Consider the following 144,179-nt stretch of genomic DNA (forward strand, 5'->3'; position numbering starts at 1 on the left):
TTTTCTTCATGATATGCAGGACTATGAGAGGTGACAGGACTGCTGCAAAGCTATTAGCCAGCAATGGCTATTTCTTACAGCCATTCAACTGGAGGATGCATCACAGAGAAAAATGAAACTCGTTTAATGGGAGGCATGGTGTGAAGCAGTGATAAGGATGCAACAAAACAGTATATATAGTGTTCAAAATATACTTAAATTCATTCTTGCACCTTCTATCTTTCAAGTGGCATCTCTTTTCTGTTTTATATTTTCATTATAATTAAAGCACATAACTAGTTTGTGCTTTCTAAGCATTCAGCTTTTTATCATCTAATTTTCCAATGTTTCTCATTTCATCCCAGAGCTTTAATTTTTCCCCAGTGTTCTGGTTTCTGTGAAGTATTTCCTTGGATAGGCTTGCTTCAGATTGCTGGCAATAGATACACATATTTTAATAAAAATTTCTTCTGTGATTGAGACTCACAGAGGTGCTCAGTATAAAAAACTCATTAACACTTACGTAATTCAAATAAATTACAAAATGTATAACCAGTATCTCTAGTCTTTGAAATGCTGAAATACAGCATTAAATTTTAATTTAATTGAGTTAAAATCATGAAAATTCAAAATGTATATCTAGCCACTAATAACATACAAACAACATGTCAAAGTTGCTGGTGAACGCAGCAGGCCAGGCAGCATCTCTAGGAAGAGGTACAGTCGACGTTTCAGGCCAAGACCCTTCGTCAGGACTAACTGAAAGAAGAGCTAGTAAGAGATTTCAAAGTGGGAGGGGGAGGGGGAGATCCAAAATGATAGGAGAAGACAGGAGGGGGAGGGATAGAGCCAAGAGCTGGATAGGTGATTGGCAAAAGGGATATGAGAGGATCATGGGACAGGAGGCCCAGGGAGAAGGAAATGGGGGAGGGGGGGAAACCCAGAAGATAGGCAAGGGGTATAGTCAGAGGGACAGAGGGAGAAAAAGGAGAGTGAGAGGAAGAATGTGTGTATAAAAATAAATAACGGATGGGGTACAAGGGGGTGGTGGGGCATTAGTGGAAGTTAGTGAAAGCAATGATCATGCCAGCAGGTTGGAGGCTACCCAGACGGAATATAAGGTGTTGTTCCTCCAACCTGAGTGTGGCTTCATCTTTACAGTAGAGGAGGCCGTGGATAGACATGTCAGAATGGGAATGGGATGTGGAATTAAAATGTGTGGCCACCAGGAGATCCTGCTTTCTCTGGCGGACAGAGCGTAGATGTTCAGCAAAACGATCTCCCAGTCTGCGTCGGGTATCGCCAATATATAGAAGGCTGCATCGGGAGCACCGGACGCAGTATATCACCCCTGCCGACTCACAGCTGAAGATGACAAACAATAATAGATCCAGCACTGATCCCTGGACACACCTGTAGTGCCCAGCCTTCAGTCAGAGAAGAATCCATTTACTACCACTCTGGCTTCTCCTGTGAAACCAATGTCCAACCCAATCTACTGCTTCCTCTTGAATGCTGAGCAAATCAGCCTTCTTGAATAAGCTCCCATGCAGGACTTTCAAATGGCTTTGCTAAAGTCAGTGTAGACAACATCCACTGCCTTGTCTTCATCAGTTTAATTCAATTCAAGTTTAATTGTCATTCAACCATACAGCCAAACGAGGCAGTGTTACCATGGGGTCAAGGTACTAAATCACATTACCAACAGCACTACACAAGAACACATTCAAAGAATAAAAGTGTTTCGATGCACCACCACCACCCCCTGCCCGTGCGACACCATGGCTGGGTGCCCAGTCCTCACAGATACAAATCAACAAACCCATATAGAATATTACTAAAAGTACAATGACTCATTATGTACGTATATGGTCCAGACCTCCAAGCCTACTGAGATCATCTCTCAAATGACCGCAACAACTGCTCGGTGATACCATGGCTTAGACGCCCAGTTCTCGCATATGCAGGTACATAGAGAATGTTGGTAAAGACACAACCAGACAAATATGTATGCATGTAGTCCAAACACCTCAGTCCAATTGAAATTTTCAGTCAGCCACAACTGCACTGCACTGTCCGGGAAGAGCAGGACGACTCGGATACCTCTCCCTAGTGGCTGAAAAGCAAGTAACCACACACTTCGAGGCCTGAGTCTATAGAGTGCCACCAAAAAAAATATGCAGTCAACCACAGCAGAGTTTGCCTAATGCCAAGCAAAACCCTGAAAGGGCAGCACCAACTCAGTTCTGGATGCCGCGCTGCACCACACCTGCTGAAGTGCAATGACTTCGTTTTCTCACCCAACGACTGCAAGCAGGTGACACCAAGACTTCAAGCCTAGTTCTTACTATGACCAAGGCCAGGGAGACCCTCCTCCATTCACCCTGCTCTCATCCAATAAATCAGCGAATCAAACTTGCAGCGCACCAGATTAACGATGTCCAAAGGGGTCCAGCGATCACAAGAAAAGCAACCATGACAGCCACTCACCATTTGACTATAAGCCTCCATCGGCTCAGGCAGCAACATGTTGTGCAGCTCCTTCATTATTTCCACCAGCAAGCAACTCGCTGATGGTGTAGATCCACAGTACTTGAAGTTCTTAATGTATACTGGGATCTTGCAATCATTAGCAGTACATTTTTGTAGAATGGCAGCACCTTTTGTTGATGCTATAGAAACCACTGTGACCAATTGTGCCACCATCTTGCCAGAAGCCTTTCCCAGTAACTTCCTCAAAAAAATCTATAAGAGTGGTTAGACACAACCTACCAAGCAAAAATGCCCAGGTTCTTGCCTAACCAAATACTTATGTATCCAGTCCCTTACAATACTTTCCAATAACTTAGCCACTACTGATGTCAGGCTCACCAGCCTATAATTTCCTGGCTTATTCTTAATAGAACAACATTAGCTATCCTCCAGTCCACTGACACTTCACTCACGGCCAAGGTTGTTTTAAATATCTTTGCTAGGGCCACTGCAATTTCTGCAGGAGCATTCCACAGGGTCCAAGGGGACATCTCATCAGGCGCTGGGGATTTATCCACCCAAATTTGCCTCAAGATAGCAAACACTTCCTTTTTAATCTGTATACGGTTACTGCTACTGCTTTGCCTCATTCCTACAGACTGTGTCCTTCTCCTGGGTAAATACAGATGGAAAATATCTATTTAAGATCTTCCCCATCTCTTTCAGCTTCATGCATAGATGACCACTCTCATCTTCCAATTTTGTCCTTTGCTATCCTTTTGCTCTTAATATATCTGTAGAAGTCTTTGTAATTCACCTTCACCCTAACCTCATACACTTTAGTCCTCCTGATTTCCTTCTTAAGAGTTATCTACACGAGTACCTCATTTGTGAGAGTCCAAGACTAGAAGAAGCTGCAGAATATCGTGAACACGGCACAGCACATCACACAAACCAATCTTCCATCCTTGGACTCACTTTACACCACACGCTGTCAGAGCAGTGCTGCCAGGATAATCAAGGACACGACCCACCCAGCCAACACACTTTTCGTCCCTCTTCCCTCCGGGAGAAGGCTCAGGAGCTTGAAGACTCACATGGCCAGATTTGGGAACAGCTCCTTTCCAACTGTGATAAAACTGCTGAACGGATCCTGACCCGGATCTGAGCTGTACCCGCCAAATATCCAGACCTGCCTCTTGGTTGTTTTGCACTACCTTACTTTCCATTTTTCTATTTTCCATTTATGATTTATAATTTAAATTTTTAATATTTACTATCGATTTGTGCTCCAGGGAGCAGGAAGCGCAGAATCAAATATCACTATGCTGATTGTACGTTCTAGTATCAATTGTTTGGCAACAATAAAGTATAAAGAATTTGCTCTTTTCTCTTGCCTATATCTACTATATACCTCCTTTTTATTCAACTTGAAAACCAAGGATCCAAAACCTGTTATCCTTGACCTTTATTCTGACAGGAACATACAAACTCTTATCTAAATATCACTTATGAAGGCCTCCAACTTACCAACTACACCTTAGTCAGAAAACAACCTGCCTAATTGGCCTTGCTCCAATTTAGAATCTCAACTTGAGGATCAGATCTATCCACTGTTATTATCCTGAAATTATTGGTGTTATTTTGGGAGAACACATTCCATGGAAATCTTTATTTTACATTTACTCCTCCTGAACTTGCCTGCCTTCGTTTGGTACTGGTTGCTGTTGTATATTCCACAACAGTGGAACACTAGGAAGCATATTGTCATAATGGGGTGCTGGGGATGGACCCAAATGCAAGACACAGACACTGAAGTACAAGGAACAGGACTTGACTTGACTGAAGTAGGGACGTAACAGGATTCAGACCAGGAGCAGGAACAAGAAAGCAGACCTGGGCTAGGGAAAGTAGGACCAGAACTAGAAACCATGGACTAGGAGGCAAGGCTTCAACTCTGAGCCCAAGACTGGACAAGGACCCAGAACCTGGGTCTTGCCTCAGGCTCAGACCCCAGAACCAGGCAAGGACATGACTTGGCTTAGGCTGGGGTCCTGGGGCGTCTTGGAGCTTGGCTGCGGGGTCCTCGAGGCCTGAGTCCTCAGAGTTCAGACAGACTGGGAACCAAACATCAACACAGAGCCAGGACTTATCCTAAGACAAGCCAGGACTCAACTTCATCTCCACACCAAGGTGGCACAGGTCCTTCCGTCAGGTAACAGCAGAACGGCCAGACTTACCCAACAGAGGCAAAGACAAGTCAGATATCCCCCACAGGGCAAAGGCAAAACAGCCTGACTTACCCCACAGAGGCAAGGACAAGAAGAGACAACACCAAAGAACAACAGACAGTTCCATCTCTGCTCCGGGGTAGCTCCAAGTCTCAGTTCAGCCAGCAACCTCAGCTGGCTACAGAAACAACCGGATCCCTACCTAGCTCAGAGTAGCTGGCAGCTTCTCAGCTAGCCCAGGAAACAGCCAAATCAATACTGCAAAGACAGCTCCGACTATCAACAGCAAGGCTCCATGAAGGTATGATTCCCCAACACAGCATAAAGATGGCAATTGGTTTCTCTAGCCTTACACCAGCAGGTTGCTCCCAGGGGATCTTGACAGGACAAACTAGCACCCCATATGCAACCCCAAGGCTACTTATATTCAAAGCCCAAGATGGGAATCAGGTGCCTATGCTTGACTCAATCAAACGAGGGACAGCTGGAATACCCGGAGTCCTGAGTCCTGAGTTCATGGACCGGACCGTGAACCGGAATGCGGACTTCACGGACCGGACCATGACACATATTCTGCATCTCCACAGTGTATATTACAAGAGTTCCCCTAAACTAAAGAAGATAATGGAATCTCATCTTTTGAAGCACATTAATGTTCTTCGTGATGACACTGATACCTGTGTGAGTCTGCTGTCAGATTCTCTCAGTTCAGGTTCCTCAGAAAGAAGGAGCCATCCACAAGATGATACTTATTATCACGAAGTTTTCCACAATCAGCTCAATTATCATGATCAGCTTCTCTTTTTGATCATTTAAAAAATCTGGGTTATTAATGAAAGCTGCTTTAATCAGTTGCAGCTTCCTGTAACAATCCAGTTTTCAGCAAATTGAGAGCTACTGCCATCTTGACCTTTAGTGGTCTGGAAGCAGAAGAGTACCTAAAAGTTGTCCTGTGATATTTCATGTATCTCATAATGACAGCCTTGGAAAAACTGAGTCTCTGGATATGTTGCTCATCAGTCCAAATATGACATATCTCTGAAGATTCTTTGCTGTTGGACCTTTGTAGATGAGCATGTCAGTATTTTAGGATCCAATAACTACTAGTAACTTACTAGGTGCACAGAATACACTGTTTTGCACTCTTTGGAGTCCACCCGTCTTGAGGTACATTAGCACTTTCAAATCCTCTCATCCTTCCCCATAAAGCATCATGTCAATAGACCTTAGGTCGTGACAGTTAACAGTGCAGAAACAAATTGTAGACCTTCAAATCATAGTCAGTAGCATGTAGAATCAGGAGACGTGTCTCCGGTGATTCAGCCCTAGGCAGATTCATTTAGAATTTAACAATATATGTCCATTAATGACTATGGAGTTATGTCAGAATCAGCTTATTTGTTCCCCTTTGATGAACTCATTTCTATTAAATCATTCTTTCCACTTCAGTGAATGGAAGTGTCCCAGTTTTTACTGATTTAGTTTTGTTCAAAATTTCCAATATCTGTTATATTAATTTTAATCAGTAACAAGACTCTTGAGGCTTAGTCAGTTGCTTTGAAAATGAATGTTGGCATAAATATAATGTTTCATTATTCATTTACCTTACGGTTGCCATGTTTCAAAACTGTCATTAATGCAAAAAGAAACGGCAACAGTCCAGGCTGAATCTTTTACATTTTATTGTTTTGGCACTTTTATTTAAATATTAAAGACCTGCACATTAAGAAATATTTTAAGTGACCCTAAAAGCAAGTAAGGTGCACCCTATTGTGCAAAGCATGAACCCATTTGTAAGTGAACAATATTATTATCTTTCTAAATCAAGCTTTCATAAGCATCTGCAGTTATAAGATTTGGGGAAGTTTTCCTTACAGAAATTTAAAATTAAATCTACGGATAGTTTTATTCTTTTCAAATGCAATGGTATGTGTAGAAATGCCATAGCAAATAGTCTTTGTGTGTAGCTTTCATAGTGAGTTCATAAAATTTTATATATAATCATTATCGATACTCTTCTATCTTGAACTTGGTTAATTCTCACAGCAGTTTACCATATAATCCCTAAAAACATTTGAATAATCCTTGCATCATTAATAAAATTCATTATTCATCCAATGTAGATTTATCGGGTTCTCAGACATAAATCCCAAACTCACTTTCAGGATGTGTATTTGATACTCTGCTTAAACCATTCAGTCTGACTATGTCATTAGCACATAGGAGTAGGTCACTCTGTTCCATCATTCAATAAGATCATGGCCAACTTGTATTTGTTCTCCATCCTTCTGCCACAAATTCATATTCCTTAATACCCTTATCTAGATGATTTCAAATTTAAAACTATTAATGAAATAACATTTGTTTTCTGGGAGAGATTGCCACATCTTTATCATCCTTTACGTGCAAAGGTGCTTCCAGTCTTTTCTTTGAATTTGATCCTTGCACTAGACTCAACATTAATTTAAAGATTTTCTTTCAACTAAGTCATTAGTTCCTTTCGAAACCCTAGAAACCAGCAATATTTCTAAGAATACAAACTGTTTAAGTTATCAGATCTCAGGATCCATTCCTTGGAACCCTGATAATACTCTGCTTCATCTGCACTCCACTTCCATGTTTTCCAAGAAATTCTGCCAAGAATCGTACATGATATTCCAGATGTGGTTTGATCAGAGTTTTGTAAGGAATCCATAAGGAAAAGATCCCACTTCTACGTTGTAACTTCTTTGTATTCCTGCTTTTTCCTGGTCCATCTCCAACTTGCCCTATCATTTAATTATTCATTTTATTATTAATATTATTTATGTCCCAATGATCCTGTGCTGCCCAATTCCACCCTCGTGGCCAGTTAACCTATTAACCTATATATTTTCCGAATGTGTGCGGAAACCGGAGTACCTGGAGGAAATACAGACAGTCACAGGTAGAATGTACAAACTTCTTATAGATAGCACTGTGAGTTGATCCCAGGTCGCTGGCGCTGTAAAAGCATACGCTAACCATTATGCTACCATGCCGCTCCCATATAACTGCTACTTGGTCACTGGGATGGAGGAATGTACATTCACTCCGTCAGCAGCACGTCTGCTGGCTCGATTGGGCCAATCAACCTTTCCCAGTTGGTCAGTGATTGAAAATATACTTCTGATGGCAATGCCATGATTTCAACTTCATCTCCTCTGACAGCTTTTTCCTATTTCATGCTGATACCTCTGGTGTGCTTAAAGCGTCTATCATTTTCTTTGTCCGCAACTTTCAAAAACATCATTTGGAGGCATAGGTTCATTTAACCCATGTATAAACATAGAACAGCGATCATCAGAGTACAGCACAGGAAGAGCCCACTTGACCCACCATACATTCACCAAGCATGATGCCTGTCTAACTAATCCCATCTGCCAGTACGTAGTGAGATCCCTCTATACTCTGCCTGTCCATTGTTTGTCCAAAATTTTGTTAAAGGTTATTGTACCTGCTTCACCCATCTCTCTGAAGGCACGTTTTCCATTCTCTGTGTAAAATCTGGTCTCACAAATCTCCTTTACGTCGTCCCCTATAGATTGACATGGGCTGTTTCTATGTTGTACAACTCTGCAAACGCGAAACAAAAATACACGTTCATCTTTCTGCTTGCATATATTAATTAATCTTTGTTCACTGTTTGTCTGGTAGCAAAACCTGGATGAGTCTGAATTTGATTAAGTTTAATATCCATGATATAAAACATTTGTTCCGAGATTGTGTTTGAACTACTTCATTGTTCATAAGGCCATTATCTCAAGAGCACCAGGAGATTCTTGGAATTTAAAGTAAAACACATTTTGTGTGACATCAAAGGAAGGGACATAGAGAATGGCAATAGGTTACTCTGGGCTATGCAGGTATTCTAGAAACCAGCACAGAACAATTAAACCTTGATAAAATTGGAGAAAATAGAATATGAGAGCATTCTAATGAGTTTTAAAGACAGATTCTAAGAGCTTTTGCAACTACATACAAAAGGTTGAGAATAGACGAAGTAAACCCTGGTCCTTTAGAAGTTGAGAATAGGGCATTAATAATGTGATCAAGGAGATGGCAGAGACAAGAAACAGGACATTAAGCTTTAACAAACAAAGTGAGATATAGTCTACCAAAAATATTAGGACTTACTAAAGTACAAGAAAGGAATCAATATAATTCAAGAAAAATACCATGTAAAGAGTAAAGGTTGACAAATCCTCTCGGCCTGATGGCCTGCATCCTGAGGCGTTAATAGTGATTGCAGAATGAAAGCTATTTATTTATTTATTTTATATTTACTTACAGATACAGCCCAGACTTTCAAGTCTGCACCACCCAATTACACCCACGTGAGGAATAAGCCTACCAAGCCATAGTCTTTGGAACGTGGGAGGAAACCAGAGCACCTGGAGGATTGGAGTGATCTTTTATCATTTCTATAATTGCAGAAAGAACCTAGTCTATAATTGGACGATGAAGCATATCTACAATCCTGGCCTGTGCTCTACACTCAAAGGCTAGTGACAAGGAGAGTGTGCAAGCAGGAGGCACGAGGAGGCATGGGGACAGCAATTGGTGCACCCGGATTTTGAGTCTGGAGTTTGGGCTCCCGTCATTGGCATCAGTATCAAAGACTGGAGCCCAAAGGTTGATCAGAAGTCTGGAAGTCAAAGCCTGATGGCTGAAGCTTGGAGATTGGAGGCTGGAAGACTTCCCTGGAGTTGGGGGGAACTGTGTGTGTGTGTGTGGGTGGGTGGGTGGAAGGAAAGGGACTTATTTTGGTGGTGTTGTTTTGTTATTAGTTGTGTTCTGTGTTGTTCTGTCCAGCAATGTGGTCATGTTATGTTGGTGCCGGAATATATGACAAGACTTGAGGGCTGCCCCCAGCACATCCCTGGGTTGTGTTGATTTTAACACAAATTACACACTTCACTGTATGGTTTGATGTACATGTGATAAATAAATATCAATCTCATTATTGGAGTTTACTACTTGGAAATAATAACACAATACTTACAATATCATTATATAATTGGCCAGGGAAGCTCTGTTGTCTGTTGCATTGGATGTAACGAATATGGTGTTGTCTTCTTGGAATTGAAACATTTGACAAGGTGCCACATTAAAGGCCATTATTCAAGGTAAGAACCCAGGATACTCAAAGTAATATATTAGCATCGATAGTGGTTTGATCACTGTAGCTGACTGAGAAAAGAGAGTTGTGTAAGTAGGTCAATTACAAGTTGGCCAGCTGTAACTAATGAGGTATCACAAAGATCAATAGTCGCCCTTAAACATTTACAATATCTATTAGGGCCTTAGAGTGCATTGTTACTATTTACCGATATAAAGGCAGTTGTTGGAAATAAAAATTGAATTGAATTGACTTTATTTCTTACACCCTTCACATACATGGAGTAAAAATCTTTATGTTACATCTCCATCTAAATGTGCCATGTGCAATCATAGTAATTTATAATAACTTATAATAAATAGAACAGTCAATGTAATATAGAGTACACTCAAATCAGTGTGAATTCATCATTCTGATGGCCTGGTGGAAGAAGCTGTCCCGGAGCCTGTAGGTCCTGGCTTTTATGCTGCAGTACCACTTCCCAGATGGGAGCAGCTGGAATAGATTGTGGTTGGGATGGCTTGGGTCCCCAATGATCCTACAGGCCTTTTTACACACCTGTCCTCGTAAGTATCCTGAATCATGGGAAGTTCACAACTACAGGTGTGCTGGGCTATGAACAGCTGGCAAGAAGTGCTGAAATAGAAATGGACAAATTATGTGAGTGAACAAAAAGATGGGAAATGAAGTATAATACTTAGAAATGAGGCTGTACTCTTAGTGAGAAGTATAGAAAAATAGAATATTAATTAGATGTTGCGAAACCCATGGATGCTGGTCTTTAGAAATGAGGCTGTGCTTTCAGTGAGAAGAATAGCAAAATAGAATATTAAGTAGATGATGCGAAACCGATGGATGCTGGTCTTTAAAGAGATTGTGTCCCTAGAGATTTAAAACACAGAAAATTAGCATGCAGGTAAAGTAAACAGGAAACCAAATGATATGTTTAATTTGCCTCAGGAGATTGAAGTGTAGCACGGTAGAAATACGACAGCTCAGTTTTGTTCTCCTTATTAAAGGAAGACTATATGGACTACACTGATACAGAAGTTGCAAGGAATCAGACCGCAAGACCCTACAAAGAACAGTATAATCCGCCGAGAGGATCATCAGGGCATCCCTCTCTCCTCTTTGTGACATTTACCAGCACCATTGCAGACAAGGGCCCAAAGTATTGCTGAAAATCACTACCACCCGTTGCACAATGTCTTTGACCCACTACCGTCAGAAAGGAGGTACAGAGGCATCGGGACTAGAACTGCCAGAGTAACAGCTTCTTTCCTCAGGCTGTGAGACAAATGAATATCCCACCACCACCGATGTCTTGTTACTAGGGCAGCAAGCTGTTACTGTACTGTTTACTGCTTACTGTTTACATGTGCTGCTCTTTACACATGCACTTTGAATTATATTTTACTAACTTAATATTTTGGTTTATGTGCTATGTGTGGTATATGTCATGTGGGTGCACCATGGTCTGGAGGAACGTTATTTCATTTGGTTTTATACATATGTACAGTCAGATAACAGATGAACTTGAACTATACTTGCAAAGCAGATTGTGCAGAGAAGGTTTACTGAGTTAATTCCTGAGGTAAAAGGATTATTTGATGAGGAATGATGAAGCAGGTTGGACCTACAACTCTCTAGGGTTTGGAAGTTGAGAAAAATGACTATATGGAATCATACTGGTTTCTCGATTGCCAGTTTCATGATGAAGGATCGCCTTTTCTGGGTAAAAGGGGAATTTTTTCTCTCAGAGTACCGTGAATCCTTAAAATTCTTAATTTCTGTGATCTGCGGGTGCTGAGTAGTTCAAGAGTGAGAAAAAAGATGTATGAAGAACTGAGAGTTATGAGGGTCAGGCTAGAATACAGAGCTGATATCAACAATCAGATCAGTGATGATCTTATTGAATGGTGGAACAGACTGGACTGCCACTATAGCCTACTCAGAGTCCTGTAAGTTTTTTTTCTGTAACCTGTTTCCATGGCAAAACTGAGAAAAATTAGTAATGATTGGAAAATATTGATCACTTCAGATACATTGTTCCGAAGCAGAACTTCCAAACCTTGTGATTAAGGGCCATTCTATTCAATTTCCTCGCTGTGACACTCCACAGATTTTGGGAGTGACAGTAGTTTTCAGGTAATCAAGCAGTCCAGTGATACGCTGTGAATGTTTGTTACCAAACGTAGTTCTTAGATACAGAATTGGCTGATGCACGTAGTTTTCCTATCTTCGTGGCATTGAATAATATGTCTGAACTGACTTTCTGCGGGTGGATAGGTTGCTTCCATGTGGGTAGTCTGTTTTATCGTTCAGGTTAGCTGCCAGCAAAAGTCTTGGCTTAGGCCTCCTTCCAGTCTGCACAATAAACTGAACTTGGCTAAACTAATGCAAATGAATGCGGAAAACACAAGGGATTTCTGCAGATGCTGGATATCTTGAGCAAAACACACAAAATGCTAAAGAACTCAGCAAGTCAGGCAGCATCTATGGAGGAAATAAACATTTGATGTCTCAGCCCAAAAACGTCGACTGTTTATTCCCCTCCATAGACAATAGACAGTAGGTGCAGAAGTAGACCATTCAGCCCTTCGAGCCTGCACCGTCATTCTGAGATCATGGCTGATCATCTACTATCGATACCCAGTTCCTACCTTGTCCCCATAACCCTTGATCCCCCTAGCCATAAGATACCTATCTAGCTCCTTCTTGAAAGCATCCAGAGAATTGGCCTCCGCTGCCTTCTGAGGCAGCGCGTTCCACACTTCTACAACTCTCTGGGAGAAGAAGTTCCTCCTCAACTCTGTTCTAAATGACCTACCCCTTATTCTTAAACCATGCCCTCTGGTACTGGACTCTCCCAGCATCTGGAACATATTTCCTGCCTCTATCTTGCCCAATCCCTTAATAATCTTATATGTCTCAATCAGATAACCCCTCAATCTCCTTAATTCCAGCGTGTACAAACCCAGTCTCTCTAACCTCTCTGCATAAGACAGTCCAGACATCCCAGGAATTAACCTAGTGAACCTACGCTGCACCTCCTCCACAGCCAAGATGTCCTTCCTTAACCCTGGAGACCAAAACTGCACACAATACTCCAGGTGTGGTCTCACCAGGGCCCTGTACAAATGCAAAAGGATTTCCTTGCTTTTGTACTCAATTCCCTTTGTAATAAAGGCCAACATTCCATTAGCCTTCTTCACTGCCTGCTGCACTTGCTCATTCACCTTCAGAGACTGATGAACAAGTACTCCTAGATCCCTTTGTATTTCTCCCTTACCTAACTCCACACCATTCAGATAATAATCTGCCTTCCTGTTCTTGCTCCCAAAGTGAATAACCTCACACTTATTCATATTAAACGCCATCTGCCAAGTTTCTGCCCACTCACCCAGCCTATCCAAGTCACCTTGAATTCTCCTAACATCCTCATCACATGTCACACTGCCACCCAGCTTAGTATCATCAGCAAACTTGCTGATGTTATTCACAATGCCTTCCTCTAAATCATTGACGTAAATCGTAAACAGCTGTGGTCCCAATACCGAGCCCTGTGGCACCCCACTAGTCACCACCTGCCATTCTGAGAAACACCCATTCACCGCTACCCTTTGCTTTCTATCTGCCAACCAGTTTTCTATCCATGTCAATATCCTCCTCCCAATGCCATGAGCTCTGATTTTACCCACCAATCTCCTATGTGGTACCTTATCAAATGCCTTCTGAAAGTCAAGGTACACCACATCCACTGGATCTCCCGCGTCTATCTTCCTGGTTACATCCTCAAAAAACTCCAATAGATTAGTCAAGCATGATTTGCCCTTGGTAAATCCATGCTGGCTCGGCCCAATCCTATCACTGTTATCAAGATATGCCGCTATTTCATCTTTAATAATGGACTCTAGCATCTGCCCCACTACTGATGTTAGGCTAACAGGGTGATAGTTCCCTGTTTTCTCCCTCCCTCCTTTCTTAAAAAGTGGGATAACATTAACCATTCACCAATCCTCAGGAACTGATCCTGAATCTAAGGAACATTGGAAAATGATCACCAATGCATCTGTAATTTCCAGAGCCACCTCCTTTAGTACCCTAGGATGCAGACCATCTGGACCTGGGGATTTGTTAGCCTTCAGTCCCATCAGTCTATTCATCACCATTTCCTTCCTAATGTCAATCTGTTTCAGTTCCTAGGTTCATAGGTGCTGCCTAACTTGCTGAGTTCCTCCTGCATTTTGCATGTGTTACTGTGGAAAACTAAGTATAAGCTACGTTGAGCAATAAGTCAGATAACTGTGACCTTAAATTGTTTTCAACTAAAATTTTCTAATTGCTGATGAAAAAGGAGTGTTATTTTTGCCAACGTGCAACTACTCAAGAAGGATTTTCAGACTGAACCCATGTCCTTAGGTACGCAGGCGCGAGTAGGCATATTTGTGAAGTTATCAAATGTAACAAAAACAATTTACAATGAAATTAATTACTGTATATTAAAGAAAATATGAATAGTGTAAATTGGTCTAGATTTTTTCAAAGTTCCTTTTAAATTAGGCCAATTACAGGAGGCAAAGTTGGCATATTAAAATGTTTATCTTTGTGTTAAAGTTATTGTTACTACTCATATACATGTTTGTTTGTTTGTTTGTTTATTTATTTAAAGATACAGCTCGGAACAAGCCCTTCCAGCCCTTTGAGCCGCACCATCCAGCAATCCACCAATTTAACCCTACCTAGTCATGGGACAATTTATAATGATCAATTAACCTACTAACCTGTACGTCTTTGGACTATGGGAGGAAACCGGAGTACCTGGAGGAAACCCACGTATGTGCACACGGGAAGGAACATACAAGCTTGCTTGCAGAGGAAGCCGGAATTAAACTCTGAACTCCAATGCCCCGAGGTGTAATAGACCCGCACTTACTGCTACACTAACATGGCATATACATGGGATATCAATTTTTAATACAACTTTAACTTTTAATGCACTAAGAGGAAAAAAATATTCTTGTAAATTGTTTTACCATTGAAATGATTTGGGTCATTCATGGAAGGTGTTAATCTTGAAGAAGGATTGCATTGTGCTGGACAATTGGCTTTCTCTGGAATAGACTGCAATTGACACCATTTACAGATTGTTTTCCACCAAAAAGGAAATGCGGCTATCATCAGATTCCTGCCATCAGTCACCCTGCAACCTTGACCTGACTTTCACATGAGAGACATATGGGATGACGTAGTAATTCCCTTCGCAATGTTCCTTTGCACCTGGACCATATCGCTGTATCAGCCGCTGTTTGGTATTTCCACGATAACAGGGACCATCAGTGTTGTGTCAATTTGAAAATAAATTACGTACCCACTGCATGAAACTTCTCCTCCCCTCCCCCTACTTCAACTCCTGCCACTCCCACTGCACTGAAATGAGCCTACACCCCACTATTCAATGACTCAAAATCCGAGATCTCCTAATCCCAACAATAAGTCTCTTCTCGTGTTTAGTAAGATATGAATTCCCCCTTCCCTCTCAACTCCTAATTACCCTTTTAAACATATCCAGACTTCTCAACATAGAACTTCCTAGTCTCCTGCTCCCAACCATGATGCCAGCCTCCCACGTACCTCCACATACAGTACTCCTGGATTCCCCTCCCTGAGTCCACTCCTTCTCATTTCCCAACAAACACAATGTGGTTTTGCCACATTGACCCCTCCTCCCAACAACAATCTTCATCCTCCCAGTTTCACTTGTCAGAAACATGAGTGATGATAGCATCATTGAATAGGTGTAGCATTAAATCTCCAGCATCTTTGGAGGTGTGGTTTCAAGTCCCACCACTACCACTGGGTGCATACATATCCTTTTTCACTTGGGGTGGTACGAGAATGGAACGAGCTGTCAGCAAAATTGGTGGATGTAGATTAAATTCTAATATTTAAGGAAAGTTTGAGTAGGTACTGTACATGTGTACATGGATGAGGGGAGTTTAGAGGGCTATGGTCTGGGTGTAGGTAGATGGAAGAAGCAGAAAAACAAGTTAGCATAGACTAGATGGGCTGAAGGGTGTGTTTCTGTGCTGTAGTGCTCTATGACTCTATGACAATCCCCATACACCCCAGTTCTTTCTCTCCCAGGCACAATTCATTTCCTTGCCTCTCTTTCCCCAGGGCTTTTGTGCCTTGGCCCCAACCCTCAACCATATGATCTCAAAATATGATCTCAAATCTAGGCTTGGGATAGATGGACTGAATGGTACATTTTCAGCTTTCGGCCTTGAGGAGCACTGATATTTATTGCAGGAGTTGGTGTGGTAATGACCAAAAGAGTTATTGCCACTCTGTTGGAAAATCTAATGGGCACATTTGAACCATTTTTCATTCGTATCTATGATTATGCAAATTCTATAGTACAGAAACTTGAAATGTAAAATTGCTCTTGAAAATTAGCATAATTTCAAGTATCATTTGCAGACAATTTACTGATTGCACCCATTGCAGAAATCATCCTTCAAATTGTCTTAAGATTGTGTTACAATAACGTGCTTGTTACGGAGATGTAATATTTGCCATTAACTCTTTAAGAATGTCTGAGTTGTCAGTGCCTCACTGGAAAGAAGGATTTAGAAGGAATCAATGGCTTCAAGGATTGCAATGAAAAGACTTATTCTAACCCATGGGTACATGTAAATAGGACTGCACTATAATCTCATGCCTATGAAAATAATTTATACCACAACCAATGCTAGAGAAGTGCAGCTAGAAGAGGAGTGCCAGTATCAGGAATGGGTTGTATGAGGAACATGGAGTATGGAAGAGCACAGCACAAAGCAGGCCATTCGGCCCACAATGTTATACTCAACCAGCTAAAAAGCAAATCAAAAACACCCAAATTAATCCCTCCTACCTACACAATGTCCATATCCCTTCATTTTCCTCACACTCATGTGGCTATCTAAATGGCTCTCAAAAGTCTCTGATGTACTTGCCTCTACCACCATACCAGGCAGCACATTCCGGGCATCCACCACACTCTGAGTGAAAAACTTACCCCTCATATCCCCTCTGAGCCTATGCCCTGTCACCTTCAATGCACACCCTCTGATGTTAGGCATTTCTACCCTGAGAAACAGATACTCCATGTCTACTCAATCTATGCCTCTCGCAACCGTGTAAGCCTCTATCAGATCTCCACTCAGCATCTACTGCTCCAGAGAAAACAACCCAAGTTTATCCAGCCTCCCATGATGGCAGATGCCCTCTAAACCTGGCAGCATCCTGGTAAACCTTTTCTGCACCCTCTCCAAAGCCTCAACATCCTTCCAATGGTGGAGCGACGAGAACAGTTTCCAATACAATATCCACTGCGTGCGCAGCCCTCCGGTGAAAATGATATCGTATCCGTTAAATAGAGGCCATGGACAATTCTGATTTGATGGAGACAGATGTGAAAGCACAGAGGAACATCTGGAGAAATTTCTGAAACGCAAGTTCGCTGCTGTTGTTACTACGCGATCAAAAATCTTCCGAAGGAAAGGCTTCAAAATCCCTGGCTTTGCCTACTGTTGGCAACCGAGATTGAGGTCGAATCATTCGGATAGAGATGGTGCTCAGTACTCGGTGTCGGAGAGCTGATCGGAGGCTCAAAGTTTTCGGATGACTCAGAATCGGACTGTGGTCGGGCATGGCAGGGAGAGTTTTTCTTCCTTCTCCCGTCTGCGTGAGATGTGGGACATTTGAGAGACTTTGAACTTTTTACTGTGCTCATGGACTGTTCTTCATCAAGTCATGGTATTGTTGCACTGTTGTAACTATATGTAATAATTATGTGGTTTTGTTAGTTTTTTTCAGTCTTGGTCAGTCCTGTCGACCGGAGGAAATATTGTATCATTTCTTAATGCATGCATTACTAAATGACAATAAAGGAGGACTGCGTGTCTTCATAATCATAATCTAAATACTCCACATGTGGCCTAACCAGTTTTATAAGGTTGCAAGGCGGAAAAAGGGAAGCAAGACTCAAGCAGACAAAGAACAGATGCACTTTCATACAGCTCCCAATTATAATTTACCTCCCTGAAAGAAGCTGATGTGATGAGAAAGTTCTAGTCACCTTTGCCTTTAAACACATGAGTAAACCCATACTGAGTTTTAGTAAAAGGATTAATGACTTCCTCTTTCTTTTAGTTGACAGGGATCACACAGAATGAAGCAAAAGCAACATAATGATTTGTGAAAACAAGAGGAATTCTAAGTTCTTGAAAGCAAAATGAATAACTGAAGGAAGTGAACTCTGATGGGGATTTGGACCAGCTGTAACTGCTTCAGTGGTGTGTTACAGAACCTTTTAAAATGAAGAGTAACTGCTAATTCAGAACAGATGGTAGAGTTCAAAGCTCTAGCTCACAGAGGTGCAGTGCTACAACCTACTGTGTAACATTTTTAACAGTCTTATAAGAACTTAAACCTCCTGCACAATATGTTGGTGTATGTATCTGAATTGTTATATTATATTTATTCACCTCAAGTACTTATTGAGTATCTGTTAATCTCAGCTGACAGTGCATGAGTCAGGTCACCCAGTTCACTTCACCATTACTCTGTTAGTTCAGGAGATCTTGTATTGCAGTGATGTGATGCAAAGTGAAATTGCAAATCCGGGAATAGCTCTTACTTTTTAAAAATTAATGGAATGGAATTTAAATTACCATATGACTTATTCTACCAGAAGGAAAATTTGAGTGGATCAAGAGTTGTTGAAACTTACAATCTGGTCCATTCTTCATGACTAATTGCTAACAAAAGCTTCTTCATCTAGATTAGGCAAATGGAGTAATAATTTTTTTTTACACACAACTTTCATTATGTTTAATAAAAGAGAATATATAGTGGGTGTGAAATCAGAAGCGGAAACTATAAGCCCACATTTCTCAATGTGAACTGGAGCGTAAAAAACCATATGGATAACCGTGAAAACTGCACCACAACATGCATCTAATTCACTCAGTCAGCATCCCTTCCTCATCCTTAAACATTCACCCCCTTTATCTTTGAGCTGTCATGGCTGCAGTGTGCATCATCCACAGGAGGAGAAGCAGAATCGTGTTTAATATCAGTGGCAAGTCATGAAGTTTGTTATTTGTGGCAGCATTACAGTGCAATACATAACAAAAAAAACTATAAATGTGTGCCCAAGACCTTTGCACGGTACTGTGTATATATACTGTTTATAATTAAATTAAATATGTAGTGCAAAAAATACTGAGGTACATGGGTTCATTGTCCATTCAGAGATCTGATGGCAGATGGGACGAAACTGTTCCAAAGATGTTGAGTGTGTGTCTTTAGGCTCCTGTACCTTTTCTTTGATGGTAGCAGTGAGAAGAGGGCACATCCTGGATGATGGAAATCCTGAATGATAGATGCCATCTTTTTGAGGCATGCATTTTGAAGATGTTCTCGATACTGAGGATAGTTTCAATGATCTGAGTTTGCAAACTTCTGCAGCTTTTTCCATTCCCATGCAGTGGTCCTCTATACTATACAGTAATGCTCTCCAATGTGCATCTGTAGAAATTTGCTAGTCTTTGGTGACATACCAACCTGTTCAAACTCCTAATGAAATATAGCTGCTGTTGTGCCTTCTTTGTAATCACGTCAATATGTTGAGCCCAACATAAATCTTCAGAGATGTTGACACCCAGGAACTTGAATCTGCTCACCCTTTCCACTGCTGATCTTTCAATCAGAACTAGTGTGTGTTCCCTCAACATTCCCTTCCTGAAGTATTCTTTAACTTTATTGACATTCAGTGCAAGATTTTTGTCGTGACATCACTCTACTAACTGATCTATCTCACTCCTGTTCACCTCCTCATCACCATCTGAAATTCTGCCAACAATAGTTGTGTCAACAGCAAATTTATAGATGGCATTTGAACTGTGCCTGGTCACACAGTCATGGGTGTTGAGGGAGTAGAGCAGTGGACAAAGCACACATTCTTGATACACTAGTGTTGATTGTCAACGAGGAGAAGATGTGATTTCCAATTCACTCTGACTGGAAGTTAAGGATCCAGTTTTACAGGGAAGTACAGAGGCCCAGGTTTTGGAGCTTATTGATTAGTACTGAAGGTATGATGGAGTTGAACACTGATCTGCAATCAATAAAGAGCAGCCTGATGTAGGTATTGCAGTTGTCTAGGTGGTCTAATGCACTGTAATGACAACTTATCAAAAATACTTCCAAGGCTTTTCCCAGACCATAACTCTACCACATGGGCAAAGGAAGCAAAAACATGGAACTGCTACCATATCCACATCCTCGTTAAGGTACCCTGAACTGGGAGGATCTTTCACCTTTATTTATTCTTGTTGATTCAAACTCCTGAAACTGCCCACAAAAAAAACACTTCTTGTCATAAGATATGATTAAGGAAAGACAATCAAGGATGGCATTGTCAGTATGGCTGCATCCTCATGTTCTTGTTTCAGTCCACATCCGATGAATGAAGAAACAAGAAATGAAACCGCCTAGCCACACGACTCTATAGTGTCTAAGCTAACACAAGCCTTGACATCAAAATAATAATTTAAAGTGAAAGATCTGCTCCATGCTTTGCAGTTGGTCTTATGAATTCAATGACTGGATGAAAGCTGTTATGGATACTTACGAATTAGTCACTGGAAACAAAGTAATTACAGTGTGAGATAGCATAGGCTTAAACTTTTGCTTCTGAAGACGATGTACTCAGATACATGCTTAACACAGTTTAATAGAGAATGGGCAAGGAGTTCTGTTATGGTTAAAATCTGCAATATTCGAAAGCACAGAAATGGAGTGTAACTGCTTGCAAGGTGTAACCTTTCCCACTCACCTGCCTTCACTTAACACCTTCCAGCTAGCCTGCTTCCCCTCCCCCACCTGCTTATTTGGTGTCTTCCCTCCCTCCTCCCTCTTCCTTCTCCCTTCTCAGTCCTGAAGAAGGGTTTTGGCCCGAAATACCAACTATTTATTCATTTCCATAGATACTGCATGATATGCTGAGTTCCACCAGCATTTTGTGTGTGTGACTTTGGATTTCCAGCATCTGCAGACTTTCTTATGTTTATTGTAACAGAATCCTCATTTATAAACAACAGGTTTATGACTTTATTGCAGATTTCCTGCTGAGCAATTCAAATCCAGAATATAAGAAGTAAATATTCACATTCTTCATTAATAACTAACAAAATAAATTTATTCAAACACTAAACAAATTTTTAAATGTATTTGTGTAAAGTGGAATCCAATACTGTTCTCAGATGTTCTACAATAAGCACAGCTTGTTTGTAAATTTTTGAAAGTTTGATGTGGGTTTAGATTTTTAGGAAATTTATATTTGATACCACAGCAGACTCACAATAAATTGAAAAGCCATAATTACAGATTCTCAAGCTGTTAGCTCACAGCAAGGAAGGATGCTGTAGAATCCCCAGATGTGGGATTCTATAGAAGTTAAGCATTGATCACAAGCTAGAAAGTCCCTTGATTATTTTTGGCAAAAAATGGAAGCCCAAATGTTCTGTACATAGAACACAAAATAACAATGCAATTTGCCTTGCTTTTCAGATTTTTTCACATATTGTTTCAAAGAGACTGAAAATTAGTTAGCTATCATCTATGTTTGCACAGATTGTAAACTAATGAACACTTGATGCAAGGAATATTTTCTGGATATTGAAAGACTAAAATATAGAAACGATTCTGTTAGTTATGCACCAACATGTGTACATTATTTGCATCAAATGTTATGGTTTTTTGGTTTTCTTTTTATGTCTTTCTATCACAAGACTCATCGAAACCAGTAGTATTCAACTATTTTGCTCAAGTGTCTACTTTTTCAATGCAAAGGTAGGCAGAATGTCATCAGTGATCCTATGACAAAGAGAGCGAAGGGGTCCAGGATGGAAAACTCTAAATATATGAGTTTTATTTTTAATTGTTTCAGAAGTTGTATCATTGGACCTCAAGAAGAGAGGCTCTTTGGGTAACCACCTATCTGTGTTTAGTTGGCATAATATGGTCTTGATAGCCTTCAGAGATCCAGTCTGTGACCTGATCATTTATGCCAGAATTTGAGATCAATGCTGAGTAACTGTACTCATCACTGACCTTAGAAACAAGTTCAAGGTGGTGCTGTCTACTTAGTACCAATATAAGGGACATCATAATACATATGAGGAATATGGGAAATGTTGGGAGTAACCCCATTTGTCATGAACATAGACTAGTACAGCACAGAAACTGGCCCTTCAGCCCACAATGTTGCACCATACCAATTAAATTAGTAATCAAAAATAGCCAACCTAATTAATCCCCTCTGCCTACACACTGTCCATAATCTATTTTCCTCATGTTCATGTACCAAACGAAACATATCACCCAACAACTTCCCCCTCATATCTCCTTAAAAATTACGCCATCTCACCTTAAATGTATGCCCTCTGGTATTAGATATTTCAACTCTGCAAACAACATACTATTTGTCTACTTGATCCCTGGCTTTCATAATCTAATAAACCTCAATCAGATCTCCCCTGAGCCTCTGCCACTCCAAAGAAAACAGCCCAAGTTTGTTCAACTTCTTGTTATAGCACATGTTCTCTAATCCAGGCAGCATCCTGGTAAACTTTTTCTGTGTCCTCCCAAAGCCTCAACATCCTCCCTGTAGTGGGGTGACCAGCTGTGGCATAACTAAAGTTTTATAAAGCAGCAACTTAATTCCCTAACTTTTGAACTTAGTGCCTTGACTAATAAAGACAAGCATGTTGTGTGCCTTCTTAACCATCACCCCATCAAACTGTGTAGCCACTTTCAAGGAGCTATGAACATTGACCCCATGATCCCTCTGCTCATCAATACTTTAAGGACCCTTGCCCTTAAAATAATATTGTCTCTTCACATTTGCCCTACCACGGTGCAACACTTCACATTTGGCTGGCTCCATCTGCCACTTCTCTTCCCATATCTGTCACTGAACTATATCCTGTTGCATTCTTTGCCAATCTTTTGTGCTATTCACATCACCATCAATCTTTGTATCATCTGCAAACCTGCTAAACCACCCACCTACATTAGCATTCAGGTCATTTATAAATATCACAAGTAGCAGAGGTACTAGCACAGATCCCTGTGGTTAATGTCTCAGAGACTTACAGCATGAAAGCACCATCTTCAGCCCACCAACTCTGCACTGACCATTCGTATTAATCCTACATTAATCCTATTTTCTTGTTCTCCCACATCCCCATCAGCTCCCATTGATTCCATCATTAAACTACACAGTAGCTGAAATTTACCATCGGCAATTAACCCGCCAAACAATGGCTATTTAAAATGTGGGAAGAAAGCAGAACAGACTAATAGAAATCCACACAGTCACAGGGAGAAACTGCAAACTCTGCAGGGGCAGCAGCCAAGGTCATGGTATAATCTGAGTTGTTGGAACTGTGAGGCAACAGTTCTACTCGTTGTGTTGACGTGCTGGCCTAATGTTAGAAGAAATGCTGGAAGAAAAGAAATTGAGTGGGGAATCCTGGATGATGAAGGCTATCGAGGCTCTGATCAGGAAAATGAAAGCATGGGTCAGGTACAAGCAGCTGGGAACTTATGAATCCCTCAATGTGTATAGGGGAAGCAGGAATATCAGAAAGGGTCTACTTTGAATAATTTGGAAGAGAAATTCAAGTAGAATCCAAACATCTTTTATCAGTATATCCGGGGAAAAAATAAAAGGGGAGAGAATAGGGTCCCTCAGAATTCAAAGGGGATATCTATGTGTGGAGCTACAGAAAGTGGGCAAGGTTCTCAATAAGTATTTTTTGCTCGTCTTCTTTATACCATGGTGAAAGACATGAAAACTTCAAAACTTGAAATAGTTTTGGGAATAATCAGCATTACAACAGAGGTGCTGAATATCTGAAAACTACTGTATGAAAGTGGAGAACATTTCAAGGCATCATCACATATATCCAAAAACACTGTGGGAGGCTAGAGAAGAAATGGTAGAGGCTCTGGTTGAGATATATGCATCATCATCAGCCACAGGTGAGGAGCCGGAGAGTAGTTAATGTTTTTCCTTTATTGAAGAGAGGCTATAAAGAAAAACCTGGGAACTAACAACAAGTAAGCAAAACCTCAGTGGTAGGTAAGTTACTGGAGAGGACTCTGAAGACTAAGATATACCTGCATTTTGAAAGACAGGTGTTGTCAGCATGCAATATGCTTTGAAGATCATGTCTCACAAGTTTGCTTTTTTTTGATGATGTAACCAAGAAAGTTGATGTGGGAACAGCAGTAGATGTACTCCATATGGACTTCAGAAGGCCTTTGATAAGGACCTACCTGGTAGAGTGCTATGAAAGTTAGATCCAGGTAGAGCTAGCTAATTAGATACACAATTGACTTGATTGCAGAAGGCAGTGAGTATTGGTGGAACACGCACAAAATGCTGGAGGAACTCAGCATGCCAGGTAGCATCTATGGATAAAAGTGCAGTCAATGTTTCGGGCCAAAACCTTTTTTCCATAAGTGCTGCCTGGCCTGCTGAGTTCCTCCAGCATCTTGTATGTGTTCCTTGGCTTTCCAGCATCTGCAGATTTTTTCTTGTTAGCGTTGGTGGAAGGTTGTCTTTTGAACTGGAGGCCCATAGCTAGGATTGTGTCTGAGGTGTTACTGCTCGGAACATTGCTATTTAACATCTCCGTCAGGGATGTGAATGAGAATAAACAAAGCATGTGCCCGTACCTGCCTAATTCCACATCATAAATATAGGCTGGATGAATAATTTAAGGAAATGTATTTCTGATGGGCTTAAAATTAACAATGTAGCTTCAAAAAAATCTGAGGAATATAAAAAGGAATAGTTTCAATGGAATGTATCTGTGCTGTGACTATATTTTAATGTGCACCCCTAAATAGAGTGAATTTAGTATTTCTTTAATTCTGGGAGATGTAAAGCTGATTTACATTATATAGGTTCATCTAAGAGACAATAGGAAAATTGCAGAGATGAGGTACATTTGTATTTAATACTCCATCATAAATCGCAAAAAAGCAGCAAGTCCTAAAGGAGATAAGTGTATGAGCTGCACACATCAAAAGAACCTTTGATAAATAAGTCAGATCCCAATAGTACTGTATACTGAAAACTATAAAAAACTTCTGCTTATGATATTTTGATATTTTGTGGGTGTAATTTCCTACAGACCAGCATGTATGTGTATAAATAACCTTTAATCTTGCCTTCCCTTTAATGTTTCCTAACCTCCTTCATAGGCTGGGGATTAGTTTCAATATCCTAAGTTAAGTATTCCACAAAATAAAGCTGTCAGAATGGTAATCGAAGGACTGTTCTGATCACCATGGTCTCAAGTATTTATTTTTGAGTTATTGAGATACAGCATGGAATAGGCAGTCTCAGTCCATCAAGCCGTGCTGCCCAGAAATCCCCCAATTGAATCCTAGCCTAACACAGGACAATTTGCAATGACCAATTAACTTACCAACCGGTATGTCTTTGGACTGTGGGAGGACACCGGTGCACCCAGAGGAAACCCATGCAGTCACGGGGAGAAAATACAAGCTTCTTACAGGCAGCTGTGGGAATTGAACCCCCGTGGCTGGAACTGCAAAGCATTTGCTAACCACTATGCTACTATGCCACCCTGAATATTTGTACTCACATTATGAGTGGCACCACTGTTAAGCCAATAAAAATGTACTTGCACTCAAACCTCTGGAAAGACATTTATGGAAGACTTGCTGAATTGGCCAAAAGAAGCATTCATTAAAATTAAACCTATGTAAAACAGATGTAGATTAGATTAGATTCAATTTTATTGTCATTGTGCCAAGTACAGATACAAAGCCAATGAAATGCAATTAGCATCTGACTAGAAGTGCAAAAGAATAGTATTATTTACAAAATAACTGCAAATAAAAAGTAAGTGCTACAGCACACAGATATAAAAGTACTGAGACAGTCCAATATGGGTGCAATACTGCTTAACGCTGTGATGTAAGGTTCAGCAGGGTCACAGCCTCAGGGAAAAAGCTCTTCCTGTGCCTGCTGGTGCGGGAGCGGAGGCTCCAGTAGCGCCTACCGGATGGGAGAAGAGTAAAAATTCCATGGCTAGGGTGACATGCATCCCTGATAATGCTTTTCACCCTGCCCAGGCAGCGTTTATGGTAGATGTTTATGTAGTTATCTTATGCAGATGAAAGCAGCTATTAAATAGATAATCCTGCTTTTTTAGCTTCAAAAAGTGGCTAGCTGATAGGGAACAAAGTTTTCTTGGCTTATTTGTGTGTCTCATAAACTATTTCATCGCAGAAGAAGACACATAACTCAACTGATTTAGACCTCAATGACTTTCAGTGAAGAGACTGAACACACAATACAAAGATTGTTGGTTGTGGAAGATCACCAAGTACAAGGCATCAGACACCAGCTGTCTCATCATCAAGACTAGAGGGCAAAATGGAGAAAGAAATTCATGACCTTACCAAGAAAGCACGTTGGATTCTCTCAGCCTTTCCTTGGCCACCTTGGAAAGCCAGCACAATCTTATTTTACGCTCAGTTAAGTAACCCTTCAAAACAATACTCACTAAGTTGTCTTCAGGATAGACATTCATGTCTCTTATGAAAATTTCTCAAACTTTAAGTCAGTTCTTCCACATTATTATGCGAATACCACATGTGTCTTACATCAGTTCTCACTTGCTAATTGGAATATTCTTTGACTGCAAGGAAACATGACCATATGTGGAAAGTTTAATAGCATCTTATCTAATACATTGCATTACTCAACCCAATACTATATGAATCAGATTAATTTCACATAGGACTCATACATCCAGCAGAAAGTAAAAGATCTGACCACCAGAAAACAAAGGACAATTGTCACCAACAAATCCTCTTGAAATTTGATTGTGAATGATAAAACTACTTTATAGAGTCAATTAACATTTCCCCATTTAAAAATAAATCTTTGAAAATTATATGCAAAACTCAAATATTTACTTCATAAGAAATGACTGAATTTAAAAAAGTTCATTCAGAATAATATTCCTGCAAAGGGATAGAGTGCAGTTAAATTCCAGGAATGGTGAGCGGAGAATTGGCATGGAATGAATAGTTACTTTAAAATAGTTGAGTATTTTGGGCATTTTTCCAGGTCAGTAAGAGTTTACTGTAACTGGGCATTCAGATTGGATGGTAGAAACTGAAATTACTAACTCAGAAAAAATGACACTGTAAGTAAAATATTGGCAGATACTTCAACTAATATTGGACATTGAAAAGTAATACCAATCTGTGAAATCATGAGTTTTAATAAACAGGTTTGTAACTTTGGATATAGTAGACCAATATTGCACTATAACAGTTCCTCAACATCAACCAAAAAGAAAATGTTTGATTTTTAAAATGGCTGGTTCTTCAATAATCTTCGGCAAATTTAAGGGAGGATCTTGGTGAGGCACATTAAACCATAAAGTGTAAAAAGTAAAACAACACAATTAATAGGTTAGTCACAAGTCTGACATTCTTTCCTCTGTCTATGTTTATCTTCTGCTTTGGAAATTTTACTTCACTAAAATTGTTGAATCTCCTTGCACACACACACACATCACACAGCTTCCTGCCTTTGATGGCACCCTTCCATACTATATTGCTTTAGGTTCATTTTGAAACTGTTGGCTTCCGATATAGCTCTGCAATTCTCCTTTGATGAGCACAGATCAGAATAAGGTAGTTAGATAATTATCCATGTTAGAACAATCATCTGTCCAAATTTTGTAGTGCAGTGAGAGAACGTTTCACTGAACTCTCATTGAAGAAAAGATTTAAACTTCCTCAGGGTAGGCATCCCTCAAAGACGCTCGCTGTGGCACAGCTTTTGAAACAGTTGCTTAAGAAATAGGAAATGAATATCATATAGCAACTTACAATCACTTTAACTCCAATGCAACAAAGAAACCATTTTGCAGATTGTAATTTTACTTATGTTTCTTTTTAAGTTGTAGACCTTATTTTGATGTGATTGTTGCATATTTTTACATTAAAAAGCCCAAAAGTCCAACTGGCTCATCGGTTATCATTGGGACAGGTATCCAGTCAGGTTATTATAACACAGAAGTTAGTTCTGTTAGGATTCACTCTTGTCTTCACCTTTATAAAAGCACAAGTAAGATAAGAAGAGAGCAATTTTTATAATCTGTACAAAGTTTGGCTAGCCATAATTGAGTCAGGTTCGGCTAATTATAAGCAAGGTACTGGAAGACTGACGAATAGCTATTATTGTACCTTTATTTGGAAGAACAGCAGGGATAAGCCAGAGAACTTCAGTCAGTAAGCCTAGCATTAGTGGCAGGAAATCTATTGAAAGGGATTTTGAGAGACAAGATTTATTTAATTTGGAAAGGCAAGGACTGATTAGGGATAGTCAACACAGCTTCTTATGTGGGAAATTATATTTCACAATTCATACAAAATGCTGGAGGAAATCAGCAGGTCAGGCAATGTCTATGGAGAGGAATAAACATCAATGTTTCCTTTGATACCTTTTATCTGGACTGAGCTCCTCCAACAGTTTGTGTGTATTCCTTTAGATTTCCAACATCTGCAGAATTTCTTGTGTTTATATTTCACAAATATGACTGTGTTTTTTGATGATATGACTGATAATATTGACAAGCTCAGAGCAGTAGATATTTACTTCAGCTAAGCCTTTGACAGAGTCCCATATGGTAGGCTAGTCCAAAGGACCCAAATTGAGCTAGGTAACTGGATACAGAACTGGCTTGGTGGTAGGAGGTGTAGCGTAGCGAAAGGCGGACAAGGATATTGCCTAGTTTGAAGGGCTTGGGCAATAAAGAAAGATTGAATGGACTGGCTCTAGTGTCCCAGGAATAGAAGAATCAGAATCAGGTTTAGTATTACTGGCATATGTTGTGAGATTTGTTGTTTATGCAGTGGCAGTACAATATATAATAGTAAAAACTGTTAATTACAGTTAAGTATATACGTGTGTGTATATATATTAAATAGTTAAATAAGTAGTGAGGTAGTGTTCATGGGTTCAGTGTTGATTCAGAAACCTGATGGCAGAGGGGAAGAAGCTATTCCTCTATCATTGAGTGTGTACTTCTTTCCTGATATTATCAATGAGAAGAAGGAATGTCCTGGGTAATGGGGGTCCTTAATGAAGAACGTCGACTTTTTGAGGCATCGTTCCTTGAAGATGTCCTGTATGCTATGGAGGCTAGTGTCCATAATGGTGCTGACAGAGTTCACAACTTTGTGGAGCTTTTTTCAATCCTGTTCAGTAACCCACCATACCAGATGGTGATGCAGCCATTTAGAATGCGTTCCTTGGTACACCTGTAGATACGTATAGTGTTTAGCGACATACCAATATTTTGGGCCCAGGATAGATCCTCAGCGATTTTAACACCCAGAAACTTGAAATTGCTCACTCTTTCTCCTCTGATCCCTCTAGATGACTGGTGTCTGCTTCCGCATCTTATGCTTTCCGAAGTTCACAATCAATTGAGTGCAAGATTATTGTGGCAACACCACTCAACCAGCTGATCTAACTCACTCCTGTACAGCTCCTCATCACCATCTGAAACTCTGCCAACAATAGTTTTGTCATCAGCAAATTTATAGATAGCATTTGAACTGTGCCCAGCCTCATGCGCATGGGTGTGGAGAAAGTAGAGCAGTGGGATAAGCATGCATCCTTAATATGTGCCAGTGTTGATTGTGTTACGTACCCCGTAACTGGGTTGCCAAACCAGCAGAAATGGACCACTCAGCTGGAGTCTGGATTACTGGGACTAAGAAAGTTTTATTAAAGAAATAAGCAACACAGTACTCTAATAGTAAGGATATAAATGCAACAGGTTAGCAATGAATAAACACACATGTACACAAAACTAGGATAATAGGGTCAATCAGCTGTATTGCAGTCTAGGGGTAAAATGTTCAATCACAAGTGACAGAGTTCAGTTTAGTTCAGTTCGCAGTAATCGCCGTCGTGCCATTGGAGAGAGAGAGAGAACGAATGAATATGCAAATCGGATTCCAAACAGACCTTCGATATTCCTCGCAGTTAGCTTTCGGGCGAGCCCTTTGTAATGTCTTCTGAGGTCACCGACTGTGGCCCCTCCGTTTCAGATACGATCGTTCCTCTGCAGTGAACCCAGCACCCAGGCAAGGGTGGACACACACCAGGTTCCCGCCGACCGTATCTTTCCATCCTGTGCGTCTATGGCTGGTCCCGCGTTCAGTCCTCCAAAAACTCCCACCGACTTGTGGGGGCACACCGCTTCCAGGGTCTCGTTACCTTGTGGTGTCGTGTGTGGTGTCTTAGCGAACCTGCCTCTTTTTATCCCCCTGCTGGGGTATCGCCTGTCCATCACACTTCAAACAGTTCAGGGTTCAAAAGGAGCCGGTCTTGACAATACTCAGACCGGTGTCTCCTTCCGTTAAACTCTCTCTTCTCTTCATTAACATTTCCAAATGCTGCTCCATTGTCTTACTTATCTCTCTCTCCTGAAGACAGGTGGCAGATCAACTGTTGATCCCACTGGTGCTAGCACAGGACAGTTAACATCTTAGTCTATGTGTACTTTTGTAACCCTCTTTTGTCACAATTGTTAGTGGGGTAGAGATATTATTTCCAATCCTCACAGTCACCGGTCTTCTGGTGAGGAAGTCGAGGATCCAGTTGCAGAGGGAGGTACAGAGGCTTAGGTTTTGGAACTTTTTGATCAGAACTGTAGGAATGATTGTGTTAAATGCTGAGCTGTAGTCAATAAGCAGCATCCTGACACAAGTATTAGTATTGTTCAGGTGATCCAAGGCCGTGTGAAGAGCCAATGAGGCTGCATGCACTGTAGACCTGTTGTAGTGATAGGCAGTTTATAGTGGGTCCAGTTTCTTGCTGAGGCAGGAGTTAATTCTAACCATAAGCAACCTCTCAAAGCATTCATCACCATAGATGTGGGTGCTACTGGATGAGAGTCGTTAAGGCAGCTCACTCTGCTCTTCTTGGTGTGATTGTTGGCCTTTTGAAGCAGGTAGGAACTTCCGACAACAGCAATGAAAGATTGAAAAGGTCTTTGAACACACCCAACAGTTGTTTGGCACAGGTTCTCAGAGCCCTACCAGGTACTCCGTCAGGAGATGAGATGTGACATGTTTGAGATACCTAAAGTTACGAGAGGCATAAAAAGCGTAGATAGCCATGTTTCAGGGGTCTATGGCTACAGGGGTAGGTTTAAACTGAGAGGGATGAGGTTTAAAGGAGATCTAAGGATAATTTTTTTGCAGAGTTGCTGATATTTAGATTAAGCTGCAAGGGGAGGTAGTGGAGGAAGAAACATCAACAATATTTAAGAGGTGATTGGGCTGCAACTGAACAAGGCATAAAGGGACATGGAATTAATGCAGGCAAGTATGTTTAGTATAGATAGGCATGATGATCAGCATAGACATGGTGAGCCAAAAAGCCTGTTTTTTTGTTGTAAAACTCTAATTCTGAAATTCCACTATAACAAATAACTGGAATTCTGTGGATGACCAAGAAAGGTCACAGCATTCTTCTACAAATAAATTAACTGGGAAGGAATCATTGCTTCACCATTATGATGTTATTATAAATTACTGCAGTTTTCAGACCAGGATGTTGCTTTGGCTGATGTGAGTGTCTAGGAGGGTCCATGATAAAACCCATTAAGGATGAACTACCATCAGCTGCAAATGCAGATAGTTGTTTGGTGATGGGAAGAAGGCCTATTGATGCTCAATACAACTTTCAGTTTCGAGTGAAAATAGTTGGAGTTAATTGAGTTTCTGATTTAACCAGGTGGCAAATGCATAATCAATCTGGGAATTCCTCCCCTTCAGTCTGTCACCAACATGGTAAAAAACAAGTTTGCATTTTTTTTCCGTAAGTGAAGAGTGGTAACAAGACATGAAGTACTACAATTGTCTGGAACGGAGCAGATTACAAATGGGCCTGAATGCAAAACTCACACTCAGTCCAAGTCATTGAGTATACTTAAAGCAGAGGTTGATAGGTTCTTGATTAGTCAGGGCATCAAAGGTTATGGGGAGAAGACAGGAGAATAGGGTTGAGAGGGATAATATATCAGCCATGATCAAATAGCAGAGCAGATCAGATAAACCGAATGGCTTATTTCTGTTTTTATGTCTTATGGTCTTAATATCATGCTTACTTTAAGTGGCTACAATTCCTGAGATTGTGACAGAATATTTGACCATGCTCATCATATTTAAACAGGTCTGTGATACATCTGGTGAGAGAATGAGGAATGCAGAGTGAGAAACCTATGGGGTCACACTTGGTTTAATCAAAACTTTGCTGCAGAGTGTAAAATACTTTCTAAATATTCTAATGTAGGTAAATTACACAACAATGGATTTGGTTTGTAAATTGGATGATATCCTAAGTAGCTATCTTCTATTTAGATTCATGTTGTGTGGCTGTGGATTGCAGAATATGTGATTTTATTGTTTAACTGAAATATCATTGATGTAAAATAGTGATACTTGTAGCAGCCCAGACTTCCTTAAAGCGTACAGTATTTATTTAGCCAGAGGTTGTGGATCTGTGGAATTCACTGCCACAGGCAGCTGTTGAGGCAAAACCATTGAGTATATTTAAAGCGGATATTGATAGGTTCTTGAATAGTAAGGTTGTCAAAGGTTAGGGGAGAAGACTGGAGAATGGGGTTGAGAGGGATAATAAGTCGGCCATGATGGAATGGCTGAGCAGACTCAATGGGCCTATTTCTTACGGTCTAATGGTATTGGTACTGCGTTAGATCTCAAATGATAAATTCAATGACTTTATGACACAAGTAAGAATACTGTTGCTACAAAGTTTTCCATACATCCAAAACAGAAAAATTATCGTTAATTGACTTTAAAGAAATCAGGCAACCCAATAAATATATCAATATCGTAAGACTGTAGATTCCCAAATAACAAAGATTCAAAATTGTAAAAAAAAAATTGCTTTTATGATAGCTGCAAATTGCCTCAAGGAAAAAAGCATTTTAAGAACATTTTACAGAATAAATTTTAAAGATAAATACATATTTAAAAATGTTTTCCAACATATTTGAAAATATATATAGTTACCCTTACCAAAGCATTGGTGAAACAGCATTAAACTGAACTGTAGCTTGTGACATGCATAGATCTTAATACTGATCTGAAACAAACACAATCAGCACATGTATCAGAGAAAATACAAACCTAAAAATTAAAAGGAAACAATATGATGTTATACTGCAGAAAATCTTTTGACAGATTAACGTTGGCTTATTTTCAAACAATATTTTGAAACTAAGTCATTTGCAGAAACATTCTGCTGAATGGCACCTATCTAGTGAAATTAAGGTATTTGCTAACACTTAAACACAAATTGGAACATACATATATAAAGGCATGCACTTTGATGCAAAATGCAGATATGAACAATGTGCATGCACATACAAAGCAATTATACACATATGCACTAATGCATAAACTTACAAGAGCATGGAGATATCACACTTTTTGGTATTTAATTGAATTCCTTGTTAAATTGACTGTAGCTTCAAACAAGACTCCATGCCATTAATAAAGCAAAATGCAATCACATGTAAAAAAAAAGTAACAATGTAACAAAAATGTACAAACAAGCAAGCAATATGTAATCATGAGGCAATTAAGTACTACTGTCATATAGGTATTCAGGAGAGAAAAATTGTGCCTCAGAATTCAACGTTTCTGGATGAAGTTTGGATGATTTATGGTCTGCTTTTCAGTTCATATTATTTGCCTTTCTTCAGAAGAGCACCACTTAAAACTGAAATTTAATAACAAATACATTTTAACTTGCAATACGCTCAACAATGCATAATGGATACATACAATGAGACTTGAGGTCATTAAACCATAAGTACTCTGGAATGCTTGACCTACCTTTCTGAATCCTAGGGTTAGCAACCTGCAACACAAAATGGAGATACTGATTTTCTTAAGGAATGTCCTTAAAAGAAAACAATCAGTTTCAAAAGATAATGGACTTGTGACTTGATCACCTTCAAAGACCAACTCTTTTCAACCCCTTATATTAACATTTTCTCCACCTTTTGCATGCCTCTACATTATATATTAACTGTTGGGTTAATGAGCTTATTGAAGATATTCAGCAGGATGTGGTCTAAACACCCATCAGAAGCAACCCTTCAAGGATGAGATTGCTGCCTTTTATGTGGATTTATGCTGTGACCTGACAATCTGAGGTCACTGCTTGGTTAAGAGTGCACTCTACCCAAGAGCAAAGAAATGTTTCTTACTAAAAACCCTCTACTTTTACTTCCTGAGGCTTTGCATTGAAATAATTGGTACAATTAAACTAGCCTTGAGATTTGATAATATTTCCGCAAGGCATTGATAAAGTCCTATTTTACATAGTTTTGTTAGTGAACAATTTTAACTGAATCATACCCTGGCAGGCCGGACTCCAAAACGCAAGATATCTTCACTGCTGATCTCCATGCCATTTTGATTTTCTAGTGATTGTCTTGCATCTTGTAAATGAAACATAATATTCAATTAAGAGCCAATGTCTTTGTATAACAGTGTATTCCCAGATAAACCACTGGCCAAAAATAAATTATCATATACCAACTCTTCTGTAATTCCAAATTAATTCCAGGTATTTAACAGTTAAGAGAAGTTGGGATAAATTCATAGATAGAAGTATAGAGGGCCATGATCAGGTGCATGTAAATGGGACTAGGCAGAATAATAGTTTGGCATAGACAAGATGGACTGAAGGGCTTATTTTTGTGCTGTGGTGATCTATGATTCTGATTCTGTAACTCAATTTGTATCCATTAGCTTTTTGGTTATACTGTGCTTTATATACTTCTTAGATAAAGCACCAAGAAACTCTCCTTGGTGTCTGTTATCTTTGAGTCTTAGAGTCATACAACATCGAAACAGGATCTTTGGATCAGCAGGTTCATGTTGGCCAAGATTCCCATCTCTAAGCTAGTGTCAATTGGCTGCATTTGGCCCACATCCCTTGAAATCCTTCCAATCTATGTGCCTTTTAAATATTGTTAATCTACCTGCTTAAATCACTTCGTCTGGCTGCTTATTTCACACACAAACCATCCTCTAGGTTTCCATTAAATGTCTCCTCTTTCACAGTAAGCCTATGTCCCCTAATTCTTGATTTCCCAACTCAGGGAAAAAGTATGAGTGCATTCACCCTATCTATACCCTATCTATTTTATACATCACTCCTCATTCTCTTCTACTCCAATGAATAAAGTCACAACCTGCACAAACTCTCTCCATAACTCATTTGCTCAAGTCCCATCAACATCCTTGTAAATCTCCTCTGCATTCTTTCAGCTTAATGGCATCTTTCCTATAGAAGGGTGACCAAAACCAAACACAATGTTCCAAAGCAGCCTCATCAAGATCTTCTACAACTGCAACATAAATCCCAAATTCTATACCAATGTCTGACTGATGAAAGTCAACATCCTAAAAGCCTTCACCACCCTTTCTCGGCATACACATGACTGAGGAGCTCACGTGGTCTGCACATACTGGCTGTGTGATGAAAAAAATCACAACAGCATCTCTTTCACCTAAGGCAGTTGAAGAAGTTTGGCTGCTATCCCCAAATCCTAAGGACTTTCTACAGGGGCACAATTGAGAACATCCTACCTGGCTTCATCACTGCCTGGTATGAGAACTGTACTTCCCTCAGTCTCAGGACTCCACAGAGAGTGGTGCAGACAGCCCAGTACATCTGTAGTTGTGAACTCACATCTACAGAGACAAGTGCATAAAAAGGGCCTGAGGATCACTGGGGGCCTGAATCACTCCAACCACAAACTGTTCCAGCTGCTACCATCTGGGAAACGGTACCACAGCATTAAAGCCAGGACCAACAGGTTCCAGGACAGCTTCTTCCACCAGACTGATTAATTCACATTGATACAATTGTATTCTATGCTATATTGACTCTCCTGTTGTGCATACTATTTATTACAAATTACTATAAGTTGCACATTGCACATTCAGACAGTGATGTAATGTAAAGATTTTTACTCCTCATGTGTGTGAAGCATGTAAGAAATGAAGTCAATACAATCCCTCTGTTCTATAACACACCCAGGCCCCTACCACACATTATGTAAGTCATAGTGTGATTTGTCTTCCCAAAATGTAACAGCTCGCACTTATCTGAATTAAATTCCATTTGCCATTCCTCAGGCCACTTATCTGGCTGATCAAGATTAATGGATTTTGACCTTCATTAATTGTAATGTTGCATCATGTTTACAACAGGAAGCTATTAGCTGGAAAGTGTCTTACGATCAATGACCCATGATATTTTCACATTTTATTGTTCCACAAATGCTACATGGCCTGGGGAGGATTCCTAGTATTTTCTTTTTCATTTAAGATACCCAGTATCCATGGTGCTTTTACCTTTACTTTAGCTGAAGTTTGCCCTGTACTCTAATTCATTGACACACTAGTTACATGACATAATTTGCTGTTCTTTGTAAGTATAATGTTGCTTACCAGAAGGTTGTAAGACCCTGCCAATAGCATGGATGACACCATTGGTTGCCATTATATCAGCATCTTCAACTGGAACTTTATTTACATTAATGATGAGATTTTTCTGAAAGAGAAGACATATTAATCCAACTTAATCAGTGTGTTAACTAAAGCAAAATAGTGGAAGAATTCAATGGTATAACCAAATACTCACTGCTCCTATTTCCAAGTTAGCACCTTGTAGGGATTTCAACATCATAATCTTGCTGGCAACACCTCCACTAACCAGGATTTGTTCACCAATATGATACTTCCACAAAGTGGGATCACCTGAAGAGGTAAAGAAACCAAAACTTCAGCAACATTAAATATTTTGAAGGCTTTAATAACTATATTTTCCTCAGGATAACATATTTATCCAAATGATATGAAAACAGAAAATGCTGGAGATAGCTAGCGGCTCACTCAGAGTTTCCCTCCTTCACCTACAGTTTGTTTCCTGACTTTCTATCTCAAACTTTTTCCCCTTTTTTACCTCGCATTTTCCGTATCGACTGTTTATTTTTCTTTTATCTTTATTTGAATACTTCTAGATTAGCTGTTATAATTTCAAATTCAAAAGTGACTGCTCATCTGTTTCTACATATTTAAAACATGAAAGTTGGCTTGAATTAAGACTGCCATTGATATTCGAGTGTAAATCCATTTGTTCTGAAATCTGACCATCTGTTGAGCTTAGATTCTACAGAGTTTCAAAGTTCAGAAGTTCAAAGTAAATGTATTAACTGAGTACACAAAATTTACAAAAAAACTATGCATAAATAGACAAAGACTTGAAATTAAAGGCAGCCTTGTGTATTTCGTTGTGTTGAAATACTTAATGGTGTCTTGTGTTATGCATTGGAGTAAATTCAGATTACATGATTAACATTTGATAAAAGATGTTGCTTTGATAATCTGCTGGTGGTCGGAAATTCCAGACTGGCTGACGTATGTAGGCTTGGAGAGGCTATCCATCTTAAACCCAGGTTCTTCTGGTAATGCTGAACCATGCACTAAGCAGCCGGAATGTACTGTATATCAATGCAATGTGTCTGGTGTAGTGTCTGGGTCAGGGCAGAACCTGGATTGGTGCAATTTATCTTACACAGTGAATCTGGCTCAAAGATTAGATCAGAACAGTGTGTCCAATATAGAATCTGATTCAATGCAGTAAATCAATCTGCTTCGGTGAGATCACTGCAGAACCGTAGATGGTAAGGTGTTCCAATGAATCCAATATGATCAGCATCCCAGGACCTTGGTGAAGCAACTTTACCTTGCACTACACAGTCGTACTATGGAGGAGGCACATTAACTATAAGAAGCCAGCACTTGAAAGTAAAGTCTCATTAACCAGCCTGAGACTGACCATAAACCATAGGATATAGGAGCAGAATTAGGCCATTGGGCCCTTTGAGTCTGTTCCACCATTTCATCATGCTGATCTAATTTTACTCAGCCCCAGTCTCCTACCTTCTCCCCATATCCCTTCATGCCCTGACCAATCAAGAATCTATCAACCTCTGCCTTAAATATACATAAAGACTTGGCTTCCACAGCTGTCCGTGGCAAGGAATTTCACAGATCACCTCTCTCCATTCTAAAAGGATGCCCCTTTATTCTGAGGCTGTGTCCTCTGCTCTTAGACCTTCCCACCATAGGAAACATCTTCTCCAGGTCCATTCGATCAAGGCCTTTCACTATTCCATAGGCTTCAGTTACGTCACCCCTCACTCATGTGTTGAGGCTGCTGTTTGAACTGCCTCAGATGTCACATCACAGAAAGGGCCATGGACTTGTGAGAAGTTATACCTGAGCAGACCTTGGATGCAGAGGGTGTTTTCGCAACTGAGTGAAGTGCTGATCAAATGGATTTTTATTGTCTTGAATGAAAAGGGAGTTCCTTAAATATTGCTGCAAGCAAATGGAAAAATTTCCTCATTCGTGTCTCACTGACAGGAGGAAGACGTGAAGGGATCTATTGTCGACTGTTTTATAACAGTATTCTGTGGCTGGTTCCATTGAATCTGCGGTCAATGGTGATCTCAGCCTGTGGGCAGCGAGGAGGCATTTATCTCTTGTAATATCATTGACAATCAGGGGTGGTTATTTTGATGTCTGGGAGAACTGGTATCATTACGGTGGCTAACACTACAATAAATAACCACACATATAAGACAGCAAGGCACTGGTATAACTCACATAATTAAGCCAACCATCAAGTCAAGCAGGAATAATATTCCACATCTAAATTAGGATCATTAGGCAAAAACTGAGTTAAAGCCACAGCCAATCCCATCACTTTGTGATAGCTTCATTGGTTGGTGAAAAGATTGTGATTGTGCCAGGACTGCTGAGAGTTTCAGTGAGTCCTGCTCTCTGGAAATGTTAATCAACATAAAATGCTGGTTCACAGAATTAATCCAGAAGGGTTTAGATGGAAGGAACAGGGGATAAAATAAATTAATATTCGACAGGGGGTTTATATCACAGAAGCTACTGGTGATAAATGTTAGGCATTGGGACTACAGACTAAGAGACTCCTGGATGGCTACATGGAGCTTAGAAAAATAGGGGGCTATGGGTGAAGCCTAGGTATTTCTAAGTTAGGGGCATATTCGGCTTTGTGGGCCAAAGGGCCTGTATTGTGCTGTAGCTTTTCTATGTTTACACCAGCCAAACAATTGAACCCAGTCATAAATGCCAGACAGAGGAGCTATGAGCCACACACACGCTATTGAACCTGGTGGAAAAAGACGAGGTAGATAGACCACACATACACACGCTACTGAATCCTGTGAGACAATTGTGAAACTGAAGTCTTAAAGCAGTTTCTTCAGAAAATTTTTATCTGTGTTACCTTCCCCTATCGCTAGCACACTGTAGATTTCCATTAGTCTCAGTAAGTCATCATCTATGCTGTGGCATCTGAGAAACAGGGTTAGTCTCCTACAATAACTGAAAGTGACATGATGACTGCGGTCTAGTTTTTACCCATCATTCGGTTCTGTTCACTGCTGGATAGAGACAGGATAGCATCATTGGTTGGGGCAAAGACTGTGAATGTGCCAGGCCTGTTGAGAGTTTCAGTGAGTCCCGCTCTCTGGATGGCTCCCACCAGCATGCTGCAACAATAAAAAAAATGACACTTGAGATTTTAAAATGTTAAGTCTTTCTTTTTCCTTTGATCCTCTGAGTATTTTTCAATTCCATATGTTACTTCTGCTGAGAATTTGTGCAAGTAAATGATCGGTAGATGACTGTCAGAGGCATTCTATCATCAACCAAGTTGGTTAGTAGCATTTTTGGTATTTATTTCAAACTTTTGGCATTAACACTATTTCTTCTTGCTTCACCGCAAAATACCCTAATCTTCCATCATATTCTTATTCATAATTTTACACGTTAGAGTTAGTTCAGGTTGCTGACTGACCATTCCATTTTATGTAACTCCATACCTGAAGCGATCATCAGCTTTCAGAATGTCCATGATCGTGCCTTCTGGAGGAGTCAGTATTTTGTCCATTATCATCATGGCACCATACCTTCCTCTTTTGTCATGTGCAGCAATGCATATATTTTCAACACATAAAGCCTTGAACAGAACAAAGACTCTCTCAGGTAAGAAGGCATTTTCTTATATCCATTTTCAAAGACGTGACAAACCTTAATATTTTTGCTAACTTTGTACCAATATAAATATCTAGGGTTGAAACTCTGATCACCAATACTAATCAGGTGACTTCAATGGTGCAGTACAGACAATTTAAGCTCTAGCATCTACTTTGAACCTAAAATTATAAAAAAATTATTCACATTTGGAGAAAAAACAATTAGTATTCTAAATATTAAGCTAAACAATTTTATTTATTTATTTATTCAGCAATAGAGCATAGAGTAGGCCTTCCAGCCCTCTGAGCTCTGCCACCCCAGCAAACCCCGATTTTCCCTAACCTTATCATGGGACAATTTACAAAGGTCAATTAACCTACATGGTAGGTCTTTGGACTGTGGGAGGGAACCAGAGGACCCAGAGAAAACCCACGCATTCCACAGGGAGGACATACAGAGACTCCTTATAGAACAGCGGTGGAATTGAAAGTTGAAATCTGGAGAGCCCCGAGCTGTAATAACGTGCTATGTCACCATGGCAACCCCCACCCCCCAGACCTTTGAACGGTTATGTTAATGTACATTGGTAGTGGAATTTACAGATGGCAATTTGCACTAGAATAAATATTTTTAATGTAATGCAGGCATCACTGGCAAGAGAAGAATTTTTTGTCCATCATCAACTGTCTTTCGGAAGTTAGTGCTGAACTGTCATCTTGATCCTCAACAGACCCGCTTCAGTGTTCCCAGGGTGCTGTTTGTGGGGAACTTCAGGATTTACACCTAGTGAGTGAAGGATTGATAATATACAAGTCAGGATTTGGAGGGGATCCTGCAGGAATTAGTGTTTCCACATACCTGCTTAATGGAGTGGGTTGCAGACAGGTGAAGGCCATTTTACTATTGGCAGTCACTGTAGGCAACATGGCACTGGTGGTGGGGAAGTAAAAATTTGCTGAGTTTATCAGGTGGGCTAATACTTGAATATGCCCTGCTTCTTGAGCTTTGCTGGAGCTGCTTCCATCATCACAAGTGGACAATGTTTCATTATACTCCGGCCTTGGGAGCCATAGAAAAGTGTTTCAGCGTAAAAAGCCACATAAATTACTTCTTGCAAGAAACCTAGTGTCTTACTTGCCCACGTAGTCAACGTTTATAAGGCTTTTTAAAATTTCTAACCAATGATGATGGTAGGATGTTAATTAGTGATGGAATCATTGATGGCGATGTCACTGAACATCACTGGTGGGTAATTAGATGTCCTTCTGGTGGACGGAGCATCAAATAGCACTTGCCTGGTATAATGGCTGCATATTGACTGATATGCCTTTCAGCTAATAACTTGCAGTTAATTAATGGTTCAACGGTTCCATTTAATATCAGACAATGTATACAATATACAACCTGAAATTCTTACTCTTTGCAGACATCCACAAAACAGAAACCCCAAACGTCTCCAACCCAAAGGAAAATTCTCCTTGGCAGAGACCATATCTTTGATAAAGGAAGATCATTGTAGTTGTTCAAGACCAGCCATCACACCACTGTGACAACCAGAATGGAGTTCCTTGGAGTATGGTCAAAGATGGTTTTGAAATATTCAGGTTTTTCCATTGCTTTTCACAGAATGAAGTGACCATACCCACATGCAGTGAGTTTTAGACAACATTCACTCATGGCTGAATCAGAGGGAAGTTGCTGGAATGACAAAAATGCAATCCTCTAGCAGGATTTGAAATGTAATTAATGCTTTGATTTATGTGTAACTGCTTCCAAATTCCAGGTGTTGGCATGAAATTCTCATCTAGTTCAGAAATATGTGGGTTAATAATTTATATACTCCTTCCAAATTCCAGGTGTTGGCCTGAAACTCTCATCTAGTTCAGAAATATGTGGCTTAATAATTTATATACTCCTGAGTATATCTAAATGTCAATCATGATAAAAAGATGGCACTTGTGTCATGCCACAATAGAAATTGTGTTTCATTGGATCAAAATTCCAATAAAATGTGTTATATTTTATTTCCAGTTGCAAATTATTTCTGTCATTTACAGGATTTTTTTGGCTCATTATAAGCACACTATGTATCAGACATCTGTCCATAATATAACCACCACCAACTTTATGATCTTTAGTTGTAATTAGCACTATTACTGAGTCAGAACATTTTGTAAATAAGGGTTAAATGGAGGCTCTGTCTGCTCTGACGTTTGGATGAGAAGGGCACACTTTGGAAAAAGAGCAGAGAAATTCCTTCTAACTAAAACCACAAACACAAATCTTCTGATCACTTATCCAATGCTATATTTTGGAAGTATGTTACTAGTCATAAAGCTCTTTAGGGAATTGAAAGATCATGAAAAGTCCTCTGTAATACAAATCTTCATTTTCCCACAGAAAAGTATCTAGAAATTAGGAAAAAACACATACGTTACGATAAACAAAGACTCTCAGTTTCTTGCCACTCAACGTTTCAAGTATCTGCCCGTGGTATAGATATTTAGAAGAGAGCTGCTCTTTCACAATGTGGTCCAGCAGAAGTTCCTTCATCTCTTCATTAACAACCAGAGATTTTTCTATTATAAAACACAGGAGACAACTTTTGATGAAAATTTTCCCTGACAATTATGATTTGTGCAAAATCTAATTGAAAACCCGCTTTTGTCCCTATTTTGGTCACATCTGTAGGAAGAGCATAACCAACTGCGCCTCTATTAAAAAGGCAGCTCCACCATACAATTTCTGGAGATATCAATAACGATAAAAATAGCATGAATCATACTACAATGGTGCCTAACAAAACAGGTTAAACTAATAAAATGGGTTATGTTTTATTTCCACTTTTCAGTTTGTGATCAGCTCTGTTATAACTTTATTATGAATTTACTGTCAGCTCACCACATGACAGAAACCAGCCTCCCCTCCTGTCTGTGCTTCTTACTGCCCCAGTGAAGTAACCAACATAATCAAGGACCCCACCCATCCTGACATTCTCTTTTCTGCCTTCTCCCATTAGGCAGAAGATACAAAAGCCTGAAAGCATTACCATAAGGCTAAAGATAGCTTTTATCTTGCTGTTATCAGACTATTGAATGATTCCCTAGGACAAGAAGTTGGACTCTTGGCCTCATAATCTATCTTATTATGATCTTTCACCTTACTGTATCTACCTGCACGGCACTTTGTAGCTGTTGCATTATATTCTGCATTCTGTTATTGTTTTACCTTGTCCGAGCTCAATGCACTGTGTAATTAACTAATCTGTATGAACAGTAAGCAGGATAAGCCTTTCAATGCAGCTTGCTACATGTGAGAATAATAAATAAATTCAAATTCCAATTCCAGATTTTCCTCCAGGCCATCCAAGAGAAGGTCACAATGGGTTAATTGGGATGATTTCCTGGGCCATCTAAGACCACGAAAAGAAAAAATCACAAACAAGAACCAAGATCTTGCTTGTCTGATAGTAAGAGGGGCTCTTTCTGTCAGCCTTCTTGCACATTTGGAATCCCTAGACTTGAGTCAGCTACAAGGAGATGAGACAGTTGTCTACCTCTGTTTGAACTGCAGACCTGCAAAAAAGGTTCTTTACAAAGAAGACACTTTTGCCTGCCCAAAACTCATTGGTCTCCCAGTACAGCAAGATGCCTTGAGTGAATGGAGCTACCTTGAACAAGTCAGGCTGCAGGAGAAGATGCTATGTGGCACACTGATGATTGGTGCAACCCACACAACAGGTTGTGGGGAAGAACTTCAATCTAAGGCCCCTCAAACACTTGAAGGGTGGGTTGTTCAAAAACAGCCACATACGCTATACTGGTGATTTCTACATCAAGTGCATTAACTTGATGATGCTACATGTGTACAGACATGAAACTCTTTGAATGTATAGACTGGCTGACACTATGAATGTAAATAAAGCCATGTACTGTTTTGTATTTCTTGCATACATTTCTGAATTTTTGAAATAAAGAGTACAAGCTTTGAGCGAGAAAGAGACAATAGGGGTAATATATATATGATGAAATTAGGCATCTTTTTCCTTTTGTGATCCCTTATAGTTTTGACAATCTGCAAAGTTTTGTAGTTCATAAGACAGGAACAACCTCAGCTCCAAAAGCTCTGGGTTAATCTCCAAAGTCTTAGAAAATTATATTGCTCAGGTTCCTAACGTGATGAAATCTATTGAACAGCTCATTAAAAAATGCTGATAAACCTAGAGGTATTTCCATCTAGTGCCATTTGTGTAACTGTGTATATCCCCAGTGTGCATTGCAGGCAGTTCACCAGGAACTGGAAGTGACTTTGGTGAACAGGGCAGTCACACACGCTCTTAGCTGGCTGGGATGTCTGGAGTAAAATGTGGTCGAGCTGAGGCCATTCTGTAAATCTGTAAATAAAATAGTTCTAGCATTTTTAACCCATGCAAGTCTGTCTTTATTAAAGGACAAACACAGCACAGCATATGAGTAGTTCATCCGGAACTGAAAATGACATTGGTGAACAGGTCACACACATGCTCTTGGTGGCGGAAGGACCCGGGTAAAATGTGGTCAAGCTGAAGCCATTCTGTAAATCTGTATATAAAATAGTTCTAGCGTTTGACTTTGTTAAAGAAAAAACACAACACTATTGAGTGAAAGGACAGAGTAATTGATGGCATTTTCACAATGACATACAGAGAAAATGCATTCAGTGCGAGATTAACTAGTCTATTGCCAGAAGATGCCGTAGGTTGATCGACAAGAGAGTTGGCAGTTGGAAAGAGTGATCTGATCAGTTATTAGAAATCATACCTTATCAAATTGACACCTCAAATGGTAATAAATATGAGACTCATTCCATAACTCTGGGGAGAGAGAGAGTGAGGGTATCAACATGACTCAAGTTCAACTTACTGCATTGTCACAACCTCACAGTAAATCACCACAGAATCACAAGCTCCTTTTTTTTGTTATTTATCAAATTTCTGAGTCAGACTCTTGTACATTAAGGGGTTAGTTCAATCCTGGGAGGTTGTAAATGGAGTAGGAATGGGGGAAACAGTTTGTAACCATCAACAACTGTTGCATTACCTTGCAACATTAAACACCCTTTCCAAATGGGATGGGACCATTAGCGATTTCAGAGCTGCAAAGAATGGACTTAACGTAAAACTTTGAACAGTACAGTTCCGTACAGAGCAAGGCATTCGGCCCATGATGTTACGCCAACCTTTTAACCTGCTCCAAAATTAACCTCACACTTCCCTCCCGCATAACGCACGATTTGTATTTCAACCATATGCCTATCTCTTAAAGGTCCTTAATATAGCTACCTCTACTACTATCCCTTGCAGTATTTTCCATGCACTTACCATGCTCTGTGTTAAAAAAAACCTCTGATATTCTCCAATCACTTTAAAATTATGCCTTTTCATGTTAGCCATTTCTGTCCTGGGAAAAAGCATTGTCTATCCACAGTGTCTATGCCTTTTATCTTGTACCTCTATCATCACCTCTTATCCTTCTTCACTGCAAAGAGTATGTCCTCATAAACATGCTCTCTAATCCAGGCAGCATCTACATTAATCTCCTCTGTGCCCTCTTTAAATCTTCCACATCTTTCCTACAATGAAGTGACCAGAACTGAATACAATATTTTTATCAAGTATGATCTTAACCATAGTTTTATAGGCTGTAACATTATCTTGCAGCTCTCACTTACTTAAAGATACAGACCAATATACCTGCACTGCCCAATTACAACCCTATGACCAACTAGCCTATGCATTTGGAATGTGTGAGAAAACTAGCGCGCCCAGAGGAAACCCACATAGTCACAGGGAGAATGTACAAACTCCTGAAATTCTTAAAATTCCTCAAATTGGTGGAATTGAACCCGGGTCACTAGCACTGCAGTGGCATTAAACCCACTGCTATGCTATCACGTTGCCTTACCGTTAGTCTTGAACTCAATCCCTCAACATGTTGAAGGCTAACACACCATACGCCTTCTTAACCACCCTATCAACTTGTACTGCAACTTTGAGGGATCTATGGCCAAGGATGCCCAAGATAATCCATCCCTCTGTGCTGCTAACAATCCTGCCAATAAACCTTGTGCTCCGCTTTCTAGTTGGACCTTCCAAGTTATATCAATTCACACTTCTCCAGGTTCAACTCGATCTACCACTTCTCAGCCGAGTTCTGCATTCTATCCATGCCCCACTGTAATGTATGACTAGGGCAGCATGGTTCAAAGGGCAGGAATGGCCTACTCTGCGATGTTATCAATAAATAAATAAATAAAATTCACAAAGAACATTGGTCCCACATCAGATTCCTGCAGATCTACAGTATTCTGCTTGAAACCTCCAGGCGGAATACACTCCACCTACTACCACCCTCTCCCTTCAATGGGCAAGCTAATTCTGAATTCACACAGCCAGGTTTCCCTAGATCCCACACCTCCTGATTTTGTGAACGAGCCTACCACGGGAACCTTGTCAAACACCTTACTAAAATCCATATATACCACATCCACTGCTCTACTTTCTCATTTCCTTGAATTCATTCAGGCTAATAGGGTACAACCTGTCACTCACATGGCTGCACTGACTATCCCTAATCTGACTCTTTCTCCAAATGCTCATAAATCCTGTCTCTAAGAATTCTCTCCAATAGTTTGCCCACCGTTGATGTAAGACTCTTGGTGTATAATTCCCAGGATTATGCCTACTACCTTTCTTGGGCAAAGGAATAACATTTATCACCCTCCAATCTTCTGGTACTACTGTGGCTAGTGAGGATGCAAAGATCATCACCAATGCTGCAGCAATCTCTTCCTACACTTCCCTTGGTAACTTAGGACCTAGGGCATATCCAGTCCAGCCCTGGGGGCTTATGTATCTTAACACTTTTCTAAAGTTCCTGTACAGCTTTCTTAACTATGACATGTTCCAGCATATTAGCCTGTTCTATGCTGATGTCACATTTGTCAATGTCCCTCTTACTCGTGAATACTGATGCAAAGTATTCATTAAGGACCTCCCCTACCTCCTCGGACTCCAGGCACATTTCTGTTAATGGTCAAATATCTGCTGTGTGGTAAAACCAGCAGTTACTAAAACAAAGATACACAGTAAAGATCCCAAAAATTCTTGCTCAACTAATGCCTATTATATACAAATCAAATTGTATTTAGTAATTCTTTTACCTTGTTAAATTGTAGAAAGTGTCTCATCCAGTAATTGAACCTCAGTGTTAAAATAATATTTTCATCATTAGATTACCTTAGTTACAGAGGAGGGTTTTGATCTTTATGTCTTCTGACAAAGCTACTAATAAATTGTGGTGTCTATTTGAAGCAAAAACAAGATGCCAGAGGAACTTAATGGGTCAGGGAGCACCTATGGAGGGAAATAATAGCCAACATTTTGGGGCAAGATCTGTAATCTAAGCAAAAACTATAGTGGGGAGATAGCCAAGTATGAAGAGGTGAGGTGGGGGGGGAAAGAGATGGGGCAAGGGCTGGCGATCAATGGATGGATCCCAGAGAGAAAGGGTTAATTGGCAGATGGAATCATTTGGGGAGGGAAGGTGAAAATAGCAACCAAAGTGGGAAGTGATACATGGAAACAACAAAGAGCTGTAGAATGTGGAATCTCATTAGAAAGGAAGGTGAAGAGTGAAACCAGATAAGGAAGGGAAGATAGACGAGTTGGAACGGTGGCGGAAGGGGTTAGGACACCCAGTGGGTGATGATCAGATGGAGAAGGAGATGGTGTGAGGGGAGAAAACTGGGCGATAAGGACCTATAGATTCTTTTTCTTGGAAAGAAAGATGTATGTGACAGAATACTGTAAATCAGAACAAGAAAGAAAGGAATGGAAGGGGTGTAGATTGCCTGAAATTGGAGAATTCAATATTCATGTCATTGAATTGTAGTTTATCTGGGTGGAAAATAAATTGCTCTTCTTCTACACCACACCACAACTGTGTTCCAATTAGAATGCATTTACAGCTGGCTCAGTTTTAGTTATGAATGCCTTGTGTAAATACAATAATAACTGAGATTATGTCAGGTCAGTTACTGGCAGCTAAATGTCCCTTCTTTGCCAAGAGTTACTTTTGACCCCACTGTAAACTGAGCCTGAAAAGGAATCAGAGCTGAAACCTAAAACAAATTGTCATGTAAACCCTTCATTGGCATCTTCCACATCAATTCAGAATCATTAGAAATTTTGTTAAATAATTTATAATAAAAGATTTTCAAACTTGGAACTGCTAACCATTGTAAGGCAACGTTATTTATGCTGCAATTTGAAAAATATAAAATATGTCTCATTGTGAACTTTATGACATCATGATCAAATAGTCAAATTAATATGAACAATTTTTAAACAATCCATCAGGATGACTCATTTTAATCCATAGGACATGATATTTTGACAAAGAAGTATTTACTAAGTAGAAAAGATTACAATTAATATCCAAAACTTTCAACGTCCTGAAACTGTCAACAAAATGATGATTTGCAAAACAAATTTAACACCCCTAAGGAGTTCAAAATATTTATCAAACAAAACTGAATAACAAAAGAGTACAGGGAGAGAGCAGGAGAGGGCAATTTGGATCCTCAGTCTCTCCCATTGATAGCAATCATGGCTGCTCTTTTACCTCAGTGCCACCCTATTGAGCAAATCCAGTATCTCTTAACATTCAAAAGTTATCAACTTCTGACATTTTTATATTCAGAAACTGTGCCTTCTCAGCCTCGCCGGGCGGGGAATTGCGAAGTTTCATTACCTTCTACATGAAGTGATTTCATCTCTATTCCAATTGGTAGACTTCTTTAACTGAGACTAAAATCGCTGATTACTATATACCCCAGCATGGAAAAAAAAAAAAATTTTGACATCAGCCTTCTCAATTCAACCTTTCCCCTCTCCCCAAAAAATTCTACATTTAGGAAGATCAAAAACTTTGTCAAATTGAGCTTATCAGAAGAGGAAAGTGAGAGTTCAAGACAGGAGGATTGAGGGAGGGCAGTCCAAAAACAGAGCCATGGCTTCTGAAGGCACACTGCCAATTTCCAGTGTCGGAACAAGTTGCCTGAGTCGTCAGAATGGGGACCAATAAATCCCTAGTGGGCTGAACGTCCTGCGAAGAACATGGAGATGGGGAGAGAAGCAGCTCTGCGATGTCATTCATTCTGAGTGATATTCAAGAAATTAAAATCACCAAATTATTTCAACTAAAGATCTCTGAATGATTTAAGATTAATTATGATTCACCATGCCATTAAGGAGAAAATCATGAGTTAATCATAATTTTAATCACACTCTTAAATATCCAGTTTTCCCACTATAAAGACAATAATTAATTTGCACATAACAAATGTAGAAGTATAACTCCAGTTTTCATTTTTGAGGAGCTGTTTTAAATAAATGCTATTTTTCCACAAAGTTCCATTAATTTTCAATTGTTTTTAATGTACATCAATTAACTCAAAAATACTGTGATTTTGGCAGGTCTGATGACAAACTCAGCTGGGATGTGGCTTAGCTGCAAGTCAAATTTTCCTTGTGTAGTTTTGTGCATTGAGTAGCTCAGCACCCATACACCCCACTCACTGATACAACTGTTAAAAATTGCACAAAGCTTTCAACAAAGTCCCACTTGATATACTTTCCAAAAAAAAGAACTCTTGGGACACAAGAGAAATTGGGAAATTGGACGTAAAATTTTCTCAGTGGAATGAAGAGCTGGATCCACATTAATAGATGTGACAAAATGTGAGATTTATAAAATTCTGAGGGGATTAGACTAAATAAACAGCTCATTTCTTTTAGCTGGATAAGGGTGGTGGGAAGAGGGTAGCTGGCTAGCTGCTCGTTGCATGCCATTTTAAACTTTCTTCCCACCCCCACACTAACATGTCAGACCTCAGTCTTCTCTATTGCAATGGAAAGCTCAAACACAAACTGGAAGAACACCATTTTGTATCCTGCTTGGATACCCTACAATTAAAATGGTATGAATACTGGCTCATCAGGTATCAGGAAACCCATTTCTCTGGAGCTTTTCTTCTATGTGGAACATTTTGTGCATAGACAGCTTACACATAAGGAGGGCATTAGAAATAATTTGAGGTATGTTAAAAACCAGATACGTAGTATTCAATTCTATTTGGAGAATTGGTCTTGATTGAATTCCGATGCATAGTGCACAAAAATATTAGGCTATAGACATAGATTACCAGCAATGGTGATCACTCTGATTGGTTAATGTTTTCTTTGAAAGCTATACTTGCCTGTAGTTTTAAATATTAAAGGAAGAATTCAACTTGCTTGTTTGAAAATGCAAACAGAGTTCACTTACCCTTGAATGCAGAATCCAGAGGAGCAAGAAGTGTCAAAGGTTCTTGTCTTTCCAAATAGGAGATCATACCAGCTCGTCTGAAGAGGTCACCTATCTCGGTGACACCAGGCTTTTCTGTCAATTCCAAGATGGTTTTTGCTGTAAGACAGTTAAATTAAATAATTCAAAATAAGAAATGCAGGAAGTAGCTTGCTTATATAATTACATAATGACACCACTCACAAATGTGTTCAGCAGCATGATTTGCAATAGCAGATGCATCATCAATTCTAAAATCATGCTATTAAACTGTTAAGCCACTTTGAATAATATTTAATTAGATAGAAATGCTCATATGCAATATCATAAATGCTTGAATCAAAAATTATTTTTGATGCCAATGGTTTCCCAATGAACCTGGTCATGTAACAGATCTCTCAAACAGTGAAAATTCGAAGTGAAAAGGTCGAAGTGCTCGGCAGAGATGGTGCTCAGTGCTCGGTGTCTGAGGGCTGGTCGGAGGCTCGAAGTTTTCGGATGGACTCAGAGTCGGACTGTGGTCGGGTGCTTCCAGGATGCTGCATCGGCAAGTTTGCGGCGCTGGAAGCTCATGGCAGGGAGAGTTTCTCCCTTCTACTGTCTGCGTGAGATGCTGGGGCTATCAGGACTTTGAGACTTTTTTTTACCATGCCCATGGTCTGCTCTTATCAAATTACGATATTGCTTTGCACTGTTGTAACTATACGTTATAATCGTGTGGGTTTTGTCAGTTTTAGTCTTGGTCTGTCTTGTGTTTCTGTGATATCATACTGGAGGAACATTGTATCATTTTTTTAATGCATGCATTTCTAAATGACAATAAACGAGGATTGAGTGTCCTCATAATCTAATCTAAGAGATAGTGACTACAATTCTCTGACCTTTACCATAGCCTTGGACAGGGAATTTAATTAGGGGAGGAGAAATTATGATGCTATTAGGCAGGAACTTGGGGGAATAAATTGTGAACAGATGCACTCAGAAATACACAACAGAAATGTGAAGGCTGCTTAGGGAGCAGTTGTATGGGGCTCTGGATAGGTTTGTCTCTTTGAGGCAAGGAAAGGATGCTAGGGTGAAGGAACTATGGCTGAACAGTGATGTGGAAGATCTAGTCTAAAGGAAGAAAGATATCTATTAAGGGATTAGAAAGCAAGGATCAGGCATGGCTCTAGAGAGTTTCAAGACAGCCAGGAAGGAGCTTTAGAATGAAGTTAGGAGAGCTAGAGGGGATATTTGTAGGCCTTGGAGAGTAGAATTAAGAAAAAAACCCAAAGCATTCTAAACATAATTGACAAACAGGAAGGCGACTACAGTGAGTATAGGACTGATTAGGGATAAAAAAAAGAAGCATGGGCCTGGAGTCAGAGGAGGTAGGGATAGGATATACCCAGGTTACTATAGGAAGCAAGAGCAGATTGCTGCATCTTTGGTGATGATTTATGCATCCACAATGGCTATAGGTAGTACTAGAAGATTGGAGGGTGGCAAATGTTATTGCTTTGTTCGAGGAAGGTAATAAGGAAAATTCTAGGAATTATAGACCAGTGAATCTTATGTCAGTTGTGGGCAAACCATTGGAGAGGATTCTTAGTGAGAACTTACAAGCATTTGGAGAAGTGTAGTCTGATTAAAAATAGTTACATGGCTTTGCAAGGTACAGGTCATACCTCACAAGCCTGATTAAATTCTGAGGAAGTGACAAAATATACTGAAGGCAGAGCAGAGGATATAGTGTAAATGGCTTTTAGTGAGGCATTTGACATGGTTCTATATGCTAATCTATTTCAGAAAGTCAGGATGAATGAGATCCAAGGAACCTTGGCCATGTGGATTCAGAATTGGCTTTACAACAGAAAGCAGAGAATGTTAGTAAATGGAGCCCTTTCTGCCTGGAGGTTGGTAGCCAGTAGTGTTCTGCAGGGATCTTTTCTGGGTCCCCTGCATGCAGTGATTTTTACTTATCACTTTGAAGAGGGAGCAAAAGAGTGCATTAGTATGTGTGCAAATGACATCAACAATATTAGTGTTGTGAGTAGTGCAGAAGATAGTCTTGGGATACAACAGGATAAAGAGTTGGGGTGGAAAGTGTTAAATGGAGTTCAATTTGGAAAGATGTGAAGTTATTGGCTTGAAGGCAGAATACAGAGTTAATGGCAGAATTATTGAAGGTATAGAGGAATGGAAGGATATTGAGGTCCTTATCCATAGATCCTTCAAAGCTGCAGCACAAGTTGATAGGGAGGTAAAAAAGAAATGTGATGTGTTGGCCTTCATTGGTGGGGGGATTGAGTTCACGAACTGTGAGGTAATGTTGTAGCTCTCTAAACTCTGGTTCAACCACATTTGAAGTATGGTATTCAGTTCTGGCCATGTCATTATAGGAAGGTTGTGGAAGCTTTAGAGAAGATGCAGAAGAGATTTACCAGGATGCTGCCTGGATTAGAGGGCATGTCTTATGAAGATAGATGGTCTGAGTTAGGGGTCTTTTCTTTGTGAGTGAAGATGTGCAAGATGAAAAGAGGCATAGATTGGTTGGACAGCCATAGACATTTTCAGGGTGGAAATAGCTAATACAAGAGGCATTATTTAAGGTGTTTGAAGGAATGTAGAGTGGAGATGTCAAGGGTATTTTTTTTTTTTTTTTTTTTAAAACATAGAGTGGTAGGTGCATAGAATATGCTGCCAGGAGAGGTGGTTGAGGCAGTTAAATTAGGGACATTTAAGAGACTTAACTAGGCATATGGATGAAATAAAAATAGGGGATAATGTGGGTGAAAAAGGTTAGATTGATCTGAGAATAGGTCAAATGGTTGGTACAACATCATGGGGCAAAGGGCCCGTTTGAACCATGCTGTTCGATGTTCCACTTGAAATAAATATCTTGTAAGTTACCAGAGAAACCAGCAATTGTCAGATGATTACATTAACTCTACTTAGGACTGCAAGGATTTTTTGTTAACCATGGAAACTTAAAAAGTCAAAGATTAAATAGCGTCATGTGCAGATGAGGAACTTAAAGCTACCCATGGTTCAGTAAGCTGAAAGTACATTAAGTTAAAATGAACTTGCAATACTCCTGCAAAAATTAGTGCCATGAACTCCATTTAAGATGCGGAAAACTAAAGATGATTGCCGTAATCGGGTTGGATTTTCTCCTCATTAGTTAGGAAGAATGAAATATCAATGCTTGATTAAACTCTGATCTTCCATTGTGAAAAGCAGTAGAAAGCTGATGCTTGGTACTTCAGTGCTTCATGAAGAGAATCTCGCGTAGTTGAAAATGGTCGATCATCTTGAAATGACTTAATTCCAAAGAACTTCACTTCAGAATCTTAAAGTCAAATATTGAAGCAAACTGCCAAATGATCCTTATAGAACATTTATTTTTAGAATGTCATAACCCTATGAATTAATTTTGGTTGTACTGTAAGATTTTCAGAGAAACTTGATACTTGTTAATGTGATCTGTTTAAATTAAACATACATAGATGTTCAGGTTTGATTTATGAAGGAACACATAGCAGAGCTTTTGTTCAGCAGTCTTTACACAGGGGGAATCTTTACAGGTCTTCACTATACAGTGCTATCTGATTTTTTTTTTTAATTTACTTGGACAGGATTTCAAAATTGCATTTCTTGGCAGGTTTTTCTGAGCCAGTTAGATGCTAGCGTTCCATGATTGTGGGTTTTGATATTTAATCAGTTAATCTATACGTAAAAAGTGGCCAGAGCATTTATATATGTTTGCTTTTACAATCGCATCATAGAAGTTGTTAACTGTCCTTCATACTGCAGGTCTTTTGCATTATATCTAGGATTATGCATGGATTTCTATTCCTGAACATATCTCACCAGAACAAGAGGTATAAAAGAATTTAAAAAGGCTGAAAGTTTTGACAAGTTTTGCTAACATTTTTGAATTTCTTTTTAAGAATTTACTCTGTTGGGACATTTAAAGTAATGCATTTGAAAACAAATTTGCACAAAATATTGGTAAGATTTTAATAGCCAGAATATTATTTCTAATGACTAGTTGTGTATTTAATATTTCAGTAATATTTGAGTAATATTGTAAAAATATTGTATGGTTAAGCATTTCTTGTTCATTTAAGTAATTTGTTACAGGTCATAAGTATGTGAATGACATACAATTATCATGCCACAACAACATATATCCATGCCTCGCTTAAAGTAAAAATGAAGTACACATGCATCTCCTGGCTCTATGCTTCTCTTTCAATTAGCTTTATGTTTTGAAGTTACAAAACATAAGTGGCAACAATAAATTTTAAACAAACATGAGATGACTACATATCTGTTGAAGTGCTGCGAGAAATTTGAGTTTTTTTTAAGTGCAGCAGGATGTTTGAGTTTTAAAAAAGCACAGAGAGAAGATTTGAGTTCAAAACAAAAAGGCAGGAAATAGACAAATTCACAGGTCCATAAACAGTGAGTACTGGGTGATAATAATTATAAATACAATTTAAAAAAGAGCAGAAATGGCTGGCTACATCAGAAAGATAGATGTATTCAGCTGCACAGCAGATGACTGGCTGATGTATACTCAGCAGATTGAGTAGTGTTTTAAAACAAATGGAATAGCCAGAGAGAAACTAGTGCCAGTTTTGCTGAATATTGCTGGGGTGAATATTGCTTCCACCAACCCAGCTGAAATGTGTTTTGCTGATATTGGGAAAGTAATGCAAGAATGTTTAGAAATGAATCCATTGTTGATTGCTGAATACTTCAAATTTCATAAGTGGAATCAAAAGAAGTGGGAGTCCATTCCACCTTTTGTGGCTGAATTGAAGAGATTGTCTGAGCATCGTCAGTTCAGCGATGGGCTTAATAATGCACTGAGCAATCGTTTAGTTTATGGAATCTTACAAGAAAGCATTAAACAAAATAGCTCCTATCACAACTCAACACAACTCACATTTAAATCAGCAGTTGAAATTGCTGTAGCATTAGAAACTACAGACAGAGACACAATTGAGTTGCAATCAGAAATTAAAGTGAGTGTGAACAAAATTGCAACATCAAAATAGAGACCAGCCTAGCTGAACAAATTGTGTTACTGTTCTGGCAGGAGCTCACATACACCAGGCCAGTGCAGGTTTAAAGGCAAAACTTGTAGGAAATGCAATGAAGTAGGACACATAGAAAGAGCATGTCAGGCAGGCAAAAATAAATGGACTGCACAGGGAAGAGAAAAAGATACAAAGTCAAGTTACAGTTTCAAAAGAGCACTTATCCAGATGCTGTTGATGAAAAATTTGATACTGGTGAGAGTGATACAGGACTAAGTAGCCTTGAGATTTACAATGTGAAACTAATCATATGACAAGCAAATTCACTAGCAACACACATCAAAGTTGCTAGTGAACGCAGCAGGCCAGGCAGCATCTCTAGGAAGAGGTACAGTCGACGTTTCAGGCCGAGACCCTTCGTCAGGACTAACTGGAGGAAGAGTTAGTAAGAGATTTGAAAGTGGGAGGGGGAGGGGGAGATCCAAAATGATAGGAGAAGACAGGAGGGGGAGGGATGGAGCCAAGAGCTGGACAGGTGATTGGCAAAAGGGGTATGAGAGGATCATGGGACAGGAGGCCCAGGGAGAAGGAAAAGGGGGAGGGGTGGGAAAACCCAGAGGATGGGCAAGGGGTATAGTGAGAGGGACAGAGGGAGAAAAAGGAGAGAGAGAGAGAGAGAGAGAGAGACAGAGAGAAATAATGTGTGTATATAAATAAATAAATAACGGATGGGGTACGAGGGGGAGGTGGGGCATTAGCAGAAGTTTGAGAAGTCAATGTTCATGCCATCAGGTTGGAGGCTACCCAAACAGAATATAAGGTGTTGTTCCTCCAACCTGAGTGTGCATTCATCTTTACAGTAGAGGAGGCCATGGATAGAAATATCAGAATGGGAATGGGATGTGGAATTAAAGTGTGTGGCCACTGGGAGATCCTGCATTCTCTGGCGGACAGAGCGTAGGTGTTCCGCGAAATGACCTCCCAGTCTGCGTCGGGTCTTGCCAATATATAGAAGGCCACATTGGGAGCACCAGACGTAGAACCCTCCTCCTCTTCATGGACACCTCGCTCTGGACTTCTGCCTGCTCTGGATCTCTGTATTGCTAACTGCCAACAGGACGTTAACTGTCTCGACTTCACCGCACCTTGTTCCCATTCCAACCTTACTCCTTCTGAACGCTCTGCTCTCCAATCCCTCCGCACTAATCCTAGCCTTACTATAAAAGCCGCCGATAAGTGGGCTGCTGTTGTAGGCTGGCATACTGACCTCTATCTTGCCAAGGCACAGCGACAACTCGCGGATACCTCCTCTTAATTACCCCTCAATCGTGACCCCACTAAGGAGCAGCAGGCCATTGTCTCCCACATCATCACTGACTTTATCCACTCAGGGGATCTCCCATCCACTGCTACCATCCTTATAGTTCCCACACCCTGCACTTCCCGTTTCTACCTCCTACCCAAGATCCACAAACCTGCCTGTCCTGGCAGACCTATTGTCTCAGCTTGCTCCTGCCCCACCAAACTCATTTCTGCATACCTCGACACTTGTTCAATCCCTTCCTATGTTCGTGACACTTCTCACGCTCTTAAACTTTTTGATGATTTTAAGTTCCCTGGCCCCCACCGCTTTATTTTCACCATGAATGTCCAGCCCCTATATACTTCCATCCCACATCAGGAAGGTCTCAAAGCTCTCCGCTTCTTTTTGGATTCCAGACATAACCAGTTCCCCTCCACCACCACTCTGCTCCGTCTAGCGGAATTAGTCCTTATTCTTAATAATTTCTCCTTTGGCTCCTCCCACTTCCTCCAAACTAAAGGCGTAGCTATGGGCACCCGTATGGGTCCCAGCTATGCCTGCCTTTTTGTTGGCTTTGTGGAACAATCTATGTTCCAAAGCTATTCTGGTATCTGTCCCCCACTTTTCCTTCGCTACATCGACGACTGCATTGGCGCTGCTTCCTGCACGTATGCTGAGCTCGTTGACTTCATTAACTTTGCCTCCAACTTTCACCCTGCCCTCAAGTTTACCTGGTCCATTTCTGACACCTCCCTCCCCTTTCTAGATCTTTCTCTCTACCTCTGGAGACAGCTTATCTACTGATGTCTACTATAAGCATACTGACTTTCACAGCTATCTGGACTATTCCTCTTCACACCCTGTCTCTTGCAAAAATGCCATCCCCTTCCCGCAATTCCTCTGTCTCAGCCACATCTGCTCTCAGGATGAGGCTTCTCATTCCAGGACGAGGGAGATGTCCTTTTTTTAAAGAAAGGGGCTTCCCTTCCTCCACTATCAACTCTGCTCTTAAACGAATCTCCCCCATTTCACGCACATCTGCTCTCAGTCCATCCTCCCGCCACCTCACTAGGAATAGGGTTCCCCTTGTCCTCACCTACCACCCCACCAGCCTCCGGGTCCAACATATTATTCTCCGTAACTTCCGCCACCTCCAACGGGATCCCACCACTGAGCACATCATTCCCTCCGCCCCCCCTCTGCTTTCCGCAGGGATCGCTCCCTACGCGACTCCCTTGTCCATTTGTTCCCCCATCACTCCCCACTGATCTCCCTCCTGGCACTTATCCTTGTAAGCGGAACAAGTGCGACACATGCCCTTACACTTCCTCCCTTACAGGGCCCCAGACAGTCCTTCCAGGTGAGGCAACACTTCACCTGTGAGTCAGCTGGGGTGATATACTGCGTCCGGTGCTCCCGATGTGGCCTTTTATATATTGACGATACCCGACGCAGACTGGGAGATCGTTTCGCTGAACACCTACGCTCTGTCCGCCAGAGAAAGCAGGATCTCCCAATGGCCACACATTTTAATTCCACATCCCACTCCCATTCTGATATGTCTATCCACGGCCTCCTCTACTGTAAAGATGAAGCCACACTCAGGTTGGAGGAACAACATCTAATATTCCATCTGGGCAGCCTCCAACCTGATGGCATGAACATTGACTTCTCAAACTTCCACTAATGCCCCACCTCCCCCTCGTACCCCATCCATTACTTATTTATATACGCACATTCTTTCTTTCTTTCTCTCTCTCTCTCTCTCTCTCCTTTTTCTCTCACTATACCCCTTGCCCATCCTCTGGGTTCCCCCCCACTCCCCCTTTTCTTTCTCCCTGGGCCTCCTGTCCCATGATCCTCTCATATCCCCTTTGCCAATCACCTGTCCAGCTCTTGGCTCCATCCCTCCCCCTCCTGTCTTCTCCTATCATTTTGGATCTCCCCCTCCCCCTCCCACTTTCAAATCTCTTAGTAGCTCTTCCTTCAGTTAGTCCTGACGAAGGGTCTCGGCCCGAAACGTCGACTGTACCTCTTCCTAGAGATGCTGCCTGGCCTGCTGCGTTCACCAGCAACTTTGATGTGTGTTGCTTGAATTTCCAGCATCTGCAGAATTCCTTGTATTAGCAAATTCACTTAAGTGGAATTGGTACCCCTCAGCTGATTCAGTCACACCACAAAATCAGTTTGAATGGAATTTCAAAGATACTAAATTGAAGACTGCAGATATCCAACTGAGAACTTATACTAGAGAAAAGATAAGTCAGTGACATTTATAACAGTGAAATACAAAAATTAACAAGCCACATTGCCATTTGTTACAACAGCCAGCTGATCACCAACCACTAGTAAGAAATCACGAACAAGAGAAAATCTGCAGATGCTGGAAATCCGAGCAACACACACAAAATGCTGGAGGAACTCTGCAGGCCAGGCAGTATCTATGGAAAAAAAGTACAGTCGACGTTTCGGGCCAAAAAGGGATTGATAAAACAGAAAAACTGATTCAGGATGGAGATAAATTACTGAACATCACACAATTGTTATTTCTCTGAATGTTTTTCTCTAAGTTGAAGGGATCAGACAAAATGATGCAAGGTTTAAGATAATACAAAATATAGAGAATTGAGTCAACAGTGTCCACATCCAGTACATGTCATTTATAAGAGATAATGTAGATAAATGCAGAATCTGCACCAAGTATATTCCATTGTGCTGAGCAAAGAAAAGGCTATAGAAATTTAGAAGCGGACTGGATTTCAGAAAATCTGACAACCACTGCCAATGCTTCCCACATGTCTATGCCAGTCTGAAAACTGAATTACCGAGGTTCTCATCTTCCAAACCTATTTTCGTTTTAAGTTTCAGCACCAGAATCAGAATCAGGTTTAATATTACTGATATATGCTGTGAAATTTGCTGCTTTTCAACAGCAGAGCATAATAGTAACAACTTTAAACTACAAAAGTATATATAAAAAAAAAGAAAATTAAATTAAATAAGTAGTGCTAAAAGAGAGGGAAAAATACTGAGGTAGTAGTCATGTGCTCATTGTCCATTCATAAGTCTGTGGAGGGGAAAAAGCTGTTCCTGAAACAGAGTGTGTGTCTTCTGGCTCCTGTACCTCCTCCTTGATGGTAGCAATGAGAAAAGGGCATGTCCGGTGTGATGAGGGTCCTTAATAATGGATACTGCCTTTTTGAGTCATTGCCTTTCGTATCTTCAATGCTGGGGAGCCTATTGCCCATGATGGAGCTGGTTGAGCTTACAACCTTCTGCAGCTTTTTCTGATCATGTGCAATGATCCCTCCATGCTTGATGGTGATGCAACCAGTTAGAATGCTCTCCACGTACATCTTGAGAAAATTGTGAGAGTTCATGGTGACAACATCAAGTCCCCTCAAACTTCTAATGTAAACTAGTTGCTGTTGGGCCTTCTTTGTAATTCTTTCAATATGTTGGGGCCAGGATAGATCTTCAGAAATGTTGACACCCAAGAGCTTGAAACTGTTCATCATTTCCACTGCTGATCCCTCCATGAGGACTGGTGTGTGCTCCCTCAACTTCCCCTTCTTGAGGTCCGCAATAAATTTATTGGTCTTAATGATGTTGAGTGCAAGGTTGTTGTTGCGACACCACTCAACGTCTAATCTATCTCCCTCCTGTATGCCTCCTCGTCACCATCTGAAATTCTGCCAACAGTAGTTCTGTCATCAGCAAATTTATAAATGGTGTTTGAGCTGTGCCTAGCTACGCTTTTGTGGGTGTAGAGTGAAGCAGTGGGCTAAGCATGCATCTTTGAGGTACGCCAGTGTAGTCTATGTGAGAGAAGGAGATATCATTTCCAATCTTCACTGACTATGGTCTCCCATTGAGGAAGTCAAGGATCCATTTGGAGAGGGAGATACAGAGGCCTAGGTTTTGGAACTTGTTAATTATAACTCAGGGCTTAATTGTGTTGAACGCTGAGCTGCAAGCAATAAACAGCAGCCTAATCCAGGTACTGCTATTGTCTAGGTGATCCAAGGCCAAGTGGAGAGCCAGTGAGATTGTATTGCTATAGACCTATTGTGGTGATAGGCAAATTGCAGTAGGTCCAGTTCCTTGCTTAGGTAGGAGTTGATTCTGGCCATGACCAACCTCTCAAAGCACTTCATCAAAATAAATGTGAGTGCCACTGTATGATAGTCATTGAGGCAGCTTACCTTCAAAAATATAATTTTAGTAAAATGAAGTGAAATTATTATTGTAGTTTTACAATAATTCCAGGGAGCCATTGTGACACTATATTATGCCACCCTTCTTTTACATCTGACGCAAATCTTCAATTTAATTGGGACAGAATTGGTAGAAAGTTGTCTTTCCATCAAATTATCTGTATGATTATTGTTTTCCGATTTCCACCCCCCCCCCCACCTTCATCAACCCATTTGGCCTTCCTAAACACTTGTTAAAATGCATCACATGCTATTTTAAATTAATCTGTCAGTAACATACATATTCTGTAAATTTATTAATGTGTTTTATGCTTTGTTGCAATAGTTCTCATTGTTATCTCCATCAAATATCATCGATACCGTTTAAAGTTGTACGTCCAACAGTCAAACACAAGTTTGAGTCCTTTTAAAAATGAGGGCATGAGATTTCTTTTGACTTTATTAAGTTATTTAAACTGGACATGCTTGGAAGACTTGAATATAGTTTATACTAGAATGGATACAGCCTTGATAAGTTCTTTTCATTGACTAGAGAGCAAACAATATTTCGAATACTACATACAGTGAAAATGGATTCAGGTTAAACATCCAGAATGAGGATCATATTTGTGTCAAAATAGATGGGGGAGAGAAGGACTGTTTGTATGGTACTTTTGTGCGTGTATGTGTGTGCGTGCATGTGCGTGCGTGTGTATGTGTCTCTATTAAATCTATGCAGCAGACCCTTGCCTGCAGTCTACTTGGATGTCCTTGCCTCCGTAAAGACTGTTGGAAGCTGCTGAGCAATGACAACACCACATTAAAATAATTCCAACAGAGAGTTATCTTCCATTCCTCAGAATAGGAGATGAAATTAGGTATCCTTGGTTCCAAAGGAATGGTAAAGCAGAAGGCATCGATATTATGAATTAATGTGATATCCTAAGACTTGTTTGATCTCCTTTGAGGTAATGGCAGTTGCCAGAGTTTGTTTTCCCTAAATTGCAATGACATTTTCTTTTTTATTCCTTTTTCAGGAACTTGTTGGGTTATTTAGGAAATGGAGATCGAAGAACATAATGAGCTTGGTTAGTACCGTAATAAAATAATCATCTGGTTTTCTTAGTACAAGAATATTTGGTAATATTTCCATTATCAATAATCATCTAACATTATTCCTTACTTATACTATAAAGTGAAATTAATGTTAGGAATTATTGAAATTATATAGTTTTATAATATTTAATAAAATAGTTTAAGAATTATATTTTCAATTATTTCTATTTACACATGTTACATTAGCTCATCAATATGCAATAATAATAATAGACAACAATAATACTGTGCACTTTGGCTTACCAGAATCAGGAATCAGAAGCTCATCAATCATATGAATGACCCCATTTGTTGCTAGCATGTCCTTGTCAGTGATGATGGTCTTGCCATTGAGTGTAAGACTATCAGCACTGCAGCCCACCTCCAGTGATGAGCCCTCTAAGGTTTCCATGGGTGTGCCTGAGATGATGGCTTCTGCACATTGCACTTTTCTCAAAATATGGTAATTTAGCAGAGCTGTGGAAATAACACGAATACATGATTTTCAGCCTTTACGTTAATGAAATGTCATATCTTCAATTAATATATTATAACTCAGTTAAAATAAACACATAAGTGCTCCACTGATATATCATCAATGTTCATCTTCAATGCAATATTGAGGGAGTGGTGCATTGCTAACTCTCATCCAATAAAGCTCTCTGGTAAATATACCGATGAAATTGTGATTAAAAATACTAGAGCATTAAAAACCCGAAAACCCAAACAGGAACGAGCTATCTGGACCTTCAAGCCTACTCCATCATTCAGTATGATCATGGCTGATCTGAACTAGGCCCTGATCCCAAACTTCTGTCTGATCAACATAATTGTTCACAGTTTACAAATCTCTCTCATCCAGATAGCTCAAAAACGGCAGAGAATTTGTAACAACTACTTTCAGACCTGTACGTTATATTATATTTGTTATATAATAAACTCGTGACAAACAGAATAAATAGAGTTAAGAGTAAGGCCAGAAAATTATGGTGAGGAGGCTAAAGATCTGTCCCTTTTATTAGCACTAATGTAATTTTTTGGAATATATGCATGGTTCACTCCACTTTCAATGGAATCAAAATGCAAAGTGCAAACATTATTGTCTTACTTATTAAGCCTATTCAATTAAAGACAGCCTGTACTCTGTCAAGAAACCAGCAATAGAATGGATAGCAAATTGGTTACAAAACTAAACAGGCAGTAAGTGTTAAAGCTGTTGCTCATATCTGTAAATGGTGAAATTCACATCATCTATTTTCATTCATAATTTACACAAATACTTGGATCGGTTTGGATTTTGGAATCAAGTACATTCAACGTTTGTAAAAGCTTGCAGAATGAAAAGAATATAATAAATTAAGTGGCTATATTGTATTTACAAGAATACAGATATAATATACTCCATGAAAAATGGCAAAAAGGGGAGTTGAAGAGAAGTTGCAGATGCAGGCACTGAAATCAGTTGAACCAGCGATGCTAGCAAATAAGGGTGAAACTGGCACTGCAGCTCATTTCTAGAATGAAGAGAAATAAAGGTATGGAAGTTGTATTAAATGACTAGATCACATTCAGAGTTCTGTGAACAATTATGGTCTCCATATTACACAGAAAAATATTTGCTAAAACAATATCAGAAATGAATAGATGGTTATCAGGAAAGATAGAACAGGCTGAGAGATTTTACCATAGAGTAACTGCTGGGTGATCTAATGGAATTTTAAGAATATTAAAAATATCCTTAAAATTCTGTTAGGTCACCCAGCGTATAAGAATATTAAAGGGTTTGATAAAGTAACAAAATATTCTGCACTCTAAGGAAGCCAGAACCAGGCTTCTCAAGTATGGAACAGAAATCCAGTTGAAATACAAGGGAAGTGTTTTTCTCAGAAAGAGGTAGAAATGTGCAATTCACCACCATAAATAAGGTTTCAGGTGATTAACAGCACTTAAGGCTGAGCTAGAAAATACATTGGTGAAAAGGAATACAACGAAGAAAGACAGCAGGAGGTTATTGTAGACCTGATGAAATGAATAGTCTGGAAAAGTGTTGTGAAAATCATTTTAGCTGAATCTTAGATTCTTATTGGATTGTATTAACACTGAAACATTGTTAAATATTAGCTTACATTTCAATGCCTCTGGATCTCCTAAAATCCTGTTCAGAGTAGCAGGTGGTACTTTCCTGAATGCTTCATCAGTGGGAGCAAAGAGGGTATACTCGCCTTTGCTGCTCAGCATAGTCTCAAGACCTGCGGCAGCTATTGCAGCCTAGAGCATGCAGACAGGCAGAAGAAACACGGGTCAGAAATCACAATGCAGAGAAAAATAATCATCCTGGAACTCAAATTCACAAAATTATTAAAGACTTAATATGTTTCTTCAGAGTCACTGCATTTAAGAAATGCAATTTGCTGGTGTGGATCTCAATCACAGTAAATTGTCAAAAGGGCCTTTATAGTTTCCTTTCTGATATGTAGTCCAAACATTTAAACATTCCCAGCAGCAAAGTGTGTTTATTGAATTTATTTTTAAATGATTTAAATAATATTTAATTGAACAATCATTAACAGTAGACATATGAGATTCTGCAAATGCCGGAAATCTTCAACAACACATATGAAATGCTGAAGGAACTCAGCAAGTCAAGCAGCATCTATGGAGGGAAATGAACAGTTGATGTTTTGGTTTCTGATGATGGTCCTCAGCCTGAAATGTCAACTGCTTATTCCCCTTCATAGATGCTGCTGGACTTGTTGAGTTCCTCCAGCATTTGTGTTTGGTGTGATTAATAAAATAACACTTGTATGAATATCCCAACATAATATCAGTTTGTATTAACCAATGGTTGACAACCTTACACAATTATTTGTTTTGGATGAATAGCTTCAATCACTTCTCCTTTTATTATCAGAGGAATTGAAATGTTTCCTTGCTCCTTGCAAGTACTGGCACATTATCCAAATCTGTGTAGAAGAGCTGGGACAGATTAAAAAGCAACATCATAATATTAAAATGGTCCTCAGTTTAGATGAAACTCACATTCCAATGTAAATTTTCAAAGTGCAAATCTCTAACTTTACTATTCTACAGACTGATGCAAATTGATTTATTACTAGGAAAAGAATTCTTATGAATGGAAATTCAAATGAATTTGATATGGAGTGCCAGAGTGAGTTTCAAATATTTGCTGTCCGCAATCCATGCTAGTACTTATCCATTAACAATGATTTTAATTCACTTTGGCACGATAACCTAACAAATATATTTTTATCCTTTTTTGGTGCATTGTCAGTGCGCAGGGTTTAAAATTGACATGCAGGTCTCAGCTGTAGAATCAGACACTTGGACAAAAACACAGTTAAGATCAATAGGGTGCCTTCTATCCAGAATCATGGGTTAAGATGGTTCCTACATGATTCTAGACAGCTGCATGAAGAGCAGTCTCCACCGTGACTGCTAAGTTGCAGAAGAAAAACTCTCTCCAGGGTAGTCGCAGACCAGCTGCAGAAACGGTTGCCATGGAAGTGTGAGAAAACACTGGGGAAGGGACAAACAGCGCTCTCAAGAAAGTGGTCAGTCCCCCAACTTCATCATCAGCCCTGCTTGAGTCTTGTGCCCTGAGTGCTCACACATCACTAAGGATCATAACATGAAATTGCTGCCATCCATCGTAGAAGAGACAGAACACACTGCATACCTAGTGAGAAGTGGAATTTAAGTTCATTACTGTGTGCAAGATCGGTGACATAGTGGGTATCCTTTAATTAACATCTTTTTGTTGACTGACCTGGATTTTGTTCTTTTTTTTTGTGTGACAGATAAATGAAGGTCAAAGTTGACACCGAAACCACTGGTTTACTTAGTTTGCTGGGGAATTGGGCACAATTCAAAGCTCAAAACTATGTCACCATATGCTACCCTGAGATTTATTTTCTTGCAAGCATTCACAGTAGAACAAAGAAATACAATGGAATCTGTGCAAAACTATGCACAAATATTGACTGACAAATAACCAATGTGCAAAAGACAAACTGTGCAAAAACAAAAAAAAACTAACAAATTGATAAATAATACTGAAAACATGAGCTATAGAATCCTTGAAAGCAAGTCCCTAGATAGTAGAGTCAGCTCACTGTTGAGGTGAGTGAAGTTATCCACACTGGTTCAAGAGCCTGATGGTTGAAGGTAATAACTGTTCCTGATCCTGGTAATGTGAGACCCTAGGCCCCTGTACATCCTTCCCAATGGCAGCAGCAAGAAGAGAGCATGGCCTGGATGATGGGGGTCCTTGATGATGGATGCTGCTTTCTCACAGCATCTCTCAGTATGGATGTGCTCAGTGATGGGGAGGGATTTTCCTGTGATGGACTGGGCTACATCCACCATTTTTTGTAGACTTTTCCATTCTTGGGCATTAATGTTTCCACATCAGGCTGTGATACAACCAGTCAGGAAACAACAATTACATGATTAAGTGGGTAATTGTCAGATATGGCAAAGTAAATAGCTCATGGATGTACAGTAGCTGAACCATTTTCCCCAGTGGTGCCACTTTACCAAAAAGGTGATTGCTAGCAAAAATATGAAAAAAAATGGCATGGTGATTTGTGCAAGAGGAAACAGGCACAATTTAATCCAATTTCTAGGCAGGGATCGCACAAGAAATTTACAAATTATGCTGAAAATTTCCTTTAGATCACTTTCAATTTGACTATTCTGAGATAGAAACTAAATACACTCTATCAAGTTCTGTTAAAAATAGAGTATGTTAGTTACTGCAAGAAAATTTGATGATTCCTAGAAAATAGGAAGACAACCTTTTGTTTCTGGGCACTCTTCAGTTTCCTGCCTGCTACCTCAATAAGACAGTCAGCTCAGATGACAGTATGGTTCTTAGCTTAATATAGCTTCTTTGGGCATTCACCCAGTTCAATCTAGCAAATCTGAAAGAAATGGGGTGGAATATTCCTAAATATCAAATTCCATGCCTTGCTTTATCCTGCATTTATCATAGTGGAAGCACAGCGCCTCCCAAGAGATCTGGAATCACTGAGCAAGTGGAAGGAGATAATTGTTGCCTTGTGTTAAAGCCAGGTGTTTTTTTTTTGTCTTTAGCGGCAAAATAAACATCAAGCAACATATAAAAATTGGTTGTGAAACTGAACTCTAAAATGAGAAGTTGCAAGAACAGAATCCTAAAATTAACAATAGAAGCAGATAAGCATTTATCACATTCATATATTATCCTTAAACTGGCATTTTAACAGAAGTTTTATACATACTCTAAGCTGCTGAAAGTTGTCATCGATTTCAAGAATATCCTGAATCGAATTTGTAACAGCCATGAGGACTCTGTCAATAACATGCACAACTCCATTGGTTGCAAACTGGTCAGCCTTCATTAGCCGCGCACAGTTGACGGTAACGATCTGTATCGAATATAAGCATATAATATTTAGGCAAGTCTCTAAGATGCTTAAAACAGCAATAGTGAATTGACAAGAAGGAAGACATTAACTAGAAGGTGAAAGACAATGCATTTGAGGAATAGGTAGAAAGGATAAATCTTACGCCATTGGAATAGTGGTGTACATATATATTTAGATCCTGGTACATTGAAGGCAAGGCCACTCCATGCTTTAGCTCATCCGTGACAATGCGCTTGTTAATCATATGGTAATGCAGGGCATTGAGCAATTCAATATTGACATTGCTTACGAGGGCATCAATAATTTCCTACAATTGAAATAAAAAGACAAATAGATTACATTACTTAGTCATGAAACAATCTACTAGAAGATTTGTTTTTTTCTCTTGTAGTCTCTGGTAAGTAGCAAAGGCATACAAACAAAGAAATACATTTCTGATCCCATTTGTGACAAAGTAAAATAGCACATATTTCTTTTGGCCTCATATCCCTTTTTAAAATGTAAATAGTAATTATTTTCCTGTTTATCATGACTGTCTACTGGCCCTTGGCTGTCAATGTAGCTATGTGTTCCATGTAAAGAAATATTTGCTGTCTTAGCTAATATTTCAGAATAGTCTAGATTTTAACTTGTGAGGTTTGTGGTGTCAAAAAGGCACATGAGACGCATTACTTTTCTAGGCCTACTGGGAAGCAATACCTTATGTAGGAACAAAGAATTAACTCAATGTGCGTGCTAAAATGTTCCAAATATCAAAGAACAGTAAGGCTCCCGGTTATAGTTCCTATAATTGCTGTAGGACCTAGATTAATAGCGAGCTATGAAAAACAAAGATTCTTTTAGCATTTGGTGGCCAGACACTTTTAAAATGCCACTGATTGCATCGGCTGCATGGATCATGGAGCTGTAGCCATCCTTGATTTCATGCATGTTCCAAATCAACCCTATTACATTTTGGATAATGTTTGTAATAGAGCACTGTAACACCAGCTGAAAAAGAGGTGAACTAGGAAAGAAAATTAGAAGATAAAGAGAAAATGTGATGTATTAGGTCATATTTTAAGATCCTCCCAAATGTTTCAATTGATATTGATCATTTATCATATAATGATTTACAATGTACATCTTAAGTTTTCATGTGTTAGTAATGTGTCAGTCCTGGTATAGTTGTTCAGCTCTTGACTTTGAGGGATCTGGATGCAAGACCCTTTGCAGAGATTTGAGCACATAGTCTGGGCTGATTTTGAATCAGAGCTGAGGACTACACTGTTACATGGTGCCAACTATTAGATTAGACATTGAAACATTTGTGAGATTCTGCTATGTGGAAGTTGCTATGTTTACCATATTTCAAAAATAGCACTTCAAAAGGACCTCATTGGCTGTCTGCTGTATGCTTTAGGTGCGTCATAACCAAATGACAACAGTCAGAGTCAGAGAAGCACAGCACAGAAATAGCCCTTCAGCCCATCTAGTCCATGCCCAAAACACATTTAAACTACCTACTCCCAATGACCTGCACAGGGACCACAATCCTCCAAATCCCAACTATCCATGTACCTATCCAAACTTCTCAAAATTAAAATCAGCCCTGAATGGACCACTTGTGTTGGCAACTCATTCCACATTCTCACAACCCTCTGAGTGAAGAAGTTTCCCTACATGTTCCCCTTAAACTTCTCACCTTTCACCTTTAAGCCATGATCTCTGGACGTGGTCCCACCTAACCTCAGTGGAAAAAGCCTGCTTGCATTTATCATATCTGTATAACTCATAATTTTGTATACCTCTATCAAATCTGTTCTCAGTGGAGATACCACGTTATATCTGTGAGCTGTGTAAATACATTATTCTTTACCTACCTATTGAAAGAAGTAATTTCTGAATTCTGTGAGCTAGACTTTAAGTGTTAAGCAATGAACTCGAACCAGTGACATCAATAATGATTTCACCTACAATCACTTACTCCTTTACAGAAGAGGCCATATTGGCAGTACAATGCTTTCCAAAGGTGTGCAAGGCAAGACAGTCTATGTCTCACTTTTAAAGAAAAGTAAACTGAAAAAAATACATTGAATTCCTACCGCAGAGAGAGCTGACCAGGCTTCATTACTGGGAGCAAACATTGTGAAGGAGCCAGGTCCTTCGATCTCTGGTCTGAGGTTGGCACGCTCAGAGTACAGTTGAGTGTCACTCGATCCAACATTTCCCAGTGTATTGTAAATATTGTTAACTGGTAATGCTGCAAAAGTAGGGAAGGACAAACAGCATCAGAACATGTCAATAGTTATGATAATTGCTGCATGAAACAACTTGAAAATCTACATGAAAAATATGTTTGCAGGAAAGCTATAAAGTATGCATTGATAATTAGGAGATATCTAATCTATAAAAGTTTCCAAAGCATCCAATCTAGGGTGTATGATGTTCCTTTACAGAGTGAAGATAAACTGATTTTCTAATCCTGACAATATTGCAAACAACTACAGAAAATATATTGATCATATCTTACCTACAGGGCAGCCTCTTTCACCTTGCACCTTGGAATATCCAGGACAGCATTCATAGCTTATAATTCTGCAAAACAAATCAAACATGGGTTTCTAATTACAGAAAGTTGGCTTCAGTAGAGTAAACATTAGCAACATTTGCTGAAGATATGCCTGAATAAAAGTTAAAATTACTACATTGACAAATAACATCTTTTATTAATTCTTTAATATAGGATCTTTCATTAGCAGAACAATATAGTTCTCAATCATTTTCTGTGGTCCTCTACGAAGTATACTGAATACAAGATAAACACTTACTGTATATATGCCTTTTATTTTCTTATCACCTAGAAGGTGGTTGTTTAGCCCATCAAGTCATCCAGATCTCAGAAGAATCCAATCTTCCATTATTTTTCTGTAAATTATTATCTTTCACATACCTGTCAACTCTTCCCTATTTCATAGTGGTCATTCTTGGGATGTAGGAGGTTAACGTTAAGATTGTAGAAGCACCCAGAAGAAATGCAAAATATGCAAATACAACACAGATCATGAACATGCAGTCTCACTATAAACTAAGATGATGTATGTTGTGGATTTTCACTATGTATCTCTAAACTTAATGCTGCCACTCGGTGCAAAAACTGGAAGTGCTTTCTATACCTTTCCATTTTGGTTAAGTTTCTGCCTTGGCTTTATATTAGAAGGCCATGCTCCTCAATAAATGCCTTTAAATTTTGTCTGAATAATGTGCTACACATTATATTCTCAGACTTTTGGATAAATTGTTAAAATTAGATCATATTTCTCAGCAAATATTTCAAAACAGATTCCCATTGGTACCTTAGTCAAACTCAGCTTATATCACTAAAAATTAAAGTGCTCAATGAGAAAACAGTATCTGAGGAGGGAAAAGAGAAGTTGATGGACCAGATTATGGAGTCATGGATTAAATAATTGCTCCCACAACTGACTCTAAGAAGAAAAAAAATTGCAAAAGATAGGGCTATATTTATAAAGCTGGCTTCCCTCAGCCTGGTGTTAATTAGATTCTGCTGTCAGTTGTAGAGTATTTCCGATTTCTAGCACCGTTCACTTTCTTTGAGAGAAAATCAAGATTTTAACCAACTTATTAAACATTCTAAAAAAGCATTAAGGTTAGGGAGAAAGAAATAGGATTAAATTAGAAGAGACAATTTCATAAGGTGGTGTTCTTTTAAAAGAGGGGAGTAATCTTTAGCTATTTTTATTAAGTATCGAACTTTGAAAAATTATTTCTAAATGAAGTAAACTCAGCACACAATTACACATCCTGGGCCAACGAGATGTTCAGCGATAATTATGGCTTACAATGTAATGGAAGTTCAGGTACTGCTCATTAAGCTTCTGATGTACGGAAAATTTGTGGGAGAATGGGATTGTAAAATTAACTGAACCGCCTCCTTTTATTTGAGATATAGAGGGAATATGGAAAAGCTTTAGTTAAAATAATGTAAAAATTGTAAGTAATAGCAGTTTTGCCAATTTCAAAAAAATCTTCTTGTAAGCAATTCAATAAATACTCTATGTAGTGGTAGGATTTTGTATGTAGTATCTACAGGGTTTCCACACTAAACAGCACCTAGCCTGAAACTGCTTTCAGATAACACTTATTGATAACTTCACAGTCATCACAACCACAAAGTCTAGACCAGTGTTTCAAGGATAAATTGATTCATGAAAAATGTGAAACAGAAATTCACAGGTCAAGTAGGAAATAGGAAAGAATACTGGTGGTGGTGGTGGTGGTGAGAGATGGCAGTGGGGAGGTGTGTGGAATATGTGGTTAGTAAATGCCTGATGTGAAATTAATATGACACCATTCTGGGAAATAAGAAAAAAGTGCCATTTTTAAGATACTGAGAATATATGAATATTCGTGTGTACCATATTTTTTTTCTTGCACATACTGCTTATCTGATGACACGTTCCTGTGGTGCTGCTGGAAGCAAGTTTTTCACCGCACCTGTGCATACATGTACTTTTGCATACAACAATAAACTTGACTTTGACTTTACTTAAGGAGGTAGGGAATTAAAATAGAAACACCAGCGACTAGGAATGGAGTGTAGGAAATTGTTTTTTAAAAAGGCAGAACATCAGCTTGGTGCGCTGGATGGGTGCCCCACTCTAAACACCTTTACATTCTCGTCATACTGTAAACAAACATGATATCTTCACATATACAGGGAGGGGGAAAAACTTAACTACACAACCCGTAAAATAACCAGCACTGCAAATAAGAAAAAAATACTTTACTGTGCTGATAGCCCAGTTTGCACACTCGGAACAAATTAATTCCAAATTGACGTTAAGGTATGGACTTCTTGATGTAGTATTTCTTCTACCCTTGGCCTGTTGCTCAGTTGTGCAACTTACCTAAATGACAGCATCAGATGTACAACATCCACAATTTATTTCTGGTGAGATTTTGAATCATATTGATGACCAAGGCTTTTCATTCACAAAGTATTTTTTTTAAAAACTTAATTTTGAAAGTTGGTGCTATTGAAAGGATGTAATGCATCTCCCCTGCAGTAACAGGCAGAGTGCCACATGACCTTCTGCAAAACAAATTTCAAATAGAATTGATATCCTGATCAAACCCAGCCCTTCCTTCTCCTCCCGCCCCTTCCCAAGTTATTTAGTAGGTTCCCTTTTAAAATGAAGATGCCAGAAATGAATCCTGCAAATGAAGTGGTTCCAAATTGATCTAATTAGAAATAAATAAGAATCAACAGAAAGACATGTGATAAGGGATGAAACCAAGTACCACTCCAGGTTAGGCTGGTAATACGTCAGACAGCAAGTACAGCACTTTGTAGCACCTTCACTTTTAGTAAACAGTTTTTTGATATAACAGCGATCCTGTCAGTACTTTACACAAGTAAACAATTCACACTGACTAGACATTTTAATGGTTGCTCTTCGGACTAATGGGACAGAATGCATCAGTGCTTTCTCTATCACTACTTCCCCTATGAATATTATAGCACTTACTATGACTACTTACCACATGCTTTGCTTACTTAATTTATGCATTTAGTAAAAATACCGGAATATACAAATTTGTACAAGAATAACAAGTGTAACAAGTTACCAATCATTTCCTGGACATTATGATTAATATAAATTGGCAGGGTTATCAAGCCATCACACTGAATTTGATTGTCAGTCCATATCATGTTAAATTTCTTAAGTAAAGCAACATGATTGAAGGCTTATTGTAACTACATTTTCTATTATAGATGTAGATTGCAAAATTGATGCTTAAACACAATAACTGCTATTTTCTTGTATGCACTTACTGCACACTGATTGCATAATAAGGCCACTTGTTTCTCACAAGTCACTCCTTCAACGTGTCGGAAATTTTCTTTCTAGTTTTTTTTCTCAGTAACTAGAATTTGTGATGTTCAAAGTAAGAGTCCATGAATGCTAGTTATTCCCCTTTCACCCTATATTTAATTTTGTAACTTGTAGTAATATTTATGTCTTGCACTGTACTAATGCCACAAAACAACAAATTTCATGACATATATCAGTGATATATGTGCAGTTGGGTTCGCCAGCCATGGTTGGCAGCTCATCTAGGAGAGGAAAAACTCTGATCACAAACCTTGCAGTTATCCCATTCATAGGGAAGGCTTTGGGAGTAAACCCCGATGGAAAAATCCGGAGTTGGAGTCCCTAAGGAATTCCTACATTGAGTTCAATGTTGACAGGCAACTCTGGTACAAAACCGCATCTGTCTTTGCTGTTCCTTTGGGTCCATCAGATGTGTGGAGATGGGGGGCTTGGTACTTGTTCCCCATATCATACTGCCCAGACTTTCATATCTAGACAGCTAGGACACAATATCCATAGTCAACTCTGACTGACAGTACCCTCAGATCAATGATAATAAACTTGATTCTTATTCTAATAAACTTTTACCCAAAGGCTATAATTTCTACCAAAGTCTAGGCTTAGATTTAACATTTTCAATCTATAATCAGTATTTTTTGATTGGGATATAGCTTAATTAGCTCAGAGTTTGATCAGTCAAAAATTCTACCACCAGGTTCATGATTTGTCATGATTTCATAGGCCCATGTTACAAAGGAACAATGCAGCCAAATTCCACCCTCCAGCATAAGATGCACTACTCTATTGCTCGCATCTCTTCCACATTTAAACAGATTGTGGATGCATATTGTTTGTCTCCACCTAACATGACTCCTGCCCTCCAGAGGATTTTTTAAAATCCTCACCATCAGATTCTTCTACCATTTTCTTTAAATTTGTGCCCTCGGGTCTCTGACTCCTCTGTGAAGAGAAATACATCCTTCTAATTCATTTGAGCATTCTATATTATGTATCTTAATCAATTGTTTTTGTCTTCATTCCCTCTGTTCCAATGAAAACACCACCATTTCCAACTCTTCCTCTCAGCTACAATATTCTAATCCTGGCAAGATCCTTGATAAAAGAGAACAGAATCATGGAAGAATTCAGCAGGTCAAACAGCATCTGTGGAAGCAAAAAATCCACGCTTCTGTTTCCTCATCACCCAGGACATGCTCTCTGCTCACTGCTACCATCAAGGAGGAACCTCTGCCAACAGACTCCTATATGGAGATTGAACCCATTGAACTGCGCTATTTTATTTGTTTTGTTTTTCCTCTCTTTTTTTCACTATATACAGTATATATATTTTTAATTTAGTTTTGTCTTATCTTTCTTCTGCTATTATATTTCTTATTGTAATTTATAGTTTTTTATGTATTGCACTGTACTGTTGCTGCAAAACAACAAATTTTGCAACGTATTCCATTGATATTAAACCTGATTCTGATTCAGATTCTGGTTGAGTTTCTGCATCAGGACCAAGAGGGGAGAGGAAATATTACCAGTATACAGTATATCAGTCTAAGTTACGGAGACAGGGGCAGGTAGGTAATAGGTGGAACCGTTTGGGGAGGGGATGATGGGCAGATGGAGCCTGGTTGAAGGAGATGGAAAAGGTGAACAAAGGGAGAAGAAAATTGGATGGACGAGGTGGGGTGTGGATTCACTGAAAGTGGAATCTTCAATGTAGACACTTCAGGAAGTAAGCCACCCAAGTGGAAAATGAGATGCTTTTCTTCCAATTGGCTTTTGAAGACTCTGTAGCAATGGAGGAGGTTGAGGATGGACAGGTTGGTGTGAGAATGAGAAGGAGTGTTAAATAACATGCAAATGGAAGCTCAAGGTGGCCACTGCCAACAGTGCAAAGTGTTCTGCAAAACCATCACCTAGGATAAATTTGCATTCATTAATGTAGTTAGTTCACATTGTGAATACCAAATGGAGTAGACCAGTGTAGAAGGGCTGTTTAGGACACTGAATGGTAGTGAGGAAGGATGTGAAGGGATAGGTGTTATAGGAGGAGAAAGTGCCAGGGATAGGAACGGATGGTGAGGGATGAGGAGATCAAGGAGTCATAATGAGAGTGGTCCCTGTAGAAAGCAAAAAAGTGGTGGAGATGGATGTGACATATGATGGGATCACATTGAAACTGCTCACTATAGAAAAGAATGATATGTTGGATGTGGAGGCTGATGACTAAGAGAACTCTTCCTCATTCCTAGTTGTGAAAGAGGGGACTTGGCCTGAAATGTTAACTCTGTTCTTCTTTCCAATGATGCTGCCTAACCTGCTGAACCTTGTTTTTGTCTTAGCTTTCTCCTTCTGCTATACTTTGCAGTCTGGTGCTCAAAATATCTTGTTATAAATTTCACTTTAATTTGCTGCCTCATGACATTCCCTTTGTACAATTCATTTACAATATGTAAAGTAGTCAGTGCAAAATGGCAAGGGCAGGAGGTGGGGAAAGAATAAGTTTCAAAAATTGCCAGCGTTGCGTGTAATTTGGAATGGAATCCTCAATTGTCCACATAGCAGAAACTCTATCTGAAGAAATTTACAGATAAGCTTGCTTTTCAAAACTAAGGAGAAAGACATATTCATGCAATGAATACTCAATTATAGTTTTCTCATCTATAGGAAATTTTGCCCTGAGGAACTTCCTTCGCTCCTGATGAATGCTCATTATTTCCACAAGCTGTCGTAACATTTGTCTCTCCTCTGGGAATTTGCTCCAAGCTATCCTTCTTAAGGAGGGATATCTTCCTTTCCAGCTAGTCTAATAAAGATTGAGCATCACTGCTTAATTTAGTGAATAATTCTACTTAGAACATCAGTATTCATATCTCCTAAAAAGGTTTCCAATTCTGTGCTGCAGCCACTCTCATAAAAACTAACATCTACAATATTTTAAAAAAGTCAGAGGTTTGTTCAGAATCTAATTTCCCTTCTACTGAAAGATTACTTGTGTTTCAGTGAAAAAGTATTTGATTTATTCATATGTTATGATTTATTTAGCTGCACCGTTTCCTGATTTCCAAAATATGACCAAGACAATGTATTTTAATCTAAGTTCCCACTGAATCAGATGAGCACTTTTACCACATTCTCAAAACATGCAAGTTAAAAAAAAAAATTGATTCCAGAAGCTAGTGTTGGAGTTCAGAACAGTGTGTACCACATAACTGCAGAATTTTACAGCACAGAAGCGGGCTAGTCAGCGAATATGTGTCTAGTCGCAAGCAACCCATGAGGCAATTTCACAGTCTAACAACTCTGTAAAGTATTTTTTGCTGAAACTCTGTCCTCACTCAATATAAATTGATCCCTCATCAGCAATCCCAGTTATGGCCTTGTTCTATTTTCTCAATTGAAAGAAAGCTTTATAATTTAGAAAACATTTATTGCATCTTAATTAGCCCTTCCCTGTTTCAATGGAAGTAGCCTTAGTAACTTAAACATCTCTCAGAATTAGTTTCTTACACCAGTACCCTCTTGATATTTTGGCCTAGATATTAGAGTGCACATAGATGGGTGCACTAAATTTGTCTTGCAGTAAGGTGTCAACAACTATTTCATGACACTTGCATAGATTTTATAATAAAAATGTGGCACTTGTGGTCACAGGAGTCAGCCTTGGCCTTGTCAGGCTTTTGCTGTGGTTGGGGACTAGGGGAGGGGTGGGGTAGAGAGAACCTTGAGTCTGTGCTATGTTCGAAGTGGAGGAAAAGGAATGGAGCCTTTGCTTTGATTGGCATGCATACTGGGGTGAATGGAGATTGGGGCTATTGAGTTGTCAAGAACAAAATAAAGGGCCCCCAAGATCATGCCTAAGGACAAGGGTCGGGTGGGAGATTGGAGATGTACTTATGAATTGGGAGTTGAAATGATACACATGGCCCCTCACCAATTAATAAGATCATGGCTGATCTGATTGCAACCTCAAGTCAACATTTCCCACAGTAATCTTTCTCATCTTTTGCTTACCAATAATCTATCCACTATATCTTATCAAGAGTCACTCTACTTAAATATATTCATATACTCTGCTTCCTTTGTACATCAAAGGAAAGTATTCTGAGTATTTTTGAGATGAAACAATTGTTCTGTATTTGTGCTAAATGAACAAGGATTTATTTTTAAACAATGACTCCTAGTTCTAGATACTCCAAAAAAAATGGAAACATCCTTTCCTTAACCATCCTGTCAAAAGCCCTCAATCAAGCCACCCCTTTCGCAGTGGACACAGTCCTGGTCACAAGACAATCTGCTATTCTAGATATCACTTCTGTGTACATTTTTCAATGGGACTACATCCTTTCTTAAATAAGAACAACAAAACTGTATGCAGTGTTGCCGATCTTGTCACTCCAGTGTCCTATATAACAGACGTGCATAACTGTGTCTCACTTTCAATGGAGGAAACAGTAGCAAGTTGGGAATTGATTTTTAATGATATACACTGAAAAACAACCATGATGGAATTAAATTGCTGGGCATTTAATTCTTATTCTTGGTGGTCTTGAAGGTTGTGGATACAGTGTCTGAACACTCGTTAGAGGGTACAATTGGTAATTGAAGTGCTTACATGTTGGTGATCAGGTGTAAGCTTGGCCTTTTGGAGAGAACATTTAGAGCTAGAATGTAGCTAGAGAGGAAAATGGTTTCAATTGTCAGTGAGAGACAAGAAATGAAAACATTTCTCAGTGCAGATCAGGAGATAGTTAAATTACATCTATGTTGGATATACTGTAGGACAAGTAATTTTATTGTAGTATATTATTCAACAAGTATAAAATTGAAACAAAATGAAGAAAAGGCTGATAAATATTACTTTTTATGTTTAATTTCCAAGGCCTACTTCCTTTGGAGTCTGCGGGGTTTCGACATGACATCTAAAACTTTGACAAACTTCTATAGATGTGTAGTGGACAGTGTATTGACTGGCTGCGTCATGGCATGGCATGGAAGCACCAATTCTTTTGAATGGAAAGTCCTACAAAAGGTAGTGGATTCAACCTAGTACATCATGGGTAAATCCCTCCCAACCATTCAGCACATCTACATGGAATGCTGTCATAGGAAAGCCTGATCATCATCAGAGATCCCCACCACCCCGGTTATGATCCCTTTTCACTGCTGCTATCAAGTAGAAGGTACAAGAGCCTCAGACAATGCACCACCAGGTTCAATGACAGTTACTACCCCTTAATCATCCAGCTCTTGAATAAAAGGGGATAACTACACTCCTCTGTCCTATCATTGAAATGTTCCAACAACCAATGATCTCACTTCAAAGACTCTTTATCTCATTGTCTCATGTTTTCATTATTCATTGCTATTTATTTATATTTGCATTTGCTCAGTCTGTTGTCTTCTGTGCTCTGGTTGATTTTCAACTGTAAAAGTTACTATTCTATAGATTTGTTGAGTATTCCCACAAGAAAATGGATCTCAGGATTGTGCCTGGTGACATATATGTACTTTGATAATAAAATTTACTTTGAATGTTTAAGTTTGGAATCTACAATCTACCCTGTGGTCAGCAGGTAAGGGGTTTCTCTGTGCCTCTCAGAAAAGGAAGTGGAATATCTTGGCTTTCTGTCCCTTCCATTATGTTCTACTGTAGAAGCTGTGAGGAACAGCAAATAGTTCAGAGTTCCACCAGAATGCACCCTTCTCCATTCTTCACCAGAACCAGGACTGCATTACATGTCACTTAAAAAGCCCCTGAAAAACATAAAGGACTCAAGAGTGTTAGAAATTAGTTCCTGGCATGTTATAATCCTGTCTCTTAATAGTCTGCTATAAAACCACAGCTGAGGAAAGGGAAATGATATATGCTGACCCATTTTTAAAACAGAGCTCTCCTCTATAGGAATGTTGTTGATAAATTAATATATAGGAAAAGTGGAGAGCAGAGAGAGAACAAATAAGAAACTGTTGCAGCGAAACTTCCAGCTCCTCCAGCAGCATAAAAATATTTGAAGAACAGCTCATTTGTACACATCAAGAAAGTCTCAGGATTTGAAGCCAGTCTGTACTTTGTTAGTTGATGAGCCCCTCATTAAACAAGGGATTAATCAGTCAGACCTTTGGCTGTGAAACCCACAAATGTACATACCCAGAGACGACAGAATTAGGTTTTGATGTAATCTGTGTGATTGACTAACTACTGACACGGCCAAAACTCACACAAGAAAGGCTATCTGATGGAGGAAAGCAGTTGAAAATGGAAAGCAGACAGGGACCAGTAACCTGGCAAGAAAAGGATTACCTTTGGCCAAGGATTTTACTGCCCTAAACAAGCAGGCTGGGAGCCATTTTCAAATTGCAGTTGATCTATTCATGAATGAATTTCTGTTTGAATACTACACTACTCGGGACCACATAGAGCCAGCACATCCAATAGTGGATCTAGGGAGACAAATGATTGAAGTTCTGGGAGACCACAGGGGAAAGTCGTACACCAAGTAGAAATGTTATGGCAGAGAAATGGGAGTGTTCTGATAGGGTATGCCATGTACTGAAATTGTGTCGCTGTATCAGTGACTAACTCACCCAAGATCCAATAGACATATATGGCATCTCCTTACAAAGGAAAATTCCCCTTTCCACTCTGATCTGATTGGGGAATTACAGCGAAATAACACCAGTGAGCAGAGATTTCTCAGTTGATCAGGATAGGGTTATGGAGAACGCCAGATGCAGATCAGTCAGCCGTCAGGATCCAGATCAAGGAATAAGTTGAGTCAGCAAGACAAAGTTAGGCCGGGAGTTGAGTTTGGTGCTCTAGATATGGGCTGAAGAAGGAAAGTACTGTATTGGAGATTGGGGCTTCCAACTACCGTGATGGGGTCTCGGATTCAGGAGTCTGGGGGCAAATAGAGAGTGTAGGCTCAGGGATCATTCTGGGGTTCTACATTGTACTCAGCAGCCAGAGCATGTCTCAATACTTTCACTGGGAGGAGATACAGAAGACAGAAGATAAACATCATACTTACCTCTGTGAGGGTCACTGTTAGGCATCACACACTAAATTAATCTGGCAAGTGAACAAGACAATCTCAGTAACACACAGAAAATGCTGGAGGAACTCAACAGGCCAGGCAGGATCTATGGAAAAGAATACAGTCGACGTTTTGGGCCAAGACCCTTCAGCAGGACCTGCCTGGCCTGTTGAGTTCCTTCAGCATTTTGTGTGCGCCGCTTGGATTTCCAAAATCCAGAATCTGCAGATTTTCTCTAGTTTGAAAATAATCTTACTACTCTCCTGCAAGTCAATACGCCTTACTAGGAAGGCTCTACTGACCCTCAGCCAGTCCCACAAGGCAAGCCACATCATTCACCCACTCGATATCTAGCTTCCTTAGCAAGAGTCAAAGAGAGGAGACACTTCGACAATGTTCTCAAAACTGCCTAGAAAATACACAATATCCTCACTGACTTGTGGGAAGCCTGTACCCTTGACTACTCAAAATCAAGGAGTGTCTGGGAGATTATTGAGAACAAGCCTCTTTATGAGAGCATGTCGAAGTCCGGTGATTACTGCTGGACTTCCATCACCTTCCATACCGCCATCCTCTTCCCTTGTCACACACCTCCTGCCCTAACTGTTGCAGAGTCCGCTGGTCCCAGATTAGCACATCCATCTGAGACTCCTTAGTATAGGAGTGGAAGCAAGTCATCCTCAGTCTTATGGATGGGTCTCTGCTGTTTATTGGCAAAGTGGTATTTCTTCAGAAATGCTTGTATTCTTTCGATATTAAATTCCATCTTGAAATTGTGTAATATTGAAGTCAGTGGAAGGGTAACAGCATTTACTGGTTGGAATTAAACCAGGTACAAAGGAAGGTAGTTGTTGTTGGCCAATTAATGCCTTTAGGAGTTCTTCAGGGTTGTGTATTAGCTGCATCATCTGTAACCTCAATTATCAGGTCAGAGTACAGAATATTCACAGATAATCAGTCTTTAATTTGATTCACAACTGTTCAAATAATAGATTGTGCCTGCTATCCAGCAAGTCCCAAATACACTCAGCCACCTGTACTCCTGCTCATTGCTAATGCAAATATCTAATCAGACAATCTTGTGGCAGCAACTCAATGTATAAATGCATACTAACATGGTCAAGAGGTTTAGTTGTGGTTCAGACCAAACAACGGAATGAGAAAGAAATGTAATCTAAGTGACTTTGATCAAGGAATGATTGTCGGTGCCAGATGGGGTGGTTTGAGTACATCAGAAACAGTTGATCTCCTGGGATTTTCACACACAGCAGTCTCCACAGAGCAGTACGAAAAACAAAAAACATCCAGTGAGCGGCAAAGGAGAATGGCCAGACTGGTTCAGGCTGGCAGGAAGGTGTCAGTAACTCAAATAACTAGGTATTACAACAGCGGTGTGCAGTAGAGCATCTCGCATCAAAGTGGATGGGCTACAGCAGCAGAATTGAGCCTACACTCAGTGGTGCAGGAGGTATCGAATAAAGTTACCTCTGAGTGTATATATTTAAAATTCCAATTAAAGTCACCTTGATCTGACCATCTACGACACAAACTGCAAGTCAGATGTCTAAATCACTTAAATTTAACTTAATCTCAGTAAAATATGAAGCACTCCAGTCCAAAGTATCCAAAATTTCAAAAAGGGCAAGCAAAATTACTCCTGAAAAAGCCCTGTGCAGTCCTACTCCCAATAATCATTATGACACTTTTTATTCAAAGTATCAAAAAGAAAGAACATTATCATTTTAACACCTACAGTAATGTGCTTTTCATGGAGTGCAGTCTTTTTTTTCCCACTCATCCACCAGTGGTTGTTTGGAATAGAAATCCCTTGTGCCCTCTCTCCATCACTGGAACTTCATTTTACCATCTTCACGATAGGTTGCAGCAATTAACCAGTAACTCAGACATGCATAAAGGTAAGGGCATCAGGGACTTGGAAACATCATCACCTCTGAATTAACCCTGAAAGCATACAACATGCTGATTTTGATTCATTTTACCAATTCTGCAAACTGTGTCCTTATCCATGGTGTTTAGCATTGCTAACTTTCATTTGTCCTCCGCCAGGAACATAACTTACGTTTCAGTTATACCTTCTAATGCTTAGTCATTCAAAGCCACATTAACAGTGATGATCTACATGTTAATTCACTTTACAATGGACAATTTTCAAGTGGATCAATTTGTAGACACAAAAGACATCAAGGTTTACAGAAAGAGAGTGCAACTATGGTGTTGAGATACGGGGTCAAATGTGACTGAATTTCACAGTGGAACAGATTCAAAGGGCTTTCCCCTGCTCTTATTTAGCTGTGTTTCTTTTTTCCTATCCCTTTCTCCTGAACAGTCTGAGTAAAATTCATCTTGAAGAAGACAAACAGTGCTAGCAAATTGCCAGCCCTTTTAACTCTGATCATATTCTTTTCAGAAATACACACTTTAACCACCTCTAACCATGTTTGCAAAAAGGCCTGGATATGATTGCAAAGGGATTATTCCAAGCAAAAAAAAATCTGGGTTTTAGTTTAGATGTAGTCATCACCAGAATGAGAGATCTGCCAATTTTAGTAGCTGTTTGTGTGTGTGGAGATAGAGCCTTTGCTTTGCAAAATCCGTGAAGGCAGCAATGTTGAATTTTTGTGCTCAGTCATTCCACATGGTTTTCCCACCCAGAACTCAGGATCTGATGCAGATAAGTTTAAATTTTGAATAAAAACGTTCTTTTCTAAGACTGCAGAAATAAAAACATTTTTGATGGAACACATTTTCATATTTTAAATCACAAACAAGAGTAAATCTGCAGATGCTGGAAGTCCAAGCAACACACACAGAATGCTGGAGGAACTCAGCAGGCCAGCCAGCATCTATAGAAAAGAGTAAATGGGCCGAGACCCTTCATCAGTACTGGAGAAAAAAATAGGAGGGATCAGAGTTAGAAGATGGGGGAGCAGAAGGGAGAAACACAAGGTGATAAGTGAAACTGGGGGCGGTGGGGGTTGAAGTAAAGATTTGGGAAGAACTGAGCAGCCTCTAAACTAATGGCATGAACATCGATTTCTCGAACTTCTGGTAATGGCCTCCTCCTCCTTTACCATTCCCCATCCCCTTTTTCCTCTCTCACTTTGTCACCTTGCCTACTCATCACCTCCCTCTGATGCTCCTCCCAATTTTCTTTCTTCCATGGCCTTCTTTCATTTATTAGATTCCCCCTTCCCTAATCTCTCTCACCAATCAACTTCCCAGCTCTTTATTTCACAACCCCCCCTCGCCCCCCCCCAGGTTTCACCTATCACTTATGTTTCTCCCTCCTCCTACCCCACCTTCTAACTCTGAGTCCTCATCTTTTCTCCCCAGTCCTGCTGCAGAGTCTCAGCCGCATCGTCGACTGTACTCTCTTCCACGGATGCTGCCTGGCCTGCTGAGTCCCTCCAGCACCTTTTGTGTGTTTCATATCTTAAATGATTATATCTTTTCATTTTTAAGAATTTAAGAAAGTAAAATTAGTTTTACTCACACCTGGCCATTGGTTGTTAAAAACAACACACTGCGAGGGAATTTAGTCTACTTGTCTACAATAAAGCTCTCAGGAGTATTTAGCTTCTAAGAACAATATGCAAATGGTTCCTAGCACCAGGGGATACAGATACTTCCTAAGTGAGAATGTTCTGACTCAATGATCATGCAGCTGTTGTTGCTATCATTGGTTTCGTTGTGCTGATTACTGTCTCTCTTCACAGGATTTATGAAATCTTGCTTTCTTGGCAAATCTGACTTCCTGTAACAAGAGTTCATTCCTGTGGCCTGCACAGACTTTCCATCTCAAGTCAATATTTCCTGTCTTAATTTTTGCTTAGAGTATATACTTTATCCAGTGTTGTGTCGCAGTTGTATCCGTGATATTTTTAAATGAGTCCTTGAATAAATGAAAAAGTTTAAATATTATTGTTATCTCTCTTATCAAAGTGTAATGCTAAGAATTAGTATTTTATAAGATATTATCACAATGCATTTAATAGGATGAAAAACCCATTCACTATAACTTTGAAACAAGGAATCAATGTTAGTGAAGACGTGATGTGACATATGCTTAAGTGGACCCAGTTATTCAGGCAACTGTTAAAACCCCCAGTCCTCACTGCTGGTTATCAGCAAGAACCAGCATGCTGTTTTTGGCTTGATGTAAAATCACTTATTCTATTAAAGAGCACTAAAAATAATATTTACTAGAGGATAACCAAGATTAGCTATTAGCAGACTGCTAATCTCCAGAACAACCATCAGCCTCGGTATGGAAATTGACTGCTCACTGAAGCATGGAATGAATTGAGACATTTCTTTCCTGAGAATCATACATGTATTAATGACATGAAAAGTTCAAGGCAATGAGGCAGCGGTAGCCTTCATAATTCATTTCCCTGCCATTTCTACGACTGATCTGCCCGATTTCAAACAACGTATTGCAATGAATTTGTCTCCCTCATCTCAGTAAGGCCACGTCCTCTTTGTGACATTCCGCTAACACTTACAGGCCTTCCCCGTCTGATTACATTGGAGTTCAAACTGCTTAGCAAGTACGTGTTGAGCATGTCACCACCATACATTCCCACTGTACCATATTGTAAAAGCACACTGCACTTCACTGTATGTTATTACATCACCACTATTGTACACAGCGACTGCACCTGCATTCCCATTGCACCAATATCCTACATTCGCACTGCCCCAACATCATACATGACTACTGCACCATAGAGGATCTTTGTCAGGATCTCAATATTGCACACACTCATGGCATTGGGTTTTATACAGACTCAAACTTATATGACAGAAGGTTATTCCATCACATGGTACAACCATGGAGATAAAAGAAATGAAACTAGCAAGTGCGGTGCCATGGCAAGATTCGGGCCATTCAGTTTCAAAGGGGGGGGGGATGCAAATGGTTGAGGATGGAATGTTCGGATATACACGAGGGTCCATCGCAAGCAATTGGTGGTGTGGTGTAGACAGCCTGCAGCCATCGGTCATGATCTGCAAGTGATCAATTGATCTTTGGGTGGGAGGACAGGTGGTGATCATTGGATTGGGTTAGGAAATTGGTGAATGGAAGGAGCTAAATGATCAATGGCAGGAGTTTCTAAGCTGAGCAAGGCTCACTCTTGAGTATATACTATAGGTGTAGATCACTACTATGGAAGGATATTGGTGGACTCCAAGAAAATCTGGGAAGCAAACTGAATACTACTGGAGTCCTGGTTTGGTGTTTGATATCCTATGTGTTATTCACTCACTTTTTGCCACTTGTTTCTTTTATGGTGCGTTGGGTGTTTGATGTTTTCTTGAACAGTTTCCATGGTGTTTTTTGTTTCATGGCTGTCTGCAGGAGGACGAATCACAGAGTCATAGGAAAGTACAGTACAGAAACAGGCCCTTCAGCCCATCTAGTCCATGCCAAATCAATTGTATTCTATATACATTGATAATAAATGAACTTTGAATCTTTGAATGTAAAGGTCAAGATGGTGCTGAGCTCTGGTGTCCATTGAGTTTGTGGCCCAGACTCAGTCTTTTTTTTAGGTTCGTAGTGATAGTTTGGAGATTGTGGGAGGAATTTAGGGGTTAGGTTAAAGTTTATGGACAGGGTTGATGGGGAGTTAGAGGTCAGGGGCATTAAATGAAGAGTCAGGGCAGGAACTAGTGGTCAGAGTCCAAGTCGGAGCTCTCTGTGGTCAGAGGCCAGTGATCTCTGGGGTTCACGTTGGCAGGCGCTGAGGGTGAAGACCAGCACTCTCTGTGGTCGAGGATTGTAGTTTGCAGGCCCCAAGGACAAAGGGCGGGTGACCCTTTAAGTCAGAATGTCCTGGAGTTGGGGGTCCATGCAGGCAGAAGGCACAAGGGCTGGTGATCTGCCCCCAGGTTGACAAGTCCCAGGGTCAAGGTTAGAGTGAGCACTGAGGTCGAGCTCATATTTCAAAGTCCGGTGATTGTTGTCCTGGGGTTGATATCAGAGAATGAAGCCCAAAGGTTGAAGACCTGTTGGTAAATCTGGATTTTGGAGGCCCAATGTCTGTAAGTCGGGTGACGGACTGAAGGCCGGAGGTCCTATGCCTGTGAGTTTGAGTGTTCAGGGCCAAGGACTGTAGTCAGAGGTCTGGAGTACAACTGTCCTGGGGCTGAAGGCCTGTAGGTATGTGAACGTGGCTGAGTGCGAGGGTGGGAAAAGGACTTGCCCTGCTGTTACTTTGATTTGTTGCTGTTGTAATTGCTTTTGTTGTTCTGATGAACATTGCGGACATGTTATGTTGATGCCAGAATGTGTATTGATGCTTGCAGGCTCCCTCAGCATATCCTTATGTTGTGTTGGCAGTTAATGCAAACAATGTGTTTCACTGTACATATGCTTCAAATGTACATGTGTTAAATAGATTAATCTGAATCTGAACCTAAAGGGTACCCACGCCTGTCCTGTTCACAGCATCGGACTAGTATCTGCCCTGGGAAGTCCCCTATAAATAATACAGCAGCTGGCTTTATAGGACCTTTGATAGCCCATTTTTACAAGAGTGACTTCCGGACTGCATATGGGACTGTAATGCAAATAAAAATCCCAGAAGTAGCTCCTAAAGAGGCACTGCACATTATTGAATACCACCAGGATTGTTGCTTCCTTTATGAGTTCAGTGGCAGCAATACCTAGTATTCTAGAACAAAAATCACAGGCTTTGTGAACATTCATGAGTTTCACTCATGATTTACTTTTATAGAAATTTAATTACATTGTGCACATAAGTAATTTAATTTCTCAGCAACCAAATCCTGTTGCCTGCAATACTGATAGAGCTGAATGATGATGTATCATAACCATCTGATGCCATAATTTCAGATGGCAATGAGAGGGCAGACAGGAGCGAGATACATCAGCTCGTTGAGTGGTGTTGCAGTAACAACCTTGGAATCAACGTCAGTAAGACCAAAGAACTGATTGTGGATTTCAGAAAGGGTAAAACCAGAGAACACACACCAATCCTCATGGAGGGATCAGAAGTTGAAAGTGAGCAATTTTAAGTCCCTGGGTGTCAATATCTCTGAGGATCTAACCTGGATGCAACATATTGATGTAGCTACAAAGATGGCACAACAGCAGCTATATTTTATTTGTAGCATGAGGAGATTTGGTATGTCATCAAAAACACTCGCATATTTCTACGGATGTACCATGGAGAGCATTCTGACTGGCTGCATCACCATCTGGTATGGGGTGGTTACTGCATAGGATCGAAATAAGCTGCAGAGTTGTAAACTTAGTCAGCTCTGTCATGGGCACTAACCCCTGTAATATCCAGGGCATCTTCAAGGAGCAATGCCTCTAAAAGGCAGCATCCATCATTAAGGACCCCCATCACCTAGGTCAAGCCTGGTTTTCATTGCAACCATCAGGAAGGAGGTACAGGAGCCTGAAGGCACACACTCAGTGATTCAGGAACAGCTTCTTCCCCTCTGCCATCTGACTTCTGAATGGACATTGATCCCATGAACAATGTTTCACTATTCTTATTTCTATTTTGCACTATACACACACACACACACACACACACACACACACACACACACACATATGTACATACACACGCATATGCACACACACACATATTTGTTTTCTATTATCATGTTGCTGCAAAACAGATTTCACGAATTATGCTGATGATATTATACCAGATTCTGAATGTACATTCTGCTGTACTGATGAGTTCATGCATGCGCAATGCAGAGAAGGCATCCTTACTTCTGAGTCAAGTCATAACTTAAAAACATTATTTAAACATGACAGAAGGAATTGTTAAACTGTACAGCAAAATGTTCTGTTGAAAATCTGTGATCAGTGTGAATTATGGTTGTAGTATATAATCACTTGGTAGTTACTTGGGAACAAATTTCTAACCACTACTACGTTGTGAGTCATGGAACCAATCCGCAGACATACCCCAGTCACATCAGTCATACAGGAAATATACCAATTAAGACTCTTAGGTTTTTTGATTGGAACATCAGTGCAATATGTATCCCATTAAAAAAGCTAGGCTTCCATTTATATATCTGCTTCATAACTTCAGGACATCCCAAAAGACTGCAAAGTCAGTGTGCTTTTTTAAGAGCAGTTCCTTTTGAATGTAAAGAACTCTGCAGTCAATTTGTCCAGCAACTCACACTCCTACACAATGAAAGGATAATCTATCGTTACTTGTCTTTTTTGAAGAACAAGTACCAAAGAGAAAATATCAATGATAAAGTACATGAAAGCAGCTTTGTTTACACATTTAACTACATTTTATGAATAAAGAAATATCAGCAATGAGTAATATTATGATGGTGGTGGAGCGGTAGTCAAGCAACCCAATTCATAATCCAGAGGCCTGCACTAAATTTCTAGTGAACTGATTTCAGATCCCACCTTAGGACCTGTGGAATTTAAATAAAGATAATCTAAAATTTATGAAGACAACCATTGCTAGGTTTTTGGACTGATGATCACAGAAAACATTGGAATATTACTCTATAAAAAGACTTCTGGTTTATTCATGTTACCAAGGAAGATTCTTGATACATATAAAGGTGGATAAATACTTAAAGCCTGACTAGGTCTAATCTAAAACATTGTAGGAACCAAGGGAGGAGATTGCTGGATCCTTGGCAGAGATTCTGGTATCTTTGTTCCTGCTTATCTCCCTCCAGCAGCTGTCTCTCATCTTCACATTCCCTCCCCCATCTTGCTCCATCTGTTGTTTTGTCTTTGCCACAGTGAATGATACATGGAGAATCTAACCCAGCCCACCTCCCCAACCTGACAGTACCTACCTTAACCTCACACCCCTCCTCAGTCTACCAATCACCTCTGAAGCCCTTCTTGCCAATTCTCTTCTCCTTCTGTCCTCCCTCTCCATTCTCAGTCCTGATGCGAAAGAAATGTCAGCAATTTCTTTCTTCCCATCAATACTGCTCAACCCACTGGGCTCCTCCAGCTGATATCTTCCAGATTCCAGCATCTGTTGTCACTTGTGGCTTTGTATGTGTAACTTTGTTAGCTTCAGATATGGTACCAAAAGAATGTGCCTTTATTTAAAGTGGCAGCAAGAACAAGCCAGGGAATTAGGTCTTTTTGCAGCAGAGGAAAAATTATTGGAAAGGATTCTGAGGACAAGAGCTATTTGCATTGAGAAGCAAGTACTAATTAGAGATATCAACATGACCTTGTGATTGACAAATCAAGTCTCAAGAATTTGACTGGATTTTTTTGAAGAAATGACTAAGAAGATTGACAAGAACAGGATGATAAATGCTGAACTTTATAAAGTATATACTTGAACTTTAGCAAGGTCTTTGACAAGGTCCAGAAAGTTCGAACACATTGGATCCAGGATAAGTTTGACAATTGGATACAAAACTAACTTAGTGTTAGGAGTTAGCAGGTGATAGTGGAAGGTTGCTTTTGCAGATTGGAGGCCTGTGATCAGCTGTGTGCCACTGAAGTCAGTGTTGGGTCCTCTATTGTTTGTTATATAATGTATATTAATCATCTGGTTAAGAATGTAGGTAGCATGTCTGGTAGGTTTACAGATAACTACAAAATTGGTTGTATAATGTACAGTGAAGGTTATCTAAGGTTACAACTGGATATAGGTCAATTGAGAACGTGGGCAGCTGAAGTTTAACTCAGATTAGTGCAAAGTGATACATTTTGGGAAGTTAAACCAGAGCAGGAAATGCACAGTAAATGGCAGACCTTTGGGAAATGTTGTTGAACAGAGACTTTGGATACACGTACATACCTCGCAAAAATGGGCACACAGGTAGACAGGGTGGTGTAAAGGGTGAATGGCATACCTGCCCTCAACAATGAAGGCAATGAGTACAAGAATTGAGAGCAGTGTTACAGTGGCGCAAAACATTGGTCAGACTGCATTTGGAGTATTGTGTTTAGTTGTCATACGGTAGGAAGAATGTGATTAGGCTACAGATGCTGCAGAAAAGCTTCATAAGGGCATGGCATTGCCTGGTCAGGAGGACTTGAGTTATGGGGAGAGAGTGGATAGACTAGCTCTGTTTTCCCTGGGACGAAGAAGGCTGAGAGGAGAACTGACAGAGGTACATAAAGTTATGAGAGGCATAGATAAGCTGCTACTTACAATAGTAAAGTGTGGATTTAATGAAAAAGGGAGGAGATTTAAAACGGATCTGAGGGGTAAATCTCTCATTTAGACCCTAAGTCCATAAGACAAAGGAGCAGAAGTCGGCCATTTGGCCCATCGAGTCTGCTCTGCCATTTTATCATGAGCTGATCCATTCTCCCATTTAGTCCCACTCCCCCGCCTCCTCAAAGAAGAAAGAGTTCAAAGAGTTTTTATCTGGACTGAGTAGTTAGAAGTGGTGGAGGCAGGAACTGTAACAATATCTAAAAACTATTTGTATGGGTACTCAAATGAGCAGGGCATGGAGGAATATGGAGCTAATGCAGGCAGATGGATAGGCATGATGATTGATAGAGATGCAATGGACTGAAGGGCTTGTTGCTATGTTTTGTGACACTGCCATTCTAACTCAGACTGGTTTAATTCATGTTGCTGACTCATCCCCACTGAAAAGGTTAAATAAGCAACTCACTGAAAACTTCCCACGGGATAAACATGGATGGGGAATAAATACTGGGATGGCTAGCTTTGGCCTGGTCCCAAAACTGGATAAATTTTTTAAAAAACTGTTTTTTTAAAGTTCTTTCCTATCTTAAATTGTTACAATGGATTGCTACACAGAATATGTGTTTAATAACAAATAATTATCTTTACATCGTTTAACATACAGTACATTGAATTTGTTTCAAACATTTCCATTCATTCTGTTATTTTAATCTAAATTCCTTGCTTAACCATAAAAGACCCGAACATTAAAACTTAAAAGTTAGCGCTGATTTAGTTAAGTATTGCCTCCAACTAAATGATGAGCACAAAAAGAGATTCATAATTTTACAGAGCAGCCATATCATGCAGGGCATATGCAAGTGTGGAGCAATTATAGGCTGAACTTCCCAGGCAGAAGTGAATATTGAGACCACAACAACAAAGAAAATTATCTGTTTGCACTGATCATGTGAACCTTGACTCAATGAACCAATTCAAAGAATAAGGCAATGCAGTTTTGAGTAATGCAATTAAGCAACTAAATATACCAACATTAAGCCAGCTTCCTTCAAGGAGGTGCTGGATAATTAACTTAGAAACATAGAAACATGGAAAACCTACAGCACAATACAGGCCCTTCAGCCCACAATGCTGTGCTGAACATGTACTTACTTTAAAAATTACCTAGAGTTACCCATAGCCCTCTATTCTTCTAAGGCCCATGCACCTATCCAGGAGTCGCTTAAAAGGCCCTATCATATCCACCTCCATCATCATCGCCAGCAGCTCATTCCACGCACTCACCACTCTCTGCGTAAAAAACTTACCCCGACGTCTCTTCTGTACCTACCTCCAAGCAGCTTAAAACTGTGCCATCTCATGTTAGCCATTTCAGCCCTGGGAAAAAGCCTCTGACTATCCACATGATCAATGCCTCTCATCATCTTATACACTTCTATCAGGTCACCTCTCACCTTCCACCTCTCCAAGGAGAAAAGGCCGAGTTCAGTCAACCTATTCTCATAAGGCATGCTCCCCAATCCAGGCAACATCTTCATAAATCTCCTCTGCATCCTTTCTATGGTTTCCACGCCCTTCCTGCAGTGAGGTGATCAGAATTGAGCACAGTACTCCAAGTGGGATCTGATCAGGGTCCTATACAGCTATAACATTACCTAAACATGATGAATTCTGCAGATGCTGGAAATTTAAGCAACACACATCAAAGTTACTGGTGAACACAGCAGGCCAGGCAGCATCTCTAGGAAGAGGTACAGTCGACGTTTCGGGCCAAGACCCTTCATCAGGACTAACTGAAGGAAGAGCTAGTAAGAGATTTGAAAGTGGGAGGGGGAGGGGGAGATCCAAAATGGTAGGAGAAGACAGGAGGGAGAGGGATGGAGCCAAGAGCTGGACAGGTGATTGGCAAAAGGGATATGAGAGGATCATGGGACAGGAGGCCCAGGGAGAAGGAAAAGGGGGAGGGAGAGAAAAAAAACCCAGAGGATGGGCAAGGGGTATAGTGAGAGGGACAGAGGGAAAAAAGGAGAGAAAGAGAAAGAATGTGTGTATATAAATAAATAACGGATAGGGTACGAGGGGGAAGTGGGTCATTAGCGGAAGTTAGAGAAGTCAATGTTCATGCCATCAGGTTGGAGGCTACCCAGACAGAATATAAAGTGTTGTTCCTCCATTCTGAGTGTGGCTTCATCTTTACAGTAGAGGAGGCTGTGGATAGACATATCAGAATGGGAATGGGATATGGAATTAAAATGTGTGGCCACTGGGAGATCCTGGTTTCTCTGGCGGACAGAGCATAGGTGTTCAGCAAAACGATCTCCCAGTCTGCGTCGGGTCTCACCAATATATAGAAGGCCGCATCGGGAGCACCGGACGCAGTATATCACCCCAGCCGACTCACAGGTGAAGTGTCGCCTCACCTGGAAGGACTGTCTGGGGCCCTGAATGGTGGTAAGTGAGGAAGTGTAAGGGCATGTATAGCACTTGTTCCGCTTACAAGGATAAGTGCCAGGAGGGAGATCAGTGGGGAGGGATTGGGGGGATGAATGGACAAGGGAGTCGGGTAGGGAGCGATCCCTGCGGAAAGCGGGGGGGGGGGGGTAGGAAAGACGTGCTTAGTGGTAGGATCCCGTTGGAGGTGGCAGAAGTTACGGAGAATAATATGTTAGACCTGGAGGCTGGTGAGATGATAGGTGAGGATCAGGGGAACCCTATTCCTAGTGGGGTGACGGGAGGATGGAGTGAGAGCGGATGTGCGTGAAATGGGGGAGATGTGTTTGAGAGCAGAGTTGATGGTGGAGGAAGGGAAGCCCCTTTCTTTAAAAAAAGGACATCTCCCTTGTCCTGGAATGAAAAGCCTCATCCTGAGAGCAGATGAGGCGGAGACGGAGGAATTGCAAGAAGGGGATGGCATTTTTGCAAGAGACAGGGTGAGAAGAGGAATAGTCCAGATAGCTGTGAGAGTCAGTAGGCTTATAGTAGACATCAGTGGATAAGCTGTCTCCAGAAATCGAGACAGGAAGATCTGGAAAGCGGAGGGAGGTGTTGGAAATGGACCAGGTAAACTTGAGGGCAGGGTGAAGTTGGAGGTAAAGTTAATGAAGTCAACGAGCTCAGCATGCGTGCAGGAAGCAGCGCCAATGCAGTTGTCGAAGTAGTGAAGGAAAAGTGGGGGACAGATACCAGAATAGATTTGGAACATATATTGTTCCACAAACCCAACAAAAAGACAGGCATAGCTAGGACCCATACGGGTGCCCATAGCTACACCTTTAGTTTGGAGGAAGTGGGAGGAGCCAAAGGAGAAATTATTAAGAGTAAAAACCGATTCCACTACATGGAGCAGAGCATTACCTCTCAGCTCTTAAACTCAACCCCACGGTTGATGAAGGCCAATGCACCCTATGTCTTCTTAACCACACAGTCAACCTGCATAACAGCTTTGAGTGTCCAATGGACTCGGACCCCAAAATCCCTCTGATTCTCCACATTACCAAGAGTGTTACCATTAATACTACATTCTGCCATCATATTTGACCTACCAAAATGAACAATGTCACAATTATCTGGGTTGAACTCCATCTGCCACTTCTCAGCCCAGTTTTGCATCCTATACATGTCCTGCTGTAACCTCTGACAGCCCTCCACACTATCCACAACACCCCCAACCTTTGTGTCATCAGCAAATTTACTAACCCATCCCTCCACTTCCTCATCCAGGTCATTTATAAAAATCATGAAGAGTAAGGGTCCCAGAACAGATCCCTGAGGCACACCACCGATCACCGACCTCCATGCAGAATATGACCCGTCTACAACTACTCTTTGCCTTCCGTGGGCAAGCCAGTTCAGGATCCACAAAGCAATGACCCCTTCCCATGCCTCCTTACTTTCTCAATAAGCCTTGCATGGGGTACCTAATCAAATGCCTGGTTGAAATCCATATACACTGCAACTACTGCTCTACCTTCATCATGTGTTTAATCACATCCTCAAAAAATTCAATCAGCTCGTAAGGCATGACCTTCCTTTGACAAAACCCTGCTGACTATTCCTATTCATATTATGCCTCTGCAAATGTTCATAAATCTTGCTTCTCAGGATCTTTTCCATCAACTTACTACCACTGAAGTAAGACTCACTGGTCTATAATTTCCTGGGCTTTCTCTTCAAGTGACCTGAAGGTGGCTAGAGCAGGGATCCAAGTAAGTACTGGCAGGAAGTGGAGGGCAGAGGAAGCTGTTCAGGAGGCAGAGGCGAGGCTGCGTCACAGGAGGCCGGTGGGAGTTGTCACATGAGGCCGAGCTGGGCTAGGGTCCTTTCCAACTCCCCAAATGGACACCAGAGGGAAGGAATGGCATCGTTTAGTTCATGAGGAGGTGAGAGCAGTAGTGGAGGAGACGAGAGCCTGCAAGGCAGTGGGAATGAAGCAACAGGGAGCTTGGACAAGATGGGAGAATGCGGTTGAGAGGAAAGTGACCTGGGCTGATCTTTGGAAAGCCGAACCACACCACATCCAATTTCTCATCCAGGCAGCGTACAATGTGCTTCCAAGCCCATCAAACCTGCACACATGGAGCAAGGCAGAGTCATCTGCGTGCTCACTGTGCTCCAAGTGAGGAACCCTGGAGCACATCCTCAGCGGCTGTGCAAGGGCACTTGGTGAGGGACGGTACAGGTGGAGGCATGATCAGGTCCTGAAGACCATCGCTGAAGCCGTCAGCGCAGGAGTTGAGTGGGCGAAGCGGTCCCGACCCTCCAAGCAGACCATTGCCTTTGTCAGAGCTGGGGAGCAGCCAATACCTGCCAAAAGAACATCTGCAGGCATTCTGACCTCTGCAAGGGACTGGCAGCTGTTGGTGGACCTCAAAGGGCAGCTGAAGTTCCCCAACCATATCGCAGCCACCACCCTGCGACCAGACATTGTCCTAGTTTCTGAGTCAACTAAGCAAGTGGTGCTGTTGGAGCTGACAGTCCCATGGGAAGATAGCTTGGAAAAGGCCTTTGAAAGGAAGCTCTCCAAGTACGCAGGACTGGTCAGCAACTGTCAGCAGGCTGGATGGAGAGCGAGGTGTCTCCCAGTGGAGGTTTGTTGTAGGGGATTCGTAGCCCGTTCTTTAGTTAGAGCCTTCAGCATTTTGGGCATCGAGGGAGAGAGGAAGAGGAGAGCCATCTGCAGTACCACCGATGCGGCAGAGAGGGCCTCAAGATGGCTGTGGCTCAAAAGAGGGGAGCCATGGAGTCATAAGTAGCTAGCCATCTGGACACAAGCTGGGGTCTGATCAGCCCCAGCTGGGTCACCTGGAGGAGGTTGTATGATGTTGAAAGACCCGAAACACCTGATGATTCCAGGAACATCACTGAAGATGTGTCCAGAAGCATCAGTAGATGTATGTACACAGCTACTCCCTTTCTCGAATAAGAGAACAACATCTGCAACCTTCCAATCTTCCAGAACCTCTCCCGTCCCCATTGATGATGCAAAGATCATTGCCAGAGCCTCAGCAATCTCCTCCCTCGCTTCCCACAGTAGCCTGTGGTACATCTCATCCAGTTCCAGAGACTTCCACAACCCAAAGATGGGTAGGCTGGTAGGATAAGTGGACACCATAAATCATCCATTGTGTGTAGATGAGTGGTTGAAGCTGAGAGGATTTGATAGGAATGTGGAGAGAATAAAACGTGATTAGTACTCTTTTGAATTAGTGTAATGTCTGTTTAATGGCTTGATGGACATAGTTTAAATGTGCATTTCTGAAAGCATTAAAGAGATACTGAGGAAGTTCACCAGGATATTGCTTGGAATGGTTTATTTGAGATTTAAGGAGGGAGTAGAGAGGTTCCATTTGTTTTCCTTAGGCTACATCCCCACTAGACCGGATAATTTTGAAAATGCTGGTTTCGCGTACAAATGATAGGCAACCACACCAGGTGTTTTTGAAAATGCCTCCGTCTACATTAAAACGGGCATTTGGGCAAATCTCCTCCTACTGGGCATGCACAGACACATCTACAGAAAACAAGCGAAGGGGAAATGGTATACTATTTCCGTTTCCGCAGTGGTGTTGTACTATTTCCATTGGTCCAAAACGAGTACCTACAATAGCAGCGAAAGAAAGTTTTCAATAATGTCTTTGAGGAATACAAAGAAAACCTCCGCTGGAAAAAGCAGACCGGACTTCTTCGTTTGGACAGACGATGAAGTCAAGCTGCTTCCGCGAGTTACAAACGACTACAAAGTCAGCAAAGCAGTGGAGAACGTGGGACTGGGGAGTCATGCCAAACCAAATACATCGATATCCTTGACCGCTATAAAGAACGCTATATCCATTCAAGAAAACAATGAAGTGCCGCGCTGCCGCCACCATCTGTTACGGCACGTCATGACAGCGTTTTTAAAAAGCTCCGGTTACCCCGTACACACTACACCACCCAACCGGCATTTTCAGATTTACACACTCTGGAGAGCATTTTAGAAAAGCGCTGTTTTCAGGGGAGGAAAACGCCATTTCAGTGTGGACGGAGGGTCAAAACGAAGAGAAAAAGCTTCAGTTACAGATTCATCCGTTCTAGTGTGGTTAGAGGGATACAAAGTTCTGAGAAGCATAAAAATATAGCAAACATTTCTAGACCAGGAGACTGAAGTGTAAGGTTAGTAGTAAATTTAAAGTGAAACACTTGATTTTTTTCACCCAGTGGGTGGTTACAATGTGGAATGCACAGCCTAAGAAAATGGTGAAAACAAGTATTCTCAGAACATTGCAGAAGTATCTTGACATGCATTTAAATTATCAAGAAATAGTACACCATGGACCTATGGAATTAGTCCCGCTAGGACTTGAAACTATGAATTATATGGTCTTCTATTAAGAAAAAAAAACTCAAAATGCTAGCTATTTAAAGTTGTAATTGATGTTAGTGGTTAAAAACTTAAGTATCTTCTCTATATTGACTTACTTAATGCCACATTATAGATAGATACTCCAATCTGATTGGTTTACAGCTGCCACTTCCTGCTGATATTTAATGTTTGCAACAATTAAAATCCTTATTATTTCTGAAGTACTCCATATATAACCTATACAGTTGCAGAAGCTTTGTTTTATCTTTCAACTGGTTCTTAACTTAATAGCTTGATAGATTTTATATATCCAGCCGACATGCTTTCCTCCATACATTGTGCTGACACATTGTTACTAATATATTGATCAGTATGTGGGAGTGACATCACCGTGGAATATTTTTCTCATGTCATTTGTTCCTAATTATGATGCCATTGCATGCATATAAACATTAGGTTTAAACGTTTCCTTAGAGAATTAGAAACAAACTGACTTATAGATCTACATGTTAATTTTAAAAAGATGATGAAGAATAAGGAACATTGTTCCATGGTACTTCAATGAGAAAAAAAAAGACAATCATACAAGATTTCTTTTACACTGTCTAGACATATTAAATCAATGTAGACTTCAATAATACACAAACTCAGGTTTCTGTCATTGTTTTCCTTCTCCATTACATGCTAATGTGAAGTAGCACCATATGCCTGTGTGGTATCCAGAGCCAGGTTTAACTTGAAGATTTCCAGCTCCAGCAACAAAGGGAGATTTGTCAAACTTTTATACAACAGGTCACTTACCACAGACTCCTATACATGTCCCAAATGCACTACCTTATTAGGTGATGAGATATTTCGTTTAAAAGCTTTACGGACATCTTAGCATTGTTTCCTTGACAGAAATTCCATTTTGTTACTTAATGCATCATAATTACAACTATAGTGAATATATACAGACAAAGGAGATTTGAAACCTTTTCTTTTAATAATCTGTCTGCAGAAATCAGATCTGGCTGTTCAAAAAAGATTTTCGGAGGCAAACACCCTTTTGAAACATTTCCACTGGTATTGTTCTAATTATGCACTTTTGCTCATCATTTAACATTCAATCCCAAGATTGTTTGGTGAAATGTAATACTAACAATATAATTTTGCATAGATCAATTGCCAATACATGTTTCCTAGTCCTAATAGAGGCCTAATCAGAACGGTAGCTGTGGAAATAAATTACTAAATTATAAAGGGGTGACTGAGTATTATTTCTATATACGAAAATATACTTATTTGCACATATTCACAGTAAAAACGCTAAAAGGATAATAAAATCTGAACAATTTTAAGACCATCACTGACATGGGTAAGAAGCAGTGATATATAATTCTGATGAATATATTCTGTATAACATTGAAAGCAAAGATTAAATTTGATGTTGCTTACGTTGGTTGCCCACAGATTTTCCGCCGATACCACTGTTTGCAGTTGGAGAAATATTTCTTGGAGGATCCTACTACTTGCTGCATTGCACATACATTGGGGCTAAGGGGAACACACATATTTTTCTTTTTAAGTAAAGAAAGCTGAACAGGATTCGCTCAGGAATGAGCAAAAGCATAATCCATCTACCCCACAACCATTCAATGAAACTATGGTTTCAAATTAAGATTAACCAAAAACATCCTTCATCAAAATCAATTTTCTTTATTTTAGAAGCTGAGAAGTTATTTAGACAACACTAGCTCAGGTATTGTACTTGCATTGTTAATCAACAGGAATATTCCAACAACCTTGCCTTTATAAACTATATAAGTTTGAAAGAACAATTCAGCTTTGGCTTTGTTTTTAAATTAAGCCCCTGAGCTTTTTCACTCACATTTCAGTGTATCTACACATATGTATACTGCTTGGCATTTTAGAAACTACATTGTATCCAATTTCCAAGCGTATAATTTTAAAGTTAGGAATTTCAGACAAAACTTTTAAAGTTGCTTTAAAAGTTACTTACCCATGCTGCCTGCCCCTGATCCTGCTGTGCTGTAATACTTGTTGGTAGGATGATATAGCATTGCTCAGAGTAATGCAAAAGAAAACTAAAGCAAAAGTAAGGAGAACAAGGTACTTCATTCTGACTGTTCCCTTTGCAAAATCTAAGCAGTCTGCTGAGGTAAAAGGCTGCCTTTTATGCAGCTGCAATTTATAGAGCCCTGAGCAGGAGGGGCGGAGAGGAGCAGTTAGCATGCAAAATCCAACTGATGTAACTTGTGGGCAGGTCAGGACCCTGCAGGCTGGGGGAGTAGCACAAAGTTTTGTCAACTGAACTTTAAAGAAACTTCTCTCCTTCTCTCTTGTTTACTTTGGCAGGGTGTTTGCATCATTTCTAGGCTTTGAGACTGAAACAAAGGAAATGATGGTAACTGTGATTGGTTTACACATAGAGTGAACAAACTTTGGAGGAGTTAAAAATCAAAAGAGGTAAAAAGGTTTTGAAATATGGGAATAGAAGCAGCCTATTCAGCCCCTCCAACCTGTTCTACCATCGGGAAGGTATCACAATGAACAGCCTGTTCCAAGTAAACACGTAAGTTCCATTTTAAAAGAAGTCCATGTTTTTGCTTGTAAATTGGAAAATTCATTAAATCACTTAATATGATTGATATGGTGACCAAATCTCCCCAGAACTGGAATAAGTAGCAACAAAATCACGTGAAGTTGATACTAAAAGCAGTGAGAATGAATGTAAGTATGTGCATTGAATTTTTGAAATTAATATTATGGCAGCTCATGCATATGGTGAGGTATTTAATAGGTGGGTGTTTGTACTTCAGGAATTGTCCGTAAAAATGTCTTTATGATTTTTTAATTGGTTCATCAGATCTCTCCATCAAATAGTTAGAGTCATAGAGTTATCCAGCTTGGAAACAGGCCATTCAACGGACTATATCCATATCAATCAGTGGGCACCCATCATCATACTAATCATTTATTCCAATACTTGACACATAGTCTTCAATGTCTAAGGCAATTCAAGTGCTCAACCAAATCCTCTTCAGTTGCAAACACAAGGAAATCTGCAGATGCTGGAAATTCAAGCAACACACACAAAAAATGCCGATGAACGCAGTAGGCCAGGCAGCATCCATAGAAAGAGGTACATTGACATTTCGGGCTGAGACCCTTCACCGGTCCTGAAATGTCAACTGTACCTCTTCCTATAGGTGCTGCCTGGCCTGCTGCGTTCACCAGCATTTTTTTTTATGTGTTGTCTCTTCAGTTGGTAACTCATCTTTCACCATGCTCTCTTGAATGCATTCAACATACACATCACTCTCTTGGTGATTAAAAAGTCCCCCTCAGATCTCCTCTAAATCCCTTCCCTATTTCCCAAATGTATGCCCTCCAGATTAATCTACTCCAATATAGAGAAATGTTTTGTTGCAGGCTACTCCATATGCACTCTTCACAATTTTAAATATTCCAGTCATACCTCCTCTTAACTTCCTCTACTATAGATAAAATAGACAGTATTTTCCTCATAACTAAAACATTCTATCTGAGGCAACATCCTGGTGAATCTCCTCTGCAGTGTCTCCAGCACTATCACAGTTTTCCTCTTGTGAAGTACCAGAACTGCATGCAGTGCTCCAAATGAAGTCTGACCAATGTTGTATAATATCCATGTTCTTGTTTTCACTGCGCCAGGCAAATGAAGGCCAGTTTTCAATATGCTTTCTTAACATTATCTACTTGCGGTATCACACTCAAGGATCTTTTATTTACATGCCAAGTTCCCACTGTTCCTCAATATGCCTTAGATTCTACCATTCATTGTATATTTCTTGGCCTCATTAGTACACCTAACACACATCACTTCACATTTATCATTAGGATTAAACTGCATCTAAAATTTCTCAGCTCATTTTCCATCACATCAGTATCACCCCATAGCTTAAAGCTAACCTTCACACTAACAAAAACTTCGCCATTCTCTGTGCCATCCACAAACTTTCTGATCATGCCACCTACATCCATATTTGTACCTATTAAAGACAGCAAGGATCTCAATGCCAATCCCTGTGGAATAATAATGATTACAAGCATCTAACCACAAAAAAAAAACCTCTCTCATCACTTTCTGTGTTCTACTGCCAAGTCAATTTTGGATCCAATTTTCCAACTTCCTTAGATCCCCTTTGGACCAATCTTCCAAGTGGGACTTTGTCAAAGATCTTACTAAAGTTAATGTAAACCATATCTATTGCATTGCCCTTGACAATACAATTTGTTATGTCCTCAGAAATTAATCAGGTTGATCAGAAAAGATTTGCCCTTGGCAAAGCCGCACTGATTATCCCTGATCCCTGATCCATGAGTTCTGAAGTCCCTGCTTTTCCAAGTAATCATTAATCTAGTCCTTCAGAACTTTTTCCAATAACTTCCCTACTATTGATGTTAGGCTCATGTTAATCTCATAGGAATTCATTGCCTCAGACAGCTTGAAGGCCAATTTATTGGGTACATTTAAAGTGGAGGTTGACAGGCTCTTGATTAGAAAGGATGCCAAATATTATGGGGAGAAGGCAGGAAAATGGGGTTGAGAGGAATAATAAATCAGCCACAGTCAAATGAGATGAACGGCCTCATTCGATGGGCAGAATGGCCTCATTCTGCTCCTATGTCTTATGTTCTTGCTGTTTATAATTGTCAAGCTTTGCCCAGCTGCCCTTTATCACACAGCAGCCATCGTCTGAGTGCACACTCAGAGTGATCACAGCTCTTTGGGACTTCAGTCAGAGAAAGCAAAAAAAGAAAACTCAAGGTTAATTTTTTTTCTCCTTTCCTTCTTTATATCTGCTCAGCTAGGACTGTAGAGATACCACGCAGGATAGTGGAATGCTCCTCTTACGGGATATGGGAAGGCAGGGAGACCCCCAGAGTCCCTGACGACTACAACTGTGAGATGTGCATCCAGCTGCAGCTTCTAGCACTCCATGTTTAGGAATTGGAACTGGAACTGGATGAACTCTGAATCATTCAGGAGACTGAGAAGGTGATAGACAGGACATTTAGAGAGGTAGTTACACCCAAGGTGCAGGACACAGGAAACTGGGTGAAAGTCAGGAAGGGGAAAGGGGTTAAGGAGCCAGTGCAGAGTATCCCTATGGCCATCCCCCTCAACAACAGGTATATCACTTCGGATACTGTCAGGAAGGAGGACAGAACAGAGGAAAGTCACAGTGGTCAGGTGTCTGGCATTGAGTCTACTTCCATGACTCAGAAGGGAAGGGGGAGAAGAGGCACACTATGGTGATAGGGGATCTGTCAGGTAGGAGAATGAACAGGAGGTTCTGTGGGTAAGAACGAGATTCCTGGGTGGTATGTTGCCTCCCAGGTGCCAGAGTCAGGGATATCTCAGACTGAGTCCTCTAGTGGGAGGATGAACAACCAGAAATCATGGTCCATGTAGGTACCAATGACCTGGGGAGGACAAGTGATGAGGTTCTGTATAGTGATCTCAGGAAGTTAAAGGGCAGGGCCTCCAGGGTTGTGACCTCAGGATTGCTACCCGTGCCACATGTAAGTGAGGCTAGAACTAGGAAGATTATACAGTTTAATATGTGGCTAAGGACTTGGTGTAGGAAGGAGGGCAGAAGATTTTTGTATCATTGGGTTGTCTTCTAGGGAAGGTGGGATCTGCACAGAAGGGACGGTTTGCACCTGAACTGGAGGGGGACTAATATCTTAATGGGAAGGTTTGTTAATGTTGGGGTTTAAACTAGAGTTGCAGGGGGATTAGAACCAGAGTGCCAAAACAGTTAGTGGAGAGTTTGTGGAGGCAGATGTTGGTAAGACCTCAGACAAAGTTAGGAAGCAAAAGGTTGTGCATGGTGTGACTGGTATCCAGAGCTTCATATATTCAATGTAAGAAATACCGTAGGAAAGGTGGATAATAGTGCTGAAGATGAGGTAGCTGGTTTACAAACAGAGGCAATGTGTGGTGAGGAGAGGCTGTTGATAGCACAAAATTGTAGTCAACAGGATGAGTTGCAACGTAAAAGGCAGAGAAAATCAAAAAAGGTGAATACAAGACTGGAGTTATATGGAATAAGGTAGATGAACTTACGTCACAGTTGCAGATTAGCAGGTATGATGTTGTAGGCATCACTGAATCACTAAGTCACGGCTGAAAGAAAATTATAGCTGGGAGTTTAATATCCAAGAAAACACATTTTATCGAAAGGTCAGGCAGGAAGGCAAAGTGGTTGGGATTGCTCTGTTAGTAAAAAATGAAATCAAATCATTAGGAAGAGGTGACATAGGGTTGGAAGGTATTGAATCATTGTGGATGGAACTAAGGAATTACAAGGGTAAAAAGACCCTGATGGGAGATGTATATACATCCCCCAAACAGTAGTATGGATGTGGGCTACAAATGACAATGGGAGATAGAAAATACATGCCAAAAGGCAATGTTACAATACTCATGGAGGATTTCAATATGCAGGTAGATTGGGAAAATCAGGCTGGTGCTGGATTCTAGGAAGGGGAGTTTCTACAATGCCTATGTGATGGATTTTTAGAGCAGCTCATGGTTGAGCCCATGGTCGGTTATTCTGGATTGTGTGATGTGCAATGAACCAGGATTGATTAGAGAGCTTAAGCAAAGAGAACCATTGGGGAAGTGATCATAATATGATCAAATCCACCCTGAATTTGAGAAGGAAAAGCTAATGTCAGATGTATCAGTATTACAGTGGAATAAAGGGAATGACAGAAGCATGAGAGAAAAGTTGGCCAGAATTGATTGGATAAGAACACTGGCAGGGATGATGGCAGAGCAATAATGGCTGGAATTTCTGGAAGCAATTCAGAAGGCAATGGATTCCAAAGCGGAAGAAGTATTCTAAAGAAAAAATAAAACAACCTTGGCTAACAAGAGAAGTCAAAGTCAATGTAAAAGCCAAAGAGGGGGTATATAATAGAGAAAGATTAGTGAGAAGTTAGAAGTTTGGGAAGCTTTTAAAAACCAACAGAACACAATGAAAAGTCATTAAGAAAGTAAAGATGGAATATGAAAGTGAGCTAGCCAATAATATTAAAGAGGATATCAAAAGTTTCTTCAGATACATAAAGTGTGAAAGAGAGGCAAGAGTGGATATCTGACCACTGGAAAATGATACTGTAGAGGTAGTATTGGGGGACAATGAAGTGAATAATATTTTGCATGTCTTCTCTGTGGAAAACACCAGTAGAATGGTCAGAGTTCCCAGTGTCAGGGGTCAGAATTGTGTGAAATTGCTATTACTAGGGAGAAGGTTCTTGGAAAACTGAAAGGTCTGAAGATAGATAAGTCACCTGGACTAGATGGTGTACACTCTGAAGGAAGAGGTGGCTGAAAAGATCGTGGAGGAATCAGTAATGATCTTACAAGAATCACTAGATTCTGGAATGGTTCCAAAAGACTGGAAACTTGCAAATGTCACTCCACTCTTCCAGAAGGGAGAGAGGCAGAAGAAAGGAAATTATAGGTCAGTAGGTCTGACCTCACTGGTTACAAAGATGTTGGAGTCTTTTGTTAAGGATGTGGTTTTGGGGTTCTTGGAGACACATAATTAAATAGGCTGTAGTCATGTTATCCTCAAGAGAAAATCTTGCCTCACAAATCTGCTAGAATTCTTTGAAGAAATAACAAGCAGGATAGACAAAGGAGAATCGGTTGATGGTGTGTATTTGGATTTTCAGAAGGCCTTTGACATGCTACTACACACAAGGCTGCTTAACAAGCTACAAGCCCATAGTATTACTGAAAAGATTCTAGAATGGATAAAGCAGAGGCTGATTGGCAGGAGGCAAAGAGTGGGAATAAAGGGAGCCCTTTCTGACTGGCTGCCGGTGACTTGCGGTATTCCACTGGGGTCTCTGTTGGGACCGATTCTTCTTACGTCATATGTCGGTGATTTAGACGATGGAATTGTTGGCTTCATTTCAACTTTTTTGATGATATGAAGATAGGTGAAGGGGCAGGTAGCTTTGAGGAAGCAGAGATGCTACAAAAGGACAGATTAGGAGAATGGGCAAAGAAATGGCAGATGAACTACAGCGTCCGGAAGTGTATAGTCATGCACTTTGGTTGAGGAAATGAAAGGGTTGCCTACTTTCTAAATAGAGAGAAAATATTTAAAAAAACAGATGTGCAAAAGGACTTGGGAGTCCTTGTGCAGGATTCCCTAAAGGTTAATTTGTAGGTTGAGTCTGTGTTGAGGAAGGCAAATGTGAAGTTAGCATTCATTTCAAGAGAACTAGAATATAATAGCAAGGATGTAATGTTGTGACTTTATATAAAAATGGAAGTATTGTGAGTAGTTTTGGACTCCTTATCTTTGAAAGGATGTGCTGAAATTGGACAGCGTTCAAAGAAGGTCCACAAAAATTATTCCAGGATTGAATACTTTGTCATGTGAAATATGTTTGACAGCTCTAGGTCCGTATTCACTAGAATTCAGGAGAATGAGGGGTGACCTCATTGAAACCTATGAAATGGTGAAAGGCCTTGATAGAGTGGATGTGGAGAGGATGTTTCCTACTTGTGGGTGAGTCCAAGATCAGTGGACACAGCCTCAGAATAGAGGGGTATCCTTTCAGTACGGAGATGAGGAGGAATTTCTATAGAGAGGTGAATCTGTAGAGTTCTTTGCCACAGGCAGCTGTGGAGGTCAATCATTTATGTATATCTTAGGCAGAGGTTGATAGATTCCTGATTGGTCAGGGCATGAAGGGATATGAGGAAATGGCAAGAGACTGGGGTTGAGAGGAAAATTGGCTCAGTCATGATGAAATGGCAGAGCAGACGATGGACCAAATGGCCTCATTCTGCTCCTATATCTAATGGTCTTATGGTCTTATAGTCTCTATGTATGTTGCTCCGGATTACCAGTATCTGTAGAATCTCTTGTGTTTCTGGTACCTCACTGTCCAGAACGATATGTACCTAGGACTGATTCTTGATCTGCGCTGAAATACTTTCAACTCCAGAGGTGGTGAAACATTACAATTGGCATCACTGCCCTGAATCAGGGAGAGAATCAAAAGTTAAGTTTCTGACACTACTTCATTATAACAAATCCTATTAGAAGTCAAGTTGTCAAATCTATGACATTGGATACATTGGCATGTGGTCATTTTGCTATGCTAGTAATCTAGAATGAGGGATTAGTGATTTGCAGATATCTGTTCAAAAGCTACTAAGATGTGGGAAACTTAAATGCAATTTCAAAGTTCTTGATTGAAAGTCCTGTATAAGCAATAGTAGTGTCTTAAACAACTTAATTGTTTCAAACCACTATGAAATATATATATAAGAATAGTTACACTGCTAGTATTGGCAAAAGACAATTCTACTGTGCATAGTTGCAGGAACCTGAAACTGCTCACCCTTTCCACCTCTGACGCATCAAGGATGACTGGTGTGTGATCTCCTGACTTCTCCTTCCTGAAATCCACAATTGATTCCTTGGCCTTACTGACATTTAGTGCAACATTGTTGTTACAACATCACTCAACCTGCCAATCTGGCTCACTATTGTATGCCTCCTCATCACTATTTGAGACTCCCCCCCCCAACTCTCCACCCACTCCCCCACCAGCAAAAGTGTGTCTTCCAGTTTTAATATAAGTCTCATTCACTCTAATAATGATCCTTTAATTATATTGTGTAAAGTAAGCTTCTTACAGTAACTTTCTCCATAGAACCATACTGCCTCGGGAAGATTATTCTCTTTAATATCCTATCAACCAAATGAAATGCCATGTTATAATTCTGAGGTAGAAAGAAAACTTGGGCTTCACATTCCTGTCTCACAAGTGCCTATCAAGACCAACACCAATAGCAGAATATGACCACCTCACCTTAGCATTTAATATTACAATAATTGCTGAATTTTCCATCACAAACCCTGGGTCAACATTGATACAAACAACTGGATCAGACATTAAATCATTGTGGATACAAGGACAAGGGAGATTGTCCATATCCTCACATCTTAAGTCCCTAAAACCTTTCCATCATTAATAAATTGCATATCAGAAGTGATTGTGGGATGTTTCCGACTTGACTGAGACAGTGCTGCTCCAGTTAAGAAGCCTGACCCCATAGAGGACAGCAAACCCTGGATTGGGACTCAATACTGTAAACACTTGTCTAAATTTTCAAGTTACCAGCAAAGTGTTTGCACTCACCATCAGCGTTATATAATTGTGCTCACAGTTACTGTCACATGGATTTTCCCTTTGTTGGTGTGAGCTTCGATCAGGCTAAAGGGCATTCATAACAGACAGAAATAATTATATCAACAACCAAAATGTACAACAAATAATCCAAATCTTCATAGAAAGTAACTTGTATTTATTTTGTTATACCATTTTAAGTACTTTAAGGTAAGTAAATTAAATATTAGGAAACTCACACAAGATCAAATAAAATCAGTGGTATGTTATATACCTGTTCTAATAATATTTTAATTTATGTGAATTTCTTATCCTGGAATAGAACAATTAATATTCCACATTTCCAAATTTAGTTGTTTCAGACCAAAGAGGTTATTCATCAGTAATTATATTTGATTACTTATTATAGCATTCAACAAGACTTAACAACTTCATTTTTATAATGATAATTAAGAAGTATAAGTGTAAAATGTGCTGTAAGAGAATAATTGTAACTGTAAAGGTTTCAACGTCACCCTCCGCAAAGGAATATGAAATGAAAGAAATTATACTCAGATCAGGCATGGTCTTATGAAATGCTAGAGCAGAATTCAGTAGCTAGGAGGCCTACACCAGCTCTGTGCATGTGATTGTATGTTTGTAAGCACAAGAAATCCTGCAGATGCTGTAAGCCGAGAGCAACACACAAAATGCTGGAGGAACTCAGCAAGTCAGACAGCATCTATTGGTAGGAATAGGCATTTGATGTTTCAGGCTGAGACTCTTCATCAAGACTGGAAAGGAAGGAGGAAGAAACCAAAATGAGAAGGTGGAGGGAGGGGAAGGAGTACAAGCTTGCAGATAATAGGTGAAACCAGGTGAGGGGAAAGTGGGTGGGTGGGGGAGAAGGGATGAAGTGAAAAGCTGGGAGGTGATATGTGGAAGAGGTAAAGAGCTGAAGATGAAGGAATATGAAGGAAGAAATTAGGACAGTAGACAATGGAATAAAGGAAGGGAGGCCAGACACCAGAGTGAGGAGAAAATAAAGGGTAAGAGGGGAGCCAGAATGTAGAATAGAAAAAAAAGAGAAGGGGAAGAGGAAAAAGAAGTTAGTGAAATAGATGTTTATGTCATCAGGTTGGAGATACCCAGGTGGAAATTAAGGTGTTGCTCCTCCAACCTGAGAGTGGCCTCATCATGATAGTAGAGGAGACTATGGGTTATCATATTAGAATGTGAATGGGAAGTTGAATTGCCTCAGCACACCATTGCATAGAGGATTGTACTGGTGACAACAGACTGGTGGAACATGTGAAGGAGTGGCCTGCATACTCCAAAGGGCCTCAGTCTCCTCAGGAAATAGAGGCAATACTGGCCGCTTTGTGGTAGATGGAGCAATTGTGCACAATGAAATGGTTGCCTAATCTATGTCAAGTCTCACCAATGCAGAGGCTGCACCAGGAACACCGCATACAGTTGATGAACCCAACAGACTTACAGGTGAACTGCTGCCTCACCTGGAAGCAATGGTTGGGGCTCTGAATGGTGGTGAGAGAGGAGTGGTAGTGGTAGGGTTAGCACTTGTTATGCTGGAAGGGATATGTGCCAGGAGAGAGAAGAGTAGGAAGGGAGAAGAGTGGAAAGGGATGAGTGGACAAAGGAGTCACATAGAGAGCAATCCTTGTGGAAAGCGGACAGTTCAGGGAGGATAAGATGTGTTCAATGGTGGGATCCCAGTGCAATGGCAGAAGTTGCGGAGGATGATGTGCTGGATGTGGAGGCTCATTGGGTGGTAGGTAAAGACAAGGGGAGCTCTATCCCTGTTAAGGTGACAGGAAGATGGAGTGAGGGCAGAAGTCCAAGAAATGGAGGAGATGCAGTTGAGGGCAGCATCGATGATAGAAGAAGATGAATCCTGTTTTTGAAGAAGAAGGACATCTCAGATGTTTTGAAATGGAAAGCCTCATCCTGAGAACAGATGCAGTTGAGACAGAAGAAATGAGAGCAAGGAAAAGCAATTTTACAAGTGTCAGGGTGGGAAGAGGTATAGTCAAGATAGGTGTGAGAGTAGGTATGTTTATAAAAGATATCAGTAGACAGTCTGTCTCCGGAGATGGAGTCAGAGAGATTAAGAAAGGGAGAGACATGTCAGAGATGGGGCAAGAAAATCTGAGGGCAGGATGGAAGATAAAGGCAAAGTTGATGAGGTTGACAAATTCAGCATGGGTACAGGATGTAGCAGCTATGTAGTCATTGATGCAGCATAGAAAGAGTTGGGACCCCTGTTCTCTCTTTTTCCATTCTCCTTTCTGGTTTGTAAATTGGAATTCCTCAATTTTTTCTGTTAACTGCTTACATGCAGACATTAGACCATGACCACAAATTCCAAGACCATGACTCTTGTGTTCTACAGAGTAATAAATCTTCAATAACAAAACTGTTCAGAATCTAGAGGCATCCTAATGTGCCAGTAAAAAGTTAGTATGACAAGCACCACTGCATTTAATTAGATTACACTGAGCTGAAGCAAAAGAATCAAAATATTTAAAACATGTGGGATTGTATCTCAGAATAAGGAATGGAGTATTGTGCAGGAGTAGCATATGAGACTGTAGTAAGATAAAGAGAGAGGTAATGCCAGCAAATGAGTAGTCAAACCCTGGGCTCACATAACTTTAGTAAATTGAGTGTTAAAACAGCACAATTTACCTTTGGCAGTTCGCAGTTACTGGAACCCAGGGATAACAATTCAAACTTAGAATCTTGGCCAGTCATTCTAAATGTGAAGTATAGCAGACTGTCCAAAATTTGATCAGAATCAGAATCAAGTTGAATATTATTGGCATATGTCATGAAATATGCTGTTTCCTGGCAGCAGTACTTTGCAATACATAACAAAAACACTATAAATTACAAAAGAAATATATATATATTTAAATTAAGTAAATAGTGCAAAATGAATAGTGAGATGGTGAAATTTGATGGTGGTGAGAAAGAAGCTTTTCCTAAAATGTTGAGTGTTTGTCTTCAAGCTCCTGTACTTCCTCTTCGATGGTAGCAATGTTCTGGGAGATGGTGATCCTTAATGATGGACGCCACCTGTTTGAGCCATTGCCTTTTAAAGGTGTCCTCAGTGCTGGGGAGGTTAGTTCCCATGATGGAGCTGGTTGAGGCTGCAGACTTCTGCAGCTTTTACAGTTGTGTGCAGTGGCCCCTTCATACCAGATGGTGTGTAACCAGTTAGAATGCTCTCCACGGTGTATCTGTAGAAATTTGTGACTTTCCAAGTCTCCTCAAACTCCTAATAAAATATAATCACTGTCATGCCTTCTTTGTACACTTGTATTCATATTTGTGTCAATATGTTGGTCCCAGGACAGATCTTCAGCGATGTTGACACCCAGGAAATTGAAACCACTTACCCTCTCCGCTGCTTATCCCTCAATGAGGACTGGTGTGTGTTCCTTTGGCTTCCCTTTCCTGAAGTCCAAAATAAATTCCTTGGTTTTACACACGTTGCGTGCAAAGTTGTTGTTGTTGTGACACCACTCAACCAGCTGTACATCATACTCCTGCATACCTCTTCGTTACCATCTGAAATTCTACCATCAGCAGATTTATAGTTGGCATTTGAGCTGTGCCGAGCCACACAGTAATGGGTGCAGAAAGAGTGGAGCAGTGGAATGAGCACACAGCCTTGAGGTGCAGCAGCGTTGATTGTCAGCAAGGAGAAAAAAATGTTATTTTTGGTCTGCACTGACTGTGGTTTCCCAATGAGCAAGTCAAGAATTTCTTTTATTTCAGCAGGAGCAGCAGTAGCTGTAAGTTCTACTTTGAATCACATACAAAGAGTGATTATTTTTTAAGTCTTTTAAATAGATTGGCATTTCCTTATTGTAGAGCAAAGTCCAGTATGTCTTACATAATAATAACATGAGGATGGATTTGCCATCTGAATTATAGCAATTCAAGAAAGCAATTCGCCAGCAACTCTTAGGATAATTAGGGTTGAGCAGTAAATACTGACCTTGTTAGGTCTCCATCCTATGTATGAATACAATAGTCTGTTGGAGTGGGCGATTTTGATCCAGGCACTACAAGACTCTACTCAGCTCATTTTATTTCTTGAAATTCAAGTTGACAACGGGTTACGAAGGCATCTGGAATTTTGAATTAACAGTATTTTTGAAATCTACTTAGCTCAGCAGCATGATCTTCTCTGTAACATTCTTAAAAGTTTTCCTTAATAGAACCTCTTTCTACTGCTGCATTCAGATAATTTCCCTCTGGCCTGTCAGCTTCTGAGCTCAATTACCAGGGGTTTTACAAGTGTGTTGGGCACTAGGTAAAGTTATGTCCAACAAACTGCAGTTCCAGTGAAATCAGAGCACCCCGAATTTGTACAATCTATTGGCCACCGTTCATTTTGACAAATTTTCATGAAGCAGCTAAAATGACCATTAGCAATTCCAGACAGGAAGAAGCCAAGGCCAAGTTTCTGTTGCAGTTTGAATCCATTACACATCCCACATCCTTAGAGTGAATTCCACTGGATTACTTACTTGTCCTAATTTTCCATTGTTCACCAATGTCAAGCGCAGCCAACTTGTATAAATGAAAAGTAATCAAGTAACTGTTTGCATTTGTAACTTCTGTTGTTCATTAACTCACAGGCAGCGGATTTAACCCATGAGTGAGTATTTTTGGAGCATCCTCAACATTAATGCATGCAGATAGGAATAGGATGACTTAAAAAGGGATACAACTAACTGAAAAATGACACAGATGGTGTGTAAAACTTCTTATTTACTAAACAGCACTGTGAAAGAGCTGCTGAGTTTTATTTGTTTTATGAAAATTCAGAAATAATTTAAAAGCATTAATTTCAGGAATGTTTTCTTAAAGTCTCTGTTGTGTTTTCATTCCATTATTTTAAAAACTTTACTTTTAGCTTTAATCATTTGACTTAAAACATACTCAGCATTAAAAAAAAAACATGGTCTTCATGCTCACAAAAAACTACAGGTGGTATCTTACTTTCAATTGAGATCTTGTGGGCAATACAGACTCCAGCCACTGTACAATAAAGAGAAAGAACGTGTTAAAATAGGGTACCCATTAAGTGGATTGCTTAGTTTTAGATGGTGCCAAGCTTCATGAGTGTTTTGCCGCAACCATCAGGCAAATGTAGAGCATCCCATCAAATTCCAGATGTGTGTGCTTTGTAGATGATGCAATGGCTTCAGGATCAGTCCTGCTGCAGGCTTCCTTATAGAAAAGGCAGATATCACTTTGCAAGCTCCTCAAATGAACTAAATTAAATGAATTAAGATTTTCATTATTAGAAGGAGAGCTTGAAAAATAAATTAAATAGATGCCTTTGTTAACCAGCTGCTAAGGAGTTCACCAATGATCATAGGTAGATAGTTTATCAATCCCAAAGGAAATTACAGTGTCAGAATAGCATTATAAGTGCACAGCTACACAATTATTAGAAGAGAAGCAAGAATGAATAAAAAATAAGTTACCTCAAACAGTCCAACAGGAAGCGGTCATCACTTCCTCGGCTATAGTTTGACTCATTACAGAGCCTAATGGCTGAGACTAAGAATGACCTCATATAGTGCTCTTTGGAGCAGCACAGTTGTCTTAGTCAATTACTGAACGTACTCCTCTGTTCAGCAATGTGGCATGCAGAGCATGAGAAACATTGTCCAGAATTGCCAGGATTTTCCGTAGGGTCCTTTGTTCTACCACAGCCTCCAGTGTGTCCAGCTTGTCTCTTATAATACAGCCAACCTTTCCAATTGGTTTACTGAGCCTATTGGCATCACCTGTGTTGATGCCATTGCCCCAGCACACCACTGCATAGAAGATTGTACTGGCGGCAGCAGACTGGTAGAACATGTGAAGGGGAAGAATGCACCTCCAAAGGACCTCAATCTCCTCAGGAAGTAGAGGTGACTCTGGCCCTTCTTGTACACAGCCTCTGTGTTGGTGCTCCACTCAAGCCTATCATCCAGGTACACCCCTAAGTACCTGTAGGTCCTCAGCACATCTACATCCTCACCATCAATAGTAACAGGGAGCAGTGCAGGCTTAGCCTTCCTAAAGTCCATCACCATCTCCTTTATCTTACTGATATTGAGCTGCAAATGATTCAGCTTGCACCATTTGACAAAGGGCCCTGTATTCATCCTCCTGTCCTCCCTTTATACACCCAACTATTGCCGAGTCATCAGAGAATTCCTGCAGATGGCACGACACAGTGTTGTATCTAAAGTCCGAGGTATACAGGGTAAACAGGATAGGAGCCAATACAGTCGCCTGTGAGGCCCCGGTGCTGCTTATAGCCAGGTCTGACACACAGCTCTGCAGCTGCACAAACTGTGGTCTGCCAATCAGGTAGTCCATTATCCAGGACAGATTGGAAGTGCTAATCTGCATTGAATGGAGCTGAATGAGGGCTGTATGGTATTGAAGGTGCTTGAGAAATCAAAAAGCATGCTCCTCACAGTGCTGCCCTGAACATAAACATGGAATTGTCATAATGTCGCCAATTCTGTAGGTCAGACTATTCTACCAATATGAGGCCTCTGATATCCAAAGATTACCAAAATATCCACATTCATGTATAATGTCCAATACTGAAAAACTGGAATACCTATAACAATGTTTGTTCTAAAATTCTCAGCATAGAGCAACCTTATTCACGCATATTCCTTAAAGTGGGAGCCATTTTTAACACTTACGCCTATTGTTAAGAGATAGCACTTGTGTGTTTGTTCTTCTCATAAGGCACTTAACATTGCACATCGTCACGATGCATAACTATACTGAAAAAGTAGGCTTTGTGATGCTCAAGTACGCAAGTTCTTGCATGACATGTATGTATAGAATTATTGACAGAGTCAATGGCTGACTTCTGTGAAGCAGGAGATCTTAGATATCAATTTTCAGAGCTACAGTATTTAAAGATAAAGGAAAGATTGGCTTTAGGTCAAAACATAAAGTGAAATTGGCCTCCAGATCCGACACATTATTTCATCTACCACCCCACCAGCCTCCAGGTCCAACATATTAGTCTCTGTAACTTCCGCCACCTCCAACAGGATCCCACCACTAAGAACATTTTTCCCTTCCCCCCCGCTCTGCTTTCCATAGAGATCGCTCCCTTGTCCATTCGTCCCCCCCATCCCTTCCCACCGATCTCCCTCCCAGCACTTACCCTTGTAAGTGGAACAAGTGCTACACGTGCCCTTACACTTCCTCCCTCACCACCATTCAGGGACCCAGACAGTCCTTCCAGGTGACGCGACACTTCACCCGTGAGTCAGCTGGGGTGATATACTGCGTCTGGTGCTCCCGATGTGGCCTTCTATATATTGGCGAGACCTGACGCAGACTGGGAGACCATTTCGCTGAACACTTACTCTCTGTCTACCTGAGAAAGCAGGATCTCCCAGTGGCCACACATTTTAATTCCACATCCCATTCCCATTCTGACATGTCTATCCACGGCCTCCTCTACTGTAAAGATGAAGCCACACTCAGGCTGGAGGAACAACACCTTATATTCCGTCTGGGTAGTCTCCAACCTGATGGCATGAACATTGACTTCTCTAACTTCCGTTAATGCCCCACCTCCCCTTCGTACCCCATCCGTTATTTATTTATTATTAATTTTTTTTCTCTCTCTCTCTCTCCTTTTTCTCTCTCTGTCCCTCTCACTATACCCCTTGCCCATCCTCTGGGCTTCCCTCCTCCCCCTTTCTTTCTCCCTGGGCCTCCTGTCCCATGATCCTCTCATATCCCTTTTGCCAATCACCTGTCCAGCTCTTGGCTCCATCCCTCCACCTCCTGTCTTCTCCTATCATTTCGGATCTCCCCCTCCCCCTCTCAAATCTCTTACTAGTTCTTCTTTCAGTTAGTCCTGACGAAGGGTCTCAGCCCGAAACGTCGACTGTACCTCTTCCTATAGGTGCTGCCTGGCCTGCTGTGTTCCACCAGCAACTTTTATGTGTGTTAAGTGAAATTCATCATTGGCATCAACGAGCAACATAATCAGAGGACTGTGCTGGGTGAAGCCTACAAGTGGTGCCATGCTTCAGGCGCCAGTGTAGCATGCTTACAACTAACTAACCCGGACCTCTATGTCTTTGGAATGTGGTAGGAAGCCAGAGCACCGGGAAGAAACTCACAGAGTCATGGGGAGAGCGTACTAGCTCCTTACAGATGGTGGCGGGAATTGAACTCCGATTGGTGATTGATGGCGCTGTGAATTAATGCACTAACAACTAATCTACCAGCTGCCCCAAAGTTCTTTCTATCCATGGAGTTAACTTTAAAGGGTCACAGACATGAGAAAATCTGCAGATGTTAGAAATCCAATGTAACACACACACAAAATGCTGGAGGAACCCAGCAGGCCAAGCAGCAACTATGGAAAAGAGTTAACAGTCAATGTTTCAGGCTGGGATCCTTCTTCAGGACTGAAAATGACGGGGAGAAGTCAGAGTAAGAAGATGGGAGGAGGGGAGGAAGAAATACAAGGTGAAAGGTGGATAAGTGGAAGTGGGAGAGAGGGAGGGGGTAAATTAAAGAGCTGGGAAGTTGATTGGTGAAAGATGTAAAGGGCTGGAGGGGGAGGAGGAATCTGATAGGACAGGATAGAAGACCTTAGAAGAAAGGGGAAAGGGAGGAGCACTAGAGGAAGGTGATGGGCAGGTAAGGAGATTAAAGTGAGAGAGAGAAACAAGAAAGGGGAATGGTGATGGGGAGGGGGCAATAACCAGAAGATCAAAAAATCGATGCTCATGCTGTCAGGTTGGAGACTACTCAGGTGGAATATAAGTAATTGCTGCTCCAACCTGAGCACGGCCTAAATGAACTTGGCCTGGTTGAGCAAGCCTGGCCTTTTCTCCGTGGAGAGACGGAGGCTGAGAGGTGATCTGATAGAGGTCTATAAGATGATGAGAGGCATTGATCACGTGGATCGTCAGAGGCTTTTTTCCAGGGCCTCTCACAAGAGAGCACAGTTTTAAGGTGCTTGGAAGTAGGTACAGAGGAGATGTCAGGGGTAAGTTTTTTCACAGAGGGTGGTGAGTGCGTGGAATAGGCTGCCGGCGATGGTGGTGCAGGAGGATACGATAGGGTCTTTTAAGAGACTCCTGGATAGGTACATGGAGCTTAGAAAAACAGAGGGCTATGGGTAACCCTAGGTAATTTCTCAGGTAAGTACATGTTTGGCACGTTATTGTGGGCCGAAGGGACTGTATTGTACTGTAGGTTTTCTTTGTTTCTATGTAAAGGGAAACTACCATATAACGATTGGTAATTGCCTGATGACCACTTTCACTCCGAATCTGCTACATGTATAATATTGACCAGATGTCACTGTGGACAAACCTGTTGCCTTCAAAATATTACCATAGTATTTTTAATTTCTATTAGTGCCTATGCTCCTGTACTGCAATGTTGCAAGTCCTATCTTATTTCCTGTTTCCTGTAAAGAAAGAGGGGAGACAGCTGGTATAAAAAGGTGGGGGAAGGGGGTGGAGCAAGTATTGGCATGTGAATGATGAATCGAAGTGCGGAAGGGTGAAGGTGAGGGAGGTGAGTGGGAATGATGTAAGAAACTGTGAGCAGATGGGTGGAAGTAACAAAGGGCTGAAGAAGATGAAATCTGATAAGAGAAGACTGTAAATCATGTGATAAAGGAAAGGAGGCGAGGAGGAGAACCAATGGGAGGAATGTGTGGGTGACATGCAGATGGAGAATGTGGGAGAGGTGTAAGAGATGGAGGAATGGGGGCCAGTAGGATCATGAGATAAAAAAGAAGAAAGGACAGGGAGATTGGATACTGGAAGTTAGAGAATTCAATGTTCATGCCATCAAGTTGGAGACTACTAGGGTGGAATATGAGATGTTGTTCTTCTAATGTGCATCTCGCCTCGCCTCTTCAGTGAAGGAAGCCATGGATAAACATGTCAGTGTGGGAATGGGAAGTGGGATTATAATGACTGGCCAGAGATTCTGGCTGTTCTGACAGATACAGCAGACATGCTCAACAAAACAATCTTCCAATCAACGTCGAGTCTCATTAACGCAGAGGATGCCACACAGGAAGCACCAGATGCAAAAAATAACACTGATTGATTCATATGGGAATGACAGCTTGGAGCACTAGGTGGTGGTGATGTTAGAGGCATTCAGGCAGATGTTGCCAGAAGGGGAATAGGTGTGAAGAGACAAGTTGACAAGGGAGTCAAGGAGAACACAATCCCTGCAGAAATTGGAGGGGGAAGGAAGGGGAGATGTGTGCTGGAGGTGGTGAAAGTTGCAGTGAATGATATGTTGGTATGTGGTAGATGAGGACGAGGGGAGCTCACTCTACCTATTATACGGGGGGGGGGGAGGAAGGAGGTTGGTGACAACAAACGTATGGGAGACAGAAGAGATGCAGCTGAGGGTTTGATTGACAGCAGTGATGAGGTGGGGGAGCCAGGTTTTCTGAAGGAGGACATTTCAGATGGCTGGCCTCTGTAAATGACCTCAAATGCAGGTGGATGATCAGAGTCAGAGAAAAGCCATTGATCGACATATGAGAGAGAATTGTCACAATGTACACTGACAATGTCAGGAAGCAAATGCACAGGAACAACAGACTCTGATGTAAAGATCGTGACTAGAGTTTGTTCATAAGAATTCCAAAGAGCAAGACATAACATTCTCAAAACTAGGACTCCGTGATTAGCGCTAATCTGGCATCTACTTCAATAATACAAGTAAAAAGGGATCCCAGAGCCTATCAAAATAAACTTAACAAGTTTAAACTGAAACCTCCAGGAGACCCTACTACAAAGAGTGAGTCACTTGAGAAAAACACAAGGAACTCTAAATGATTAATGACTCTCACTAAGCAACAATTAACCTACTCAGGTGCTCTAAAAATCTCAGACCCCAACACTCTCCAATGCCCCACACAGGCTTGAAGGGATCATTATAAGAATAGATTGCAGGGAAATGTGTAGCAAAATGGAAATGATGGAATAGCACTGAGAGTTGGTGTAGACAGGGGTTTAATAGACCTCTTTCCTTAGTGTAAGAAAATGTAAGTGTTTGGTGCATTTCTATTTATTTAAAGTTCCTGAAGTTCACATTCCCTTTGTGCTTATCTTTATTGAATCTTTGGCTATTCCACTGCTCGTCTCCAGTGTTTCCCCAGTGACAGCATCGAAGCTTGGTAAAGACTACTAATTTTCAAAAAGAGGTGAGGGATGAAAGACGAACTCAATCCATTATCAATGTGTAACTATTAGCAGGCTGTTAAGAGAAGTTGTGTCCTCTGCTATCTAACTTCAGCTTTATGCAGTTGGAAGAAGGTCAATTAGTAAATACAAACTGGATTAGGATAACTCTGCTGCCTAAAATGTTACCACTGGACATTTTATTTCCATCCGTGCTAATACTCCGGTACTGCACTGGAGTGCAAGCTTAGGGTGGTCCCTTTAACTGCCACCTGAGAGTAAACCTTCATAGGACATAGAATATAGAACAGTAAAGCACAAGTCCATGTGGACTAAGATGTTAACTGTCCTGTGCTATCACCAGTGGGATCATCAGTTGATCTGCCACCTGTCTTCAGGAGTTTCCGCCCGCTTATGATTAAGACTCCCTCGAGGTGGTGGGCCAGCAGTGCTAAAGCACAACCTCCCACTGGTGAGCTTAAACACTTGGCATCTGCCTCTATCAGAGTTGTTGGTCACTTCCATCCAACAGAAACAGTATGTTAACTTAAGCTAAATCTCTTCTGCCTGTTAAACCATCCATATCCTTCAATTCCCTGCAATGTTATGTATCTATCGAACAGCCTCTTAAACACTCTCAGATCTGCTTCCAACTCTACCCCTGGTAGCTTATTCCAGACACCCATTACTCTCTGTAAATAATTCCCCCTGCATACCTACCTTGAACTTCCCTCCTCTCACTAGTGCATGTCCTCTAGTGTTTGACATTTCCACCCTCAGAAAAAGATTCAGACTCTCTCTACCCTATTAATGCTTGTTATTATTTTATAACCTTTTGTCTGTTGCTTTGTACTGATCAGCATCCGGTTTATAAAATGTGTAGTGCATTTGCTTCCTTTGTGGTAGCAGCGGATGCTCCTCCCGACTTGGAAAACTCAATTAGCCGATAGTGACTGTTACGTTTCTAGCTAGAAGTGTGTTGACTCCAAATCAGGGTGTAAGTGTTCAAAGAAAATCTTAAAGAATGCTATTCTCAAGAAAACAGAAGCACACCTCAAAGAGTACAAGTTATATAATGAGCATGGTCCACACTACATAAGCTCCAGTTGGTTGCCATGTGTTATAAAGACAATGATTCATCTTCAGCTGTTGTGATTTTACTTTTCTCATTACTATTCCAAATGAGCTTCAGTCACATTCTAAATGTGGGTGGCTGCAGCTTGAAGTAAGCCCTTTTATTATATTTAACATCCCCTTGTGCTCTAATTCCTTCTGAGTGGGAGGCCGCTGGTAACTCTGTTCTGCAGCTGTTTTCTGGAACACCAGTTGTGGTAGATAAGAAGTTTTCCCTCCATCTATCATGAAGGAGCTTTTCCTTTTAACTGGGCTCTGCCTAGAAAGAGATAAATGGGAATTGGTGCTCTCACTTAGTGAGATAGATCGTGATTTTGTGCGATACTGTAAATTGGATGTTGTTAAATCAACTGTCCGATTCAACTCTTAAAATTTCTATTGACCTCAAGAGGAAAGCATTAAATGCTGTGAAGGCTGATAATTTTCTTTTCTTTTACATTATCACATAAAGTCGAACTTGTTCCAATTACTTTTTAAGGGGAATTATAAATTATGATCAGAGTTATAATTTTTATTGTATACTTACAATGATTTCTTACTTGTTTTTCTCTTTGTTGGGATCCTGCTTACTCGTAGTTTCTTAACAAGATAAATTAGATATTTACGCTTATTCAATCGGAGGGAGGGAAGCAGATTTGCTGCTGTTTTGAGACATTTTTTTGAGAGTAACATGGTGCTGACACAGAACTAAACGGAGTGAAAGACAGCATGCTATGTCAAAAGCTATTGATCGTATAATTTTCTGAAGAAATTAATAGTTACTAGGTCAATTTCAGCAGCTGTTTGGACAAAAATGCTTACTTCTGGAGAAGACTGGTCCAAAAATTGATCTTTAATTCTCAATCTATAAGCCACAGTATTTCTCAATCTCATTAATATTTTGTTGAAGGTTATAACCGCTTCCAGATGGTGCTGTCATTGATATAAATTTTAAAAACCTGTCTCAGCTACCTGTCAAACAGAGCAATAAAAGTTCAGTCAAGAGCCTTGTCACGGCTATCTCTGAAGGCTTCTTGCTAATGCTCTCAAGCTCTCTTATGCTGTAAAATCTCAACCAAAGTGACTGAATATTTTTATATTTGGCTTTAATTCTACAAATTATATTTGACATTAGGGCAAACTCATTAAAAAATTTCTAAAATGGGAATGAATGCTTGTTATTCTTTATTTTGATAATTCTATTAAGAGAGCAATAGAAACAACATTTCAATATTTTAAGCAGTAAGAGCCCTTTTGAAAATTTGTTCAATAGCCAATACCTTTCCCAAGGAGGTGATACACAAAATAAAATTAATTAGTCATATTTCATGGCCTACCTAACCGGGGTATAGGATCCTTGAAGTGATCCATGTTCAGCAGCAGTCAAATTGACTTATAAGCAGGAATTGCAGTGAATACTCAAAGGGACAGGCAGCATCTCTGGAGAGTGAAAGAGAGTTAACATTTCAGGTTTGTAACCATTTTAGCTGAACAAAGAAAAATCAGAAATCCCCTGTAACTGCAGTATATTACATTTCACTGTTTTTTTTTAAAAGCTCCTTCTCCTCTGTTTTCATTCAATACATTGTATTTACATCTCCTCCAGAACGGTGATTAACAAGCCCGTACTACCTCCTTTCATCTGCCACCATTGCCTGTGTCATAGAAACATTGAAGCATAGAAAACCTACAGCACAATACAGGCCCTTCGGCCCACAAAGCTGTGCCAAACATGTTCTTAACTTAGATCTACCTAGGCTTACCCACAGCGCTCTATTTTTCTAAGTTCCATGTATCCATCCAGGAGTCTCTGAAGAGACCCTATCGTTCCTGCCTCTACTACCGCCGCCGGCAGCCCATTCCACGCACTCACCACTCTCTGCATAAAAAACTTACCCCTGACATCTCCCCTGTACCTACTTCCAAACACCTTAAAACTATGGCCTCTCGTGCTAGCCATTTCAGCCCTGGGAGAAAGCCTCTGACTATCCACACAATCAATGCCTCTCATTATCTTGTACACCTCTGTCAGGTCACCTCTCATCACTCCAAGGAGAAAAGGCCGAATTCACTCAACCTATTCTCATAAGGCATGCTCCCCAATCCAGGCAACATCCTTGTAAATCTCCTCTGCACTCTTTCTATGGTTTCCACGTCCTTCCTGTAGTGAGGCGACCAGAATTGAGGACAGTACTCTAAGTGGGGTCTGACCAGGGTCCTATATAGTTTCAAAATTACCTCTTGGCTCTTAAATTCAATCCCACGATTAATGAAGGCCAATGCACTTCCAGCTTCTCTTTGATTTCATCCTCTCTTAAATATTATTCACTCACCCACTCGCCGTCAGAGTAATTTAAAATGTCTTTGATTTCTAACATTTCCTAGTTTTGATAAAAGGTCATCAAAAGGAAATTGATAAATTGGTAAATTGGTTTATTATTTTCAAATGTACCAAGGTACAGTGAAACATTTGTATTGCATACTGTTCACACAGATCAATTATTACAACAAAACATTGAAGTGGTAGAAGGTAAAACAATAACAGAGTGCTGAATAAAGTGTAACAGTTTCAGAGAGGATGCAGTCCAGGTAGACAATAAGGTGCAATATCTTAACAAGATAAGTTGTGAGTTCAAGAGACCATCGATTGTACCAGTAAACCATTCAATTGTCTTATAATTGCAGAATAGAAGGTGCCCTCAAGCTTGGTGGTACAAGCTTTCAGGCTTTTATATCTTCTGCCCAATGGGAGCGGGAAAAGGGAGAATATCTGGAGTGGAGTGTTTAATTAAACTGGCAGCTTTATTAGGGCTCTCAACCCTCTCAGCCTCAGCACCATTGGCGTGAACGGGAGTAAATGGCCAGCTCTTTTATTTTGCTGACATCGAGGGAATGTTTGTTGACATAAAACCACGTCATTGGGCATTCTATCTCCACCCTGTACTATGACTCATTATTATTTGAGAAAGGGCCCGTGGCAGTGATATCATCTGCAAACTTTAGAATCAGAATCAGAGTCAGGTTTAATATCACTAGCATACGCCAGGAAATTTTTGTTTTGTAGCAGCAGTACAGTCCAATACATGGAAAAACAATTTTTAAAAATGAAAATATATATATACATATAATTAAATATGTAAGTAGTGCAGAAAGAGTGAGGTGGTGTTCATGAGTTGATTCATTGTAAACAACCTCTCAATGCACTTCATCACAGTAGATGTGAGTGCAACTGGGCGATATTCATTGAGACAGCTCACCCTGCTCTTCTCGGGCACCAGTGTGATTGACAACCCTTTGAAGCAGGTGGGACTGTGGCAGTGAGAGATTGACGATATCTTTAAACACTTCCGCCAGGTTGTGCCCTACCAGGTACACAAACAGGGCCTGAGGCCTTGTAAGGCTTCACCCTCTTGAAAGATGTTCTGATATTGGCCTCCAAGACAGAGATCACAGGGTGAGCAGGTGCTGATGGCAGATCTAGAGCAGAATCTGGTCACACAGTCCTAAGTATATAGTGAGTATAGTAGGAGGCTCAGGACACAGACCTCTGTAAATGCTGCCTGGCCTGCTGAGTTCCTCTAGTATTTTGTGTGTGTTGCAGCCTTGTGAAGCACCAGTATTGAGGATAAGTTGCTGCCTATCCTTACTGATTGTGGTCTTTTGGTCAGCAAGTTATGTATCCAATTGCAAAGAGAGATGTTGAGTCCCAGATCTTGGTGTTTGGAGATAAGTTTGCTTGGAGTTATAGTATTGAAGGCACAGCTGCAGTCAATAAACAATCATCTAAAGTAGATGTCTTTGCTGTCAATATACTGCAGAAGTAAGTGTATGTGCTGTTGGCTTGTACTGGCAGTAGGCAGATTGCAGTGGTCGGAAATTGTTTGGGAGGCTGGAGTTAATGCACGCTATGAACAGCCTTCATGATGGTGAATGTCAGTGCCACTGGGCAGTAGCCATTAAGGCATATTGATAATGGTCTTCTTAAGCAGGTGGAAACTACAGGTTTAAGCAGAGAATGGTTAAAAATGCCTGCATGTACCCCCATTAGCTGATCTGCAGAGGATCTAAAGACACTGGCAGGGACACTATCTAGGTCAGATGCTAAATGCTATTGGAAGCTCTCTCTAGACTTCATATATACATTAGTTCTGTGTGAAGAAGTTGCACTTCTGGTCCCTTTTAAATTTTCACCTTTTCACCTTAAACCATGCCCTCTTGTCTTTGATTCACTTTTCTTGCATTTATTCTCTCTATGGCTCTCATGATTTCATATTGCTCTAGAAGGTCACCTTCTCCGTTTCATATGCTCTAAGGAATAAAGTTGTTGCCCATCCAGACTCTCTCGATAACTGAGGACATCAACTCCGAGCAACATTTGCACTCTTCCGAGCTTAATGATGTCTTTGCTTTTCAAACTGAAATTAAGAAATGTCCTGCTTTCCAAATCGCTCACTTTTCCCAGCTGATAGGGAAGATGGCAAACCTACTCTTCACAATGTGTGGTAAGCTCTAGCAATCTGAAGAAGGCCTTAGAAAGTCTTTTTTTTTCTCATACAATTATTTCTTTTATAATTAATAATTAACAAAGACTTTAGGATTACAATACTAAAGCAGCTTGTTAGGATCTTTAAAACAATGTTTTGCTGATATATTTCTAATGCAGTGAAATTGCTAATATCAACACACAAACTAACACACACTTGTAGTTCTGTTGGATTTATTGTCATAAAAACAGTTCTTCGTACCAAATAAGGGTTATTTTTTTTTTAAGCAGTAAAAGCTGTGTATTTTCTTGCCTGTTAAAGTTAAAATAACAAAGAAAAAAGTATCAAAAACTGTAAAGTGCCAGAAATAAGCCAATGTTTTTAATGTAGAAGCTTCCTAACCCTTCTGTGAGTTGTTAAATGTTGAAAAGGGAATTGAAATAGCCAGAATTTAGAATTGAGTGTTTCACTGTAAGATTCATCTGATTTTATTTGATTTGTGAAGCATAACAGAAGTCAGTTAGAATTATCTTAAGAACATCAGTTAATATTCTTAGAGTAATCTATGCACTGACTTTCAGAGATCTTGTTCCTGACAGTCAGCATCATTAAGCATAGCTGTATTCCTGCTGTATGTCTTTTCAAGTGTCCCCATTGATCCAGAGAGCTTTCATCCTTAGCCAGTAAGCAAGCATTTGATATCAACTTTAATTTGTATAACATGCACCAAACACCCATCTTTTCTTGTTGCAACTATGACCTCATTGGGTATAGTTGCTGAAGGGTTTATTGTAAATAGAATAGGTGAATGGCAAGGTCTTGAAGGTACGGTATTGTGCAAAAGTCATAGGCACATATATATAGCTAGGGTGCATAAGACTTTTGAACAGTATTGTATTTGTCAACGCACAGCAGAGAATGGAAATGAGGAGACATTTCTTCAGCCAGAGAGTGGTGAATCTGAGGAATTCTTTGCCACAGGCGACTCTAGTGGCCAAGTCTTTGGGGCAGTAGTTGATAGATTGTGATTGATCAGAACATGAAGGGATACAGAGAGAAGGTAGGAGATTGGAGCTGAGAGGAAAATTGGATTGGAGCTGAGAGGAAAATTGGTTCAGCCATGATGTAATGACAGAGCAGACTTGATGGGCCATGTGACCTAATTCAGCTCCTATATCTTATGATCTTATGGTGTTAGTCTAGATTTCCAGCATCTGCAGTATGTCTTGTGCTTATAGAAACTGTGCTGGGGCATTAGAGAGACACACCACTGAGAAATCAAAAGATAATCAATTCCAAAGAGATTTAATTCTGGGACAGCAAGTTTAGTGTCAAAAGATAAATCAAAGATATCACTTCTCCTGTTGACCTAAATTGCCTCTGCATTCCAAAATGGGCATAGAAGGATGTTAATACAAGTTAGGTAGTACTGACAGTCACCGGCTGCCAGACCATTGTGAATATTATGCCAAATTCTGCTGCACAGTAAAACAGGAAGTGAGATTATCACGAAAACATTGATTGGCAAGGATTTTATTAATTGCTTCAATAATCTGCCTTACCATTACCAGGCAGATAATACCAGGAATGACGACCTTTTACTGCATCCACTTTATATCCTTTCATGTTCAAGAACCTTGGCTTTTACTCATGAAGCTTTGTATTCATGCTATAAATCTTGATGCGTTGAAAGACAGACCAAACCTTGGCATCGAAACCTTATGATAACAAGTCCAATATTTATATAATCAAATTTCTAACCCAAATATTATTACTACATGACTGACTTTCAAGAATAATGACTTTTCACATCCTGAGGAAAATACCTTTCATTCCACTGTTCTGATAGCTTGAAGTTCAAAGTTCAAAGTAAATTTGTCATCAAAGTCAATCAACTTGTCACCATATACAGCCCAAAATTTGTTATCTTGTGGACGTACACAATAAATCCAAGAAACACAATAGAATCAGTGAATGACCTCATTCAACAGAACAACTAATGTGCAAAGGACAACATGCTGCAAATACAAAACAGAAGAAAAAAATAATGAACAAATAAGCAAACAGTATCAAGAACATGGGATGATGAGACCTTGAATGCGAGCCCATATGTGGTGGGAATAGTGAAGGGCAAGTGAAATTGAGTGAAGTATTCCCTTTGGTTCAAAGCCTGATGGTTGAGAGGTAATAATTGTTCCTGAACCTGGGTGTTGTGGATCATGAGCTTCCTGTACTTTCTTCCTGATGGCGGCAATGTAAAGACAGCATTACCTGTGTGGTGATGGTCCTTCAAGATGGCTGCTGCTTTCCTGCTACAGCACTCCACGCGGATGTGATCAGTGCTGGGGAGGGCTTCACCCGTGATGGATGTATCCGCTACTTTTTGTAGGAATTTGCTTTCAAGGCTATTGGTCCTTCCATACCAGGCTGTAATGCAACCAGGAGATGATATGTTTCATCATCAACTTCTCAAAGCACTTCATCACTGTGGATGTAAATGCTACTGGATAATAGTCATTGAGGCAAATTACCACATTCTTCTTAGACACCGGTATAATTAGAACATAAAACATGGAAATCTACAGCACATTACAGGCCCTTCGGCCCACAATGTTGTGCCGACCATGTAACCTACTCCAGAGACTGCCTAGAATTTTCCTGTTGCCAAGCCCTCTATTTTGCTAAGCTCCATGTATCTAAGAGGCTCTTAAAAGACCCTATTGTATCTGCCTCTACCACCGCTGCTAGCAGTGCATTCCACGCACACACCACTCTGTGTGAAACACTTATCCCTGACATCCCCTCTATACCTATTTCCAAGCACTGTAAAACTATGCCCCCTCGTGTTAACCATTTAACCGTTACTTAACCTAGGTTAATCGTGTTAACCCTAGGAAAAAGCCTCTGGCTATCCACACGATCAATGCCCTTCATCATCTTATACACCTCTATCAGGTCACCTCTCATCCTCCATCACTCCAAGGAGAAAAGGCCGAGTTCACTCAACTGAAGCCTGTTTGAAACAGGTGGGTACTTCAGCCTACTGAAGCAAGAAGTTAAAGATATACCTCAACCTACCGAAGCAAGAAGTTAAAGAACCTAGTCACTTGATCAGTACAGGTCTTTAGTACTCAGCCAAGTACCCATCTAGGCTGGATGCTTTTTGTGTGTTCACCCTCCTGAAGGATGCTCTCATATCAGTCTCCCAGACTGAAATCACAGGGCCATTGGGGACCGTGGAGTTTGTGAAGGTTCCTTCATGTTTTGACATTCAAAGCGATCGTAGAAGGTATTGAGCTCATCTGGGAGTTATATATTTAGTTTGAACTTGGTTGTGAAATGAAAAGTTTATGCTATTAGTGTTTCTCAGTTTTATGCAAGTCAAATCATCCAACTTATCAGAATACTCTTCAGCTACTCACACTCCTCACTGGAACATTGTTTTTCCTTTCATGTATTTATTGAATTTCTCCTTGAAAACACCTACAAAATGTTATCACTCAATTTCTTCATCTCAATTCTAAATCCTTTACCAATCAGCTTGAATCTGAGAGTGTGATTCTCCATCAGTTGAAATCATTTCTATTTACTAAATCTGCAAAACATCCAAGACTATGAATAAATGAATAATCCTACTTTATTTTCACTAACTTAAGAAGAGCATTACAAGTTCCTCTGGTAACTGAACCTCCTGAGTATTTTATTCAATATTTCTCCTCTGGCATCCTCTCTAAATTATGGTACACAGTATGGTGCCTAGTATTCCAGCTGATCTTGGCCAGTGATTTACTATTGCTTTCCCTTTTGGTCCCAAGACTGTAATTTTAGAAAAGATCACACATTTTCTCTTATAAGAGTTTTATTTCCTGCTCTTCCACAGCCAATGGTAGGGTTGTGTGTAAATGAGGGATTCAAAATATTTAGTGATCTTTTAACAAGCCTGCAATGGGAAAGGTAAATCAATAATTCCTTTTCAACTGATGTGCAACAAGGAAGTTCTACTGAAGTGATTAATATTTGATTTGTAGAATTGATAAATACTACCCAGTTGTTGGGTTTTCAAAAGCCTTCACTAAGATGCCACATAGGAAATTATTAGAAGGAATTAGACAACATGTTGTTGAGGATAACACACTGAAGCAGACCATGGAATGGTGAATGAACAGATAAGACACAGCAGGAATAACTAGGTCATGTTCAAATTGGATAGCTGTGATTAGTCAGCTGTCGTCAGAATCAGAGTTGTGACCTTAATTGTACCTAACTTAGACAAGTGATTTGGATGAGGATTCATGTGAAATATGCAAATGTGATGATAATGCAAAATAGGGTGGCAAGATTGGTGTACGAGGAGGATGAAAGATGTGTCAAGAGAATATAAGTTGGATAAGTGAATGGACAAGGACATGGCAGATTGAATATAATACAAGCAAGCTGTAAAGTTGTTCAGCTTGCTGGAAGAAATGTAAATGTGAAGCATTTATTTTAATGGTGAGAGATTGAATTGTGCTGTTCTCCTGTATCCCCAAACGTGAATCACTGAAAATTTACATGCAGAAAGAGAAATATTTAGGTGTACAAAAGGCAGAGATTTCGTCCTCCAATTACTATCTAGACTATCTCTACAATAATGCTTCGAAGTCTTATTTTTCTGTAAACTGGAGGATTTACTTGGGCTAGATGGAGTACAGCAGTATGTCTCCAGATTGTTTCCTGCATTGGCAGGTTTGTTATTTGAAAGGAGTTAAATAGACTGGTATTTCTAACAAGGTAATTGCAGGGATGATATCACCTGAGGGAAATAATGGATCAGCCATTTCAGGCAGAAATCAGGATACATTTGCTTCATGGCATGAGTATTTTGTGTATCCATTATACTTCAGCCCCTAAGTATAGACAAGACAGACATCAATAACATTTTAGATATTAATGGATTCAAGGGCAAGAGGGTTAGTATTTAGAAAAGTGACGGTTATACTCAGTGGTGGAGTAGGCTGAGGAGTTGAAAGGCCTACTATTTTTTGATATGGCTATCAGAGTAGTCTGATCCAGAAGATTAAGATACATGGGATCCATGGTGACTTGATAGCTAGGATTCTACGTTGGCTTGCCACAGAAGAAAGAGGGTAGTGGTGGAAGGGTGCTATTTTGGCTGGAGGTCTGTGATAGGGATTAATGCTTGGAATTCTGGTTTGTGATATACTTTATATAAATATAAATGACAGGGATGAAAATCTAGGTGCTGTAAGTGAATTTGTATGTTTGCAGATGACACAAAGAAAGGAGGAGTTGTAGACTATGAAGAAGGTTGTCGATGACTAACAGCAGAATGTAGATCAGTTACAGCTGTGGGTGGAGAAATCAAGTTTAATCCAGGCAAAGAGGAAGGTATATAGTTAATGACAGGACCCTTAACAGCATTAATCTATAGCAGGATCTTGGGGTCAAAGTCCACAGCTCCTTTAAAATGGCCAGGGGAGTAGGAAGGTTAGTAAAAAAGGCATATGGGATGCTTGCCTGAGTACAAGAGTAAGAACGTCATGTGGTAGCCATGTAAAGCTTTGGCTGGATGGCAGTGGGCGTATTCTGGCCGCCCAATTACAGGAAGGAAGTGGAGGCCTTGGAAAGGGCACAGAAGAGCTTTACCAGTATGTTGTCTGGAATAGAAGGTGCAAGCTATAAAGGGAGGTTAGACAAACTTAGGTTGTGTTCTCTGGAATGCCAAAAGCTGAGAGGAGACCACATGGCGGGGGTGGGGGGGAATTATAAAATTATGAGAAACATAGATAAGGTCTCAGTTAAAATCTTTTTCCCGGGATAGAAATGTCAAATACTGTACTAAAAGACATGCCTTTAAGGTGAGAGGGGAAAGTTTAATGGAAACATGCAGGGTATTTTTTTTTAACCTAGAGGGTGGTAGGTACCTAGGAAAGGCTTCTAGGGGTAATGGTGGAAACATACGTGATTGTAGCATTTAAGAGGTTTTTCGATAGGCACAAGAATATGCAGGGTATAGAGGAATATTGATCATGTAGAAGCAGAAGAAATTTGGTTTAATTTGGCAGAGATCTTATGGGCACAAGAGCCCATCCCTCTGTTATACATTTTATGTTTTACTTCTAATTCTTAAGTTCATATATTCTTGTGGTCTTAGAATCAATGAATAATGAAGCTGGCCTTTTCCCAGAGTATCTTTCCATGTTGATAGATGCCAGATGGTAAAATTACACATCAGAAACAATCAGTTACAGTTTCATTTTTATATAAAGATTTGGCAATAATGAGTCACTAAGAGGTTTGAAAATGTACCTTGGAATTCTGAGTGTAATTAATGAGATAATCATCTAAAGAAATGTGGGATTTTTAAAGCTATGTAATCAGAAATTATACCAGTATGAAGTACACAGACAATGAAGGAATTCAAAGCAGGTTGCTAGACTAAACAAACTCAAACTCATCACTTTTATACCAAGAACAAATTATATTTGTTGTTTCATACAATATGTGACCGGAGAATTATTTATGACTGAATGATCAAAATTTAGCAGAGAATGGTCAGACAATAATATTTCTCATTTCTGACATAAACGTATGAATCAGTTTATTTCCCAGTTATGCCTTTTCCTTTTTGCTCTGTTGAAGATTATCTCCAAGCCTCTGTCAATGGTGTGATGAACTTGCCTCTGAGAAGTTTATAAATGTAGGTAAGTGAAACTTACCCTTCAATTAAGACATGCATGACTTTCAAGCTTAACCTCTCAACAGCGATGGTATTGAACGTGGTATGCTGTGAAATTATATGACAGCCTTCTTCAGCAACTATGCAGAGTATAAAATGGTGCATATTGGAATTGGAAGAAATAAAATCAATGTACAAGATTGGAAATAGGATGCCAACGCTCACAGTTTACAGTGGGCAAACTCATGCTACCATGGGTTTCCTAGGATTTTCTCTGAGGGTAGACTAAAGTCTGATCCAGCAGTAAAGCAAAAGGGAATCCAAACTTTAACCTATAATGCATTCCATTCTGCATAGTGATCAAATGCAACGACCATTAGATACTCCATCAAAAACCTTCCTTCCACCAGAAGGTCCAAAGTGGGTTGTTCATTGCTAGTTTCACGATATTCAGTTTCATTCACCCATTCATCAGTAAATTAACCAGTCCATTCCTGAATGTAACAAAACATTGCAAACAACCAAGAATTGATTAATAAATGGCAAGAAGCACTCAGAGAAATATTTGGCAAAGGCTATCTCCAACAATGGAGATTCTAGTTACTAGTCCATGATATTTAGTAACATTACCATTCCTTGGTCTCTACTAGCATCATCTTGGAGGGAGTCATCACTGGCCAGAAACTTAACAGGATCAGCCACACAAGTACCATGATTACTAGATTAGGTTTGAAACCAGGTGACCTCTGTTAAAAGGTTCACCTCCTGATAACCGAAAGAATTTCTGCTATGTACATCTCAGAAGTATGATAAATACTTATCACTTGTCTGGATGCGTGCAGCTCCAGCTATGCTCAAGGAGTTCAGTGTCCTCGAAACAACCATTCCAATTGATTGAGACTCCTTCCACCAGTGTAAACATGTACTTGTTTCAGCAACAGTGCCCTATGGATATACTGTCTTCTCTGCACTTTGGGCTATGCTGAGAGCATCTGCCATGCACGCAATCCCTACCACAGGCATATGAAGCTCCACTGCTTACAGGTTCCTCTTTAAAATCGTACACCATCTTGACAGGCAAATACACTCAGAGGCCACTTTATTAGGTATGAGAGTGGAACCCAGTATGGTCTTCTGATGCTGTGGTCCATCCGCTTCAAGCTTCAATGTGCTGTGTATTCAGAGATGCTCTTCTGCACGGCACTGTTGTAACGCGTGGTTATCTGAGCTACTGTCGCCTTTCCATCAGCTTGAACCAGTCTGGCCATTCCCTTCTGACCTCTCATATTAACAAAGCACTTTCGCTCACAGAACTGCTGCTCACTGGACTTCTTTTTGTTTGTTTTTTGAACTACTCTTTGTAAACTCTAGAAAATGTTGAGCATGAAAATCCCAGGAAATCAATAGTTTCTGAGGCACTCAGACCTCCCCGTCAGGCACCAACCATCATTCCACAGTCGAAGTCACTTAAATCACATTTCTACCCCATTCCACTGTTTGGTCTGAACAATTCAATCTCTACAACAGGTCTGCATGCTTTTATGCATCAAGTTGCTATCACATGATTGGTTGACTAGATCTTTGCATTTAAACAAACAGGTGTACAGGTGAACCTATTAAAGTGGCTACTGGGTCTATATGGCAGATCCTTCTTTGTCACAGTCTAATTTGTGAAATTCCAACAACGCTGTAAGAGTGATTCACCAGAGGATTTCAGTGCAAGGACACAATTCATCATCACTTTTTCAAGATGAAGTACTGATATGTTAGCTAACATCTCATAATTCAATAAAAGTAAGAGGCTGCCAATTGATCACTTCTTGTTTTCATGTTCCTTAAGTGTCTATTGGATATTCTAACTATTTTTAATTATCTGTAGCATAATTAAATCAACAGAAGTGTGACAATGTAAAAACTTAATTCAAATCACAGGTGATTTTCTACTTTCAAGAAAAACTCAAGTAATGAACAGAAAGTTAAAATCACATTGAGACGCAATCTAATATTTTTGCAGTTTAATGTGTATTCAAGTATAAGATATTTTGTATACATTAGCTTCAGGAAGAGCTTTTCAGTATTCCCATTGAAAACAATTCTTTTCCAGAGTAGATTTCTCAAAAGCACCTCTGATACATGACAACTTCTGCACTCACCATTAATCATGAAACAAAATTATCAGTTTTATGATTAATACAAGGGGTGATTGATAAGTTCGTGACCTAAGGTAGGAGTCAATTTTAGAAAACCTAGCACATTTTTTCTTCAACATAGTCCCCTCCTGCATTTATACACTTAGACCAGTGGTCGTGGAGCGTACGGATCCCTGCTTTGTACAAACGTTTGTAGAAGTCGGCTCCAGAAAGTGGTCCACAGCAGTGGTGATTGGTAAGTTCATGGCCTAAGGTAGACGGAGATGAGTTATTAACTTCAAACTTTCTGCATCATCACTCAAAGAGTTGAACTGCACGTGCATGTAACAAGAGCTGTATAACTCATCTCCTTCTACCTTAGGCCACAAACTTATCAATCACCCCTGCTGTGGACCACTTTCTGGAGGTCCAAGAGGCCGACTTCTACAAAGAAGGGATCCATATGCTCCACGGCCACTGGACTAAGTGTGTACATGTAGGAGGGGACTATGTTGAAAAATAAATGTGCTAAGTTTTCTAAAATTGACTCCTACCTTAGGCCACGAACTTACCAATCACCCCTCATAAATAAATTTGTTAACTTCAAGAAAAACAATGATCACTCTGCAATGAATGCTTATTTTATTCTGCCAAGAGTCACCTAAAATATTTGCACAAGAGATCCTAAGTCAAGCATTTTTTGGGAATATTTTCATAGGAAGTAAATGCAGTATTACAACTGGAGTTTTCAATTGGATAGTAATGCTGCTGTCTTGCTTACGAACACATTAGGCAAATTCCCTAAAGTGAGAAATACTTTACTGCATGTTTGAAACAAAATTGAAAAACTCATCTAATTATTGGACAGTAGTAGATACTGCTTCAATCAATTTTGACAAGGACCTGTATCGGTTGGTTAGTCTAGAAGGTTAGACCTAAAATGAACTAGCCATAAGACAGAGCAGCACGATTAGGCCATTTGGCCCATTGAGTCTGCCCTGCCACTGAATCATGGCTGACACTTTTTTCCCCCTCCTGAGCCTCACTCCCCGGCCTTCTCCCTGTAACCTTTGATGCTGAGTCCAATCAAGAACCTAGCAAGCTGTGCCTTAAATACACCCAATGATGACCTGCCTTCCACAGCTGCCTGTGGTAATAAGTACAAGTTATTACCACAAGTTTAACACCCGCTAGCTAAAGAAATTTCTCTACATCTCTGTTTTAAATAGACACCATCTATCCTGAGGCTGTGCCCTTTTGTCCTCAATATCCACGCCAAGAGAAACATCCTTTCTACATCTACCATGTCTAGGCCTTTTAACATTCAAAAGGATTTAATGAAATCCCCGCTCATCCTTCTAAATATCAGAGAGTACAGACCCAGATCTATCAAACGTTCCTCATATGATAACCTTTTCATATCCAGAATCATCATCCTGAACTCCTCTGAATCCTCTCCAATCTAAGAATAGATGAGGAGCCCAAAGCTGTTCTCAATACTCAAGGGGAGGCCTCACCAGAACTTTATAAAGTCTCAGCATCACATACCTGCTCTTGTCTTCTGGACATCTTGAAATGAATGCTAACAGCGCTTTTGCCTCCTCACCACCGACTCAACCTGCAAGTTAACCTTTAGGGTGTTCTGCACAAGGACTCCCAAGTTCCTTTGCATCTCAGATTTTTGGATTTTCTCCCCATTTAGAAAATAGTCTACACATTTATTTCTTCTAGCAAAGTGCATAACTATGCATTTTCTAACATTGTATTTCATTTGCCACTTTCATGCCCGTTTTCCTAATCTGTCTAACCCCGTCTGCAGCCTACCTCTTTCCTCAACACTACCTGCCCCTCCACCAATCTTCATAACATCTGCAAACTTGGCAATTGATCCATCTATTCCATCATGTAAATGATTGATATACAGCATAAAACAAAGCGGTCCTAACATCAACCCCTGAAGAACTCCATTAGTCACTGGCAGCCAACCAGAAAGAGACCATTTTATTCCCACTCACTGCCTCCTACTAATCAGCCAATGCTCTAACCATTTTAGTAACTTTCCTGTAATACAATGGGCTCTTAACTTGGTAAGCAGCCTCATGTGTGGCACCTTGTCAAAGGCCTTCTGAAAATCCAAATATACAACATTCACTACATCCCCTTTATCTATCCTACTTGTAATCTCCTCAAAGAATTCCAACGGGTTCCTCAGGCAAGATTTTCCCTTAAGGAAACCATGCTGACTTTGTCCTATCTTGTTCTGTGTCAACAAGTACTCCATAACCTCATCCTTAACAATTGACTCCAACATCTTCCCAACGACTGAGATCAGGCTGACTGGTCTGTAATTTCCTTTCTGCTGCCTTCCTCCTTTCTTAAAGAGTGGAGTGACATTGGCAATTTTCCAGTCCTCTGAAACCATGCCAGAGTCCAATAATTTTTGAAAGAGCGTTAATAATGCTTCCACAATCTCTACTGTTACCTCTTCCAGAACCCTAGGGTGCAGTTCATCTGGCCAGGTGATTCGTGTACCCTTAGGTCTTTCAGCTTTATGGGTGAAACAGAGACACTTCTTTCTCCATTATTAGGGAGAGAGAGCCTGTGGTATGTCGAATACCAGGTGAATGAGTAGTCTTTGGGGTACTGCACGTCTGTGTCTTTGTTGTTGTTTTGCTGCACACCTGAGTGCTCGGTGGTGGGCTCCAATGCATTTTTTTGCTGGTGGGGCGAGGTGGGGGATTGTTGCCTTGCTGCTGCTTAAGCGTGGGAGGGGGGAGCTGGGGTGTGCTGCGGAGTTCTAACATTTAACTGTCATTCATTTTTCAGGGGCACTCCTCTGTTTTCATGGATGGTTGTGAAGAAAATGCATTTCAAGATGTATGTACGCGGTGGTGGCTGATGGAGTAACAGCAATCTGCCGTTGCTCCAACTTTAATTATCTTACTATTTCTAACCTGTCTTGAAACTTCTTTTTTAAGTGTGATATTCTTTCATTATGGCTGGAAGGAGTGCCAGAGAATGATTTTCCTGCCTCTTTGGATTCTATTATGGATTTGCTGCAAAGTCATGCACGAGAAGCCTCTGAGAAGTTTCAACAATTCAGCACTGAATTTAAACAAATAGATGGTAAATTGGCAACACACATCAAAGTTGCTGGTGAACGCAGCAGGCCAGGCAGCATCTCTAGGAAGAGGTACAGTGGACATTTCCTAGAGATGCTGCCTGGCCTGCTGCGTTCACCAGCAACTTTGATGAGTGCTGCTTGAATTTCCAGCATTTGCAGAATTCCTTGTGTTTGTGAGATGGTAAATTGGACTCTATTCAACAAACTCTTAATGAACACGATAAACATATTAAAAATAATGAGGAAAATTTGTTGGCTCTGGAAATGGAAGTGGATGAATTGCAGAAGCTTTGTGAAAAGCAATCGAAGTCCAACGAAAAGTTAAGACAGAAGATTATTGACCTTGAAAGTAGAAGTAGAAGAACAACCTACGGGTTCTGGGTCTCGAAGAACTAATCGAAGGTAACCATCTTATGGAGTTTTTTGCAAACTTTTTGCAAGAATTATTTCCGGAGATTTTGAATTCTGTGCCTATGATCAATCGAGTTCACTGATCTCCTGCATTTAGACCTCCTAATGCTCAGAGACCAAGATCAGTAATAAACTGTTTCAATGAATTTAAAACAAAGGAACACTTAATTCGTGAATCTCGTCGAAGAGGCATGATTGACTGTAATGGTCGCAAGATCAGAATTGTTGAAGATTATTCGCCTGAGGTTATGCAGGAACGTGTTAAGTTCAAAGAAGTTATGTCCAAGCTTTTTAATATGGGTTTCAAGCCTTCCCTTCGCTACCCAGTCCGACTCAGAGTCACACTTAAAAATAGTTCTTTTGAATGGTTCCACTTGACTGTTGATGCACAAATGTTTTTAAAATCCAAAGGTTAAATCTGAAGGCTAACTGTTTAGTTTCTCCTTACATGAAGACACAAGATTAAATGAGAAACTTCTAATGCGCAAATCCCGTCGAAGGGGCATGATTGGTTATAGGGTGGAATATTAAGATTCTCGAAGATTATTCACTTGAGGTTATGCAGGAATGTGCTAAATTTAAACAAGCTCTGTTGGAATTTTTTAACAAGGGTTTTAAACTGTCCCTTGGCTAACCAGTTTGACTGAGAATCTCATTAAAGATGGATCCTTCGAATGGTTTTGTTTGAATACTGAAGCACAAAGATTATTTAAAATTTGAAGGCTAATTGCTTAGTCTGTTTTTCCATGAAGGTATATGATTAATGTTCAATGTCTATCTGTATGAATAATTGTATCTTTTACTTTTGGTAAACCTTTGTAACTAATTTCCTTTCATATTTTTAATACTGTATTTTTGATATACGAGAGCTGAATCTCTTGTTCAGGTATTGTTTAGTCTAGGTTGGAATATAAATAACCTTCAAACTAATTGGAGCAATCACCAGGTTCTTTGGGGGGGTTGTCCGTAGTTTGTAGATGCCAATTTTCTGTTGGTCGGTTTTCTTTCTTTGGAAGGTGGGCAGGGTTATGTTTTTTCCCCCCAGAAGCTGTTTTCAAATTTTTAGCCAACTTGTTGCTTGGTTACCATTTCTCAAGGTTTATGGTTTGGTTTTTAACTTACATTTTAACCCTTCCTTTAAGTAATATTAAAAATGAACGAAACTATTAATTTACTCAGTTTTAATGTGAAGGGGTTAAATCATCCTGTTAAACGTAATAAGATTTTTGCTTATATTAAGAAATTTAAGATCCTTATTATTGTTTTTATAAGAAACTCACATACGCAAATATGATAATCTATGTTTTTTTAGCTGTTGGAACGGACTTTGTTTTCAATCTTCTTCTTAGGCCAAATCTAGAGGAGTTTAGATTCTTATAGATAGTACACTTTCCTTTGTGCAACATAAAGTAGTGTCTGATACTAATGGACGTTCTGTTATAGTTTCAGGAAAACTAGATAATAAATTAATAGTATTTGCCAATGTGTATGCCCCAAATGTAGATGACCCAGGATTCTTTGAATGCCTTTTTTCATTTTTACCAGATCTGAATCTTTATTCTTTGGTGATGGGAGGAGATTTTAACTGTTGGCTAGACCCAATTTTAGACTGATCATCTTCTAGACCAGCGTCTCTTAATACATCAGTTTTGTTTATTCAATCCTTTTTATTGAAGTATGGTATAGTTGATGTTTGGCATTTCCTTTACATCCTTTAGATAGGGAGTATTCGTTTTATCCCATGTTCATCATACATATTCCAGGATTGATTATTTTTTATTGATAGTCAAATGATTTCATCATTTCGTTCCTGTGAATATAAAGAGATTGTTGTTTCAGGTCATGCTCCTATATTTTTATCTTTAAAACTCCCTGGTCTTCTTCAAACCAACAGATTTTAGCGTTTTGATACAACTTTCTTATCTGATAAGGAATTTTACAAATTTCTAGAGAAGCATATTATTTTGTTTTTTGAAGAGAATAAAAAGGAACAGACTTCTAATCTTATTGTATGGGATACTTTCAAGACCGATATTAGAGGACATTTTTTTTTTGTACTGCGAGTGTTAAGAATAAAGCTAATAAAGAAAGAATTGAATTAGCCAATCAATTAAAACAATTAGATCAAAAATATGTTATAGCTCCAGATTCTGTTCTATATAAAAGACGTGTTGAAGTTAAAACCAAATATGATCTTCTGTTAACATATCCAATTGAAACTCAACTTCTTAAAGATAAAACTCAATTTTACATTCACAGAGATAGATCAGGCAAAGTTTTGGCCAACCAATTAAAAACTTCTGTAGTTAAACAACAAATTAAAGAAATTTGCAAAACTAATGGTGATAGGACAACTGATTACTCTGAAATAAATGATACCTTTACAGAATTCTATTCTAAACTTTATAGTTCTGATTCCCCTAAAGATAATACTGTAATGAATAATTTTCTAGATCAATTAAATATCCCTGCACTTTCTGCAGATAATTGCAAACAAATGGATCAACCTATTTCTTATGAGGAAATTGCCAAGGCTATAAGTTCATTACACTCGGGGAAGGCTCCAGGTCCAGATGGATTTTCTGGAGATTTTTATAAGACTTTTTCTTCATTAATTATACTGCAGTTACACTTAGTCTTTCTGGTTTCTTTCAAGTTAGGTAGTTTGCCTTAATCTTTTTATGAAGCTTCTAAAAAAGAACAAGGATCCAACTGAATGCTCTTCATATAGGCCAATTTCATTACTTAATGTAGATACTAAAATTCTTTCTAAAGTTCTGGCTCATAGGATTGAAAATATTTTACCTTCTATTATTTCTGATGATCAGACTGGATTTATTAAAAATCGACATTCCCATTTTAATATACGCCGTGTATCTTCTCAGGAGATATCAGAATGTTTGATATCCTTAGATGCTGAGAAGGCCTTCGAACGGGTTGAATGGAATTATTTATTTAAAACCTTAGAAAAATTTAATTTTGGACCAGATTTTATACTTTATTTATCTCCTTCTGCCCGGGTTCTTACTAATTTTCAAAATTCCAAACCATTTAAACTTCACCGTGGAACTAGACAAGGCTCTCCGTTGAGTCCTTTGCTTTTTGATTTAGCTTTAGAACCCCTTGCCATTGCTTTTTGAGAATCTAATGATATTTGTGGTATTTTAAGGAGAGGTATCACCCACAAAATCTCACTTTACACTGATGACATATTGCTTTTTATCTCTAATGTTGAGGCCTCGTTGCCTTGTGTACCTTCTTTACTCTCCCATTTTAGCCAGTTTTCAGGATATAAATTGAACCTACATAAGAGTGAATTATTTTCTTTAAATAATTTCGTATCAATTAATACTAATCTCCCTTTTAAAATTGTAAGAAATCAATTTACTTATTTGGGTGTAACAATCACTAAGAATTACAAACACCTGCTTAAAGAAAACTTTCTTACTTCATTGAACCATGTAAAAAAGATATTATTAAATTGGTCACCAATATTGTTGATTGGACGAATTAATTCTATTAAAATGAATATTCTATCTAAATTTATGTATCTCTTTCAGGCTTTACCTGTTTTTATTCCTAAATCCTTTTTTGACTCTCTTGAATCTATTTTATCCTCCTGTTAACTGTATGGGAAAGTAAACATCCTCGTTTAAATAAAGTTCATCTTCAAAAACCTAAAAGGTCTGGAGGTTTAGCCTTACATAATATTAGGTTTTATTACTGGGCAGTTAGTATACGATATCTTATGTTTTGGCTATATTATATTAATCATGTAGACTGTCCAGTATGGGTTTCTTTAGAAGCTAATTCTGTTAATAAATTTTCTATTATTTCTCTTCTTGGACCCTCACTTCCTTTATTTGTAAGTAAACTAACTGATAATTTAGTAGTTAAATATACTCTGAGGATCTGGATACAATTTAGAAAATATTTTGGTTTATTGAGATTTTCTGCTTTTTTTTAAACCCTCCATGACTGATTTAGTTTTTAAGGAATGGGACAGGTTAGGTATTAAATGTTTTTGGGATCTGTTTGTTGGAAGAAATCTTTTTTTCATTTGAGCAATTGTAAGCTAAATATAGCCTACCCAAAACTCACTTTTTTGGATATCTACAAATCAGAGACTTTCTAAGATCTCAATTATGCACATATTCTATAAGCTCAGATGAGAACTTACTAGACGTAATTTTTAACTTGACACCTTTTTATAATGGTTCAAAATCTAATATTTATGGTATGTTACTGGAGACAAGGAATGTTCCTTTAAACAAAGTTAAGAATCTCTGGGACCAAGAGTTACAGACATCAATATCTGAGGAAACTTGGAATGAAATTTTTAAACTGGTTAATACTTCATCACTATGTGCTCGCCATTTATTCATACAATTTAAGGTGGTACATAGAGCCCATATGACTAAACATAAGCTATCTCGCTTTTAATCAGATATATTTCCCTACTGTGACAGATGCAATAATGGAGAAGCTTCATTAATTCATATGTTTTGGACATCTCCATGTCTTGAAAAATATTGGAAGCAAGTTTTTCAAACTTTTTCTTTACTTGTCTAAGTCAATTTTAAGCCTAATCCTCTGACAGCCTTATTCAGTATTGTTGCAGGACAAGATATCAAGTTGAAGACATCTGATTTACATATTTTGGCCTTTAGCTCTCTTATAGCTAGGAGGGCGCTTTTGCTTAAATGGATAGATCTTTCTCCTCCTACTCATGCTCAATGGTTATGCAACATTATATCACAGGAACATAGAAAATAGGTGCGGGAGTAGACCATTCGGCCCTTTGAGCCTGCACAGCCATTCAGTATGATCATGGCTGATCATCCAATGCAGAATCCTGTACCTGCCTTCCCTCCATACCCCCTGATCCCTTTAGCCACAAGGGCCATATCTAACTCCCTCTTAAATACAGCCAATGAACTGGCCTCAACTGTTTCCTGTGGCAGAGAATTCCACCGACTCACCACTCTCTGTGTGAAGAAGTTTTTCCTCATCTCGGTCCTAAAAGGCTTCCCCTTTATTCTCAAACTGTGACCCCTCATTCTGGACTTCCCCAACATCGGGAACAATCTTCCTACATCTAGCCTGCCCAATCCCTTTAGAATTTTATACGTTTCAATATGCCTCAATCTTCTAAATTCCAGAGAGTATAAGCCTCGTCGATCCAGTATTTCGTCATATGAAAGTCCTGCCATCCCAGGAATCAATCTGGTGAATCTTCTTTGTACTCCCTATATGGCAAGAATGTCTTTCCTCAGATTAGGGAACCAAAACTGCACACAATCCTCCAGGTGTGGCCTCACCAAGGCCTTGTACAACTGCAGTAGTACCTCCCTGCTCCTGTACTCGAATCCTCTTGCTATAAATGCCAGCATACCATTCGCCTTTTTCACTGTCTGCTGTACCTGCATACCCACTTTCAATGACTGGTGCACAATAACACCCAGGTCTCGTTGCACCTCCCCTTTTCGTAATTGGCCACCATTTCAGATAATTCATGCTTAGATTTAAAGAAGATTCATTGTTCAACTTCTGAATCTCATCAAGACTTTCAAACATTGTGGGGACCCTTTCCAAATTATTTTCAAAACTTTGAAAACCCTCAATTCGTTGTTTAAATTTAGATGTTGGCTATTATTAATTTTTATTATACGAGAAGGTATTTTACCTTTTTTTTTCCTCCTTAATAAACAGCTTCGGTCTTGGTAGGGGTTAGACTTTTTTTTGTAATAAATTGGTATATTTCAATATAACTGACTAATCTACATGAATACAGGTAAATGAGATTGTTATTACGAATAGATAGAATGTAATTGGTAGTTTTTTTTGACCTCTATATATACTTGCTTGTACTCTATATTCTTCTATGTAGATACTAATAAAAATATTGAAAGAGAAAGAGGATGTATGTATATTGTATACAGTTCTCTGACATTAAATGTACCTTTGAAAGCTTTGAAGCCTTCTCCCTTGTAATTGTAACTGTACTCAATTCTCTTTCCTCACACCCTTCAACATCTGGCTTACTGCTAGTTCTTCCATAGTGAAGACTGGAGCAAAGTACTCATTTAGTTCATCTGCCATCTCCTTGTCCCGCATTATTATTTCACCGGCCTCATCTTCTAGCAGTCCTATATCCACTCTCTCTTTTATTTTTTAAATACTTGAAAAAAGCTTTTACCATCCACTTTGATATTGTTTGCTAGCTTGCTTTCATATTTCATCTTTTCCCTCCAATGACTCTTTTAGTTGCTTTCTGTATGCTTTTAAAAATTTTGTAACCCTCTGTCGTCCCACTAATCTGTGCTTTGGTGTATGCACTATCTTTTGTTTTACATGAGCTTTGACCTCCCTTGTCAGCTACCATTGTACTACATTACTATTTGAGTATTTCTTTGTTTCTGGAATACATCTATCCTGCATCTTCCTCATTTTTCCCAGAATCTCAGGCCATTGCTGCTCTGCTATCATCCCTGTGAGCATCTCCTTCCAATTCACTTCGGCCAACCCCCCCCCCCCCCATACCATTGTAGTTTCCTTTACTCCATTGAGATATTGCTACATCTGACTTTACTTTCTCCCAATCAAATTTCAAGTTGAACTCAATTATATTATGATCTCTGCCTCCTCTGTTCTTTTACCTTAAGTTCCCTAATCACCTCTGGTTCATTACATAGCACCCAATCCAGTATAGCTGATCCCCTAGTACGCTCAATGACAAACCACTCTAAAAAGCCATCTCATTGGCATTCAACAAACTCAATCTCTCAAGATCCTTTACCAATGTGACTTTCCCAATCAACGTGCTTGTTGAAATCTCCCATGACTATCATAACATTGCTTTTTGACACACCTTTTCTATTTCCCATTGTAATCTGTGGTCCACATCCCAGCTACTGTGGGAAGGCCTATATATAACTGCCGTCAGGGTCCTTTTACTCTCATAGTTTCTTAACCCAACCCACAAGGATTCAACATCTTCTGATCCTATGTCGCATCTTTCTATTGACTAGATACCATTCTTTCCCAGCAGAGCCACACCATCCCCTCTGCTGTCTTCCAATTGAATACAAAATGGACTCAGTGGAAGGAGTCAGGTATGTGTAGTGGAGATCTGTTTTCCAGATTGCAGGTTGGTTACTAATGGTCTGATGCAGGGATCAGTTTTGGGTTCATTATTGTTCTTCATTCATATTAATGATTTGCATGTTAGTAAATTTGTGAATGAA

The 144,179-nt window shown here is 40.0% G+C and overlaps 1 protein-coding gene across 4 annotated transcripts; it reads right to left on the minus strand.

The window, feature by feature from the left end:
- Nucleotides 1–29,695: 29,695 nt before the first annotated feature.
- Nucleotides 29,696–99,736, minus strand: tgfbi (transforming growth factor, beta-induced). Of its 4 annotated transcripts, none has more exons than XR_011886641.1 (18): nt 99,549–99,736; nt 98,984–99,082; nt 70,100–70,164; nt 69,672–69,829; nt 67,730–67,894; nt 67,441–67,587; nt 64,285–64,426; nt 62,423–62,635; nt 50,514–50,651; nt 42,580–42,725; nt 39,993–40,129; nt 39,529–39,659; nt 36,707–36,822; nt 36,514–36,616; nt 34,408–34,490; nt 33,880–33,904; nt 33,058–33,124; nt 29,696–31,093 (listed from the first exon to the last, which is right to left on the minus strand). XR_011886641.1 is itself a non-coding variant. In XM_072263893.1 (17 exons), exons 1-17 carry the CDS (start codon nt 99,665–99,667, stop codon nt 33,114–33,116), a joined length of 1,998 nt encoding a protein of 665 aa, XP_072119994.1. In that variant the 5' UTR covers nt 99,668–99,736; the 3' UTR covers nt 32,909–33,113. The 4 variants fall into 4 exon arrangements, 2 of the variants coding, with proteins under 2 accessions (XP_072119994.1, XP_072119993.1); XR_011886640.1 differs by having other exon boundaries at nt 33,058–33,763; nt 99,549–99,735; XM_072263893.1 differs by lacking the exon at nt 29,696–31,093 and having other exon boundaries at nt 32,909–33,124.
- Between the last annotated feature and the right edge of the window lie 44,443 nt (nt 99,737–144,179).

This window comes from Mobula birostris, chromosome 7 (genome assembly GCF_030028105.1).
Source record: "Mobula birostris isolate sMobBir1 chromosome 7, sMobBir1.hap1, whole genome shotgun sequence".
NCBI classification, from domain to species: Eukaryota; Metazoa; Chordata; class Chondrichthyes; order Myliobatiformes; family Myliobatidae; genus Mobula; species Mobula birostris.

Coding starts and splice junctions, on each gene's coding strand:
- tgfbi (XM_072263892.1), bottom strand. CDS start 99,667: ATGAAGTACCTTGTTCTCCTTACTTTTGCTTTAGTTTTCTTTTGCATT. Junction 62,636..64,284: donor AGATCCAGAGGCATTGAAAT/GTAAGCTAATAT, acceptor TTATTTCCACAG/CTCTGCTAAATTACCATATT. Junction 42,726..50,513: donor TCTGGATTCTGCATTCAAGG/GTAAGTGAACTC, acceptor GTTTTATAATAG/AAAAATCTCTGGTTGTTAAT.